Genomic DNA, 128,184 nt, shown 5'->3' on the forward strand with positions numbered 1-128,184 from the left:
TCTAGCAGTCAGTTTCCATCATTCAGAAAAGTTTTCCAAACGCTCATGTACATGAGCCCTAAATCTGACATCTGCGTCATCATTTTATACAAGTATATAAATGATAACAATTCATTCCATATTGTTTTAGCCCCTTGCCCTCCAGAGGCTTTACCCCCCTTCCTGGCCAGGCGTTACGGCGCTGCGTTACTTTAACTGACAATTGCGCAGTCATACAGTGCTGCACCCAAATGAAATTTGCGTCCTTTTTTCCCACAAAAAGAGCTTTATTTCGATGGTATTTGATGGCCTGTGCGTTTTTTATTTTTTGCACTATAAACAAAAAAAGACCTACAATTTTGAGAAAAAAACAATTTTTTTACTTTTTGCTATAAAACATGTCCAATAAAAAAAATTAAAAAATAAAATTTCAGCATAAATTTGGGCAAAATGTATTCTGCTATATGTTTTTGCTAACAAAAAATCCCAATACATGTAAATTAATTGGTTTGCATGAAACTTTTACAATTTACAAATGGCGGTATAGATACTGGGATATTTTTGTTTTAATTCTTTATTTTTACTAGTTATGGCGGGACTGCAGTGAATGACTTATAGCGGGACTGCGGCAGGCATTCTGATACTGGGGGGAACTGACTTGGTGTCACTGACATCCCCAGTGAAACAAATACAGTGATCAGTGCTAAAAAAAAAAGCACTGACACTGTAATAATGACACTGGGCAGGAAGGGGTTAACATGAGGAGCGATCAAACGGTTAACTGTGTGCTGTTTTACTATAAGCTCTGTGTGTGTGCTTCACTATAAGCACACTGGTTTGGATGTCTGTGCTGTGCACAGCCACCAAAGCAGTGTGCAGGAGCTGATAGGGAGTAGAACTGTTTTGTTTACAAACAGTTCTCCTCCCTGTTGGAAATGCTTGAAAATCACCGGGCGCCGGCGAATAATCACCAGCCGGGACCCGGTGATTGACATGTGCTCGCCCCCTGCACGGAAATGCACACAGCTCCTTCCGGTCATCTCCATCCTGCACACACACAGCTCCATCCTGCACACGCACAGTCATCTCCATCCCGCTTGCACAAAGTCATCTCCATCCCGCACACACACAGTCACCTCCATCTTGCACACATGCTGCTCCATCCAGTCATCTTCATTCTGAACACACACCGTTATCTCCATCCTGCACACACACATACAGCTCCATCCTGTTGTCTCCATCCTGCACACACACAGTCATCTCCATCCTGCACACATGCACTTCCATCCAGTCATCTTCATTCTGAACACACACCGTTATCTCCATCCTGCACACACACAGTCAGCTCTATCGCGCACACACAGCTCCATAGTGCACACACACCTCCATCCTGTCATCTCCATCCTGCACACACACAGTCAGCTCCACCGTGCACACACACCTCCATCCAGTCATCTCTATCCTGAACACACACAGGCATCAACAGCAAGGCTCCTACTTTCCATTCATCATACATCTGCATCAGAGGCTGGTCATCAGCTCTGAGGAAAGGGATTCGTCCCCGAAACGCGTCAGTAATTTGACTGCACTGACAGTGAGAACACCTTGCCTGCTGTTGTGGCCATTGTCATTTTTCTATGCTTTTTAGATACATGCTTCGTCTGTGAGTGTTTTTATTATTCTTTCACTCCTACACTAAACCTTGGATAATGCACTAGGTGTGTGCGCCACCTGTTTTCTCTCTATCCAGTGGCTGATTTCCCAGTCTGAGGAGGGCTGCACCCCTGAAACATTTCCTTTGGTTGTCGCTGTCCTGATACCCTTGGCTTCCCTTTTGGCTGTGCATATCCTGAGGCGCTGGGAAGTACATACGATATCTTCATCCTGAACACACAAACACCTCCCTCCTGTCATCTCCATCTTTAACACAATCATGTCCATCTTACACACACACACAGTCACCTCCATCCAGTCATGTCCATCCTACACACACACAGTCACCTCCATTCAGTCATGTCCACCCAATACACACACAGTCACCTCCATCCAGTCATGTCCATCCTGCACACACACACCTCCATCCTGTCATTTCCATCCTGCGCACACACACAGTCCCTATCCTCCCTCATTCTGCACTGTACATTCCCTATTGAACATTACCACATTCTGCTCTATGTAAATCCTCTCGAACTCTAGTTAACCACACCCCCTCTAAGCCACACCCAATATTTAGTGTCTTTTATACCACACCCACTTTTCGCCATCGCGTGCTTCGCATGCTGCAGTTACCACAACCATGCCCATAATGTATGAATGCCCCACCTACAGAAGCTTTCTTAGCACACAGAAAAAAAAACGCATTACTGTGTACATCGGGAGCTGCGCAACTGGTGCTATTCTGACCATGTGTGTTACCGCGTCTGGTATTTCATCATGGACAGCAAGTTAGAGCAAAGGACAAATGTAAAATTCTGCATGCAACTGGGCAAATCGCTGGATCTCCGCAATGTTGTCAAAACGGCGACCTTTGAGCCAGATCGGGAGTTGAGCTCATTAAAGGTCTTCCTGATCTCTCATTGTCTTCCAGTGATGTACTTCCACTATTGAAGAGTTTGAAGCCCGTGTGCCACTCAAAACACCCGGAACCTAGGGTTGTCACCTCATCCCTTTACACCCAAACACATTAAATACACAGGTTCTGTGGCTGATTAGGGTAGTAATTAAACTCATTTAGTGCCTTATCTGCATTAAATTACCCTCAGAACCCGTGTAATTATTATGAGTTCAGTTTTACGGGGACAAGGTGGCAACTCTACGCAAACAATTCATTGCAGCATCACTGTAAATTTGCCGAATCATGTCAAACGTCTCTGTGGCAGATTTGCAGTTTCACACAGAATTTCATGTTTGCTCTTTGTTCTATCTTGCTGTCCATGATGAAATACCAGACGTGGTAAACCACATGGTCAGAATAGCACCAGTTGCACAGCTCCCAATGTACGCAGGATGATGTCTTTTGGAACACTGACTTATGAAGTGGCGTGTTACGAAACTAGTCTCGAACCATTTTGAAACCACCTTGTATAAAACTGCAGACCGCTACTCCCAAATTTAATAGCCGCATGTGTTTATAATCATGCATTAAGGGATGATGATGATGTTAACTCGTTTTCCCTAGGTTCACACCTAAGCGTTTTCTGCAGTGTTTTTCAGAAACGCAGTACAGTCCATTTAACATGATTTCCTATGGGACATCTTCACACCTGTGCGTTTTCACATGGTGTGTGTTTTGTAAAGGGTCAGGAACTTTTTTGTCCCTGTTTCTATAGACTGCAATGGAAACGCTGCAGAAAAGCATGTATTGCGTTTTTGTGGCATTTTAGATGCGTTTTGTGTTTTAAATATGCCTAGCAACAAGAAAAAGCAAAATGCATTAAAAATGTAAGTGCAAAACGCAATGCAGAAACGGCTCAAACACAACCTGCATAGGTATGAACCTAGCCTTTGGGTGTCCCCTCACCTGGGTACTGTGTGTGATAATCCTTTTAGTTAAGACAGCTGTATGCATCCCTTGTATGCTCTCTGAATGTCTCCTCCACATGCAGAGAGGATGAATAAAGGGCAACAGTGGTTTATCCTTTACGCAACTTCATTTCTCAGATCGCCAAGTAGCCGGAGCTAATCGGATGACGCTGGAGAAGTGTGTTCAGGTGAGTGTTTGATATGTAAATATACTGGACTGTGAGAAATCGGACATTGGCGCTTTTTGGTCATATAGTACCTAATGTGACTTTTTATTTGGCTGAGACATGAAGTGGTATAAGGAATAAAGCACGATTGCCCTTTATTCATCCTCTCTGCATGTGAATGAGTGGAGGAGACATTCACAGAGCATACAAGGGATGAATACAGCTGTCTTTTAACTAAAAGGATTATCACACACAGTACCCAGGTGAGGGGACACCTAAAAGAGGGAAAAGGACTTAATATCATCATCCCATAATGCATGATTATAAACGCATGTGGGATATTATATGTGTGAGTTATTCCGTATAAGACACTATGTATTTCTCTTTTTTATGTGTGTGAACTGAGTGAAATAAAAGAGCTGAAGAGGACCTAAGCTAGGTTCACATATATGCATTTGATGCTTTCTCCAGTGCTTTTGCAGTTTTGCATTTTTCTACATGTGTTTTCGACATGTTTTTACCGCATTTCCTTCAGCTTTTTTTTTTTGTTTAAAGTGGAATTTTTTTTGTTGCTGGGCAGAATAAAAATGTGAAACGCAAAACGCAGCACAAATGCACTATCATGTATTTCAGCAGCTTCTCCATTGAACTCAATTGTAGCAAAAACGCTGCTTTTTGCTTTTAAAAAAAAGTCCATAATTCTGTTCAAAAACATTGTATGTCACCATGTTGCTGTGTGAAGACACGATTGATGTGGAAAATGAAGCAGTGTGGGGAGACATGCTGAACTGTGTATCACGTGGCTGTCTGATGGAGCTCATGGTGACAGCTGCAGTGCTGGGACAAGGTCTAGTGCCCAGGGCAAAGATGCCAAACAGCGCCCCTATCCTCCCTAAAATGTATGAGCATGTGTCAGCAAAAATCCCCTCGCTTCTCCCCAAAAAATGAGAGCACTAATCTGCACACATACCCCAAGCATAAATTCCCTTTGCAAGCCAAAATTCTCCCCAAACAAAAATATCCCCTCTTCCCGTACTCCTGCAAACTTGTATGTAGGAACTCTCCACACAGCGCCCCCTCCTCACAAGATACCACAGCATAGCCGCCCCTCCAGCCCATCCCATGTCCCAGCCCTGGACAGATGTACGCATGGTGAAACACGGCGATGTCCCATGTAGGTTAGTGTGAATATAGTATAGAATGCACTTGATGCGTTTTGGCATCTGTTGCGTTGATGCACTTTTTTTGCCACAACAGAAGCCAAAAACTTTAAATTTTTTAAAATATGTAAACCCAACATTTCACATTCCTAATATGTGGTTGCTGTACCATGTACCTGTATGAAAAAGTATCCTGTTCTCTTTGTATTGTTTCCTTTGTGTGAAATCCCTGGTGTTCCTGCCAGTCACTCTGCTTTCCTATTAAAAACTGACCACACTAGGCATGATTTTTACCAGCACGGTCAGGTTTGTGGCAGTGCTGTGAGCTAATTCAATTATCATGTTTGCGCTGATTGTAAGCTCAAAAGAGCAGGGCCCTTGACCCCCTCGTGTTTTGTTTTGTTACTGTATTGTCTCATGTTCTGTCCCCCTTGCTATTGTACAGCGCTGAGCAAACCTTTTAGCGCTATATACTGTATAATAATAATAATAATGACCCCCCACGCACAGCCATTCACTAGGAAGATCAGTGTTCTGCTGCTTCTCCTCCCCTACCTCTTATGCAGCTGAGAACAGAGGACATGTAATCACTTCTAAAAAAAAAAGAAAAAAAATTTATATTTTTTCGTTTTATATGTATACACGTTTTAACTTTCATTTATATTTTAAACTGTGTTGGTTGTTTTAAAAAGTGAGGGTTCACATATACTCTAAAACTGTTTTCCTGCCCCGTTGCAAAAACGCACATTTTTGTCACATTTCAGGTGCATTTTGCATCTGTGAAAAAACAAGCGACTTCAAAAATGCAATCATGAGTGCATTTTTTATGTGTTTTTGCAGCATTTTTGATGCCTTTTCCATTCATTTCAATGAGGAAGTGCATTTTTGGGGTGTTTGACAGGTGCGTTCCTCTTGTGATTGACAGCAGGCAGTGAGTGGATCCTTAGCCAATAGACAGCTTGCTATTGGCTATAGAATCTGCCCACTGCCTGCTGTCAAATTACAGGGTGTGACGGGAGTGACTTTTGGGGGTGGGGGGACCCCTGTCTCAGCTCCTCCTGTTCCTCTTATGTCTTAGGCACCCTGTGCCTGTTAGGGGTACAGGGTGAAATGTTCTAATATTGGTGTGGGGATTGTTCATTGTTCTCTGCCATGCCGCTACATCACATTGTTCTAGCAAACTATTATGGGATGTAATGTTTGTGTATCGGTGTGGGGGTTGTTTATTACTCACTGCCACGTGGTCCCATTGTTCTGTTATGTGGTTGTGTATTGACTTGGTGGGGGATGTTTCCAGCAGCCCTCCTGATGGGACTGTCTTTTGGGATGTATCTCTGGTTGCTAAATTTGGTTTACCCTGCCCTGTGTCCTTATGCAGGGAGGTGGGTTGTTCCCTTGAATGTTTGTATCTTGTGTCTGTGTAAAAATAAAGCAGTCCACTTCCTGTTCCAATAAGAGTCGGGTGCTGTCTATTTCCTGTATGGTCAGGGTGGTGTCCGTGGTTGGTGTTGGGACAGGGAAGCGGGAGTCTAATGGAAATACCCCAGTGCAGTCGGGGTCCGGTTCCGTTACACAGGGCAAGAGTGGAACTGATGGGGAGTTGGTGTCTCAGCTTCCTCATCAGGCTGCACCCACTGCAGCACCATTGGTTGCGAGGAGGCTGTCTGGGATGAAGCCACCAGCGTCCATAACAACCAATGACAGGTGGAGAGGAGAGGCAGTAATGGTGCTAAACATGCTACTCTACTACATACCAAGCATGTAGAGACAGGCAGTCTTAACACCAAATTAGAGTAGATCTTAATTAACTCCATTTTCATTATCTACAATTTAAAGGTAATTTTTTTTTTATTGTGCATTAATGGTGGCAGTTGTTAAAAATGCTGGAAACTGCTATACAAATGCACAATGGACACTATTACTCCTACTCCTGGATCTTTCAGCTGCCTTTGATAAGGTTGACCAACCTCCCCCTCCATCAAAAAACTTTACTCCTTTGGTCTCTGTGATTGTATTCTTCATTGGTTCTCATCCTACCTATTCCACCGCACCTTCAGTGTCACCTACAATTCTACCTCCTCCTTTCCTCTTCCTTTTTCTGTGGGGGTCCCCCAAAGTTCTGTCCTTGGACCTCTCCTATGCTTGATCTACACCTTCTCCCTGGGTCAGCCTCCTATGGCTTTCAATACCATTTCTACTCTGACAATAACCAAATCTATCTCTCTAGCCTCAGCTCACTCCATTAGTCTCCCCACGCATCACTAATTTACTAACAGACATCAGTCTGGATGTCACACTACCTCCTCAAACTCGATCTACTCAACACTGAGCTCATGATATTAGAATTTCCTCTCCTGTGTGCCCATTCCCCAACTTCTTTGTCAAGATTAATGGCACAACTATCAACCCATCCCCACATGTCACGGCACTAAGTATAATCCTGGACTCTGAACTCTCCTTCGGCCCCACATTCAGTCAATGTCTAAAGCTTGCCGCCAACCTCTGCAACATCTCCAAAATGTGCCCCTGTCCACCCAATGACACAACAAAGCTCCTTGTTCACTTCCTGGTCATCTCTCACCTTGACTACTGCAACTCCCTCCTGATTTGATTATCTTTACATAGGCTATCCCCCATCAGTCCATTGTGAATGCTGCTTCCAGACTCTTCCAACTTAACCACCGCTCAGTATCTGCTACCCCTCTCTGCTGATCCCTCCGCTGACTTAAGCTCACCCTACGAATTGAAGTCAAAATACTAACCGTAAATTACAAAGTCATCCACAACTCAGCCTCAAATACATCACTAACCTAGTCTCAAAATACCAACCAAATCATTCTCTTCATTCCTCCCAAGACCCCTTGCTCTCTAGCTTCCTTACCACCTCCTCGCATGCTCATACCAGGACTTCTCCCAAGCTTCTCCTATACTCAGGGACTCCCTACCCCAATCTGCCCGACTATCTCTTATTCGGTCTATTGCTAGCCGATTCCTGAAAACCCCTCTCTTCAAAGAATCCTATCCTACCTAACAACTGTACTTTCACTTTCTCCATCAGCTCATCTCCCACAGTTATTACCTCTTGTATCCCTTGATCCTCCCTTTTAGATTGTAATCTCTAATGAGCAAGGCCCTCCAATTTTCTCCTGTATAGAATTATATTGTAGCTGTACTGTCTGCCCTCATGTAGTGAAGTGCTGAACATACAGCCTACCTCTAGTTAAAACCTTTGGACAGTATTTGAAGATCCTTTGTGTGCTGACAAATACTGTATATAATCTGATCTGTGATGCTTCCACCCTCCAGCTGGCTGTTGCTGCACCACCCACCGCTACTTCTAAGCGCATTCCAGGAGCATGTGTGATGGCAGTGAGTGAGTCACATAGGCTCCAATAGGGATGAGCTTCAGGTTTGGACCAACAATGAATTAAACCAGAACTATAGCTGTTTTAGGTTTTCCAAACAAGAAAACTAAATGGCCAGATTTGGCTAGTTCATCTGCCTGAACTGCTGGCTGCTGGAGCCCAAAGTCATAAATTGAGTGGCAATATCACAACCACCACTAAATGAATGACTTCCCGATCTCTGGCTTACTTCACATTGTACAGAACAAGGCCAATGACAGGGAATGCAAATATCCCCTATAACTTCAATGGGCATTGTCATATTCTTTTTTGAGAAATCGGGGGAGGAGGGGGAGGGAGGAGGATTCCAGTCCGCTATTATATTTGACATTGCGGTTGCAACAATGTATCTATTTGTATCCGAATAAAACCATCTGTATCCGAAATGGATACATTGTTGCAACCGCAATACTTTTTAATGTCAAATATAATTGTGGAGCTGTCTGCAAGGGACAGAAGTAATTAAATGCCGGCAGTAGATGGGACTAAAATCAGCCGATTTTGTTTACCATTGGTGGTAACGTTGGCCTATTGAACAACTGATTTTTCATATTTTTTTTTTTTTAAATGGCCGCTTTTCAACCAATCTATGGCCTGCATAATGCTACGTTTTTGGGGATGCTATACTAATGTGAACGCTTTTATAGTGCTGATCTGATCAAAGGTATTGATCCGTTCAGACACTATACTAGCAATGGAGGTTTAGTGTGCATGAGCGTGTTCCTGGCAATCAAGGGGTTAAATGTGATGACTGGTGTACTGACGGGCAATCTGATGCTATCTGGAAGGGGCGTGAATCACACACATATATATATATATATATATATATATATGTATGTGATTTTGTGCATCCATGCCACTCTGTAGCAGTATTTCTGCTATAGGGCGGTCAGGGAGCGGTTACAGAAGCGGTTTGTGTTACGTCGCTGCATTACTTTTGCATGACAATTGCGCGCTCATGCAACGCTGCACCCAAATTAAATTTACGTCCTTTTTTCCCCCACAAAATGAGCTTTCGTTCGGTGGTATTTGATCGCCTGTGCGTTTTTTATTTTTTGCACTATAAAAAAAAGTGACAATTTTGAGAAAAAACAATATTTTGGACTTTTTGCGTGCAGTAAAAAAAATTTAAAAATCAAATTGTCATAATTTTTGGCCAAAATGTATTCTGCGACATGTCTTTGCTAAAGAAAAATCCCGATACGTGTAAATTAATTGGTTTTCGTGAAAGTTATAGCATTTACAAATGGCGGTATAGATACTGGATTTTTACATTTACGAATAATGGCGGTGATCAGCGACTTATGGCAGGACTGCGGCGGACATTCTGACACTGGGGGAACTGACTTGGGGTCACTGACATCCCCAGTGACACCAATACAGTGATCAGTGCAAAAAAAAAACAAAAAGAAAACACTAACACTGTACTAATGGCACTGAGGAGGAAGGGGTTAACATTTTTTAAGTAATGAAAGGGTTAACTGTGTGAGGGGAGTGTTTTACTAGGGGGGGGGGTGTACTTCACAGGAACATGCTGATCCCGAGAAACTCTTCTCTCAGGATCAGCGTGTGCTTGGAACTGACAGATAGAGCTGCAGTGTAAAAACTGCAGCCGTGCTCTCTGTCAGCGATTGCCAGTAATCGCAGAGCCCGGTGGATAATGGCCCGGTGATGAACACCCGCTGCCACCATCAGCGGGACAGGTAGGGCGGGCACGTGCCCCCTACCTGTTTTGCAGAGTGCCGTTTAAAAACGGCGTTCTGCGCAGAGGTGCCGCCCTGCCGCAGTAAAAACACTGTGGTGGGCATAACCCCAAAGACGTCTTCACGGCCTGGGTTCTATAGCTGGACCTGTACAACACACTGCACTAAGTGTCAAGGTGAGCACCTATGCAGGATCCAGTGCCTAAAGCAACATTACAGGCCATCGATACAGCTTGGGGTCCAGGTATGGTTTCAATGGAGGGAACATCAATCCAGACGCACTGCTTCTATTGGAATATAGGACAGTAAGGAGTTGATTGAAGAATTTGAAGATAAAATTATAAAATAATAGACCTAAGAATGATTCCTCTGCAAGGGAGAAGAGGTCCATCACCTTTGGACACTAGCAAAAACGGAGGATTTACAGAGTTAGGCAGGGTTATAGGGGAGGATTCTCAGAAGGGGTGTGCTCTCAAGAGCTTTGCTACTGTTCATTCACCTAAAAAGGTAAAAGGCATAATATTCAAAAACGCTGGGTTACAGGCTGTGTCCTATATTGTACAATTAACTATTTGATGTTAAACCCTCTTCAAGTCCAGGCTAATTTTCAACGGTGTCACACTTTGAGGCTTGGTACACACTGTACGGGCTGGTTGTGGGTATTGCAGCTGTTCCTGCAACCACCTGCTGCCAAATCAAGCTGGTCTTATGAGACACGCGGGGTTGCCATTCATTCTGCACCCCTACGCATCTCAGGCCGCTTATAGGATCCGAATAATCAAAAAGACCATGCAACTTCCCTGCGACTGCATTTTTAAAAAGGTGCATGCACCTTGAATGAATGAGTTGCCGTGCCCAAGCAAACAAAGGTTGCCTGAACAATTAGTCATGCAACACTGTACCCAATTTAATTTTATGTTTTTTTGAGACAGCTTTATTTTGGTGGTATTTAATCACCACTGATTTGTTTTTTTTATATGGTTTGCTATATAAAGGATATTTTTCCTTAGTTTCTGTTATAAACCTTTACAAATAATTTCATTACAATTTAAGACCCAAATGTATTCTGCTACTTATCTTTAGATTAAAAAAAAGTATATTATTTCGTTTGAAAGGTATAAAGTCTACAAACCATCATTTCTTGAGGCCCTAAAATGCCAGGTACAAATTTAACCCCCCCCCCCCATCCCCCATATGAATGAATCTACTTAGTAAGAGGCATGGTGAATTCTCTGAAGCTGTATTTTTTTCCCCAAACATTTTTGAAAATAAACATTTTTCTACAAAATTGTCATTTTAACAGTTAAATCTCACACACAGCACTAACATGCTTACAATTACACCCCAAAACACATTCTACTACTCCTAAGTATGGGGATACCACACGTGGGTTTTTCATAATCTAGCCACATAAAAAGGGCCAAAATCCAAGGAACATCTTAAGACTTTTTAGGGTTATAAATTATACATCTAATATAAGAGTACTGTACCTAGTAGCATAAGGAGTATTTTGAGAATATGTTGTCAATATATTTCTAATACACAGTATAAGCACACTTAGAATTTTACTTCAAACACATACCACTACTCCTCCAGAGTATGACAATACCACAGATTGTTTTTTTCAGTCTAGCTATATAGTGAGGCCTAAAACCCAAGGAGCAGGTTTGTGCTTTCCTGACTACCTATCACATGGGAGGAAAGGGGGTGAGGAAGGAAAGGGGGGGGAGAAAAAGGGGGGAGGGGTTATGATGCTGCACCACTCAGTTGCATGTTCCAAGGGGCTGAGAGGAAAGGGGGGGGGGGTTTAAGTTCCTGCATCACTCACAGCTGCATGCTCCATGGGCCTCGAGATTTGCACGGTACTTTAGGGTTACTAGGTTCCAGAATTAGAGACCAATATTCCAGGGCTGGATGTGAATTCATTCCAGTAATGTGTTCTTAATTTGGTCACACCTATTCTGAAAGTAGAGGGTTAGGTGCTCACTTTCCTTTTTTTCATTACTTTTTCAAGCCAGTGACAATGAGGGTGGGGCTTACCATTTCCATAACAGCGGATTACATGTTTTAGCAGCATTAACCAGGTGTATAAGCAGTTATCTTGTAACATTTCAGAAAGCCATGGAGATACTTTGCAGGATCAAAGCATAGGGCCAATCAAATATTATTTCCAATATTTCAACTTGAGCCTAAAATGGTAGCTATGCTTGCTTTTGTATTCTTGCTGCTATTCCAAAACTATGTTCATAAAAGAATTAAAAACAACCACCAGCACAGAAAGATGGAAAAGAGATCACTTTCTTTTTAACACCACATTTTTTTTAACATACAGTTTATTTAAGAATTGTGAACATTACAGTGATAGAAAAAAGTTATATTACAGACATTACAGAAATTGGCTTCTTAAGACACTAAAAAATTAATATTGGCGGATTGCTGGATTTCATAAAATTGTTTACTTACAAAAACCGCCAAAGAATAAATATGCTACTACTTTCTAAAACAGTGAAAAATATAAATGGAAAAGAAACTTACAGCAAGTATTCGAGAATCTGAATACTTAAATATACAGTATGTAATGTGATTGTAAAAGCCTTCAAAAAGAAACGCTTTCAAAAGATAAAAAAAAAATCTTCAATGATAACATTAGTTGCGCCTCTCATTGTTTGCTTACAAAAAAAGTAATAAAAAGGCAGTCTGAAAATATTTACTGTTTTGGCAATTCCTGCACTTTATAATCAAAATATCAATCTTCAAACTTTAATAAGGCTTTTGAACACATTCTGTACTGAAAACAATACTCAGAACACTCACATACATTTAAAAACTTCCACCTTCTAGAAACTATTGATTGGAATTCTACAACTCAGTGCATTTATTTTTTTATATGTACAGTACATAATTATTTTGAGAAGTTTGTGAAAAAATAAATCTCAATGATTTTGTCAATTTTTGTTGATGTAATCTTGCAGTAAGCGTAAAAATACTTAAAAGGAGGTTCTTTAGTTAGCTGCCTTACAAAATTCTCTTGTTCTCAGCCCGTCGTCGGTGGGCCAACGGAACTGTGCATAAAGCTCCAAGAGCCACAGAAGGGAACATACAGTACAACATATAAGTTTCCCAGTACACGTGCTGCAGTACATGCACTTGGATGTACTATATATGCAGAGGCAGCACATGCCAATTTCAAAAGAACCTTTTTCAATGAGCATCTAAGTTAATTTACAAAACAAATATACAATATGAAAACCGCTGAAGCAAGGGATCATCATGACACTCTGAAGTGAAATGTACGAGGGGTGATCAATAAGTCCACAGAATCACTCCTGGGTAGTTGCGACCTCTAACTTGTTTTATAGCTAAGTAAGGTAAGCCTTTAAAATACTGTATTCCAATACAGGCTGACATTTTTTGGTTCTCTCTCTCTCTCTCGTAACACAGGCACAATTGTTGTGCTGCAGTTGCATTCCTTTTAAATGACATTCCATGGCACACAGGTCTGTGATGTGGTGTATTTTCATGCACTGTGCTGCATCCCATTCATTTTGAATACACCACAGCACACGGAAAGGTGTTCATTGTTTCTGTAACAGACCTGTGAGCTTCTGTGCAAATGAATTTTTGAAAGGTACCCAAATATGATAGAAAATAACCAAATCCCACTTAAGGTTCCAGCAAACTTTCGGCCCAGTCTATAGATGACCTTTTATACTTTAACATCTGATGATAGCTTTGTAGGGGAAACATTTCTGATAACCAGTATTTGCTGGCAATGTCTGGCTGGAGCACAAAGATGAAAGTTTCATTAACAGTGTGCCTTGGGGTGCTCCAAGGACAAACGCATTCAAACTTAGAAAAAAAAAAAAATTTGTTTTGTCATTCTATTTACTTTTTGGTCACCCCTTGCAAGATAAAAAGAAAGATCTACCAGGCTTTAGATCTGCACATTTTGGTGTACGTGCTCCATTCATTTATACTAGTGTTATAAACCTCAATTGTATTCAAGAATTCATTGCCATCGAATCCACCAACAGCAAATATGTTGTTTCCTATAGCTATTAAACCAGCATTGCTTCTCGAAGAATTCATGCTTCCAACCATCTTCCACTCATTTTTCACAGGGTCATACGATTCCACACAGCTTAGTGCACGAGAGCCATCAAAACCTCCTCCTACAAAAAGTTTACCTGCAAACAAATAAATAGGCTTTAGGTTACAAAGTCAAGCAAAGCAGAATGCTAATAAAGTAAATAAAAAAATTTTTTTTTTTTATGTAAGCTTTAATGCCCAACCAATTTTTTCTTACATGATATTCGTGAAACTACCAAATCCATACAGTCAGTAAAACATATTCAAATGAACTTTTGGGCAAACAATGTAATATGCTAAATTTTTTTTAGTAAAAAAAAAAAAAAAAAAAAAAAAAAAACACATTGAATTAAGTTTTTCAATACCAAATACATAAAGTCTCAAATCTGCATGCACCCATGAAACACTGAAAAAATAAGACACCCCAAACTGTCCGTAGGCAATGCTTTAAAAGCCTTTATAGCTCATCAGTTTAAAATTACTTGTGAATGATGGCCCTAGAATTATTGCTGCCATTCTGGAGTGAATAGAAATACCCGAAATGCATGGTGAAATCATTATTTTTGTACAAGTAAATATGGGGGATTTTTGGTACCGTATTTGCCGGCGTATAAGACGACTGGGCGTATAAGACGACCCCCCTACTTTTCCTGCTAAAATGTAGTGTTTGGGCTATACTCGCCGTATAAGACTACCCCTCTTCCAGTGCACACCAGTGGGAGGAATAGTGCCCCATCATCGGTATCAGTGGGGGGAATAGTGCCCCATCATTGGTATCAGTGGGGGGAATAGTGTCCCATCATTAGTATCAGTGGGGGGAATGGTGCCCCATCATTGGTGTCAGTGGGAGGAATGGTGTCCCATCGTTGGTGTCAGTGGGGGGGGGGGATAGTGCCCCATCGTTGGTGTCAGTGGGGGGGGGGGATAGTGCCCCATCGTTGGTGCCAGTGGGGGGGGGGGATAGTGCCCCATCGTTGGTGCCAGTGGGGGGGGGGGATAGTGCCCCATCGTTGGTGTCAGTGGGGGGGGGGATAGTGCCCCATCGTTGGTGTCAGTGGGGGGGGGGGGGGGGGGATAGTGCCCCATCGTTGGTGTCAGTGGGGGGGGGGGGGGGGGATAGTGCCCCATCGTTGGTGTCAGTGGGGGGGGGAATAGTGCCCCATCGTTGGTGTCAGTGGGGGGGGGGGGGGGGAATAGTGCCCCATCATTGGTGTCCGTGGGGGTGGAATAGTGCCCCATCATTGGTGTCAGTGGGGGGGGGGGGGAATAGTGCCCCATCGTTGGTGTCAGTGGGGGGGGGGAATAGTGCCCCATCGTTGGTGTCAGTGGGGGGGGAGGAATAGTGCCCCATCGTTGGTGTCAGTGGGAGGAATAGTGCCCCATCATAGGTATCAGCGGGAGGAATAGTGCCCCATCATTGGTATCAGTGGGAGGAATAGTGCCCCATCATTGGTATCAGTGACACCAATGATGGGGCACTATTCCTCCCACTGACACTTGCTGACTCTGTTCTCGTATGGTGCTGCTGCAGCCAGCATATGTGGTTGCAGCAGCACCTCTACACTGACCACTTACCTGCTGGTCCTGCACTCGATTTTCGCGCGGCCGCTCGGCTCCACCCTCTCGCCGGTGATTGGCCGCCTGTGTGCCTTTCCTGAGCTACAGTTCTGGCGGCCAATCGCTGGTGAGGAGGCGGAGCCGAGCAGCCGCGCGAACTCCAGTGGCCGAACTGAAGGCGCAGCCGCGCTTCCTGGACCGGATCGTCGTGGGACCGGAACCAGGTAAGAAATAGCCCCTGCCCACCCCTGTACTTAGTGTCCCTTCCGTTAGGGGAAGGGGGGGGGGGCGGCGGCGGCACCGCGCCGCCCCCCTAAAAAGTGTCATGTCATGTTATACCGGCGTATAAGACGACCCCCGACTTTTGAGAAGATTTTTAAGGGGTAAAAAGTCGTCTTATACGCCGGCAAATACGGAACATATTTTATTATTCTTTAAAGACAAAAAAAAAAAAAAACGCTAAATCTGTCTCTCCTCCATGGCAATGCTGTTGTCCAAAAGATGTCTTCTTTACTACTTCACCCAGAATGCAGATACCATAAGTGTTTTAACCTCCCTAGTGGTATGATTATGTCAGTATTTATGTGCTCAAAGCAGTACAATGTTTTCAATGGAAATATGTTTTTTTTATTGCAGACCTGTAATTCTTAGGAATAACTCACTGAAATCTGTCCGAACAAGAGTCTAGTAATCATCCCGGGTATGATAAAATTTGAAACACAAAATCATAAATTATATTATAATAAATAATCATAAATAATAATAAATTTAATTCAATAATGTAATCAAACCAAAAACACTGAAATTTTAAATACATTGCCAAGTTCGCACATCACTGAGCTCAGTCGCAAAATCGTTTTCAGTGTCTGATGACAAATTTCCTCACGTGATTTTAAATTTACTATCGCTGTTCTCTAGCTGGTCTAAAACCGCTTTTGACCTAAAGGGACGCTTTTTGGATGCCATGGACATTTCTCAGTTTCCAGGCAGAAAGAACTGTAAAAATGCAGGCAGGGCACAGGACAAAGCACTAGGGACAAAATGTATGTGAAATGGTTTGATACAGTAATGTAATACTATCAGATTTTAGTGTATTAAGTGAATGTCAAATTTTTACATTTTTGAATTTCCCGCCGGTTACGTCCCCCCGTACGTCCAGGAAGATGGATGCTGGCATTGGCCAGACGACATGGCTGGGGACGCTGCAGGGGGGACATCGTGGGACCAAGGTAACAAGGTACCAAGGGAACAAGGTAAGTGCTCGAGGGATCCAAGAGCAACGCTGCAGTGTAATCCCAAGTGTAGCTCGGGGTTACCGCTTCTGGTACTGAACGTTAACCCCAAGCTGCACTCAGGAATACCACCAGGGGGGTTAATAGCTGGATCACAAAGAGAAAAACAGATGCTACCACATCTAAGGCTTGGTAAAGCTGCAACATATAACATTTTTGTTTTGGGTCTGAGGCTTGGTTCACACTAGTGTGACTTGTCATGTGACTTTGGACACAAAATGTCGCAGCCCATTGTTTTCAATAGCACCCATTCAGATCGATGTCACTTAAAGTGGCAGTGACTTTGAAAAGGTTCCTGCACTACTTTGATGCAAATTTACACTCTCTGGCACTAAAGTCATATCAAATTCGCCCAATACTGCTTTAACCACTTGCTCTCCAGAGGATTTACCCCCCTTCCTGACAAGGCCATTTTTGCGATACGGCACTGTGTAATTTTAACTGACGGTTATGCAATGCTGTACATAAATGAGATTTATGTCCTTTTTTTTGTACCACAAATAGTGCTTTCTTCTGGCGGTATTTGATCGCCTCTACTGATGCTTATAAGAGGATTAGACACTACCAAACAAACTGTATGCCAGCCAAATATAACCCTCACACTACCTACATGCCTCAGTTTTGCAGACAAAAAAAAAAGTACTAAGCGAAAGATCATATTGGACCAGTGGCTCTCAATGGACTCCAAGAAGGCGGGTGCCATGATTCAGTCCCCAAGGGACAAATCATCAGATTTAGGCCAGTGATGTTCGGCCTAAATCGAATGATCGATCCCTGGCCTATCACTGATCTTCCTGTACCTGTGTTTACAATTACACAGGTACAAGAAATGAGGCAACCTTCTCTCTCTGGGCACATACACAATAAACCTCCATTGGTAATATAGTGTCTGAAAGGATCAATATCTTTGATCAGATCAATTGGCTCTATATAATGCTTTTGTGCTTTACAAAGCAACTGGACGTAGTGGATCCTTCCTAAAACTCCAGGAAGAGATTAACATGGCCCTTTTGTATTCAGAAGGTGCTATGGCGCAAACTCCCAACCCAGATGCAGTTAGTCGGCTGCATGAGAGGCATTTTCCCAATGCCATTCCTGGTACCCCAACCCAAAAGGACACCCCAAAAAAGATGTGCCTGTAGCAGACATGGAATTAGGCGTGATGCCCATTTTTTTTTTCTGACCCTCCTGTCCTGGCCAGCCTGGTCTCTACCTCAAGGACTGCTACAACACACTGTGAAGTATTAGTATAGGTTACGGCACAGTTCAGGGCACATATTTGCACAGGGTCCCGAAAGATGTTAGTCAGGAAAATGGCTATTGCATGTTGAAAGACCCTACAATCTGTTTAAGTTCAAGTTTTAAAAAAAAAAAAATACATAAAAAGTACAAGTACAAATTTTTTTTTTAAACTTTAAAAACCAAAAATACTTGTATTTTTTGTTGTTGTTGTCGAGTTACTGTTCTACAGTTATGATTTTACTGTTTTATTGTTAACCATTGCTGTTTTCTTTGCAGGAATGCCATTCAGCTGCAGCACCAACCTGTTGATTCTGACAGCAAGAGGGTCTTGCTCTCAGAATATACATAATTAAGTGTGTGCAGCACTGTTGGATGAGATTTTTCATCCATGGGACCTGAGGTGGCCAGTGGGTGGATGACCCCTATGCTTTGGTATATATATCTCAACTAAAAAAAATTTTTGCCAGAGATTTCTTCATCCACATCGACCAATGTGAATAGAGGAATCTGTTTTTCACGACAAAAAAAAACAAAACAAAACATTTCATGTGTGCTCACCATTAGAAGTGGGTGGATACAGGGCGGTATATTCTAATGGTGGGCATACAACACACTTTCTTTTTTTCCCCATTCAGCCCACAGGCTGCATAAAAAAAAAAAAAAAAAAAACATAGCACAATACCCAACAAGTACCAGCGATGTACTAGTACATCACCGGACTTTGAGTGGTTATAGCAGGATGATGCCTGCAGCTGCAGGCATCAGCTGGCGATCGGCTTTCGTGTAAAGGCAATCCTAGTGGCTAATTAGCTGCAGGACTGCTTTTACAAGTAGCGGGAGATGTCACCCCTCCCCCGCTGCCTTCCACAGCCTTCTTGGGCAGTCCCGTGTCATCAGGGGAACCCGAGAATGCAGCTGGTGTTTCTGCCAGCTGACCATAGAGCTGATTGGAGACCGGAATGGCGCCAATCATCTCTATAGTCCAAGATATCGGAAGCTACGAGCATTCACTTCAGTTTCGCATGATTTAAACAGAGCCATTTGTAAATTGGGATAGCATTTGATCACACCGATCTTGGTGAGATTAGATGATGTAAGGGCAGAGGAGAAATATAATTGCTGCGCTGCCTCTAATGAGTGATTAAACCACCCTATATACGTGTTAGTGACCGACAAAACATTCATGTTCCTCTATACCATGGGACTAGAGGCAGCGCAACAATTATTTATGGTTTATTCACACAACTGTCTTCTAATAGACATACTAAGATGACAGTAGTCACTTCTGGTTCATGTGTTTATATTCTGGAAGTGTCTGGAGCAGACTTCACATCTGGTGTTCAGCAGGGAGGAGCAGGAAGGTGAGCGGGGCCTGGACTGGAGCGGAGCAACTAGCAGATGACACACATGGGAACCCTATAGCGGAAGGTGAATAAGGACCGGAAAGAAAGGACTGAGTGGCAGAGGACAGAAAAGCTTGGGGACCAAAGCAGGAGAAAGTAGCAACATCAAACGCAATGCCCAGCGTGGGAGCAATATAGCGGGAGGTGAGTGGTAAGTCCCCTACTTATGAACTTTCCAAACTTTCAGAGATATGAACGTTCAAGTTGCGAACTTTCAAAGATGTGCATTCACATGTCAAATCACAAAAGTAGCTCACGTGTCTACTGGACATTGTCAGCTGTGTGCACCCTCTATCACAAGCGATTGTGCTACTGTGTACTTTACTGTATAGTACAATAGTGTACAGTATTAGTGTTGATTTCAAGCCCAGAATGTCTGGAAGCAAGCTTAAAAGCAGTGGTCTTGCCTGTTTACTTCATGCCAGCCCCTGTATTCCAGCTGTTGTACTGTACTATACATATCAAGGTGCTGCAAATTAAACCTTTTTTTCTTTACAGTATTGTTTGTTTTTTATGCATTATTTATGTGAAAATTATTACAAACCTCACTTTGTTAGACTTACTAACAAATTGGACTCATGAACAAATTCCCTGAACAGAACCCAAAGTAGGGGACTTACTGTATTTAAGAAATATAGTATTTTTAACCTGGGTGTCTGCTCTGACCCACCATGATTTCACTGTATGTGATTGCTATCATTTCCCCGTTTTTACTACATCACTAAAGACTGCCCTATGGCAACAATTTAAACAGATTTTTCCCTCGTTTACATGACAGACTTGCCTTGTCCGTCTAAACCTCAAATTGTTAGGTGCTTTACACGGAAAACCTCATACCTGCTCTGTATGGTTTTTTTAGTGTTTACATACATCCAGTCACAACTTAGTAGTTGGTTAATGCTATTTGGTTGCTATAGTCTGCAGCTAGTGATTATAGGACTGGTAGTCAGAAAGCAGGGATGTTGAGATCCAGATATTGGATAGAGTGGAGTATCTACATTGCTGAATTTAGTTGGATGTGCTCCTGCTTGACCATATTCCATGCCATTTTTGCTTTAGTACAGTAAATGAAGGCCAACACCAAGATCACATTGATCACCAATTGTTCTACCAATGCTACCAAATTCCAGCTGGTTTCAGTTAAGTTTTTAAATATAAAGAGGTTTTACCATTATAAACTGCAACTCCAGCACCGCGGCGAGCAACATTCATAGGTGCTACTAAGGTCCAAGTATCATTTTCAGGATTGTACCGCTCTACTGAATTTAAACAGTTCCATGATTCGGCACCTCCAATGATATACATATGATTGTCCAGTTCACAAACGGCAGACTGGTGCCTTCCTGTAGGATTTGGAAATGTAGAGTACATATGAGTTTTTAGTCTTTGTAATAGATATTACCACTTAGAATTAGGATATAAAACTGCCACATTGTACACAGATACATCATTCAATTGTAGCCAATTAACACTAGTACACTGTATAAAGACTACATTTGTTACTATAAAAACTTTAGCTGATCTTGTACATCATTGGTTCTAAGCAAAATGAAGAAAAAGATTACAAAGAGAAAGACTGACAGAAAGTAAGGGGTGGGGGCTATAAAATATTTATTACGTACGGATGTTAAGTGGAGCGCAGCTTGTCCATGACCTTGTAAAGGGTTCAAACACATCACAATTTTTAAGTCCTTTTTGGCCGTAAGGATCTGACCCTCCAATAATATATAACTTTCCATTGAGGGCACAAACACCTAAAAAGAAAAATAAAACTAATCTTTTACAATGTGAATATGAAAAACAACTTGTATAACTGCTGAATTTTCCTACAGGACTCAAAAAAAAACAAAAAAAAAAAACCCACAACAGTAGAATCTGTGACTCATGTGCTGTTACGTCTAATATAGAAGTACTACCAGACCGCAAACACTGGGATTTATTGTAAAAGTGATCAAGGTAGCTGTAAAGCCACATAATCACTTCTAGGAGCTGTGGAAATTACGGGGAAAAAAAGGAACTTTGACTTAAGTGTAAACTCCAAATCGGAGTACAGTACAGGACACAGGCAAAGTATTCAATGACCCTGGGTTATAGGCTTGTATCTTCAGGTGATTGGACACTGGCAAAGCTTTTGAGTACATGCCCCCTGGGTACCTCCTCTACTTCATGAATCCTAAATTTTGCAGCAAGCAATGCAGAGAAACCTAGGAATGGAAGGGAGGGTGGCCCGTATCTTCTCTTGTACTTTAAGATATGGAATTTACAGGCAAGTCGAAATTCCAGTCATCTTAACCGTATAGGACACAGGCAAAGACCCTAGGATGTCCATACGCAATGAATGAGAAGGGTGGGCAACAACCAGGCACAGAACTGAGCCAACAGACCCAACAAGGAAAGGAAATTCCTTGGAAGGGAAAAGGACCCAAATTCAGAGGGCTGCGTTATGGACCTTGCAGCTGAAAGCGGTTATCACAGAAAATTGAACATACATCTGGTAAAACTTTGAAAACGTATGAACAAAGGACCAGATGGCAGCCTTAGGAAGCTGGGCTATAGAGACTTGCTGCCAAAAAGCCCAGGAAACTCACAAAGATCTGGTGGAAGGAGTGCATAAAAGTGCAGGAGATTTGTCCTTGCTCTAGCAATCAGATTTGGTGAAGTTAGAAGCAGGTCCTGTGGACAGGACAAATAGGGAATCCATCTTTCTGATCAAAGCTGTGACTTTAACCATTTCAATACCGTGCAATTTTACACCTTCCTGCCCAGGCCATTTTTCACGTTTCAGCGCTCTCACACTTTGAATGACAATTGCGCGGTCATACAACACTGTACCCAAACTAAAATTTTATCATTTTCTTCACACAACTAGAGCTTTCTTTTGGTGGTATTTAATCACCGCTGGGGTTTTTATTTTTTGCTAAATTAACAAAAAAAGACCAAAAATTTTGAAAAAAAAAAAAACACATTTTTCTTTGTTTCTGTTATAAAAGTTTACAAATAAATAATTGTTCTTCATAAATTTAGGCCAAGATGTATTCTGCTACATGTCTTCGATGAAAATAACCCAAATTAGGATGTATTTAGTTTGTAGGAAAGTTATAGAGTTCACAAACTATGGTGTATATCTGAATATTGATCAATCCTGAAGTACTGACAGCCAATCTAATTTCTTGAGGTCCAAGAATGTCAGAATAGTACAGATATCCCCAAATGACCCCTTTTTGCAGAGTAGACAGTCTGACGTACTTCATAAGAGGCATGGCGAGTTTTTTGAAGTTGTATTTTTTTGTCATAATTTTTCGGAAAATTAAAAAATTAAAAAAATTATTTTCACTATTTTTTTTTACATACTGTAACCAGTGCAGTACAGCGTCATCATATAACTGGCATGGCGGTGAACAGGGACACTGGTGACAGTATGAAAAAAAAAAATATATTTTTTTTTAATTTTTTTTTATTATTTTTAATTTATTACTTTTTTTTATTTTTTTTTAAGATTTTTTTTCATATTTTACTATGACCAAAGTAGTACAATGTTTTTTTTTTTTTTTTACACAATTTGCTTATAGCAAAGAATTACTTTGCTATAAGCAAGCATTTACCTGAATGAAATCGATTCATTCAGGTTTTTTTTTTTTTTTGTGCTTAGCTGTGATTTGGTCACAGCTAATCACATGACATGTGCATGTGATTAGCTGTGACCATTCACAGCTAGGCACTAATATACAATGGATGGCATGAATGAAGCCATCCATTGTACACAACTGTCATGTGACCTGCTGTGATTGGTCACAGCAGGTCACATGGTACCAACAACGGGGCCGGTACTCAGATCTGTCATCGGCTGTGTCCGAGGTACACAGCCGGTGACAGATCGCGCCGCTGCGCGGCTCTGCATTAGCGCAAACTGCGCATGTGCAGGAGCACGCCCAATGGCGTGCACCCGGAATGCCGAAGCACTTTTGAAGCCGCCAAACAGCCATTGGCCGGGCGGCTAATGGTTAAAGACTAAATTGGCTCCGTATCTAGCCAATGAAGAGAGGTTTCCTTTTGATGCTTTGGAGCAGAGGATGGGTAGACTATGGCCTTATTGAGGTAGAAAAACAACCTTCTCTTTGTAAAGTGTGAGGGACAGCCACGTTACAAGAAAGGGCCAGCAACTCAGAGAAATGTTTGGCAGATGTAATGGCAACCAAAAAGGTTACTTTGTAGGAGATGTCATCTAAGGGAATAGCCCTGATGGGTGCCAAGAATGGATTTTGCATGGCAGAAGGAATCAAGTTGAAATCCCAAAGAAGTACAGGGTGCTGCAATGGAGGCTTAATGCAAGATACACCTTGAAGACGTTTTTGCAAGAAACGGAAAATGCAGATGTCTTTGAAAGGACATGTTTCAGCCTTGACCAGTCTTTTTCAAATTGCTTAAGTTAAGGCACCAAGAAATATCTGCAGTGCCTTGTGTTCACACCAGGCAAAAAAAAGGTTTCCAGGTACACTAGATCTTCCTGTAAGCAGCTTTTCTTGCTTTCAGCAGGGTAGGAGTACCAGACTCCGAGACCACCATCTTTTTAGACACCTAGGCTTAACGTGTTAATAAACTTAGGATCCTACATTCACTCCATCTGGTCTCCCACAGTGCACAGAACATGGATATGCAATTATTTTAGTAAAAATAAACGGCTATACCTTTTCTCATCGGCAGTTACAGCAGTCTTGTGACTTCTATCAGTGTTCAGCAGAGAACACGGTAAAGCTTGTAGGAGGCGTTTTCTTTCTGCTCTAGGAGGATGCAAAACCCCTGACCTCTTTCGGGACAGTGCTTATTGGCCCTGTGCTGCTCACAAGAACTTTCCCAAGAAGAAAAAAAAAACAAAAAAAAAAACACCCTTCTAGCAATACACACTAAACTGACCATATGCACACTAAACTGACCATATGCACACTAAACTGACCATATGCAGAGTGTTTCCACACGATATATGTCTTATCAGGAGATAAGAGGGAGACCCTAGAAGAAGGGGAGGATCAGAAAAGTCAGGATTAAACAACTTATTTACACAATGTAGAGGATTAACCTCTTAGGTTCCACAGTGAGTATAACAAGCATGATTTACTGCATATACAGACTGATTTTACTGTTGTGGGTTTAGTAACACTTTAAAGGCCAGAGACTGAAAAGCAGCATAGAATAGAGGGTCCTGAGAACAGATCTAGCTTGTTGGGAGAGGTCCTCAGGGGTCATCTACTAGAAGTGAGTATTTTTTGTGTACCAGGTTCTTCTGGGCCAGTTTGGTGTAATGAATCACCATTTTCCCCTTCTCTGACTTCTGGAGATTTAGGATCACCTGCAGCTCTGCAGAGTTTGCACCATCAATTGGCCACTGCCAACAAGATCTCCCTTTTCTGCTTGAAGTAGAGGATCCAAACATTCCACAATGGGGGTCCCCATGAGCTTAGAGGAGTACAAGCAGCTTGGTGAAAACCCACGGTGGTATGGACAGGCTGAATAGAAGAGCCACAAATTGGAAGAGGAATTTGACTTGCCTGTAAATTCTAGAGCTTGGAGTACAGTACTGGACACTGGCTCCTAATTCATACACCACAGGCTCATACCTTGAGCCTATACCTCACTAGGGAACCTTTCCTAGAACCCTACTGCACTATGCAAGTCCTCAGCTTTGTAGCAAGCGATGCAGGATAACAAGATTTTACGGAAGGTGGCTCATGTCCTGTACTCCAAGACATGGAAATTACAGCTAAGCCAAAATTCCTGATTTTAATTGTACAAGGCACAGGCAATTTATTCGTGCATGGGAAGTCCCCAAGTAGTCAATATAAGGATGGGCAATAACTAGGCAAACAGAATGGGCCAACAGGCCTAACGATCATGTGTTAACCCTGGGTTTAGGGTGCCGGTGCAACAACACTGCAGGAGACAGCTGCATTTGCAGAAGAATGGGCATCTACCTGGTAAAAAAAAAAATTGAGAAGTGTCAACTTAACACCAAGTGTCCACCTTACAGAGTTGGGTAACAGAGGCTTGGTGCCTATAGCCCAGGATACTCCAATAGATTTGGGAGAGTGGCAGCATAACACCTCAGAAGGAAGTGTTTTTCTGTACAAGCTCTTGTAATCAAAATCTCTATCCACTGTGCAATAGTGAATTTTGAAGACGTGTTCCCCCTGCAGATCCCTTGTAAAAAAACAACCAGGCAACCTATCTAATAAAACATTAGTTTTCAAATACACCCCAATGGCTTGGACTACATCCAAGCAAATTCTTAGGAGCAGGGTATGGTGGATGACAGAACAATGTCGTCATTGAGCTTGAACGCTGCAACCACCTTTGGAAGAAAAGATGGTCTTAGGCATAACACAGCCTTGACATTGTGAAGTATGGAGGAAAAGGCTCTTTACAAGAAAGGGCCACAAAATCAGAAATCTGTCCGACAGATGTTGTAGTGACCAAAAAGGCTACTTTGCTGGCAAGAATTTCCAAGGGAATATCCCTGATGGTTTCAATGGGTGGTTTTTTCAAAGTCAGGGAGAAACAAGTTAATTGCTTTCTGACCGCCCGATAGCAGAAGTACTGCTACAGGGATGCTCACAATCTCACACACACAAGATTTTGTATTTACAAGTAGGGGGTGCGCGCTCTCTACCCACAGTGTTATTGGATCCTTGGCATGTCAATCATCGGGTCCCAGCCGGCGATTCTCGGCAGTTAACCCTTTGATCACCCCAGATGTTAACCCCTTCTTGCCCAGTGTCAGTAGAGTGTCAGTGCTTTTTATTAGCATGATCATTGTATTAGTGTCACTGGGGATGTCAGTGGCAGTTATTCAGTTCCCCCCCAGTGTCAGAATGCCCACCCGCAGTCCTGCAATAATTCACTGAACGCTGCCATTAATAGTAGGAAAAAAAATCCAGTAAATATACTGCCATTTGAAGACGCTATAACTTTCACGTAAACCAATTAATTTAAACGTATTGGGATTTTGTTTTTCTTTTAGCAAAGACATGTAGCAGAATACATTTTGGCCTAAATTTATGATGAAATTTTATATTTTTTTTACTGTACATGTATAAAAGCAAAAAGTAAAAAAATATTGTTTTTTTTCAAATTGTTGGTCTTTTCTTGTTTATAGTGCAAAAAATAAAAACCACACAGGTGATCAAATACCACCGAAAGAAAGCTCTATTTGTTGGAAATGCATGACCGCGCAATTGGCAGTTAAAGTAACGCAGCGCCATATAGCAAAAAATGGCCTGGTCAGGAAGGGGGGTAAATCCTCTGGAGGGCAAGTCCCGGGGAAGTACTGGGTGCTGTACATGGAGCCTGACACGAGAAAAAATTCCATTGGATAATTTTTTTTTTATTTTTAGCATGGCAATGCAAAGCAAAAGGCCTTTGAAATTGGATAAATGAGGCCAATACCTGCCCTTTCAAGGTGCTAAGAGCCAGATTATGGTCAAGACTTGTTTGTAGAAAAGCCAGAATGCAAGGCGCAGAGTATTCTCTAGGACTAATTTGACTATGCTCGCACCAGGCAAGGATTTCCATGTGTGATAATAAATCTTCCTAGCCTGAACTGAGACTGGGTTTAACTAGAGCACCTGAGGCCAGAACTAGAAGATCCCTGGTTTATGATGCAAACAGTAGTAGTTTGTTTTATCTGAAGGCTAACATGTCCACATCTGGATTCCCCTATCCTGGATGCCCCGAGTTCTAGGAAGGGCAAGCAAGGGTGTTAAGATTTTTGTGGACAATATGGGAGCAGTACACAAGCCAAAAGGCAAGGCAACAAACTGAAAGTGAATGTCTGCCACTGCAAAGTGTTGGAAATGCTGATGAGGTGGGTAAATTGAATATGTAGGCAAGCATCTTTGATGTCCATGGATTCCATGTGTCCCCCTTCTCTCAGAGAAGCAATTACTGACCTTGCAAATTCCATAAGAAAATTTGGAATGTGAAGGAATTTGTTAAGGGTCCAGGATAGGGCAAATACCCCTGTTGGGGTTTGGCACAATGAAAAGATTTGAGCAGAATCCCTTGGACCTATCCTGTAACAGTACTGGTACAATCCCTCCCTATTACAAGAAGTGGTTCATTTTTTTGTTCCTCAAATCTGATAGTCCTTGGTCAATTTGAAATAAGAAACCGGTGAGGTGGCAGAGTTTTGAACTCTTATCTTCTATCCTTTTGAAACCAATGACTGAGCTCATCAAGAAATCTGGGACCCAGAGAGATGCAAACTGCAACAATTATTCCCCCACTCTTAGGAGTGAGGGTACCCTTTCACTGTAAAGTCGGCTTTGGAGAGAGCTTGATGGCCTTTGTGGGTCAAGCCTTGTGTCAAGAAGAAGGGTTGAACTTAGGTTTTGAAGTTGAAGCCTGGGTAGAGCATGACGGTGCTCTGCATTTAGGTGAGCTAGAAGCTCCTAAAGGAGGGAAGTTTTGTCATCTTCTGAGGAAGCAAAACTTTCCCATCAGCGACCTCTTTTAATTAATGGGTCAAGTGCCACACAAAACAGACCTCTTCCTTGGAAGGGTATTCTGCACATATGAATGATGTTTAGAACCATTCTGGATATTTGTTTTATGACATGCTCCAGGGAATCCACACAGAAAAAAGCAGAAGGCAACTGTAATTGCTCTGCAACCGCATGAGCCTGAAAAACACAGTCAAGTTGTTTATTCATTGTCCTAGTCCAGTGAGCTGAAGTCTTACACACAGAAATAGCTGCAAGAGCTGGTTGCAGGGCTGGGCATGCCAGGTAAGAAAGAGCTTTCAGGAGCATCTCAAATTTTCTGTCAGTAGAACCTAGGCAGGAACATCTTGAATAGGTTCAGTGAGAGATGCTTGTTTAGAACAGACAGGATCAACAACAGAAACAGCACATTTTTGTGTAAACTTTTTCCACTTGATAGAGTTTAGCAAAGATTTTTAAGGCCATGGAAATCCTTTCAGGGGTGCAGAAAGGGGCATAGCGAGATGGAAGTGAGATAACCTGCACTATGCCAAGGGCTTTTGTGGGCAGAGGCAATGAGCTTTTCAACATCAGCAAGCATATTGCACACAGCACCCTCTTCAATATAGTGACAATGAGGGGACAGAAATCTTTTGCAGATTCCTTCAATACTGCCTCAATATCCTCCATCAGGGTCTGACTCAGGTTTAAGAAACTAGAGTAGAAGAGACAGAGCGTTTGAGTTCTGGAGAAAGAAGGTATAATTAAAGCCATAAGTTGTCTGAGAAATTGTGATATGCATGCAGAAAATTCAGCTTTTGTCAAATAAGCCACTTGTTACATGCCTGAAATAGGGCTAGAATCGGATATCGAGACCAGTGTTAGAACCAGGTCATGCACTGGTTCAAGGGACACATCATTCTGAGATTGAGTGTTGTGCAGGCCTTCAGCAGAGCGAATGTTTGCTTGTTTAGAATTTGCTCCCTCTTGCCTGGGATCCGCCATTGCTACAAGTGAGGGTTTTCTCCTGTGGGATATTCACGAAGTAGAGTGGGAAATATGGTAAGAGTTTCCAGAAAGCTGACCTGCTTGTTGGGAGCTTTGGACGCCGAGCTTTATGAACCCAGAGTTTATTAAAATGATTCTAAGGCTGCTATACCTAACGAGAAACTAATCACCCACTACTGGCTATCCTCTAATTCCCCGACTAGACAACAAAGGGTGGAGCATGTCAACTCTTTATTGCTCAGAAAGCAACTCACTTACCAGCAGCGCAATGCCCAAATCAAATTCCATACCATCTGACATGGCTGGTTGGATGTACCTGGGCTTGCCCCTCCACAGTTAGTGTTGGATAGGCGAGTGTAAAGGGTTCCACTAGTATTTATGCTTTGTTTTATGTCTGTAAGCTTCCATAGACCATTCTTTGGTAGTATTTAGTCAAATATCACTAGAGAATGTCATCACTGTTCCTTTAAGCATATAGAAAGATGAACTATGCTCTGAAACCTCTGCCAAAAAAATGTACAATAAATGCTAAAATTGTTCCTTATGAATTTATGAGAACACTGACTACTACCACTGTTACAATGCTAATAGTCATGTTCTATTAATGTATACTGGTACTCTTCTGTTTTGTCCTTTCAATGTACCTCAATTAAACTATCTGGAAAAAAAAAGAAGAAAAGAAAAATGTCCAGAAGGCAAATGCAAAAACCCTTAAGACTGTCCAGCAACAAATCCTTGTGAAAAAAGGATGGAATGAAACGCCAGAGTAATAAACCGAGTTCTAGGCAGATGTGGCCTTAAAAAGTATGCAACCAGTGATGGAATTTAGCACCTGGTCGTTCACCTGACACGGAGCTTTGAGTGGCTGAATGTTAGTGTCAAGTTTGAAAAGCTTGCACTGTGCAGTGGATACATTCCAAACATAACCCCTATTTTACAGTGCTAAAAAGATACAGGGTGACCCTATTTAACCTGTCCATGATGCTGGATTGTAAATAAAGCCCAGGCTTTGTCTGTCACAGTCGGCATTTCCTTGAAGGGGTCTTCAGGGACTGGGATCCATTGTGATGGATATATCCTGGACCAGTACAGCACCGAGACTAAATGGATTGCACAAAGTGCCAAGGCGAGTGCCCCAGGATCCAGCGCCTGAAGCAATATTACAGGCCATCCCCCACAACGTGTAGTCGGGGTGTGGTTCTCATGGTTTTACTGAGGCTGCACCAATCCAAATACACTACTTATGTGTAAACCTTCGAAGACAGGGATGGTTGAGTGAAAAAAATAAAAAAAAAATAAGATAAAGTAAAATATGAAAAAAAAAAAGAAGCTAGTGAAGCTGGTTTTCCAGGGAAGAAGAGGTCTGTCACTTACAGACACTAGCAAAAAAAAAAAAAAAAAAAAAAAAACACAACTGAAGATTCAAGGAGTGAGGTAGGGTTATAAGGGAGGTGCCCTCATGTCCTCCAAAGCTTCATGGTGTATAAATAAGTTGTCTGTGTACTGTACGATTAAGATTTGCTCTTTGTCCACCACAAACCATAGGAAACAATGGTGAGGTTGAAACAGGGATGTGCAACTACACATTCTTGATATTCCTGGATGGAAGGAAAAAATTTTTACTATAGATTCCATACAGAATTTCTGTACCCGAAGTTCTAAGCACAGGCACATATCCCCATTCAACTTGGAGACAGGTAACAGGAAGGAGAAGAACCCCTCACACCTTTCCTCTTCTGGAACAAGTGTAATGAAGCCCTTTAAAAGAAGCTGCTCTGTTCCCTGCAGGAAAGTGGATCTTCTGGCTGCCTGAGAGGCTACATAGGAGGACACAAGTAAAGAGAAGCAAGGTGTGAAACTTCAAACTTGTAAAGCCTGGACACAAGGTCTAAAATGTTATGTGCGCAAACATCTTGCCCTGTCAAAGGGCAGAGGGCTTAGAGTCTATGCCTTCTTTTTCAAAGGGAAAGAGTACACTTGCCTTCTGCGAACTTGTTGATAAAGTATCCAAGGCATAACTAAACTAACAAACATTCTGCCTTATCAGCTGCGTCTAGCACGGGAGCTCCACCATTCAACACTTGAGCCAAAGGAATGTGTCTTATGTGCACTGACAGGAGGCCTAGCTGAGAAGCTGCCTAAGCTAATCTCCTGTCCATGAAGAAGCAGAGCCTTAAGCACTGACGCACAGGGTATCCCATTTTAAACGAGAAAGAAACCCCTGGTGCTGACCTGGACTCTTGGGAACCAGGAGAGGGACCTATACTGAGAGGGATCATCAAGAGAATAAGAGCAGTAGGTTCTACACCCTTTTAAAAACGTTTAGAGCCTGCAGATTTGTGCAGCACAGATTACAAAAACACACTCATACCTGCATTACAACGGTTTGTTCTGAGCTCAGGAAAAGGTGTCCACGCACTTGCTTTAGGATCATATTTCTCTCCACAGCTAAGATCATCAGACTGACCATTTGATCCACCGACAACATACAGTTCATCCTAACAAGTGTGAAATGCACATTTTACACATCACTTATGTAACAAAGTCATAAAATGCATATTATGACCTTAATGCCACAAAAAGAGATCTTTAATTAACACTTAGCTGACTGCAGGGACATGGACAGGAGAAAAAGCAAGCCATTTAGACTAAACTCTTATTTACCTGGATGCATGAATATTTATACAAAATATTGGGATAGTGTGACCTGTAATCGAAATGTTGAAAAAAAAAAAAAAACGACGCATACCATTAAAACTGCCATTTGAAACCGAGCTCTAGGTGTTTTCATTGGAGGCAGAAATGTCCAGGTGTCACTTTCTGGGTCATAGCATTCAACTGTACGTAGACACTCTTCTCTGTTGTAGCCACCTGTATAGGAAACAAAGAAAATTCACAAATAAGACACTTAGAGAAGACGAAAGATACCTATGAACACTGTCAATTTCTGACAATTCTTTAATAGTCACACTTGCATTTGAAAATTTCTTTGTTAAACAATTAGAAAAGAAGAGAAAAGGGGAATTTGATTGATATTCTTAAAGCCCAAGTTCATGTTTTCCTGTTACTTTAAAAAGTTTGTTTGGGGTAAAGTGATTGAAATGAACCATTACCGTTACTAAGAGGTGTGGCTGCTGTGAGTGCTTTATCATACTGTATACATCAGCTACATACAGTATGCAGCCCTGTGTTCCGTCAGTGTCTCTGGGATGTTCCAGTCTGCTGTTGGAACAAAACTGAATGAGGCCGAGTGCTTCTCAGCCATTCAGCAGAATGTATTTTTAGCAATGAATACAAAGCAAATGGGTCCTCAGATTGGAGATGGCAGACAAATGGCATCAACAGTCTCCACCTCAGCCAGAAGAAGCCATGTATTTCTTGATAAAAAATAAAAGGCGGGGGCGTATCCAAGATGGCGACCGGAGTGGCCGCATAGCTTAAAGGTCCGCCGCTTCACTACTGAAGCCACTGCCATCCTACACACAGCAGCCTCTAAAATTACACCGGGTGCCCCGCTGACTTTACCCGCTGCCCGAGGAGCGGAACGGTGTGGGTTTGACCCCTGCGGCCTCCTTATGGACCGGGATTTGGGCCTGCCGGAGTGCCGCTGCCCTGACTCCCAGACTCAACACAGTAAGTCCGCTGCCCCGGGAGAGCCCTAGGTTGCCACCTGATCCCCCTTCCAGGCACCAGAGGCCGAGGCTTGATAGAGCCTACACACCAGTGAAGCATGTGCGCCCCCCTCCGGAATGGCGCAACGCCGGGGGGGTGTGGGAGGGAGAATCCGGGCTCTCTACACCCCCTCTGAGACTCTGGTGCAGCCTGTACCCTGCCTGACAGTAACACTGGAGCAGGGATCCTATTGGGGCTCGCACCTGTACGGTTTGGGCATCCAGCCTTCGTGGGGAGCTCCATTTGTGCCACGGCCTATACAGTCAGGTCCATAAATATTAGGACATTGCCAATATTCTAACATTTTTGGCTCTATACACCACCGCAATGGATTTGAAATGAAACAAACAAGGTGTGCTTTAACTGCAGACTGTCAGCTTTAATTTGAGGGTATTTACATCCAAATCAGGTAAAGGGTGTAGGAATTACAACAGTTTGCATATGTGCCTCCCACTTGTTAAGGGACCAAAAGTAATGGGACAGAATAATAATCATAAATCAAACTTTCACTTTTTAACACTTGGTTGCAAATCCTTTGCAGTCAATTACAGCCTGAAGTCTGGAACACATAGACATCACCAGACGCTGGCTTTCATCCCTGGTGATGCTCTGCCAGGCCTCTACTGCAACTGTCTTCAGTTCCTGCTTGTTCTTGGGGCATTTTCCCTTTAGTTTTGTCTTCAGCAAGTGAAATGCATGCTCAATCGGATTCAGGTCAGGTGATTGACTTGGCCATTGCATAACATTCCACTTCTTTCCCTTAAAAAAACTGTTTGGTTGCTTTTGCAGTATGCTTTGGGTCATTGTCCATCTGCACTGTAAAGTGGCGTCCAATGAGTTCTGAAGCATTTGACTGAATATGAGCAGATAATATTGCCCGAAACACTTCAGAATTCATCCTGCTGCTTTTGTCAGCAGTCACATCATCAATAAATACAAGAGAACCCGTTCCATTGGCAGCCATACATGCCCACGCCATGACACTACCACCACCATGCTTCACTGATGAGGTGGTATGCTTAGGATCATGAGCAGTTCCTTTCCTTCTCCATACTCTTCTCTTCCCATCACTCTGGTACAAGTTGATCTTGGTCTCATCTGTCCATAGGATGTTGTTCCAGAACTGTGAAGGCATTTTTAGATGTCGTTTGGCAAACTCTAATCTGGCCTTCCTGTTTTTGAGGCTCACCAATGGTTTCCATCTTGTGGTGAACCCTCTGTATTCACTCTGGTGAAGTCTTCTCTTGATTGTTGACTTTGACACACATACACCTACCTCCTGGAGAGTGTTCTTGATCTGGCCAACTGTTGTGAAGGGTGTTTTCTTCACCAGGGAAAGAATTCTTCGGTCATCCACCACAGTTGTTTTCCGTGGTCTTCCGGGTCTTTTGGTATTGCTGAGCTCACCGGTGCGTTCCTTCTTTTTAAGAATGTTCCAAACGCCGCCTAATGTTTTTGCTATCTCTCTGATGGGTTTGTTTTGTTTTTCAGCCTAATGATGGCTTGCTTCACTGATAGTGACAGCTCTTTGGATCTCATCGAGAGTTGACAGCAACAGATTCCAAATGCAAATAGCACACTTGAAATGAACTCTGGACCTTTTATCTGCTCATTGTAATTGGGATAATGAGGAAATAACACACACCTGGCCATGGATCAGCTGACAAGCCAATTGTCGCATTACTTTTGGTCCCTTAACAAGTGGGAGGCACATATGCAAACTGTTGTAATTCCTACACCCTTCACCTGATTTGGATGTAAATACCCTCAAATTAAAGCTGACAGTCTGCAGTTAAAGCACATCTTGTACATTTTTATTTCAAATCCATTGTGGTGGTGTATAGAGCCACAAATGTTAGAATTGTGTCGATGTCCCAATATTTATGGCCCTGACTGTATTCCCTCCTCCCCCCTTAGAGGTGATAGTCATTTGTACAGTATAAAAAATATGTCGGGGCGCAGGTGTTGCACCACGGTGATCGGATCTATGTAGCAGGAGCTTGGGGGCGTGGTTCGGGGCAGGGCTGGGGGATGGGCCAGGGGTGGGGTTGGAGGCAGACCTGGGCAAGGTTAGGTGGGGCAACTGGTGGAGAGTAAGGTTTGTGCCTGGCTAGTAGGTCTAGACTCAAAATTTTAAGCCCTGGTATACACAAAGCTTTGCGCCTTAAGCCTCCTAATGATAGACCGCCTCAGGACATTGTTCTAAGTATGAAGGATTTCCTGATTAAAGAAGAAATACTTAGAGCTGCTCGCAACACTTCTGTGATCTCTTTTGAGGGCTCAACACTGCAAATTCTTCCAGATGTCTCTCCGGCAACATTGGAGAAACGCCAAAAAATGAGGGGAGATCATGTCTGCTCTTTTTCTTCGGCTCAAATTCGCTACAAATGGGGCTTTCCCTTTAAGCTGATAGTTCCACACAATGGCAGCAAATATACAGCTACAACTCTTTCTGAAGGGCAAGAAATCCTGGCGAAGTTGGGCCTGGTAGATGCTCCCACACCTCAACGTCCACCTTCTACCCCTCGGGTATCTCCTAACTGGAACGCTCCATCTCCACGACGCAATAGGAGAATCAGACAAGAACCGAGATTTGCTCATTTGATTACCACTTTCTATTTTGATATGATATTGAGACAGGCTGCTGACGCATTACATTTTCCTGTGTCTATTAATTTTGGGTTTACCCCCTAATTATCTGGACGTGCTATAATTTTGAATGGGATATTAGACCCATAACTTATGGCCCCATATGCTGTTTCAGTGGCAATCGTTGATACACAACCCCACCCTGTTGCTGGGCATGGTCGGAGAGGTCACCGCCCTGTTGTGGAGTGGCAACTCTGCTCTCCATGTTTTACAGCGACGGGGTTGGGCCCTGTTGGCCCTTTGATATTATGTTTGTCTTTTCAAGTAAGGCAGCTCTCCTACCTGATCCATAGTTTGTTGTGTCTTCTTTAGCTTTAGGGGCTCTTTGGGTCCTGTTTCAACTGTTTTATGATCTTGTTTTTTTTATTATTTCAGTACATGAGGGTAGTCATATGCAATGTTATGGATCTGCTTCCCGCATCTTTGCGGCATGGATATTGAATAAAATAATACTGGCAGGTTTCACCTTACAAGTTGCAGATCTGGGGCTCCATTAATAACACCAAAGACTTCTGATGCAGATCAGATTGATACGATAATGTTGTCAGACACTATTTTTCTTGCATTTAACCATGGTGATTCATTGCATCTTACATAATGTCCAAGGTTTCAATTCTCCAAATAAGCGCAAAACTCCTTTCTCCAATATAGACGATTAGGGGCAAAGATTATTCTACTACAAGAGACCTATTTTGCAACGGCTAAACAACCCATATTTTTTCACAGATCATATAAATAGGGGTTTTACACCTTACACTCCACTAAGAGCAGGGGTGTAGCGATTTTTCTTCATACCTCATTTCCCTTTGAGGCACAACATGTCTACCGTGACCCAGAGAGCAGATTTATTATTATTAAAGGCACCCTTTAGGATCACAAACTTACAATAGCCAATGTTTATGCACTGAATTCAGCTCAAGCAACTTTTTTTTCACGTTTTAGAATATTCTTGAGAAGTTCCTGTCCCCTCCATCTACTGGTGGGAGGTGACTTTAATCTGGTGGCCAACCCTTTGCTGGATAGAAGTTCATCCTCACCTTCTTCCCTGGCCTTCCCTAAATCCCTTACTAAAAGATTAGAAGCACTTCAGCTGGTGGACTCCTGGAAAGCACACAATGTGGGAGCAAGGGACTACTCATTTTACTCTCATCGGCCTGACTCTTATGCTAGGCTGGATTATATCTATTGCTCCCCCATCCTGCTAGCCAACTCCACAAAGGTGGCAATACATTTGTGTTCTTGGTCAGATCATCATATTGTAGCGCTATCAATCACCTTTATAGGTCTAGCGTCCACTCCCTACTCTTGGCGGTTACAGACATTAACGCCCGTCAAGAAGTAGCTAATTCCATCCAAGAATATTTTCAGCTGAACACAATTCCTGACACCTCTCCAGCTAAGTTATGGGTGGCTCACAAGGCGCCAAGGGTTTAAACAGGAGGAAATTTCGAAACTAACCTTACATTATTTTTTTACCAAAAAAGTAGTGATGCTTGTAACAAATATCCAGCAGAGCTAGTGAGCCAGTCAACAGTAAATTTAAACATATTTTGGACAAGTAGCTCTATACTCAAAGAAAAGTCATCACACTTTTTAGGTTCCTATACTTACCTGCTGCAATTAGTTTGCCATTCAGTTCAGCCGTTCCCAGACCAGAACGCGCATAATGCATTGGTGACATGATTTTGTCATTCGAGTCATCTGGAGGTATTTCAAGACTTAAACTTTTCATCAGACGTGGAGTATTTAATGGGGAGCTCAAAGGGGTGTTGCGGCCATGCAAGAAGATAACACTTAATGTGCTGTTAAGAACAGCCAGACACAGGTAGGCTTTATCTGTACAAAAAAAAAAAAAATCAAAAACACTTTTAGCATTAGTATAAATTACAACTGGCTTCCTAAATCAATGCACCACATACCTAATTATTAGTACATAGTACAAATTATCAACTATATGATGGAAGATTAAAGGTTACAGGTGCTAAAAAATTCAACACAATACAAATTGGCACAAAATTGTGAAGTGGAAGGAAAATGTTTTTTTACAAATAAATATCTGAAAAGTGTGGCGTGCATTTGTATTCAGCCCTCCCGAGTCAATACCACCTTTCGCTGCAATTACAGCTGCAAGTCTTTTTGGGGATGTCTCTACCAGCTTTGCACATCTAGATAGTGAAATTATTGCCCATTCTTCTTTGCAAAATAGCTCAAGCTCTGTCAGATTGGATGGAGAGCGTCTGTGAACAGCAATTTCCAAGTCTTGCTACAGATTCTCAATTGGATTTAGGTCTAGGCTTTAACTGGGCCATTCTAACACATGAATATGCTTTGACCTAAACCATTTCATTGTAGCTCTGGCTGTATGTTTAGGGTCATTGTCCTGCTGGAAGGTGAACCTCTTCTGACCCAGTTTCTAGTCTTTTGCAGACTCTTAACAGGCTTTCTTCGCAGATTGCCCTCTATTTGGCTTCATCCATCTTCCAATCAACTCTGACCAGTTTCCCTGTCCCTGCTGAAGAAAAACATCCCCACAACATTATGCTGCCACCACATTTCAGGGCGGGGTTGGTGCGTTCAGGGTGATGTGCAGTTTTCTGCCATACATACTGTAGCTCCTCCAGAGTTACAATGGGCCTCGTAGCTGCTTCATCGATTAAAGCTCTCCTTGCCCAGCCTGTCAGTTTAGGACGGCCATGTCTTGGTAGGTTTGCAGTTGTGCCATACCCCTTCCATTTTCGGATGATGGATTGGAACATTGCATTGTCAGATGTTCAAAGCATGGGATATTTTTTTATAACCTAACCCTGCTTTAAACTTTATCCCTGACCTGTCTGGTGTGCTCCTTGGCCTTCATAATGCTGTTTGTTCACTAATGTTCTAAATTAGTAAATGTAATAAACCTGAGGGCTTCACAGAACCGCTGTATTTATACTGAGATTAAATTACACACAGGTGGACTATTTTCTAATTAGGCGACTTCTGAAGGCAATTGTTTGCACTAGATTTTAGTTAAGGGTATCAGAGTAAAGGGAATACAAATGCACGCCACACTTTTCAGATATTTGTAAAGAATTTTGAAAACCATTTATCATTTTCCTTTCACTTCACAATTCTGTGCCACTGTGTTGGTCTATCACATAAAATCCCAATAAAATACATTTACGTTTTTGGTTGTAACATGACAAAATGTGGAAAATTTCAAGGGGTATGAATACTTTTTCAAGGCACTGTATTAACCCCTTGGCACTGGTGGGAGGTTGGAAGGGGTTTAGGGGCATGTGACTGCCATGATTGGCTTGTCACGTGATTGGAAAGCTCACAATCACAAGTAGCGATTGGGAAGAATTATCCATGGGGCACCGTTAACTGTGCCAGGAGTGCGCTCTTAGCACATTTCTTTACATCGGGTACGCAAATATATGGTCCAGCCGCTGAGAGGCCGCATATCTGCATACCGTTGGTGCCAAGGAGTTAAAAATATTTTCATTTATTGTAGTCAACTGTTAGAAAGCCTTTCAACATCTTTCTTGATATCACACACACACACACGCACACGTACACACACATGCACACGCACACACACGTTCAAAATAATAGCAGTGTGTTGAAAAAAGTGAATGAAGCTCAAACTCCTAAGAGCTTTTATTTCCATACACACAAATGCATTGGAAACACTATGCATTCTATTCCAAATCAAACCATGAAGAAAAATACATCAAATTTGTGTTGTTCCTCTAAAACAATTGAAGAAAAGTGGTTATACTGTTCAAAAAAATAGCAGTATTTGTATTCTTCTTTACAAACTCAAACATTCACTATATAAACTGAAAAATGTTTGAAGATTTTGCTTTCCTTTGAATCAATTAATATTTAGCTGTACAAGCACTGATTCTGAGAACTGCTGTACATCTCTGTTGCATGGAGTCAACAAACTTCTGGCACCTGTGAACAGGTATTCCTGCCTAGGATGATTGGACTACATTCCACAGTTCTTCTCTATTTCTTGGTTTTTCCTCAGAAACTGCATTTTTTATATCACCCCACAAGTTTTCTATTGTATTAAGATCCGGGGATTGGGCTGGCCACTCCATAACGTCAATCTTGTTGGTCTGGAACCATTTACTGCTGTGTTTGGGGTCGTTGTCTTGTTGGAACACCCATTTCAAGGACATTTCCTCTTCAGCATAAGGCAGCATGACCTCTTCAAGTATTCTGATGTATTCAACCTGATCCATGATCCCTGGTATGCGATAAATAGGCCCAACACCGTAGTATGAGAAACATCCCCATATCATGATGCTTGCGCAATCATGCTTCACTGTCTTCACAGTGTACTGTGGCTTGAATTCAGTGTTTGGGGGTTGTCTGACAAACGGTCTCCGGCCACTAAACCCAAAAAGAACAATCTTACTTTTATCAGTCTACAAAATGTTGCGCCATTTCTCTTTAGGCCAGTCAATGTGCTGCTCTTTGGCAAATTGTAACCTCTTCAGTACATCTTTTTTTCAACAGTGGGACTTTGCGGGGGCTTCTTGCAGATAGCTTGGCTTCACATAGGTGTCTTCTAATTGTAACAGTACTCACAGGTAACTTTAGACCTTCTTTGATCTTCCTGGAGCTGATTGTTGGCTGAGTCCTTGCCATTTTGGCTATTCTATCCATTCAAATGGTAGTTTTTCGCTTTCTTCCACGTCTTTCAGGTTTTGGTTGCCATTTTAAAGCATTTGCAATCATTTTAGCTGAGCAGCCTATCATTGTCTGCACTTCTTTATATGTTTTTCCCTCTCCAATCAACTTTTTAATCAAGGTACGCTGTTCTTCTGAACAATGTCTGGAACAACCCATTTTCCTCAGAATTTCAGAGAGAAATGCACTGTAACCAACATGTACAACATTTGCTGCCTTCCTTCCTTAAATAAGGGCAATAATTGCCACCTGTTTTTCAAAGAATGAATGACCTCACTAATAGAACTCCACACTGCTATTATTTTGAACATGCCCCTTTCAATTAGTGATTCAATTACACAGAATCAGCAGCATGCATGTCATGACTGTTGGGTCTATTGGATTTCTATTACTCTACTACAACTGCTAGTAAATTATTTGCCATGTAGAAATATAATTTCTACCAAAAACAGTGATTGATCAGGTTAGTGATGTCTGACTGCTATTATTTTGAACACAACTGTATATATATTATACACACACATCTCAAAAAAATTAAAGGTACACTTTGAAAACACATCAGATCTCAATGGGGAAAAATATCATGCTGGATATCTATACTGATATGGACTGGGTAATGTGTTAGGAACGTAAGGATGCCCCGTCGTTTCAAGGAAAACACAGCAGGGCGCCAGGTCAATGTGAATAAAAACAATGTAACTTTATTCAAGAGACACTTACATGTGAACACATGCCAGTATCCTGGTAAACGCAGTGTGCAAGGACAACTCTCTCTCTCTACAGGAGTGGAGCCGACAATCGCTGCAGTGAGGTAGGGAGACCCGCTGTGATGGAAGTGCACGGTGTCCCTATGTCCGCTCCCGTCGAGTAGCTGGAGTGTCTGACGGGTGCCACGGATGACAAGTGGGCGGGCCGCAATGTGTTTCTGAAGCTCCGCCTCCTTTATGAACTTGATAAAGGAGGTGGAGCCTCAGAAATGAGTTGCGACCTACCCACTTGTCATCCACAGCACCCGTCAGACACTCCAGCACTTCCGTCACAGCAGGTCTTTCCCTACCTCCCTGCAGCGATTGTCGGCTCCACTCCTCCTGTAGAGATCTGTGCATCCCTCCATGGATATGCCTCCCCAGACCATCACTAACCCACCACCAAAATGGTCATGCTGAATGAGGTAACAGGCAGCATAACATTCTCCACAGTTTCTCCAGACCCTTTCAGGTCTGTCACATACGCTCAGGGTGAACTTGCTCTCATCTGTGAAAAGCACAGGGCGCCAGTGGTGGACCTTCCAATTCCAGTGTTCAATGGCAAATGCCAAACGAGCTCTATGGTGCCAGGCAGTGAGCACAGGGCTCACTAGAGGACGCCGGGCCCTCAGGCCACCCTCATGAAGTCTGACCAAACAATCAGAAACATTCACACCAGTGGCCTGCTGGAGATCATTTTGTAGGGCTCTGGCAGTGCTCATCCTGTTCCTACTTGCACAAAGGAGCAGATACCGATCCTGCTGATGGGTTAAGGACCTACAGCCCTGTCCAGCTCTCCTAGAGTAACTGCCTGTCTCCTGGAATCCCCCTCCATGCTCTTGAGACTGTGCTGGGAGACACAGCAAACCTTCTGGCAATGGCAAGTAATGATGTGTCATCCTGGAAGAGTTGGACTGCCTGTGCAACCTTGGTAGTGTCCAGATATTACTTCAGGCTACCAGTAGTGACACTGACCCTAGCCAAATGCAAAACTAGTGAAAAACAGCCAGAAAAGAGGGAGTAGGGAAAAAAATATCTGGGGTCTCCACCTGTAAAACGATTCCTGTTTTGGGAGTTGTCTCATTGCTGCCCATCTAGTGAATTTGTTAATTTCCCTAACACCAAAGTAGCTGAAACTGATTAACCTTTTCCAGGTCGCCCATTGTACATAGACGGCAGACAGGAAGCAGCACGGATGCAGGCTGACGTTCCTGAATGTCAGATCGCATCGATGGCTTGTGCGAAGTTCAGAGTGCGTACCCTGGATCATGGTGATTGGTGTGTCGCCCGTACACAATGGATCACATTACCGCTGTGTTCGGGTGATCACGTGAGGTTTTACCATGTGACTGCTTTGACCAACCACAGCAGTCACGTAGTAAACATTGAAACTGAAAGTAAAGATCGCTTCTCTCTGCTCTCAGTGTGAGAGTAGAGAGAAGCAATCCTGCAGTGTGTGAGTGTACAGCAGCCTGTAAGGCTGCTTGTACACTCAGACAATGCAGTGCAAGCCACCCTAGTGCACCAAGTGTCCCTAAACACTGCCCCAAAAAGCCCATAATAAATAATGCAGGGAGGCCCGTCACCTGTCCCAGTGCACACAAAAGAACCCCATACATCATATCAATGTCCTGATCACCACCATGCCCCAAACCATCACCCTGATCTCTGTCATATGCCATACTAGCACCATGATCACCTCCATACCTCACACCAGCGTCCTGATCACTACCCCATACCAGCATCCTGATCACCGCCATACCAGCATCCTGATCACCGCCATACCAGCATCCTGATCACCGCCATCTCCTAGATTGTAAGCTCGAAAGAGTAGGGCCCTCTTACCCCTTGTGTGCTGTTTGATGTTACTGTACTGTTTCATGTATTGTCCCCCCTCTATTGTACAGCGCTGAGCAAACCCTTTGGCGCTATATAAACTCGATAAATAAATAAATAAATAAATACCCCATACCAGCATCCTGATTACCCCCCATATGCCATACAAGCATCCTGATCACCGCCACACCCCATACCAGCATCCTGATCAGCCCCATATCAGCGTTCTGATCACCGCCATACCCTACACCAGCACCCTGATCACCCCCTACCCCATAATAGTGTCCTGGCTACTGCCATACCAGCGTCCTGATAGCCACCATGCCACATACCAGTGTCCTGATGAATGCCATACCAGCCTTTTAGGATCTCAACTAATCAATTTTTAAATATATATCCCATAGTTTGTAGACTCTATAGCTTTCACACAGAATAAATATAAACTGTTCTGGCTTATTTTTACCCCAAAAATGTAGCAACATACATTTTGGCCTAAATTTATGAAGAAAATTATCTATTTGCTAAATGTTATATCAAAAACTATGCAAAAAAAGAATTTTTTTTATTTGTTCATCTATATAGCAAAAAATGAAAAACCCAGTGGTGATCAAATACCACCAAAACAAAGGATAAAAATTTGATATGGGTACAGTGTTGCATGACTAATTGTCACTCAAGGTGTGATAGTGCCGAAAGCTGAAAATTGGCCTGGATTGGAAGGGGTGAAAGTGTCCGGACTTGAAGTGGTTAACAACCCCCTCTGCTACTTAACTGACCAGATCAATATCCCAGGAGTTTAACTGACTTGATGCTATACTCTGACTAAAGTGTTTCCTAAAAGGCTTCAAAGGAACAAGTTTCCAAATTGTAAATATAGGGATCTCACGCTTTAAGGATCACTGTAGACTTCCGGTCTGCCGTCTTCTTGGCCTACGTCACTTCCGGTATTTGAAACGCACGCCGACTTTTGCGGTTCAAGCAGCCATTATTGAGGTGGAAAGCTGGTCATCCTCTACAGTGATCCTTAAAGCGTGAGATCCCTATATTTACAATTTGGAAACTTGTTCCTTTGAAGCCTTTGAGGCTATCAAACAAGGCCTGTTATTTTATTGAAACATGTGAGTATCCTTATTCTATCGATTTATATGGTATTGAGTGGCAGTATTACACTATGTAGCCTTTCTTTCCTTGCACACTATTGAGGATTCCATGGAGAAGTAGAGTGGAGTCGATTGCTGTATCTAAGCAGGGTGAAGGCGATTTGAGTTCCTCCTGAGGGGCTATAGGATCCCTTATATCCTATGAGGCTTATTACTCACCTCCATTTGGTGAGTGCGGTCAATATTATTTTTCACGTGGTGATTAGGTGGAAGCACATTTTGGAACATTGTTTTGAAAATCCTTTTGGGAAAATAAGGACTTATGTTTGAAATATTATATATATATTTTTGCACGGACTTTTTGGGTATGAGTCTATCAGCATGGCACATTTTGACTTGGCAAAATTTGCCCACTCTTCCTTGAAAAACACTCCAAATCTGTGAGATAGCGAGGGCATCTCCTGTGCACAGCCCTCTTCAGATCACCCCACAGATTTTCGATCAGATTCAGGTCTGGGCCATTCCAAAACTTTTATCTTCTTCTGGTGAAGCCATTCTTTTGTTGATTTGGATGTATGCTTTGGGTCGTTGGTATGCTGAAAGCGGACGTTCCTCTTCATGTTCAGCTTTCTAGCAGAAGCCTGAAGGTTTTCTGCCAATATTGACTGGTATTTGAGTTGTTCATAATTCCCTCTACTTTGACTAAGGCCCCAGTTCCAGCTGAAGAAAAATAGCCCCAAAGCATGATGCTGCCACTACCATGCTTCACTGTGGGTATGGTGTTCTTTTGGTGATGTGCAGTTGTTTTTGCGCCAAACATATCTTTTGGAATTATGGCCAAAAAGTTCAACCTTGGTTTCATTAGACCATATCATATTTTCCCACATGCTTTTGGGAGACTTCAGATGTGTTTTTGCAAAATTTAGCCGGGCTTGGATGTTTTTTTTCATAAGAAAAGGCTTCCGTCTTGCCACTCTACCCCATAGCCCAGACATATGAAGAATACGGGAGATTGTTGTCACATGTACCACACAGCCAGTACTTGCCAGATATTCCTGCAGCTCCTTTAATGTTGCTGTAGGCCTCTTAGCAGCCTCCCTGACAAGTTTTTTTCTTATCTTTTCATCAGTTTTGGAGGGACATCCAGTTCTTGGTAATGTCACTGTTGCACCGTATTTTCTCCACTTGATGACGACTGTCTTCACTGTGTTCCATGGTATATCTAATGCCTTGGAAATTCTTTTGTACCCTTCTCCTGACTGATACCTTTTAACAGTGAGATCCCTCTGATGCTTTGGAAGCTCTCTGCGGACCATGGCTTTTGCTGTAGGATGCGACTAAGAAAATGTCAGGAAAGACCTACTAGAACAGCTGAACTTTATTTGGGGTTAATCAGAGGCACTTTAAATGATGGCAGGTGTGTACTGACTCCTATTTAATATGATTTTGAATGTGATTGTTTAATTCTGAACACAGCTACATCCCCAGTTTTAAGAGCCAAGCAATCACCCTCTCTGCTTATGAAACATCACCGCTGTCATAGAGACATAATAAATAGGCAAAACTAGAGAAAAGTAAAAAGCACAGCTGGTGCAAACCTGGAGCACGTATATCGGACATAGAGACTTCCATCACAGCCACAGCTGCATATAGTAATTAACCGGAAAAAAATTATACAAACGGCATATCTGGTGTCCCATGTAGGCTACTTACTGGGTGACACAAAAAACCAAGAAATGTAGAAAAAAAAAAAATAAAACATTATATAAAATAAAAACCAGGTACCACGGCTATCTTTTACAAATAAAACAATTATAAAATGTACAAACCAAATTAATAACAATCCAAAATAAAACAATTTAAATCAAATTCAACATTCAATCCAGTAGGGATCATATCCAAAAAGATTCTCTATGGCTCAATTGGCAAATATAATTACCCCCTCTCCAATGATGACTCATTTTCTCAATAGCCCAAAATTTTAAACCTTTTGGGTCATAATTGTGACAATCTGAAATGCTTGTTTACACTACAGGTTTTTAACCCCTTTTTAATGTGGTTAACATGCTCCCTCAACCTGACCCGAAGAGGCCTAGAACTCCTACCCACATATTAGAGGCCACATTTGCACTCCAACATGTACACGACCCCTTGCCTGTGGCCATGAATTCTTTCCCTTTCCTCATATTAACTCTCAGATTTTTACAGGCCACACACTGGCAACAGGCAAAAAAAACTGAAAAAAAAGAAGCAAATTCTCAGCACATATAAGGGGATCAACCACCCCTGGGGCTTCAAGATTCCTCAGGGAAGGGGCTTTACGGTAAACAAATTGGGGACATAAAGGTAAGACTGACCCCAGAAACTCTATCCTTTTGAAGAATTCCCCAATGTTTAAGAACACATTTTTTCAACCTTCTTATATTGTACTTTATAATCCAACACTATTTTAAACTCATGTCTCTTATCAATAGCCCTATTAGGGATAAGAAATTAGGTCATTTCTATCCATTGTTTCATCTTTTTTGATTTCTTCCTCCAGAACAGCCTTTTTGTAACCTGTTGGAAAAGTTCTGCCAATATCGCAGATTGGGAAAGAAAATAATCTTCTTTAGAACAAGTGCGCCTCAAGCTTATAAATTGTCCTCTAAGCATATTAGATAGCCAAGTTTTATGGCGACAGCTGTCTAAAGGGATATACCCATTTCGATCGGTGGGCTTAAAATAATTTCTGGTCTTAACCACTTGCCAACCATGCTATAGCCGAATGACGACTACAGCGTGGTTGTCCAGTTCTGGGAGGGTGTCATATGATGCCGCCCTCCCAGAACAAGCCCTCCTGTGCACCCCCAGAGATCTCCATGAATGCTGTGTCCCACAGACACAGCTGAACATGTGATGTGGTAAAAGGCCAATCACAGCAGCCTTTTACCACGTGATCAGCTGTGTCCAATGACACAGAAGATCACCGAGTAAATGCAGTTGCTGGTTATCGGCTGCACTTTCCTCATGCTGTCAGCGTGAGGAAAGTTCTGCCGATAACCGGCAATTGTCAGAAAACAGATTGGCACTGATCATCAGTGCCCTGGTCATCAGTGCCCAGCAGTGCCACCCACCAGTGCCCATTAGTATTGCCTATCAGTGCAGCCTCATCAATGCACATTAGTGAAGGAGAAAAATTACCTGTTTGCAAAATTTTATAATAGAAATAAAAACTTTTTTTTCAATTTTTTTTTTTGTTTATAGCGCAAAAAAACAAAACCCCACCCAGTGGCAATTAAATACCACCAAAAGAAAGCTCTATGTGTGTGAAAAAATGATACAGATTTCATATGGGTACAATGTTGCATGCCTGCGCAATTGTCAAAGTGCGACAGCACTGAAAGCTGAAAATTGGCCCGGGCAGGAAGGGGGTATAAGTGCCCAGTAGGCAAGTGGTTAAAATGGCCATTATCTTTATAGATTTCCAAATCAAGGAAGACCATTTGATAAAGAATAGTATTCCATGTAAGAGAGATTTTTGTTATTGGAATTAAGCTTCTGCATAAATATTTCCAAACTTCCTCTATCACCTTCCCAAACCATAAACAGGTCATCAATATATCTTCTAGAACATTAAAGCTGGGGTGGGCAGTCATTAATAAAAACCTCCTCCTCCCAGTGAATGATAAACAAATTGACTACACTGGGAGCGAATCGAGCACCCATGGCTACTTGAAAGGACATTTACAATTGAGTCTACCTTGTGACCAGCTCCCACTGTCGCAGGGGTTGGAGTAGGCACAGGTCCAGGGCTAAAGGTTATCCCAGGATCGATGCTCTCAACTCTCTCATCGCTTTCACCATGTGCAGACATCTTTTCTCATCTTCAGCTCCAGCGTTCCAGGTGGAGGAACCTCTGTGCCACTTGCTACATTAGTTGACATGCTTTGCGATTTGCCTGATACTCGGTTAGGAACAGCGGCTTCACTAGTACTACTAGAGCCACAGGGGACCAGGTGATGTGACAGGAAAGATTCAATCTCCTCTCACCTACATGCACTTACACTCGTGCACACCCCCGGTCTTTTTGAATCCTGAAATTTGGACCGCCTCCTGTTGTCAGTAGACTTGCTGGTAGACTTAGTAGGTTTACTGGTGCTGCTCTCAACTCGTCCCATCTAGACAGCAGTCTGCAAGCCTTTACTTTTTGTTGTTCCACTATCTGTCTCTCCTGTGTTTCTCCAAGACCCGTTTCAGATCCTGCTCTGCTCCACACCGCTCAGAGGCTATAGTGTAACTGCGGATTGGAAAGGAGCCCAAATTCCGACCCCACTCTGTCCTGTTTTCCCGCTACCACGCTCTTCTACAGGAAGGCAAGCAGGCACACTGTAAAGCTCAGCTTCTAGGCAGCTGACATCTTCCTAATGGGTCAATCTGGACTGACTGATCTTGCAAGAGTAGAGGGACTAGAAGGGTGTACAGGTACAGAAAAATACAGGCCACACTACAGCAGCAGCATTGCTCCTCTATTATCAGCCTGAAATGTTGCAGAGGTCGGGATGGATCTGCAGATGAGACGTCAGCTAGATCAGTCAAATGCATTCGGTCAGATACAGTATCCTGTTCCTGCAAGCAGGTAGGCAGCTGTCGAACCCCCCTCCTGATCTGGGCTGTTTCCCCACAACTGGCAGATCCCACTGGTGGCTGACAGCTCACTGGCAGGTCTCTCTGGTGGGTTTCTGATGGATTCCATTGACAGCTCACAGGTCTCTCCGATGGGTCTCAGATGGATTCGACTGACAGGTCTCTCTGGCGGGTCTGGCTGCTGAAGCCAGGATGGATGGATGGATGAGCAAACTGTCAAACAAGCTGGTGAAGTGCACTCTGTCGGGCATAAAGAGAGTCAGACAGCACACCACTCTCCACCCTTAACTTTAGCCTCAACTCAAACACCTGCTGCCATGGAGCTCATAGTAGGTGCAACCACATCAGGTCACATGAAGATTCTTTCTATACAGAAAGTAACAAATTGAGGTCCCACGGAGTCAATGGAACCCTGACTGGTGGAACAATACATGTGATGCCTTGCACAAAGGCATGCACAATAGAAGCAGACCCAGTAGAAACTGCAACGGCGTAAAGGCATAAATTAGGTAGACACTAGCAAAAAAAATAAAAAATGAAGCTTTGCCTAACTGGGAGGGAACCTTTGTCCACCCAGTGTCCAATCACCTTATGGTGGCAATATAACCCTATCATAATGAATATGAGATAACTGTGTCCTGTGATGTACAATAACAAAAATATATTTTTCAATTAAGTGTAGTTTTCTGTTTTCAGCAGAGACAGTTATTGATCAGAACAGGCCAATTGCTCAGCAGCAATGCACCTTTCCATGCTTAACTAAATGTAGCAAAATTGCACAGGCAATACTCTACTTACTTGACTTTTTTTCTGATGCAATCATTTTCCATTCATGTTTGGGGTTTGGTGCAGCAATACTTGAAGGAGAAGAAATTCCAGAAGAGCCACTGCTTATGTGCTTGTCACTTTCACGAGGAGATTTCTTCTGTAAAAGCAATCAAATAATTAATAAAGAGAAAGATCAAGAGGTGGATTTCTACCTTGGAGCAGTCCAGCATTTCCCCAAATAGGCCCTTAGCACCTATTTATGTCTCATTTGTTAATTTGTTGTTACAGTATGGTTTTTATGCATTTTACATACAATGCCAATCATTCCTATGAAAGATGCATGTGCAGAAAATGCACAAAATCACTGCAAGCAGCATGTCTTAAAACGACAACACTTGAATGCATAAATGTGCCGCAGATACAATATTTTTCCAGTGTGAAAAATACTAATCAATCAGCAGTTTAAAATAGTTGATTACTTATTACATCCTTAGTTACAGAAAGAGGAAGAGAGGAGTGATGAATGTCCACAGTTCTTAACCTTTTCTGGACTTCTGAAATTAAAGATAAATTCTAGGTATGACATTCTCACATGGTTACATTGGTCCAGCATTGTGATTGGAGGAGGTGGAGAGTGAGGTGTCACCACCCTGCCTCTCCATATCTTTCAATCAGAAAATGCTTTTCATTTATTCAGGAAATGTAAAGCATTTTCTGAATCATGCCCATCATCCAATCTCCTGTGTTCACAATGCATCAGGCTAAAATCCATGCTCAGCCAAGGATGTGAAAGCAGTGGGGATCCTGTGCTCAAAACTAGCATTCTCACACCATGTTCCTAAGGTAACAAATATTGGTTTTATACACATTTTCCTTTATTGTGACCAGGACTAAAACAGTTTAGGATATTGTCTATTTAAGTCAAGGAAATTTTAAATATTAATTTGTATTCTTTTTAACCAGCTGGTTAAAGCTTTAAGCTGGCCATACAGTGAGGAACATAAGTATTTGAACACCCTGCAATTTTGCAAGTTCTCCCACTTAGAAATCATGGAGGGGTCTGAAATTCACATTGTAGGTGCATTCCCACTCAGACACAGAATAAAAAAAAAAAAAATTCAGGAAATCACATTGTATGATTTTTAAAGAATTTGTCTTGCACTGCTGAACATAAGTATTTGAACACCTAAGAAACAGCAAGAATTCTGTCTCTCAAAGACCTGTTACTGTGCCTCTCCACTCAATCTAACTTAGTAGCACCTGTCTGAGCTCCTTAAAGACACCTTTCCACCCCACAGTCAGACGCCAACTACTACCATGGGCAAGACCAAAGAGCTGTCAAAAGACACCAGAGACAAAATTGTGGACCTCCACAAGGCTAGAAAGGGCTACGGGGCAATTGCCAAGCAGCTTGGTGAAAATAGATCAACTATTGGAGCAATTGTTAGAAAATGGAAGAGGCTAAAGACAACCATCAGTTTCCCTTGGACTGGGGCTCCATGCAAGATCTCACCTCGTGGGGTATAACTGATAAGAAAGGTGAGGAATCAGCCCAGAACTACAAGGGAGGAGCTGGTCAATGATATGAAGAGAGCTGGGACCACAGTTTCAAAGGTCACTGTCGGTAGAACACTACGACGTCATGGTTTCAAATCATGCATTGCACGGAAGGTTCCCCTGCTCAAGTCATCACATGTCCAGGCCCGTCTGAAGTTTGCCAATGACCATCTGGATGATCCAGAGGAGGCATGGGAGAACGTCATGTGGTCAGATGAGACCAAAGTAGAACTTTTTGGTCTAAACTTCACTCGTCGTGTTTGGAGGAAAAAGAAGGATGAGTTGCATCCCAAGAACACCATCCCTACTGTGAAGCGTGGGGGTGGTAACATGCTTTGGGGGGTGCTTTTCTGCAAAGGGGACAGGACGACTGCACTGTATTAAGGAGAGGATGAATGGGGCCATTTATTGTGAGATTTTGAGCAACAACCTCCTTCCCTCAGTCAGAGCATTGAAGATGGGTTGTGGCTGGGTCTTCCAACATGACGACCCGAAGCACACAGCCAGGATAAGCAAGGAGTGGCTCCGTAAGAAGCATATCAAGGTTCTGGTCTCCAGACCTAAATCCAAAAAAACATCTTTGGAGGGAGCTGAAACTCCGTGTTGCTCAGCGACAGCCCCGAAACCTGACAGATCTAGAGGAGATCTGTGTGGAGGAGTGGGCCAAAATCCCTGTTGCAGTGTGTGCAAAACTGGTCAAGAACTACAGGAAACGTTTGACCTCTGTAATTGCAAACAAAGGCTTCTGTACCAAATATGAACAACTGATTTTCTCAGGTGTTCAAATACTTATGTTCAGCAATGCAAGACAAATAAATTCTTTAAAAATCATACAATGTGATTTCCTGAATTTTTTTTTTTTTTTAATTCTGTCTCTCAGAGTGGGAATGCACCTACAATGTGAATTTCAGACCCCTCCATGATTTCTAAGTGGGAGAACTTGCAAAAACGCAGGGTGTTCAAATACTTCTGTTCCTCACTGTACATGGACTGAAATTCAGCAAGTTCAGCAGGGACCAGATGAATTTTGATCCATGTATGAGCTAGCTGGTTGCACACAAGATCTTTTGATTGACTTGTGTAGAACCAGCCAGTCTGTTTTTTTTCCCCAAACGATCAGTGCCGCCAGCTATAGCGGGGAAGGCTCCCACTGGCAGAACACAATAGCCCTGTGGAAAATATTCTCCCATCAGCACCGAGTGTGTTGATGGGAGAATCGGTACATTTGTTTTTTGTTCAATTTGCTGGAAAAAAAAAAAAATGTATACTGTATGGCTTGGCCTAAGATCCTTTTCACATATTTTCAAATTAACCTTCACCAACTGCTTAAAAGCCAGATGTTTACGAAGCTCAACAGGGAAACTGAAGTTTACACCCACACAAGAGTCAAATGAATCAGTAGTGGCTCATCTCTTACCAGAGGATTTTGGCAGAGCTATCAAGAACTTAACTGAAAGGAGAAGATTACTGTGGTTCTGTTATTCTTTAGTTACTTGGTGCTCTTAAAATCACTTCTGTGTATTTCTAAAACAGCTCTTTAACCGATTCCGCGCCACCCTATAGCAGAAATACTGCTACTGGGCGGAACAGGTGCGCAAAATCATGTATATATACACACGATTTTGCAGTTCCGGATAGGCGCACGCGTGCCTTACCCACGCCACCATTCGCAGCCTCAGCGGTCAATCACCGGCTCCCGGCCGATGATCTCTCGCTGGCACCCGGTGATTGCCGAGTATCTCCGACGGGGGAGAGACCTGTGTATAAACAACACAGATCTCTCCCATCAGCTCCTGCACACTGCTTTGTATAGCTCTGCATAGGTGGTACTAATGGCACTGGGTATGAAGAGGTTAATATGTGGGGGTAATCAAAGAGTTAACTGTGCGCTGTTTTACTAGGCAGCTGTGTTTCACTGTAAGAACACTGCTTTGTATGGCTCTGCATAGCAGTGCAGCCTCATAGTAACACAATTAACCCTTTGATCGTCCCACATGTTAATCCCTTCATGCTCAGCGCCATTAGTAGTGTCAGTGCTTTTTAATAGCACTGATCACTGTATTGGTGCAACTGGGGATGTCGGTGACACCAAGTCAGTTCCCCCCAGTGTCAGAATGCCCACCGCAGTCCTGCTATAAGTCGCTGACCATTACTAGTTAAAAAAAAAAACTTTCACGTAAACCAATTCATTTACTTTATTTTATTGAGATTTTTTCCTGTAGCAGAAAACACTTTGGCCTAAATTTATGACGAAATTAGATTTTTAAGCATTTTTTACTGGACATGTTTAATAGCAAAAAGTCAAAAATATTGGGTTTTTTAAAAATTGTCAGTAATTTGTTTATAGCACAAAAAATAAAAAAAACGCACAGGCGATCAAATACCACCGAAAGAAAGCTCTATTTGAGGGGAAAAAAAAGGACGTAAATGTCATTTGGGTACAGTGTGCAACTGTCAGTTAAAGTAAGGCAGCGCAGTATCACAAAAAATGGCCTGGCCAGGAGGGGGGAGGGGGTAAATCCTCTGGAGGGCAAGTCGTTAAGAAAAAAAAAACACTGAATCAAAATCATTAGGTTCCTTTTATACTCCTGCTGCATCTTCATAGATTATATATTTAAAAAAAAAAAAAAAAAAAAAATTGCAGAAGATGATGGTGATGAAAGTCAAAACGTGCTGCAATTACTGTTGGTGCACAATAAGCAGAAGCAGCCATAGGGTCACAATAATCCTGGAAGATATCTAGCTAGCTTTTGAGTCCCCATTGTCAGGTGTCCTCCCATACATGTTTTAAGACATATCCTAGCACAAAAACACCATTACTAAATATATAAGATATTAAAGCAGAAGTAAAAAAGGCCCGTGCAAGATAATATTATGATGTGCTACTAGTATATTATGACAGACTTACCTTAAAAGAAAGCCCTCCCGTGGCACGCTGTCACGAGTTCCATCTTCACCCAGTCTTCCTTCCGGGTTCATGGGCCCCGACCATTTGAATGGCCGAGCTGCAATTACATAATTTCCACAAATGCGTGTGGGAGTCACAGCCATGGCACAGCTCTCTCAATGGACAGCCTTCCCCCCATTGAGAGCACAGTGCACATGCACCGGTGACTTCACCAGCTGCAACTAAAATAAATATCTCCTATATGGTGCATGTTTAGGAGATATTTACTGTACTTACAGGTAAGCCTTATTATATGACCTGGGAAGCTAGGGCCAAAGAACTCAGTTGATGGATATGTATGTTAACATTCTACAGGCTACCACAAAAGTAAAATAACTGATATTGAAAGTGCAAGTCTAAATAAAATATACTAGGCTGGAAAAAAAAATTGAATGTAGCAGGCAAAATGTGTGTTGTACCTGAACCAACTGTATACCATCTTCTTCACCAGCAAACATGTCATTATGTTTGTCCAGGACATGTCCATCAAGCAGCTTGTGATCCGCGGAGTAATACAACGTCTGTACCTGTAAAAGAGTGAACAAATAGCCATATGGATGCTAGCCCCATAAAACCAATTCTTCAGAAATTCCAACTCTGGTTATCTTCAAAGTATTTTTAGTTTCCATTTTGAGGTAAAAACTACTGTACGGCATCAATTCTTCTAAACACTATAGGAGTCTTCACATCAAAATCTTCCTTTTCCAGAAAGTAGCAGACAGCTGAAGAGGTGCCACTGTTAGGTAACATTCAAGTGGAAATTGTGCAGAACAGACGCAATATATACAAACACAGTAAACACAAATGCAAGAAGTGTACAAATAAATGAAGCCCAGGGCTTCTAAAATCATAAATATTACACAACCAGCATTGAAAAGGTTTGTCTGTAAGCAAAACGGAGACCAATATGCAAAAGTACATGATCCCTCTTAAGAGACAAAGCTTCAATACTGGTGCATAAAAAAAGTGAAAATTATAAAGCGTCACAAAAATCGTCAATTTAGGATATACAAGGGTTGGGAAAATATAAAACACACATACAAAATGCTTTTGTAAAGCATCAGGGTTGGTTTTTTTTTTGTACAAAGGTTTTCAAATGTGGGCTACAAACTTAACAAGTTATTTATCTGAATTTAAAGGCGAAGACTGCAGCAGAAGAAACAGTTTGCAATGTTGTGAAATGGGCTTAAACATTTAATGCAGCCACAAAAAAATTTCAGGCAGACAAACCACATTGCTAGTGGTAGTGGTATTAGAAAATGAAACTATGCCAACCTTTTGACAACTTACATGGGACAAATGTCCGCTCGATGAAATCAAAAGAACGTGATAGGACTTTCCACTATACTCTTACGCAAGTAGTTACAAACAGGAAAGAAGGTTCTGCTAAAGCTAGAGCAAGCTCAAGGTGAAGTACATAAAATGAATATAAAATACCAAGGATTCCGCAGACTTTATACCCCGTAGATATAATTTATGTTTGAACCCAGCGAGGTATTCAACCATACTATTAAAAAAAACCCCCAAAAAAATGCATGTCTTAACGAAAGGCCAACCTTGTGTAATGTAACAAGTGGCCTGAGTCACAGTAAACCACAGGATAAATAAGCGTATCAGAATGGAAACATGCAATTCCTCCCAACTGTATTAAACCCATTTAGAATAAAATCTTAAAAGTAAGGCTCAATGGAAAGCTTTAATTTGTGAAAATATTCCTTTAATCCTGTGTTCTGGTGTTATCTCATGGTAGACCCATATGGGTGATATGTTATTTGCGGAATCTTTAGCATCATATATACAGTTCTGTAAGTTTGTGAACCCTTAGAATTCTGTACATCTGTATGACTGGTTTAAAAAAATGTTAATCTTTAGATAAGATTCAGAAAAGATTGCCAGCTATGTAAATTCCTTATCAAAATAACCATACAGAGCACAATAACTCATTGTGATCATCTGTAACCTTGTAATTTGTACAGTTTTCAGATAATGGCTATATGCTTCAGTTTGGTTGTGTTGGTAGTATTTCTTTAAATTTATGCAGTAAATGCACTTAAGCAGAACAATTTGAATGGATATCCCATTTTATAGTCCTCCGCAACAGCTGCCACACTTGGAATATATAAACTTCACACATTTGGCTAGAAAAAGCCTTAATAAATTAAGCCTTGACTAAATGCAATAATTTTATATGTGGATAGGGTTAATAAACCAATGGTTTAAAAAAATCCAGGTTACTGATGGCATTAATACATTGTGTATCCTTGTGTTTATTAATAGAATATCTCTCATTAGCAGTTAAGTGTAGCTTTCACTTCATACAGTGTATCATTTTAAAATGTCTTTTACTGAAAAAAAAACAAGACTTAAATATTTTGTTTTCAATGTGTCATCCTGAAGTTGTGCACAGGTATTCATTATTGACAAGACTGGTTCTATTTATTATGATGTAAATGATGACCAGATCAGTTTAAAAACCATTCATGCAGAATATTCCTAGAGGTTCAAAAATGATTACTTTCTATAACTACTTGAGCTTCCTTTAAGTTTAGCCTTCTTTTTCTGCAGTTTATAGCTTTGGAGATATGATCACAAAGCTTAAAAATATATTGTAATTTGAGCTTGTAATGTGTTATCTATAGGTCTTTAATATATCATGGCGGCATAACTGTCTTTTGCATGAAAGAAAGCGGATAGAGAATACTAAAAAAAAATTAAATAATGTATCCTGCATTATTAATGTGTCCTCATGTAATATTTTTAAAACATAAAATAACCCCTTAAAACATCTATAAAGAGCGAATTTAGAATGAAGTCTAAAGACTCTGCAAGATTTTGTTTATAAAGCATTTCCAATGATAATGTTTAGATGGTACAATGCACACAGATCCTGTAAAAGGAGCAAATACTGTTAAATCATCATCATGGCTCTCTGCCCACAGCGGATTTTCTTAGAAGGCTAGGGCAGACTGGTGCTTCATTACGATTCAATTAACCTTGAGGTATCTTCATTGTTCTTCAGTTTCAGGAATCCTACTTTTGTAAAATAACCTATGGAAAGATAATCAACGGGGAGGAAAAACTGTTAGGCTTCATCGTAAAACGGTAATTTGAAGCATAAACCTGTAAGAAAATCTGAATGACTGCAGTGATTTTCAAGACAAAATAAATATCACTTAGCACTTACAAAAACTGGAAAAAAAAGATTAAAATATTTATGGGGAAATAAGAATTAATCTCACCTTTAAACCTACCAGATTTCAACTGAAAACAGAAATTCTTTATTTTGGGCTCTGATTATTATAAAAGGACAATTTGAATTAGTTTTGTTCTGCTACTTGACCAAATCAATCCTTCGAAACACTAACCTCATCCATCAGAGTCTCCAAGCTTTCTCCATGTTCCCATATACTGCGCTGAACCCAGCTGATTACCTTTGTGTACAACTTTCCATTATTTGGAAGGGAGACATTTTCTTCTAGCATTATTTCCAACTAAACAAAAAAAAAAAAAAAAAAAAAAAAAACCACAAAAAAACAAAAGCTTTAGAGCGTTACATGATTTGTGGACATTTTAATTCAGTTTAGGTCTGCCTAAAAACAAAATGGAAATAGCATCTTAAAATACAAATTAAGGGTTAAAAAGGCTTAGTCTAATTTTTTTTTTTTTTTTTTTTAAAAACAAACAAAAAAAACCCAACACACTTAATTTTTAGCTACATTTCGGATGTTCATCACTATTGCATAACACAGTTTCCATTAAAAGAAATGTGGGATTTATAAAGAGAAAAAAAATTATACTCACCTAGGTGCATGCAACATTCATTCATCTCTGGAGAGGGTCAGGGATGGTGGATCTGTTGAACACCAAGAACTACTAGCCCTTACAGGTCCCAGAGGGCACAAACTATTTCTGGGTGATGGGACTTCAATGCATTTATACCACTTACTTAACCACTTGCCCTCCAAAGGATTTACCCCCCTTCCTGACCAAGCCATTCTTTGCATTACGATGCTGTCCCATTGAGGAGATTTCGGTTTGAGAAAGTAAGCTCTTGCATTGTGCAATGGTGGACTTAAAAGCAGGATATCACATGTAAGGTCTAGAGAACAGGACAAAGGAGGGGAAAACTGCTCAAAGCAGTAGCCATGAGGTATACTCTAATGGCCCGGACTACATCTGGGCAATGTAGAGAGATTTCCTTAGGAAGCTTAGGAACAGGGCATAATGGATGTCCTCACTGAGGTGGAACACAGACCACTTCCAACTTCCAGAAAAAAAAGGATGGTCTTGGGTAAAGAGACAACCTTATCATTGTGAAGAAAGAAAATATTTTTTTACAGTTCAGAAACACTTCTGACATGTAGCTACTTTGCATGAGAGATCCTCTGGGGATATCCCCAAAATGGTCCATGACTGGTTTCTGCAGGAGAGAGAGAACCAAGCTGAGATACCAAGGAAGCGCAGGGTCCTAAAAGCTTGCTTAAAGCAGTGGTGAAGTCTCTATGGGGCCTGTGAAGCAGATCTTCCCAGTGGCACGCTGTCACTGTTGACAGGACTTTCATCTTCACTTAGTCTTTTCTGCCAGGTTAACACACTTTGGCCGTTTGAATGGCCAGGCCGCAATTATGTCACTCCTACGCACTAGAATCACAATCGAGACACAACGCTCTGAATGGAAAGCGCGCTCGAGTGTGTCGTCCATTGAGAGCACAGTGTGCATGCACCGATGATGTCAGCAGCCGCTACAAAATGTGAATATCTTGTAAACTGTGCATGTTTAGGAGATATTCACTTACCTACAAGGCAAACCTTGTTATTGGCTTACCTGTGGATACAAGTAAAAAAGCAGACTTTGCTACCGCTTTATTATGACACAGACCTTTAAGGTAGGTCAGAGTCCAGGGGCCTTTGAAAAATGGATAAGGTCAAGACGTGACCTTTAAGAGTACTTTAAGTGGAACTATACTGCATCTAAGCAACAAAAACCAACAATGCTATTTAATCCATTTTTAACATAATTAACATTTCTGGACACGGGCATCTGAGTAAGGACAGAGGATTCACGTAGCAGAATCCATCTGCCCTTAGCTCAGACAAGACTGTGCTTCGTGAATAAAACCCCTCCTCCTCCTGAAGACACCTGGCATGTATGAAATCATTTTGCATAGACATGGAAACCAGGAAGTAACTGAAGAAATGTGAAAAAAAAAAAAAAATTAAATATACACTTTCCTATGTATTTACGAATAGTAACATATGGATTAAAGAGAGACCATGTTGATTGACAGTGAAATTCTGTTTTAAGACCACGTTCTGGTCAAGAAATGATTGTAGGAAAGCGAGAATGCGAGGTAAAGGGCAATCTCCAGGATTACATGTAAGATAATTGATAGTCCTGGAAAAGGTTTTTCTGTTTTAGCAAGGTAGGAATTACAGACTCAGAGACCCCTCTACCATTTAACATCTAGATTTCAACAGCTATGTCAGTAAAGCCAGAGATTGAGACACAGAATAGAATACAGGGCCTTTAGATAGATTTGTCTGTTGTGAAGAAGCCAGGGGTCATCTTGCTAAAGGTCTGAGTACGTCTATGTACCTGGTTCTTCTGGGCCAGTTTGGTGCAATTAGATCTAGAGATTTTCTCTCTGGCTCAGTTTTCTTGAGCAGGCAAGGTAGACCAGGGGATTATCAAAACATTTGAGGTTAGAGAGATAGAGCATCTGGAATCTGGAGGTTAGGATGTCCACATACAAAATTCCCTATTCCAGGCAACGGCAGCAGAGATAATCCGCTTTCTAATTGTCCACTCCTTAAAATGTGGACTGCAGAGATCACTAGACAGCAAGTTTCTGTCCAAGAGATGATCTAGTTTCCTTTCTTTAAGGCAGCCAGACTCCCTGGCACCCCCATGAAGGCTCTTAGATCTACGATGTTAATGGGAACCCTGGCTTCTCTCAATAACCATGTTCCTTGGACTGTTAGGGATGCTATATACTCCCCCTCCCCTCCCAAAGACGCAATAACTGACTTTGCTGATTCCATACAAAAGTTTGGAAATTAAAGGAATTTGTTGAGGGATTTTAAATTGAGAATAGGATGAATACCCTTGTCGAGCAGCGGTCCTAGCACAATGACTTCCTCGGACAAGAGGTGGTTCAGGGCATTTTGCAAACCTGTCTTGGGCAGCTTTTGGCTGATTTGAAAGGGGACAGCTGTGAGGTGGTAGTTCTGAACTACATTTTTTATCGTTTTGAAACTACAGATCTAGGAATTCTGTGACCCAGAGAGTGGTAGGAAAGGCAAACTGTAACAGATGTCTCAACACTACTAGGAGTGAGAGTGCCCTTTCATTGTGTAGAGGGGCTTTGTGTATGGCTTGGTAACCTTGGTGGGCCAAGACTTGCACCGAAAAAAAGGACTGAACTTAGGCTGAACCCTTGTTAGAGCAGAGTGGTGCCTTGCAATTTGAGGAGTCAGGGGCTCCTGAAGAAGGTGGTTTTGTGACCTTCTGCTGCGGAAGTAAAATGTTCCCACCTATGATAAATTGGTCTCAAAAATGCCTCACAGAACAGACATCTTCTTGGAAAGGGATATGTTTAAATGCTTTTGGAAGACAGCTTCAGCAGTCCAAGCTTTTAGCTATAAGATTTTGTGCATGTGAATGGAGATTAGAGTCATACTGGAAATTTGCCTCATGACGTGTTCCAGGGCATCTACACAGAAAAGTAAAGCAGAAGGCATTTGCTGTGTAAAAGCAAGATCCTTAAATGCAGAGTCATGTTGGTTGTTTATTGCCCTAGTCTAGTCTAGTACCTGAAATTGTAGCCAGAGCTGGTTGCAGGGCAGGGCCTGCAAGATTAAAGATCATTTGGAAGTGTCACAAACTTCCTATTTACAGAATCTTTGAAAGAAGGAACATCTTCACCAACTGGGTAGAATTTAGTAAAGGTTTTTGGAAGGAGTGAAAATTCTCTCTGGAGTAACCCAGACATCGAAGACAGCACATTCTGTTCCAAGAACAGGGAAAGTTTTGCAGGTCCCTTTGTACCAAAAAGTAGCATGGCAAAACGGAGAAGAGTGAGCTTGCAAAATGCCATGGCTTTTACGGATAGAAGCAATGAGCTTTTCAATGTTGGAAAACATGCGTCATGAAGCTCCTTTTTCAATATAGTGACAATCTGGGGGAGAAATATCTTCTGCAGCTTCTCTTAGTTTGCTGTATTTCCTCAATATCCACTTGACACACTATCCTTCTGTGTCTGCATCCTCTAGGACTGGCATATCAGGATCTGACTTTGATTGAGAAATTGGAATAGGAGAAGAGGTGTAGAGATTTTTGCCCAGTAGTGAAGGGGTGTGAAGATTTTTGTCCTGGAGAGGAGAAGCTATATGGAGTTTGTGAGAGCCCTGGACGAAGATAGCTGTATTAAGGTCGTAATTTGTCCAAACAAATGTGAAAAATGCAAATAATTCTGTCCAATAGGCCACTTGTTGCAAGCCTGAAAAAGGACTAGAATTGAATACTGGAGGAAGAACCAGTTCTTGATCCATTGTAAGGGACACCTGGTCACTCTAAGGTTGAGTGTTACGTGGGCCTTTGACAGAGCGAATGTTTGCCTGCAATTTTGCATTGGCTCTCTTTTACCTTGTTTCTGAATAGCTACAAATGAGGGTATTCACAGAATAGGGTGCACAGTAAAGGGTAAGCACGTCTATAAGGAGTATGCGACAACTCAGGTGTAAACCGCTCTGTAATTAGTCCTCATGGCGAAAGAGCAGGAGGAAGCACAAGAGTACCTTATAAAAGGCTCAAGGTCGAAGTGGTGTTAAAGTGGGCAACCACTGGTGTGATGCAACACCTGGACATTCACCTGACATGGAGTTCTGTGTGGCTGAATATTAGCTCAGAGTTTGAAAAGTTGGTACTCTGACGTAAATACACTGCAAATATAAACCAGTTTTTTGTTTGTTTTTTTTAACAGTAACCAGAGATACAGGGTGACCCTGTCTTGCCTGCCCATGCTGCTGCACTGTAAATAAAGTTCAGGCTTTGTCTACCACAGAGGCTCTTCAAGGACTGGATTTTGAAGGAATGACCATAGCCCTGGAAGTGTATAGCATCCTACAGCTAACTTAACATGTTGCCCTAAGTGCCAAGGGAAGCTTCTACTTAGGATCCAGTGCCAGAAGCAACATTACAGCCTGGCACCCCTCCCTTATGCATGGAGTCTGTGTATGGCTCCTAACGTTTTACAGAAATTGTGCTGATCTGACTTCCATACTGGCATTAGAAGACAATGAGTGCTTGATAGAGGGTTTGAAAGATAATAGTTAACAGTTAAGCTAAAGATGAGTTTTGTTGTGAAGGAGAAAGTCCATCTCTTTCTGACACTAGCACTAAACTGAGGACTCACAGTGGGGTAGGATTATTGGGGAGGCGCCCGGGGGTCATGTCTACTAAAGATTCTCCAGTGTACAACCACCTGCAGGTACACGCTTATAACCCATGGTATATGAAATTTCTGCCTGTGTCCTGTGGTGTAAATGGTTTCCTTCATTTAAACTTGTACATTGTTTTCATTCCTTTGCAACTGTAGACTTTTGAAAATGCTAAGATGCCAGTATGCTGACTAAATGGCTTCACTAGTATTTTTTACTACAGCAGTTAACATTTTTCTCCTTTTCATGCTTTAATAAGCAGAAAAACATATGTACTTACTTTAAGTCGAGGCAGCTTAAGAAAATCATCTTGTTCAGAAATTTCAAGAAGATGCTCCTGAATGTACATGTCTACTTTGCTTAAAAGACGCCAATCTCCCATCACATTTGCAAAGTTACGGTATGAGATGCAGCTCTCTACATCCATCTTGGATAATAAATATTCACCACACACCTTTAAAAAGGAAAAAAATTACATTTATGCAGAAATAACAAACCTTTGTGTTTTGTGCAGGGTGGCTTACTCATTACCAAATACTTCTATGTTATAGAAAAGTCTTATTTTAATTGTAGCTATAGCTTTTCAACTGTTATGACATCTATTACAGAAAACAGTTTAACTGGATATGAAATACACAAATACCCTCCAATGATACCTTCCCTCTTTCCTCAGTTGTCACTAATCTGTCAGAAGTAAAAGGTTAACATGGACAAAGAGGAAGGTGAAATCAGCACCTCAGTCTAGAGAAGAAAACAGTGGGCCCAATTCTGTAAATTCATAAGGGAAGGTCTGTCCAAACGTTGTGTTACTTTGCAAACAAAAATCTCTACCCAGCACCCCTGGAAACACTACCTGCTTTACACGATCAATTTTAAGCTTTTTTGCTGCAGAGTAAACATCTTTTACCAACTCCGTCTCAGCTTTCAGCCTACAAGAGGAAAACAAACGTTAATGTATAGTACCAACAATTGATGTTAATGTTTATTAAAGTCTAATAATGAACTTATTTGCTCACTTTTGGCCTGATAAACATACCACTAAAAGTGTACTGTTATATCTAGGGCTGAAACAACTAAACAACATAATCGATTATGAAAATAGTTGCCAACTATTTTCACAATCAATTAGTAGGTCAGCCGATTAGTTGTCATGAATACAGAATGCATTATTTGCCTGCACATCAGAAAATACAGTGCCGCACAAGTGCAGCTCAGTACACTGCTTGTACATGTCAGTATACGCAGTGCAGCACACATACAGCCCAGTACACCATACATACATGTCAGTAAGTGCATGAGAACTTGTGTGAGGAACAATGCATCATGGGACATGTAGTCCTGGGCAGGAGCAGTAAGTGATTTTATAGGCAGAGGGTTTTTTTTACCTTGCTAAAGGACTACTTTATAGTAATAGGTTACACCCTACATATGGGTGTAACATGTAAAATGTTACTAAAGGCTATAGGGGAAGGGACACATGACCAGAAATCACCAGGATTTAGCAGCCAGGTAGGTACTACTAGCACTTTCCTATAATGCCAGTAGGTGCGAAAAATTCTTTGTCTTTACATACACTATAGTGTCAAAAGTATTGGGACACCCCTCCAAATCATTGGATTCAGGTGTTCCCATCACCTCCATGGCCACAGGTGTATAAAATCAAGCACCAAGGCATGCAGACTGCTTCTATAAGCATTTGTGAAAGAATGGGTCGCTCTCAGAAGCTCAGTGACTTCAAGCATGGTACTGTGATAGGTTACCACCTGTGCAATTTCCTTGCTACTAAATATTCCACGGTCAACCGTTCGTGGTATTATAACAAAGTGGAAGCAACTGGGAACAGCAACGTAAAATGACAGAGCGGGGTCAGTGCATGCTGAAGCGCACAGTGTGCAGAAGTCACTGTCTGCAGAGTCAATAGCTAAAAACCCCCAAATTTCATGTGGCCTTCAGATTAGCACAACAGTGCGAAGAGAGTTTCCATGGCCAAGAATCCAAGCATTACATCACCAAGTGCAATGCCCAGCCACGGATGTAGTGGTGTAAAGAACGCAACCACTAGACTCTAGAGCAGTGGAGATGTGTTCTCTGGAGTGATGTCTCACCATTCTCTGTCTGGCAATCCAATGGACGTGTCTGGATTTGGCAGTTGCCAGGAAAATGCTGCTTGCCTGACTGCACTGTACCAAAAAGTAAAGTTTGGTGGAGGAGGGATTATGGTGTGGGGTTGTTTTTCAGGGGTTTGGCTTGATCCCTTAGTTCCAGCGAAGGGAACTCTTAAGGCATCAGCATACTAAGACATTTTGGACATTTTCATGCTCTCAACTTTGTGGGAACAGTTTGGGGATGGCCCCTTCCTGTTCCATCATGACTGTGCACCGGTGCACAAAGCAAGGTCCATAAGACATGGATGAGCGAGTTTGGGGTCGAGGAACTTGACTGGCTTGCACAGAGTCCTGACCTCAACCCGAATGGAACACCTTTGGGATGAATTAGAGCTGAGACTGCGAGCCAGACATTCTAGTCCAACATTAGTACCTAACCTCACAAATGTGGTTCTGGAAGAATGGTCAAACATTCCCATAGACACACTCCTAAACCTTGTGGACAGCGTTCCCAAAAGAGATGAAGCTGTTACAGCTGCAAAGGGTGGACCAACTCAATTATTGAGTCCTATGGACCAAGACAGGGATGCAATTAAAGATCATGTGCGTTTTAAGGCAGGCGTCCCAATATTTTTTGTCAATGTAGTGTACATTGGCAAAATGGTGAACAAGTACTGATTATGTCACAACCGCATAACACATATGCAGCTTCCAGGGAATGGGAGGATGGGACAAAGTTCCAGGACAACAGTCACTGCAGCCCTCCACTTTTCTGGGCTTTATTGGCTAGATGGAAGCCTCTCCTTCGTGCAAAACACATGAAAGCCCACTTGGGAGTTTGAAAAAGCTTTCGGTGGAGGGCTGCAGTGATGGTTGTCCTTCTGGAACTTCATCCTACCTCAATACAGGATCTCTGGAGCTCAGTCAAAGGGACCATCAGGATTTTGGTTACCTCTCACTAAGGCCCTATCCCCCATTACTCAGTTTGGCCAGGCAATCAGATGTTGGAAGAGTCCTGGTTGTGACAAACGTCTTCCATCTGAGAATTATGGAGGCCACTGTGCTCTTGGGAACCTTCAGTGCAGCACATTGTTTGTATCCCCGGATCTATGACTTGCAATAATCCTGTCTCTGAGCTCTGTAGGCATTTCCTTTGATCTCTTGGCTTTTGCTCTGATACAGTATGCTTTGACAGCTATGAGGCCTTTTATGGAGAGTTGTGTACCTTTTCAAGCCATGTCCAAATCAATTTAATTTACTACAGGTGGACTCCAATCAAGGTGTAGAAACATCTTTGCAACAATCAAGAGAAATGGGAGGCACCTGAGCTAAATTTCAAGTGTTGTTGCAAAGGGTCTGAATACTTATGCTAATGTGATATTTCAGTTTCTCTCTTTTATAGCAAACATTCCTAAAATTCTGTTTTCACTTTGTGATTATGAGGTACTGAGTGTAGATTAATGATAAAAAAAAATGAATTTAAACAACTGTAGTATCAGGCTGCAACATAAAAAAATAAAAAAAAATGTGAAGGGGGTCTGTATCTGTGTTTACCGTTGCATAGAAAACGTTAACAAATTTCTATATTCTTGCCTTTATGGCTTCCTTTTGATACAGAATGACAAGACAATACAAGCTAAATTTCTCTTTTTAGTACTTTTATAAAGATACAGCAAAAAGATAACTTACTGTGAAGTGTATGCATAGTTTAACAGAACTTCTACTGCTTCTGGATTCAAGTCATCAAACTTAACATGAGATATTCCATGAGACTCGGCGTCATTATTGAAAATTTCAAACAAGTAAGGACTACAGCATGCAAGAACTGCCCTGTGTGCCAACATTTCATGGCCACAAACCTTGAAAAGGTAAATAGAAAAATATTAGAAAATGCATATTTTTAATACTTTATAACTCATTTATAAATCTTGCTGGTCTGAGAGAAGCCCTAAGGCCCCATTCACACTTGTGAATGGTGTTGTTAAGTATTACATGCAGGTGGCAGCCTGCAAATGGGAGGCAGACAACTTCAGCTACTAGTCAGATGAAGCAATTACTTGTAATGATCATGGAGTGATTACCTGCACGAATCGGCAATGGACACAGACCGTCTGTGCTCACGGCTGTTCATTGCAGGTAATAGCTCCATCGCTTCATGAGCAACCATGATTAGCTCTCAGCCGCCCATTGCTTTTATTGGGGCAGTGGCCCACAACATCAGTCAGATGTAATTAATAGCTCCATTTGCAAGTGTGAAGAGGGTCTAAAGGCTGGTTCACACCATGAATCACCCAGTAATGCTCGGTGCATTCCTGCACCAAGCATTAATGTGCGATTCACATGCAGTCAGGAAGCAGTGCGATTTCGGCCCATTCATTTGAATGATTTGAAATTATGCTGGATTGCAGCAAAAGTAGCGCATGCACTACTTTAAAAAACACAGCAACCAGATCGCCTGGTACTTCTCTACCATACGATCTGGTGCAGGCAAACACACTGCGTTTGTGACCCACGTTTGGGGTGTTATTAGCACTGTACTGACACCTGCTACAGATAGCAAGTACAGTGCAGGAAATACGCAAGCAATTTTCCCCATACCACATTCTGGTGTAAATAGGCCTTTAAAAAGATGGTACCACATATTTAGCCCCAAAATGACCCTGCATGTTATTTACCTTTTTTGTAATTAAAATGTGTTTATATGCTTCCATGCTGCCCTAAAACAGCAGTACTGCTACAGGGCAGCAGGGGTGCGCAAAATCATGTATATATACATGATTTTGCAGTTCCAGGCAGGGGGAGCGTGCACCCGGCGATCTCCAAGGATTTCCAACGGAGGAAGAGACCTGTATGTAAAACAATACAGATCTCTCACATGTCAGCTCCTGCACACTGCTTAGCAGAGCCATAAAAAGCAGTGTGCTTACAGTGAAACACACAGCCCCATAGTAAAACAGCACACAGTTAACCCTTTGATCGCCCCACATGTTAACCCCTTCCTGCCCAGTGTCATTAGTGCAGTGTCAGTGCTTTTTATTACACTGATCACTGTATTGGTGTCACTGGGGATGTCAGTGACACCAAGTCAGTTCCCTCCAGTGTCAGGAATGCCCACTGAAGTCCCGCTATAAGTCGCTGATCGCCCCCATTACTAGTAAAGAAAAAAAAAATCCAGTTTATATACCGCCATTTGTAAACACTACAACTTTCACATAAACCAATTCATTTACATGTATAGGAAGTTTTTTTTTTTTTTTATTTTAGCAAAGACATGCAGCAGAAGACATTTTGGCCTAAATTTATGGCGACATTTGATTTTTTTAAATTTAACTGGGCATGTTTAATAGCAAAAAGTCAAAAATATTGTTTTTTTTTCTCAAAATTGGCAATCTTTTTTTATGTTACAAAAAATAAAAATGCACAGGTTGATCAAATATCACCGAAAGAAAAAAAAAAAAAAAAAAGACGAAAATTTAATTTGGGTGCAGCATTGCATGACTGCGCAATTGTCAGTTAAAGTAACGCAGCGCCGTATCGCAAAAAATGGCCTGGTCAGGAAGGGGGGTAAATCCTCTGGAGGGCAAGTTTAAACCAGTCTAAAAACGGGAAGAATCAAGAAATCAATTTGGTTCCCTATGGGCAACAATTTAAATTTCGTAAATGCTTGTCTCAAACCTTCATTGATAAGAACAGGGAGCCTGTGATTAACATTACTTCTTGACCAGCCTATTGCAAAATGATGGCTGAGCGGGATCCTTACTATCGCACCACAGGCCATGCTCCAGCACAATCCATCACCAGCTGTATCCACCGGTCACGACCAATGACAGATCACTATACCGCCCGCTGCCAGTGTCATGTGATCATCGTGACCAACTACAGCAGATCACATAACAGTTGTTAACAATTAATTACTTCCTTTCATACCATTCACTGCTTACAACTGTGTTGCTAGCTGTGATTGGTCACATGTACAGACTGGGCCAATCACAGCCCATCTGTAGCATGTGATCAGCTGTGGCCAATCGCAGCTGATTACAACAAAAACTACTGAAAAAAATCAGTTTCATTCAGTAAAAATGCTTGCTTATACCAATGAAATTTGTTGGTATAAGCAACCATGTGTGTAAAAAAAAAAAAAAAAAAATCTTGGATCACTTGCCCAGAGTACTACAATGTTACTATGGTAACACTATTGCTCTGGTCACAGCAGTAGAAACAAAAAACATTTTATAAAAATAAATTTAAAATATATAAAAAATTATTTAAAATTATTTTTATTTTACCTAATGTATCCAGTATCCCAGTTCACCGCCGCAACAGTTATAGGATGCTGTTTTGCAGGGGTGGGCAACTGTGGCCCTCCAGCTGTTCTAGAACTACAAGTCCCATGAAGCATTGCAAAACTGAGTTACTAGCATGACTCCCAAAGGCAGAGGCATGATGGGACTTGTAGTTCACCAACAGCTGGAGGGCCACAGTTGCCCACCCCTGCTGTATCGCATTGGATACAGTATGTAAAAAATAAAAAATTGTGAAAAAATTTCTCATTTCTTCATTTTACAGAAAAGTATGACAAAAAATGACAACTGTTTACTTTCTGAAAAGCGGTCATTTGAGGCGTATTTGTACAGTCCTGCCATTTTTGGGCCAAAAAGAAATGATGTCGTCAGTATATCAGGATTTAGCCATTTTTAGATACATACTATTTTGTGGAGTCCATAACTTTCCTATCAACTAAATAATAAACACTGATTTGGGTTATTTTAACCAAAAAAAATGTAGCAGAATACATTTTGGCCTAAATTTGTGTAGAAAGATTATTATATTTACAAGATTATATAAAAGAAACGCAGAAAAAAACCTTGCAATGTTTCAAAATTTTTGGTATTTTTAGTGCAAAAAATAAACCCAGTGGTGATTAAATACCACCAAAAAAAATCTCTTTATGTGGAAAAAATTATAAAAATTTCACATAGGTACAGTTTTGCATAACTGCACAATTGTCAACGTGCGGCAGCTCTGAAAGCTGAAAATTGGCTTGGGCAGGAAGGGGGTAAAAGTGCCTGGTAGGCAAGTGGTTAAACTCGGAAACATATGCATTGATTTATAAGCTAATCAAACAGAAAGTTTGTAAAATACTTCAGGATAGAAATAAGATTTTACCTACCACAACTAAAACCCAACACACTCACCCTTCCTCTGAATGCAAAAGAAAAACAGCAATGACATAAAAAAAAAAACAGATGTGGCTACGCTTACATTTTTCCAGCTAAACCTGCCAAAATTCTCCAGTAATACAAAATAAATGTGTGAGCATTAGCTCAAGGCTAGTTCAATGTTCTGCCCATAAGGTAGCTAAGGCTGTCATATAATAACCCTGATTTTCATTCACAATGCTCCAACGCATTCTTCTGAAACAGCCTAAGAAAGAGAGGGGACAGCAATGCTAACGTAAGACCTCAAAGCTGGCATAAAACCCAACCCCATACTCAATCAGAATGCTCCTCGGTGTTTCCTTTAACAGCATTTCCGAATAACCAAATGTACTCTCAGACTGAAGAATGCTATGTTCAAAACAAAGGAATCAGGTACAACAAGCTCTTCTAGGTAGGTTTCCCAGCCATAAGCACTGATATTATAGGTAACCTTGTCTGTCAATAAGACGTGTACTCCTGTTTGGTGGACTATAGATCAAGGTTGGATCAGTAAAGGGCTTAATGCTAAAGAACGTTAATCTACAGAGCTTGTATTTATTGTCCAGTTTCAATGGAAGTTTACAAAATCAGTCTTGGGGCTTCCCTGGAGGAAAGCAATTGTTTTTGGCTATAGAGGCCAACAACAAAAAGCATCCAAATTCTAATTGTATGAAATTGGCTGCTTTGCATCAATGATTTAATCAATAGCATCCTGCAGCCCATAAAATCTTATGCTATCGATCAATATGATGTGACATTACTAAAAAAGTGTACAGCAACTACCTGAAGTTTGACATCACAAAATTGGCCACTTTTCCGCAGGGCATTTAGTTTGGCAACTGATGACTCTATAAACTGTTCATCCTCAAAACTAAGAAATCCGTTTGGAACCATTTTCTGTATGTGGCTGAAAAAAATAAAATAAAATACACACATATAAATGAGGCAGCACTGGTACAAAAATTGGTTCTTAAAGGTTTGCTAAATGTAAAATCTTTAAATTCCAAACAAATCAGCCCATTTCTCAAGGGTCACTTACATCATTCCAAATTTAGCTTACCAATGTCATAATATTTAGCGACAAACTCTAAAGAAAAAAAAAAAAAAAAAAATATGCTCAAGCTCCATAGCTAAATGAACACAGGAAGATCTAGCCTACTGAATCAGGCATGAATGGACTCTGAATCAGGCAAGTACTAGCTACCATTTCAAGTTGCCTCCATTTGTGGCATATAAGCCAAGTTTATGTGTTGTCCAACCACATATATCCACTGGTATTGTGCAGACGTTATCTTGATCTGTATACCCAGATACAGTTCACATCAAAAGATTGCACAATATTGTACAGACATCCAGAGAGGTCAATGAACAGTAAACAATACTGAATATCTTTAACCTCTTGGCGCCGGCCAAACGCAAATGTGCGGCCTCCCGGTGTCTAGGCCCAGACACCGGGAGGCTGCACATTTGCGTTCTATTAAAAAAAACATGTGCTGAGAGTGCGCACCCTGCGCGCTCCCAGCACACACGTTCGGTACTCACGAAAAGGTCCCGATCTCCTCTTTCAGCGAATCATGGCGGTCACATGACAACTTACTAGATGCTGGTAACCAGGTAATGCATTACAAATGGTATAATACAAATAGATATATGTGAATGAGGATTTCAGCAGAAGTTCACTAATGAAAACGGGTATTGCAAATTTCTGTGACAATTTACCCACAAAAGAGTTTACACACAAAATAGAAATACAATTTAGGCCCCATTCACACGGGTGTTCCGTTTTTTTTTTTCATCAGTTCAGTCATGTGTTTTCCCAGAAAAAACAGATCAGTTCACATCAGTTTTTCATCAGCTAACGTCAGTTCACATCCGTTGTTCATCCGTTTACATCTTTTTTGCAAGTTTACGTCTGTTTGCATTTATCTTTAATCCATTCCGTTTTTTGTTTTTTTTTTTAAAAACGAAAGAAAAATAGGGTTTTCTTCCATTCAAAAAAACGGATGCTGACATTAATGGATGTAAACAGATGATCATCTGTTTACATCCGCTAGTCCATAGAAATACATGGGTGTCCGTTTTTCATCCGTACCCGAACAGATGAAAAACTGACATACTGCCTGTGAAAGGGGCCTTACCGTTAGCCTGTTTGAACAGGCAGTATACATATTAAATCCTACTTCGACTTTGTGGGACATTATATACTGTAATACTGGATTGCACAGTGCCCTTCGTACAAAAATATTAGTAGCTTCTTGGCAAGCACCTTTGGTGTGGAACATATACCAAGGGTACCTTGTATGCATTGCAGGTGTGGTGCATGGATTTATGCTTGTACATATTTCTAAGATGTTACTGCTTACCTTAAAGGAATTGTAAACTTTCAACTGTTTTTGTTCTTAACTGGGTATATTAGTGTAGTTCTATTCTCTGTGCTGTATGATGGGCTCATATGTTGTGGCAGAAGTTTATAGTGTCATGGCTGATCGATTTCAGTTTCCATGTATTTCTAAATCTTGCCTGTCCCTATTCCCCAAAAGCACAAGACACCTTCCTGTTCTGGGTCACAATGCATGTGTTACATCCCAAATGTGAGAGTGCCAATGCAATAATCTTCCAGCTACATTGTGATGTGCGTTTGATGTTTGCACGCACACGTTCTTCCTGTGTGCATCTGACCTAACTACTGTTTATCTCTCACATGCACCAGCACTAAACAGAGACCCAAGGATTGCGAGACATGTAGTTTCCTCACAGGAAATGTCGGTAGCACACTATAGACAGAGCTCAAGCATTAAAGTGATTGTAAACCATCACCTTATAAAAACAACCCATTCAGTTTAAAATAGAAATCAAAGTAAAATCATTTGTAAATAAATACATATAAAAACATTATGAACACTTTTTTTCCAGAAGTGATTACACACCCTTTTTTTCTCAGCTGCATGACAGATGGAGGAGACGAAATTGCAGTACACCGATCTTCCCAGTAAAAGACTGCAGGGGGTGGGGTGTCAAGACAAGTCCAATCATTGGAGGGGGGTGCAGGCTGAGTACCCAGCAAAGCTAGAGAACGGACCACGCTGTGTTCTCCTGCTTAATGTGGTCAGTTTATAGTAGGAAAAGAAACTGGTAGAAACACCAGGGATTTCACACAAAGGAAGCAACACAAAGAACAGGATACTTTTTCATAAAAGCACATGGTACAGCAGCCACATGTCAGGAATATGACATGTTGGGTTTACATACTGTTTAATCTGTGCAGTACCATGCTGAATACCTCATGTTTCTACACAACAGAAACCTCTGACATAGGAATGTGAGGATTTACACTAACATAGGCTGTGAATACAGGCAACAAATAACACAACTATATGATGAACGCACAGCTTATGCAGAGAGAAAGGAAAAAAAAAACCAAAAACCCACACACAGTGCTGGTAGGAAGGTTTACAATGCATTTCAAGCATTATTAAACCCAAAAGCATTCTTTTGCAGCTTACCTATTGTTCGGTATGATGACTGCATTAGATTTCTTTTTTTAAGCTCTCTTCTATTTTCATCTGGTGATCCAGCCAGTAGGTCTATTTTTTAAAAGCAGAAGCTCTATGCATGAAGGTGTGTGCAGCAGCTCCCCCAGCCCCCCAATACTTACCTGAGCCTCATCGCGATTCAGCAATGTGAAAGACAGTCTCGGCTGTCCTGGGTCTAGGACTCCTCATTGGCTGAGACAGCAAATGGGAGCCATTGGCTCCCGCTGCTGTCAATCACAGCCAGTCAACCAATGAGGAGAGAGAGGGCAGGCCAAGCCATGGCTCCCTCTGTGAATGGACACACGGAGCAGTGGGTGCCCCCACAGCAAGCTGCTTGTTGTGGGGTGACCCAACAGACAGGAGGAGCAAGGAGAGCCGGAGGGGAACCTGAGAAGAGGATCCAGGCTGCTCTTTGCAAAACCACTGCACGCAGAAGGTAAGTATAGACATGTTTGTTTTTGTTTTTTTAACCAAAAAAAAAAAAAAAGAAGAACCTTTAGAATCACTTTAAGGTCTGGAAACTGGCTAGGCCACTCCATGACCTTAATGTGCTTCTTTTTGAGCCATTCCTTTGTTGCTTTGGCAGTATGTTTTGGGTCAATACCTTGCTGGAAGACCCATCCACGACCCATCTTCTGGATGAGGAAAGAAGGTTCTCATTCAAGATTTTACAATACATGGCCCCGTCCACTGGCTCCCTCAATGTGACAAAGCCCACCTGTACTTTTAGCAGAAAAACAGCCCCAAAGCACAATTTTTCCACCTTCGTGCTTGACTGTAGGGATGGTGTTCTTAGGGTCAAAGTCAGCATTTTTCTTCCTCCAAACACGGCGTGCCAAACAGCTCGATTTTGGTCTCATCTAACTACAGCACTTTCTCCCTATCCTTCTCTGAATAATTTACATGTTCATTGGCAAACTTTAGATGGGTCTATACATGTGCCTTCTTAAGGAGGACCTTGCGGGCACTGCAAGATTTCAACCCATGGTGGTGTATTGTGTTACGGAAGGTTTGTTTGGTGACCGTGGTCCCAACTGCCTTGAGATCATTAACAAGCTCTTCCCATGTAGTTCTGGGCTTATCCCTTACTTTTCTCATGATCATCCTTATCCCATGAGGCGAAATCTTGCATGAAGCTCCAGATTGAGGGCGATTGATGGTTATTTTGTATTTCTTCCATTTGCGAATAATTGCTCCAACAGTTGTTTTCTTCTCATCAAGCTTCTTGCTAATGGTCTTGTAGCCCATTTCAGCCTTGTGCAGGTCTACAGTCTTGTCCCTGACGTCCTTTGACAGTTCTTTGGTCTTGCCCATGATGGTGAAATTTGGATGGAAGAAAGATTCTGTGGACAGGTGTTTTTGATACACATCCCGAGTTGTCATTAGGAGCACCTTCTTAAATTGAAAGGATTAATCTGTGTACTACATGAGCACATAGCCAGTCTGCGGGAGCCAGAATTACTTTTTGTTGGTAGGGGACCCGATACTTAATTTACTGAACTGCAGCTCAATTTACAACATTTGTATTTTCTGAATTTTTGGTTGATATTCTGTCTATCATTTAAAACACACCTATGAGAAAAATAATAGGCCCTTCATTTCTTTGTAAGTGGGCAAACGTACAAAATCTGCAGGGAATCAAATAATTATTTTCTCCACTGTACTTGCAGATTTAGATACACTAACAAACTGAAGCAAAACTAAAGGTCGCACAAGCAGTTACAGAAACAGTTTTTTTTCTTTTGGGATAAAAGGTTTTACATGAATAAATAAAAGCTGATCATTGTAAACACCACCGTCAGAGGTAAATGGTTTGTCTAAACCCCAAATCTGCTAAATTTGTCCTGTTGAAAAAACAAAAAAGACTTACTGGCTGGATCGCGAGAAGAAATTAAATGAAAGAAAGCCTAAAAAAAGAACTAAAAAAACGCAGCCACCACATCTACGAATTGGTAAGCTGCAATAAAATAAGTATTTGCCTTTGAATTTAATACCACTTTAACACAGAAAATAAACTATCATTTATAGTATCTCAGAATAAAAAAAGGCACTTACCAATTCTTTAGGACAGACGTTGTTAGTACGTGTAAAGCAAACTTGCTTATTATGTCAATTTGCCAAAAGAAGCCAATCCCTTTACAAACTGCCCGTGTTTGTCTGCAAATAAAATAATGCAACAATCAAAAAAAGACTTCAATAGATGATAGCACTTTGCAGAACCTCAATTTAAAATATTTATGATAAAACTGTCCTTGGTCATCAGAAATATTTTTTACTGGCAAGCTTGTTTTTTTTGTAACAAAATGAAAGCCTAATTGTAGTTTCACATCTTTTACTCTCTTTATAACCCTCTACAGTATCACTTATAACCAAAGTTTGCTTGTAAATGCCTTTTTCTCTTTGCTGGTATAGACTAAACAGCCCCAGCACAAGCTTCCTTAACCCCTTCACGCCTAGGAGTAAAAAAAAACTTAAACGCCTAAGCACAATTTCGCAACTGACATGTGTTAGTAAAACCGTATATATCATCACAACTACTTTGTACATCCAGGTGAATTTGGTTCAAATCCCAACCACAGCACCACCTGCCTGGAGTTTGCATGTTCTCCCTGTGCCTGCGTGGGTTTCCTCCGGGTACTCTGCTTTCCTCCCACACTCCAAAGACATGCTGGTAAGTTAATTGGCTCCTGTCTAAATTGGCCCTAATATGTATAAATGTGAGTTAGGGACCTTAGATTGTATACCCCTTGAGGGTTAGGGACTGATGTGAATGTAAAGCGCTGCGTAAATTGACAGCGCAATATAAGTACATGAAATAAATATTTATACCTCGTTTTCTTTTCAGGACAAATTGGGCTTTCATTTCGTGGTAAATAGTAATGGATATCTCCTGATTTTTTATTATCAAAGGAAAACTGGCCCAAAATAGTACAAAAAAAAAAAAAAAAAAAAAAAATTTTTAAATTTAGCGGTGTTTCTTTTTACTACCATAACCTACCACCAAAGAACAACCCAAAATAAATTTGCCAGCTCTTGCAATCGAAGAGATAGCATATATGTGTATGTTATTAGGAGTGGGAGAAGGACAATGCATCTCTCTCCTCCATTCAGAGAGAAAAAACAAACAAACAAGGGAGGCGATGTGCGTTGTGCTCCCAGCACAAAAAACAGGTAAGCAAATATGTGGCCCCACGGAAAAAAAGACCAATTCTGTGAGGCCGCATATTTGTGTGACGTCGGTGTCAAGGGGTTAAAAAGTAACTGCATTTTCACTGGAAAAAAAAAAAAAAGTATAAAAAAAAAACCTGAATGTACAATTACAACACAAGTCAGATGGTAATTGAATGTTAATAAAAACTAACTTTGCTTTCTAATATGCAGTGCTGTAATTTCCTATAAAATGCAATGCAATATGGCTGCCAGAAGGCGTTCTGTACACTGCTGGTGTACAGAATACTCCTCAGAAATGTCATTTCCTGCTTGTTTGAGTGGCTTAGATCTTAGTGCAGACTTCCGGAAAAATTTGTAAGTCAGATTTTGGGCATCCCCCGCAACAAAAAAATATATTTTCTGGCGAGTTACTCTCAAAGGGAAATCTCCTCTAAAGGGATGAAGACTTGTGGCATCCCTCATTAGAGCCTTGGAAGTGCAACAGCTGATTGAGAATTATAAAACCACTCCCATTCACACTGACACAGAAACAAATAGCCACCTCTTCAGAACAAAAGACAGGAATCTGCAACAGTAGTACATATCTTACTTGTGTATACAAGGGATTTATACCAGGGTGGATAAAAATCAAATGATAAAAAAAAAAAAAAAAAAAAAAAAAAAAAAAAAAAAAAAAAAAAAAAATCGGACTTTTTTGATTTAAATCGGATTTTTTTTATTTAAATTGGATTTTTGTAAATAAAATGCTTTTTGAGGAAAATATATTACCATCCAAAGGTTATTCCATCATGAAATAAAGATTAGTTTTTTAATTATGTAGAATAAGGCTGTATATGTTTAATTTTTTTGGTAAATAAATTCCATTAATCCATTCACAATGTCATGCTCTTCCAGAGGTTTTTGTAAGATTATTGGGCAGTTTCTCTGCCTACAAGATATTATCACAGATGCTTGGTTTACTTTTGCAGTTCTCAAAACTGAATTTGACTCAGCGGAGATCACATGCCTCTTCTTCACAGCAAAAATGTTATAACATGAACAGAGTTAAGAAAAAGACCTTAATCCTAACTTCTACAAACCTATGAATACAGAATCAACCCCTTCAGTGCTAAGTTTCAAGAAGTTCAGTGAATAGAATAGAAACAATATTTTTCTGATTGTTTGGAGTGGAATAGATCTGAACAAGAAGAAAGTGAAACTAAGTGTGAGGAGGAAGGGGCTGACAGTCTAAGTTTCTTAAAATATATATATTTTGTTTAGCCAAATTAGTTAACAACATGGATGTTTGTTTAAGCAAATCACATATGCTGTAATGTTATTGTTTCAGTTGAATAAATCTATTTCAATTGTTATTATTAAGGTAATGATTATTTTTCTCCTTCCTAAGAACAACAGAAAAGTTGTCCAAATATGAATGATTAACCTATTAAACTGGGGATATAAAAACTAATATGAAAAGTTGTTATTCTAAAAATCTTCATCTACTTGCATATTAAAGTTATACCAGCAAGAATTAGTCTTTATGTAGAAAACTAGGATTTAAATCAAGCCTTACTGACTAGTGATTTAAATCGTGATTTAAATCAGTTTGATTTAAATCAAATCCACCCTGATTTATACCTTGCTTTTTTCAAGAAAATTGTGCTTTCTTTTGGTGCTAAATGGTAATGGATATCTCCTGTTTTTTTATCATCAAAAGGAACACTGGACCCCAAAAAACTTGTTTGATTACATTTTTCTCCCCAGCAAGGAGACAGAACAATGCATCTTTCTCTCCATTCAAAAAAGAAAGAAAACACAAGGGCGGCCTGCACAGCGACTGGTCCCTATGATGGCCAATCAGAGACTATCACAGCAATCAGGTCCCGGTCGTTAGCACTTGACCTGGGCTCTCAGTGAGAGCCTGGTCTGATAGAAAGGCATATATGCAGCCTCATGGACTTCCGCGAGGCCACATAAATTGGCACTATTGGAGGGAAGGGGTTAAAATCCTTGTAATGTATATTGATCACTTAGAGGGGAATGTCCCCCCCCCCCAACAAAACTGGAGTGTGACAGACCAAACCAGGACAGGAGCTTTTGGAGGGGACTAAGGGCTAGCCTTCTACACACTGATTATGGCCCATGGAGAGAGCAGATCATTCTCTAATGATGGACAACAACATGATGAACGCTGAGAGCGAGATTTGGATGAATTCTCTGCATAAAGACAATAAATCTTTCCTCACCAAATGTGACAGAACGCCTGTCATCTCTATTAGGCGATTCTGCCATGGAACCGCTTTCTCGCCAATGGGACGCAGGAGAAAGGTATTAAGAGCCGGGCATCGCACCCAAGACTAGCTTAGATGCCAAACTAACTCTTTATGGAACAGAAAACACAGGTTTTTAAACAATCCAGAAATAGGGGCAGTGCCCCCACGAACAGTAAAACAAATATTACACATTGCGATAAACATCACACACTGATTAGGTAAGAGCTTGATCACAACAGTAAAGCCAACAGATAACAGTGATATAATTAACAGTAAGCTAATCAAGAGCCAGGCACCCAGGACAATGCTGTGATTACTCAGGGAACCCACCGCAGACAGCCCGGCAACAAACCCACCCCTGAATACACAAAGTACATTAACCACTTGCCTACCAGGCACTTATACCCCCTTATTTACCAGGCCAATTTTCAGCTTTCAGCGCTGCCACACTTTGATTGACAATTGCGCGGTCATGCAACATTGTACCCATATGAAATTTTGATCATTTTTTTCATAGAGCTTTCTTTTGGTGGTATTTAATTGCCACTGGGCGCTTTACTTTTTGCGCTATAAATAAAAAAAGTGCAAAAAATTTGAAAAAAAAAAGTTTCTTTGTTTTTATTATAACATTTTTCAAACAGGCATTTTTTCTCCTTCACTGATGTGTGTTGATGAAGCAGCACTGATGGGCGGCACTAAAGGGCACTGATAGGCAGCACTAATGAGGTGTCACGGATAGGCGGCACTAATATGCAGCACTGATAGGCGGCACTGATAGGTGACACTGATGATGGGTACTGATAGACGGCACTGACTGGCATCACTGCTGGGCACTGACTGGTGGCACTGACTGGCACAACCCCTGGGCACTGACTGGCAGCACTGCTGGGCTGCACTGGTGGGTGGCACTGCTGGGCTGCACTGGTGGGTGGCACTGGTGGGCACAGGTAGGTGGCACTTCTGGGCACAGGTAGGTGGCACTGCAGAGTGGCACAGGTGGGTGCACTGCTGGGCACAGGTGGGTGCAGCTAGTGGGCAGAACTTGCGGGTGGCACTGCTGGGCACCGATCATCAGGGCACTGATGATCGGTGCCCTGATGATCGGTGCCGATCCCCGCTCTGACAACTGCCGGTTCTCGGCAGTACTTTCCTCACGATCTGACAGCGTGAGGAAAGTGCAGCCGAGAACGGGCACTTGCATTTCCCTCTGATCAGCGTGTCATTGGACACAGCTGATCACGTGGTAAAAGGCCGCTGTGATTGGTCTTTTACCACATCACGTGATCAGCTGTGTCCGTAGGACACAGCGATCACGGAGATCGCCGGGTGCGCGCCCCGAGCGCGTTCTGGGAGGACGTCATATGACGTCCACTCACAACTGGCCGGCCGCAATGCAGCCGTCATTGGGCTATCTGCGGTCGGCAGGTAGTTAAAGCATGCGGTCTTTCAAGTGTTTGCTTTTACTTGTATAATCTGTCCATCATAAGACAAAACTCATACAATATTCCAACAGTCTGAAAAGTGGAATTAGTTTATCTTCATATATTTCTTGAGGGAGATTGTTGATAAATATTTGTCCCAAATAGAGAAATTTCTCCAACCCAGTCCACATTAGGGCTACCATATTTCCTTTGACCATTAACTTGTACAATATTAACCAGTTGCCGACCACAGATAGCCAAATGACGGCTACACTGCGGCCGGCCAGTTCTGGGAGGGCGTCATATTACGTCCTCCCAGAACACGCTTTCCTGCACGCCCCCCCCCCGGGGCGCGCACCCGGCGATCTCCGTGGTGACCTGGTGCCCGCTACGCAGCCTGATGACCCGGTGTTCGTGATCCAGCCTGATGACCCGGTCCGGCCTGGTGCCTCGGTTCCCGTGGTCCAGCCTGGTGCCTCGGTGCCCGCTGTCGTGCCAGGTGGGCCGGTGCCCGCTGCCCCGCCTGACGGGCCGGTGCCCGCTGCCCCGCCTGACGGGCCGGTGCCCGCTGCCCAGCCTGACGGGCCTCTGTCCGCTGCCCAGCCTGACGGGCCTCTGTCCGCTGCCCAGCCTGACGGGCCTCTGTCCGCTGCCCAGCCTGACGGGCCTGCCCCTGATGTCCAGCTAAACTGGCCAATAAACTGATTCCCGGCCTGTTCCGGGAGATCCTGTGTCTAGTAACCTGCCTTCCTGGGTTCTCCTACACAAGGAGAAGTCTACCAGCAGGAAACCCAGCCAGCCGGTTGACTCCGGCAGTAGGATATCCAGCCAGTTACCTGCCCGGGCGGTGGAACATTTTGCACACGAAGAACTGTTTAGAGCGTCCTGAGGCTGCTCCTTGAGGTGGGGTACTGTCAGGAATGGACTCGCCATTAGTGGTGGGACTCATCTGCCACGTGGGCTGCAGTACCAGGGCTAGCCAGCGGGTGCTCTCAGCAACCAGAAGCTCATTCCTGCAATCAGCCATCACCTGAGGCTGATTGCAGGAGGTGTATTTAAGGAATGGCCAGACCTACAGTCAGTGCCTTGGTGTATGTTTCCTATGAGCCCCTGTACCTGCATCCTGTCTGCTTCCTGCCTGATCCTGACTCTGAACGAACTCCGCCTGTCCTGACCTCGGCTATTCCTGACCACGCTTTCGCTCGCTCCTGGTACCGTTTGCCCGTTTGCTACCGACCCGGCCTGCCCGACTACGTTTGATTGTATATATGGTTATCTGTTGGGTGTGGGTTGTTTGCATTGTGTTAGGTTTACCTTGCACTGCGTTTGTGTTGTTTAGTCTTCAATAAATTGTCTTATTTACACTATACCTGAAGCCTGCATTTCCCTGTGTCAGTCCACACACCTCTGGTCATATCTGGAGCCCTGACAACAGGGCAATGTTACGAATATTAAACTGTTACTTCGCCATAAAGCCCCTTTTGTTTTTAAAAGCCCCAGACATGACTTAAAGCAGATTTAAATACGGTCTTGGTTAAAAAAAAAATGTTTTTAATCAGGACAAGTAGATTGTGATGAGGGACAAGTAGACTGGGGCACCGATTTAGTCCCTGGACAAGTAGTTTTTTCAAAAATTTCCACACCCCTGCAACAATATATCGGTGCATCCCTACTTTGATGGCTTCTAGAGAAATAAATGCATTTTTTTCTGCTAAAATATGTGTTACCATTTTTTTCCCACAAAGGTGAACATAGCCTGAAGGTTCCATGCATGCTGGGCATTAAAAAAAAAACAAAAACGCTGATATAGAGCGTTTTTGTCAATAGCTTAGCGGGGTTTTTTTTTTTTTTGCCAGGAAGCTCCACTCAAAACCGCAAACCAAAAGGATTTTTCTCCTGCCTCTAAATGTTGAGCTTAAAATATGCCTCTAATCGTCATAATGTGCATGGACACATAAGATAACACTAAAGCTGCCTCTAGAGGTAAAACACACACCCTCGCAATAATCAATTTTGCAATAAATTTTATATATATATATATAACATTTTCACCTTTTTTTTTTTTTAAATATAGGCATACTGTATATGTCCTACAGAGAAAATGCAAGTTAATTACACTGTTCCTAAAAACTAGTTTGCACTAGTAAAGATTAAATCTTTGTATGCACTGATAATTTTCTGTTACTGCCTGGGCACCGTTTCAGGTTTAAAGCAGTACTGAACCAATGTTATTTCAACATGGATAGCTTTCTAGCGTGACAGACTATTTACAGTGGTGTGAAGGTCAAAAAACAACATGAAGCACTTGCCAATTAAAGACCATTCTTTAAATGATAAAGATTAAATTAAAATGTCTCAATGTACCAACATGCAATCCCCCGTTTCTTGAACTGGAAGAGCTCTAAAGTGAAAAAAAAATTGCTAGTAGTATTTAAACAACTGACCTCCAGAAGATTAGACCCCCCTTCATGCCAGGGCATTTTTTTGCTATTCGGCACTGCACTACTTTAACTTGCATTGCTTGGTCATTCAACACTGTACCCAAGTGAGATTTATATAATTTTTTCACACAAATAGAACTTTCTTTTGGTGGCATTTGATCACCACTGTTTTTTTTTTTTATTTTTATTATATAAAATGAAAAAAGACATTTTGATTAAAAAGAAATCCCACACTATAAATTTTCCACTTTGTTATAAAGCATATCTAATAAAAATAAATACATTTCAAAATATAATTTCTTCATAAATTTATGCCAAATGTAAAAAGACAAAAAAAACCAAAAACCCCCAATAAGTGTACATAAAAGTTATAGTGTCTAAAAACTATGGTGTATATATACTGGAATTTACACCGCTATGATGCTATACTGGTAATAGCAATGATCAGCGACTTACGACACTGGGAAAGTGTGGCGGGCTAGGGAGGTGGACTAACATCAAGAGTGACACTAACACAATGATTACTGCCAAGACTGTACTAATGACACTGCCTGGGGAGGGGTTAACATCTAGGGGCAAAGTGTTAACAGTGTGCCTAACAATGTGTAATATGTGCCGCTTTTACTATCTGGCGGTTTTTTCTCCCTGCATTTCAGGGAGTATAGCACAGGTTGGCAGGGGGCCAAAATAAGACTTATGTACATGTACGTGATCATGTCTGTACTGGCCGCCCGGTCACAGTATATTTACTGTGAGTGGTCAAGGACAAACAAGGTTTTTTCTTTTTCGGATATTGAGGGAGATTTACTAAAACTGCTGCACTCAAAATATGGTGCAGGTGCACATGGTAGCCAGTAATCTTGTAACTTTAGTGTATTCAGGTAAAGTGATATTAAAAGCGCCAGCTTTAAAACAAAAAAACACCCCCAAACATGTCATACGTTCCTACTCAATGCAATGGTTTGGCACAATCACCCCTGATTCTCTTCTTCTCGGGTCCCCCACTGACACTCCTGGCTCCTCCCTCTTCACCAAGAGCCCCCAGGAGCAAGCCACTTGCTATTCTACACTGGTGCGCGCTTGCTCCCAAGCACTGCTCTATACATCCATAAAAACACACAGAGTGTGGCTTGGCCCTGTCCCCCACTGCTGTGATTGACAGCAGTGTGAGCCAATGGCTATCGCTGCTGTGTCTCAGCCAGTAAGGAAAGAGACCCAGGACAGTCGAGTTTCCTGTGCACATTACTGGATTGAGAATGGGGCTCAGGTGAGTATTAGGGGTGGGCTGTGAGGGGAGCAGCACACAGGTTTTTTACCTTCATGCATAATGGCACTGGGCAGGAAGGGGTTAACATGAGGGGAGATCAAAGGGTTAACTATGTGCAGGGAGTGTTTTACTAGGGGGTGGAGGGGTGTGTGCTTTACTGTAAGCACACTGATGCACAGCCATCCTGATCTCCAAATCTGTCAGTTTGCAAGGGCATCATCTGTACACAGCCCTCTTCAGATCACCCTGCAGATTTTCTATCAGATTCAGGTCTGGGCTTTGGCTGAGCCATTCCAAAACTATAATCTTCTTCTGTTTCCTCTACCTTGACTAAGGCCCCAGTTCCAGCTGAAGAAAAACAGCCCCAAAGCATGATGCTGCCACCACCATGCTTCACTGTGTGTATGGTGTTCTTTTGGTGATGTGCAGTGTTGTTTTTGCACCAAACGTCTCTTCTAGAATTATGGCCAAAAGGATCAACCTTAGTTTCATCAGACCATAACACATTTTCCCACACGTTTTTGGGAGACTTTCAGATGTGTTTTTGCTAAATTTGCCAGGCTTGGATGTTTTTCTTCATAATAAAAGGCTTTTGTCTTGCCACTCTACTCCATAGCCCAGACATATGAAGAAGACAGGAGATTGTTGTCACATGTACCACATAGCCAGTACTTACCAGATATTCCTGCAGCTCCTTTAACAACTTGCCTACCACGCACTTATACCCCCTTCCTGCCCAGGCCAATTTTCAGCTTTCAGCACTGTTGCACTTTGAGTGACACTTGCACGGTCATGCAACACTGTACTCATATGAAATTTTTATCTTTTTTTCCCACAAAATTTCTTCTGGTGGTATGTACTCGCCACTGGGTGTTTTATTTTTTGTGCTATAAACAAAACAAAAAAAAAAGCAAAACTTTAGAAAAAAAAGTTTCTTTTTCTGTTACTATTATAAAATTTTGCAAACAGGTAATTTTCCTCCTTCGCTGATGTGCGTTGATGAGGCTGCACTGACGAGGTGGTACTGATATGCAACAATGATGGGCACTGACTGGCAGCAATGCTGGGCATTAACAGGCACAGGTTGGTGGCACTACTGGGCACTTATGGGCAGCACTGCTGGGCACCGATCATCAATGCCCTGCTGATCGGTGCCGATCCCTCCTCTGAAAATTGCCGGTTATCGGCAGTACTTTCCTCACGCTGTCAAGTGCAGCCGATAACCGGCAACTGTATTTACCGATGATCTGCTGTGTCATTGGCGCGTTCTGTGAGGACGTCATAGGACGCCCTCCCAGAACTGACCGGCCGCAGTGAAGCGGTCAGTTGGCCATCTGTGGTCGGCAAATGGTTAATGTTGCTGTAGGCCCCTTGGGAGACTCCCAGACCAGTTTTCTTCTCATCTTTTCATCAATTTTGGAGGGACATCCAGTTCTTGGCAATGTCACTGTTGCGCCATATTTTCTTCACTGTGTTCTATTATATATCTAATGCCTTGGAAATTCTTTTGTACCCTTCTCCTGACTGATACCTTTTAACAATGAGATCCCTCTGATGCTTTGGAAGCTCTCTGCAGACCATGGCTTTTGCTGTAGGATGCGACTAAGAAAATGTCAGGAAAGACCTACTAGAACAGCTGAACTTTATTTGGGGCTAATCAGAGGCACTCTAAATGATGGCAGGTGTGTATTGACTCCTATTTAACATGATTTTTAATGTGATTGCTTAATTCTGATCACAGCTACATCCCCAGTTATAAGAGGATGTGCACACTCATGCAACCACATTATTTTGGTTTAGGTTTACTCCCAGCCCCCACCCCCTAAAAGATTTGTTTATTGTTCAACTGAGTTGTACAGTTTATAGCTCACATTAAATGGTGGAAATAGTTCTGAAATGATTGATCTTTATCTCATTTTTGTACATCACAAAAACCTGACATTTTAGCAGGGGTGTGTAGACTTTTTATATCCACTATGTACACTGCTCAAAAAAATTAAAGGAACACTTTTTCAGAGTATAGAATCAAGTCAATTAAACTCCTGGGATATTGATCTGGTCAGTTAAGTAGCAGAGGGGGTTGATAATCTGTTTCAGCTGCTTGGTGTTAATGAAAAACAGGTGCACTAGATATGCAACGAGACGACCCCCAAAACAGGAATGGTTTTACAGGTGGAGGCTACTGACATTTTTATCCCCTACTTATCTTTTCTGTTCTTCGCTAGATTTGCTTTGGCTAGGGTAAGTGTCACTACTGATGGCATGAGGCGATACCTGGACCCTACAGAGGTTGCACAGGCAGTCCAACTCATCCAGGATGGCACACCAATACATGCCATAGCCAGAAAGTTTGTTGTCTGCCCCAACACAGTCTCCAGAGCATGGAGGAGATTCCAGGAGACAGGCAGTTACTCTAGGAGAGCTGGACAGGATCATAGAAGGTCTTTAAGCCATCAGCAGGACTGGTATCTGCTCCTTTGTGCAAGGAGGAACAGGATGAACACTGCCAGAGCCCTACAAAATGACATCCAGCAGGCAACTGGTGTGAATGTCCCCGACCAATCAGAAACAGACTTCATGAGGTTGGCCTGAGGGCCTGACGCCCTCTAGTGGGCCCTGTACTCACTGCCCGGCACCATAAAGGTCAACTGGCATTTGCCATTGAACACCAGGCCCGCCACTGGCGCCTTGTACTTTTCACAGATGAGAGAAAGTTCACCCTGAGTATCTGACAGATGTGAAAGGGTCTGGAGAAACCATAGAGAATGTTATGCTGCCTGTAACATTGTTCAACATGACCGTTTTGGTGGTGGGTTAGTGATGGTCTGGGGAGACATATCCGTGAACGGATGCACAAACCTCTACAGGCTAGACAATGGCAGGATGAAATCCTTGGACCCACTGTAAGACCCTACGCTGGTGCAATGGGTACTGGGTTCCTCCTGGTGCACGACAAAGCACGGCCTCATATGGTAAGAGTATGCAGGCAGTTCCTGCAGGATGAAGGAATTGATTCCACTGAATGGCCCCCACGCTTGCCTGACCTAAATCCCATAGACCTCTGGGATATCATGTTTCAGTCCATCAAACACTGCCAAGTTGCACCTCAGACGGTCTAGGAGCTCAGGGATGCCCTGGTCCATATCTGGGAGGAAACATCCCAGGACACCATCCATCGTCTCATTAGGAGCATGCCCCGACGTGGTCAGGTATGCATACAAGCACGTGGGGGCCATACAAACTAATTAGTACCATTTTGAGTTGCTGCAATTAAAATTTCATCAAAATTAACTAGCCTGCTGTATCATTTTTGCTAGGGATGAAACAAAATTTTGGCCAAAACATACCGGCCGAAAACAGCACTCTCGGAATTTTACAGATAAGAAAAATTTATACAGGAGACTGTGTACTGTAGATGTGAGGGGGCGGCTGAGAAAGGCAGGAGAGGAGCAGTGTATACAGTGACTGTCACATCAGTGCCAGTTTTTAAATGTAACTACCAGCTTTTTTTTTTTTCTTCACTATATAGCTCACAGAATTAGCTGTCACTCTCCCCCCAGCTAAAAGAAACAAAGTTTCCTTTTAGTTTATTTCCCGAGATCCGGGAAAGTAACAGCTAATTCTATGATCTATAGTGAAGAAAAAAAAAAAAAGCCGGCAATTGCATTTACAAATCGGCACTGACATATAGTGACAGCCAGTGAGGGAGCCTTTCTGTATATGCTGCTTCCCCTCCTTGAACACACTGCCCCCACCCACTCCAAAGAGGACCTGTCACTCATATGCTGTGTGATAGCAATAAAATCATACGTTAAAAAAATGAAAAAAAATATACATGAAAGTAGAAAAAAAAATTGGAGCCTCCCCACATATGCAGACATTTCGATTCTGTTTTCGGGCACATGCATTCTGAATTTTCAGTATCTGTTTAGGCACCAGAATTTTCATTTCGGTGCATCACTAATTTTTTCACTTTGAATTTTGGGGTGTCTTTGAATTCAGTCCTCTGTAGGTTGATAATTTTCATTTCGATGAAACGATGAGGCATCTTTACGCTCCTAACACGTTACCCAGTCCATATCAGTATAGATATCCAGCATGATATTTTTCAACATTGAGATCGAGATCTGACGTGTTTACAAAGTGTTCCTTCAATTTTTTTGAGCAGTGTATATACTATATTATCAGCCGCATGGCTTCCACTAGACCTCAGAGTATGCTGTGATATCTGGCACCAAGCCATCGGTAGCAGATCCTTTAGGTTTTTGTAAGTTGTAATGTGGGGCCTTCATGGATTGGACATCATTTTAGAGCACATCCAACAGATGCTTGACTAGATTGAGATCTGGAGAATCTGGAAGCTAAGTCAACACCTCAAACTCGTTATGTTACTCAGAACATTCTTGAGTAAATCAGATCGGCTTCTTCCATTGCTCCATAGTCTAGTTCTGATACGTGCCCATTGTAGGTACTTTTGGCTGTGGGCTCAGGTCAGCATGGGCATCCTGAACAATTTGTGGCTACGCAACCCTATCGGCAACAAACTGTGATGCACGGTGTTGGGAATCGGCATTAATAATTAGCTTGTCAAAGTCACTCTAATCCTTACACTTGCCCATTTCTTTCTGCCTTCAACTTCAGAGACATATTCACTTGCTACCTAAAATATCCCATCCCCTTTCAGGTGCCTTAGTAATGAGATAAACAGTACTCATATTTTGGCTGATAAGTGTATACAGATTAAAGTGGTTAAAAAGCTCTAGGGGTTTTTTTTTTACCTGTGTTCATTCTATGCATTAAGGTAAAAAAAACCTTGCACAACCTTGCCACTGGCTCCCGCTGTTGTCAATCACAGAGGAGGGGTGGGACCGAGCAGTGGCCGCATATGAATAGACATGCAGAGCAGTGGCTTGGGAGCGAGCCTGCTTGGGTGCCCCCATAGCAAACTACTTGCACTTGGCAGGAGGGATGGGCCAGAAAAGTCACAGAAAGGTTTAACATTTTTTTATTTTTTTTTTGTATTGCCTTCAATATCACTTTAAAACACATACAGCTGTATCTGGAGTTAGGCTTTAATTTCTATCCAGTAAGCAACACTGTTGGTTTGTGACATAATGTGAGGCACAAAGATAATGGAATCAGTATAACAAGGCCAGTCACTGATGTCAGTTTTGCAAGTATCAGGACAGTTCTAAACACAGCTGGTGACCATCGCGTAAACATACAATTGCTTCATTTATTCACCTGGACTAAAAAAGATCCATTAACTTTCACAAGTCATAAATAAATATTGTGTGCTTCAGGAAGCAACTGGTAAAGTTTCATCTAATGTGACTGGTTGGTTAAAAGTATCAATGCAGAGGCATGAAAGGCTGCCCAACTCTACCCATTTTAGACAGCCGAGTACAATTACATATGCAATTGAACTATTTGGAAAAATGAATTTACCTGTCATCCGGCTAGGAAAGTGCATGGATCTGTACTAAGAAAATAGATTTGTCCCTCACAATGAACATACATAGATGAATGGTACTCACCAACACTTTATACAGATTTTACTGTCAAAAGAATTCATGCAATATTTGAGTCAACAGGATAATGATGATGAGGGCTAAACCAGCGTTTTTCAACCACTGTGCCGCGGCACACTAGTGTGCCGTGAGATATTGTCTGGTGTGCCGTGGGAAAAATTGCAATTTCATCCGTAACATGTGGACTCGGCTCACAAATAGACCAATCGTTAGAACAGCAATGGGCAAACTACGGCCCGCGGGCCGTATACGGCCCGGCGGACCTTTTAATCCGGCCTGCGGAGCTTGATACTGTCAGGATGATCTGTCCCCCTCGACGTATCTGCGCATGTGCTGGAGATCGCCGATCGGCTGCTAATGCCTGAAACTGGCACATGCGCAGATATGTCGAGGGGGACAGATCCTCATAGGAGACAGATTTTCATGCTACACCGGAACGGCGAGAGGAACGTGCGGAGCAAAGGTAAGTGAATTGACACAGGGGGGGCTTGGGGACTTAATATGGGGGATGAATTACTATGGGGGATGAATTACTATGGGGGATGAATTACTATATGGGGGATTAATTACTATATGGGGGATTAATTACTATATGAGGGATTAATTACTATGGGGGATGAATTACTATATGAGGGATGAATTACTATGGGGGATGAATTACTATGGGGGATGAATTACTATATGGGGGATGAATTACTATATGGGGGATGAATTACTATATGGGGGATGAATTACTATGGGGGATGAATTACTATGGGGGATGAATTACTATGGGGGATGAATTACTATGGGGGATGAATTACTATATGGGGGATGAATTACTATATGGGGGATGAATTACTATATGGGGGATGAATTACTATGGGGGATGAATTACTATATGGGGGATGAATTACTATGGGGGATGAATTACTATATGGGGGATTAATTACTATGCTTACTATGGGGGAATATTACTATACTTACTATGGATGACACATACACATCATTCATCTACTCTTGGTCCGGCCCCCGGGTCCAATTATAAAATATTTTATTATTTCATAATAAAGTAATTATAAAATAATTTCTTTGTGTTTGATTCCTATTCAAGAGAATTACTTTATATATAGTCAATATAGGCACAGAGGTAAATTTTTTTAACATTTTCTAATGGTGGTGTGCCTCGTGATTTTTTTCATGAAAAAAGTGTGCCTTTGCACAAAAAAGGTTGAAAAACACTGGGCTAAACAGCTTGAATGAGGCATTACATGTCTGGAGCCTGCTGAAACTGTGTGCAGGCAGCCAATGTAAGTGAGCGGAGTTACACCAACTGTACCACCACAGACACATCTGAGTTTGTCCGGCATACAGGAGCCCACATTAAAATTCACAAGCTAATGCAAAAATAAGTCCCTGAAATGTCCCTATATGTTTTGATTTTTTAACCACTTGCCCTCCAGAGGATTTACCCCCCTTCCTGACCAAGCCATTTTCTGTGTTATGGCACTGCGTAACTTTAACTGACAATTGCACGGTCATACAACACTGAGCACAAATGAAACTTATGTCCTTTTTTCCCAAAAAATTTAGCTTTCTTTCGGTGGTATTTGATTGATTGTGCACTTTTTATTTTTTGCGCTATAAAAAAAGTCAACAATTTGGAGAAAAAACAATAGTTTGGAGTTTTTGCTATTAAACATGTACAGTAAAAATGTTTTTAAAAAATCTAAATTTCCTCAAATTTAGGTCAAAATGTATTCCGCTACATGGCTTTGCTAAAAAAAAAAAAAATCCCACTACGTGTAAATCAATTGGTTTACATGAACGTTATAGCTTTTACAAATGGTGGTATATTAATTTTTTTCCCTTTTTTTTTACTAGTAATGGCAGCGATCAGTGACTTATAGCGGGATTGGGGTGGACATTCTGACACTGGGGGGGGGGGGGGGGGGGAGGGTTAAAATGAGGGGCAAAGGGTTAACTGTGTGCTGGGAGTGTTTTACTAGGGGGCGATGTCAGTGTGTTTTACTGTAATCACTGCTTGGCCATCCAAAGCAGTGTGCCCGAGCTGACAGGGAGGAGAACTGTTAGTAAATAAAACAGTTCTCCTCCCTGTCGGAGATCCTCAGAAATCACCGGGAGCCAGCGAATAATCACCGGCCGGGACCCGGTGATTGACTGCCATGGCTGCACAGATAGGGCATGTGCACCCCCTACTCAAACATGCAAAATCAAGTAGATTTACGTGATTTTGCACACCTGTGCTGCCCTGTAGCAGTATTTCTGCTACAAGGCAGTCGGGAAGCGGTTAAAGGACTTCTTCACACCAGCCTGCATGCCAAAACATATGCACGCTGGTGAATGTTGTGTATGCACCTCAATTCTAGTGTGGTGTTAACAGGGCACATAGGAAAAAAATTGCTTTCTATGTGCCCTTGCATTAAGCCTGTGTTGGTCTATGCAGATCAATGCATACAGAGTGTATAAGCCCTAAAAATTCAAGACTTTCCTTTGCTCCATGCGACAGACTGAGTCCTAAAAAATTATGAATCATCATGTGGACTGTTATGTGTACCCGATACAAGGAATTCCTTGAATGGTGAAATCTGGATACAATAGATTACTGTGTGTTAAGGACCAGGATCCATCTACAAAAAGCTCTCTATCCAGGCGCCAGCTGATTGTCCTGTATACAGCTCGCAATCCACAACCCATCCCAGTGTGTGACCAGAGGGAGGGGAGAGCAAGCAGCCATCGACACTTGCAGCTTGTATCTCAAAGGTGCCAAAGCTGGGAGAGGGGACCACTGTTACACGAAGCCACTGCTGGTCTCCTATGGGCTCAACTGGACAGAGGGCTTTTTGGAGATGGAACCTCAGACCTTGTAGCTCCTGGTAATTGAATGACTATGCTATCTGGGATCACATGAGCGCAGTATTTACTGCGCTTTTCTATCAATAAGAAGGTTTATTGCGATAGGCTTGGGTTTCCTTTGTTTTACAACCCCTGTAAGGTTTTTGTACTGTGTCCCATTGGGGAGACTTCACTTCCTGTCCCACAGCCAAAACAGGTAGTGAGAGAAAATACCTCCGAAGTGAGGTACTCCCAGTGTGTAAATAGAACTAGTGTCCCCATTGGAAGATTTCCCCTCTATTCGTCTTCCAATGTCAACCCAAAATTTGGTATTTTCGTTTACTTTCAATGAGAATGGTAAAAAAAAAAAAAAAAGTACAAATAAGAGAGGGTGAAGCTCCCTAACAAAGACACATCAAGCAGTGAAATCTGACAGGTGCTCCAACACCTCTTCACTTTGTTCAAAACATTTTGCCTTTAGTAACACTTAGAGTATGACTCTTGCTTTTTTTTTTTTTTAATCAACAGCCTCCCATTCTGTACCCCAAAATTGTAATTCCACTAATGAACATGAAGGAGCAGCCTTCCATTCTACACCCCAAAACATACTTTCACTAATAATCATGAAGAGGGCAAGGACCTAAGTTTGATCTCCAAGCAGTACCCACATGCAGCTTGCAAGTTTTTCCTGTACTTGTGTGGGTTTTCTCCAGTTATTCCGGTTTCCTCGCACACTTCTAAAACATGCTGGTAGGTTAACTGGCCTTAGGACGTGTGTGCGTATGCAAAATAGGGACCTTACATTGTAAGCTCTTTGAGGGCAAGCCAAATGCTGTTACGCTTATTGTAAATTGTCCATAAATACCTGTATCAAATAAAATGAAAGAACAACAGATAGAAAAATCACAATTGCAGACTCCGCCTATATCAGTGCTAAGTACAGAAACGCCCACTGACACTGGTAGTCAGAAGAACCCCTCAGCCCACATTCATATTAGTAATTGGTGCGTGCATTCATAAAATGTGCAAAAAAAAGTCACTTGCACTACCATTCCTTGTTAAAGAGTAAATCTACTTTCATGGGGGGGGGGGGGGTGGAAAATATAGCATATACAATTGCTAAATAAGCCATATTGTAATTGATTAAAAATATACCTTTCCTATTTAATCTAATTTTCTGTAAACTGCAATGCTTTATGGAAACCTGAAATGAATTTCGCACACGACTGGTGTCCAGAACTTCCCCAGATATGTCATTTCCTGCTTTTGTGATTTCCCAGAACTCCGGGAACACTGCAAATGCATCAGCTGATTAAGGCATCATGCACACTGCAGTTCAAAGAAGCTGCTCCTACACCAATTTGAGCTTTTATTCTTTTCTGCCTGTTAACTCCCATCCATGTTAGCCTTTGTGTCCATGCACACTGTAGGAATTTCAGTTTAGTGGCCGGGGAGTTTACAGGCAGAATAAAATCCATCACTTGTGCGTTTAGGAAAAGCTTTTGAGCATGAAAACAAAAGAAACGCTCAAAGTGAAAAGACACGCATCAGCACACGTTAATGCATTCTAATGGGCAGAATTCTGGCCAATAAAATACATTACTGAACATGCAAACACCGCTGCTTATTATTGCATTGTTAATTCTGAAAACTCCTGTAGCTCAAAAATAGTTTTTGAGCTTCAGTGTGCATGATGGCTTGTCATTCCCAATCAGATTCACTCTCCACACAAACAACTTTTTCTTCAGAACAGAAACAGCCAGGAATCTGCAACAAAATCTGTTTAAATCCTGTCACGCTTACCCCTAGCACAGGTGGTCAGACACTATAGCTGGCTTCTGTGTGCTTCACCTATAGCAGGCTCCTTTCCCATAAGGCAAGCGGGCCTACTGGTACTCCGTTTCCCCGAGGACTTATACACAATGTCAGTGTCTGGCTGCCACGCTGGGGCAGGCACAAACTGAGCACAGCAAACAAGTTCTTGCAGCTGGCAGACAAAAAATGGTTTGATGACAGTCCAGGCACAAGGCAGGCAAGGTTCAGAATAGTCAGGGCCAAATCTGTAATCAAAAGGCTGGCAGAGTTCAGAGTAGTCAATATCCGATCTGAGGTAATCAACGAGGGAATCCAAACTAGCAGGCACACAATATCACAAGCATGAGACTGCAGGCTTGGCTGGCTTAAATCAGGTTTGGTCTCCACCCAGAGACTTGTCACATCAATCACCTTGCAGATGGACAGGGAGGGAGAATGTATCACAGCCAAAACCAGGATGCTGTGGAGACCAGCAGCTGTGATTGAGCAGGGATACTACATGCTCCTCACAAATCCATGCAATGTACAAAGATCTCCCAGAGAGGACTACTTTTTCCCCTCAACAAAAGTAGAGATACTCTTTAATAGCACCCCAAACACAGCAGACAAAAAGTGAGCTTTAGCATGTGAGAATTTGCAAAAATGTGTCATTGAAAAACACGCAAAGCTCTGAAGGGTAAGTTTCTTTGAACGTGTGTAGGGCACCCCGATGAAACAAACAGGACTGCATGATGTCACAAGACAGTAGTGTGAATGTGAGCTTATAAGGGTGGTCATTGAAGCCCCCCGCCAATTGGGGAACAGTGGTAATGTTCCCAATTACATTGGTTTGAGTAGTTCTCACTTGCAACGGCAGTCCCTGTAGAAGCCCATCAATCATCGGATGTCAGAGGAAAGTTGTGCTCCTAATATTGGTGGTGGAGATGAATCTGCATCTGCTCAAGGAACGCCTGACGTTCCGCTTCAGTTCATGATTATTACAAGTACTTAGATAGTGCTGTCAATTTACGCCGTGCTCATCATATAAAACTCCACGTTCTCATCAGTCACTGCCCTCAAGGAGCTTATGATCTAAGGTCCCTAAAGCCTGGTAGACAAGAAAATTGGACGAAAAATACCGCTTTTGATGTGATCACCTGATCGTTATTATACAGAGCCAATCCCGACTGTTCATGCGCAATTATCCAAAGTGACAAGTGATAGCCAGGTACGACGCGTCGGGAAGATTGACTTCAACAAGCACACGTTTTCTCATAAAACAACAGAACGATTTTTGTTTAATCAGCACAGTATACGTCCGTGACCAAGGCCACACATGCTCAGACACGAAAGAATACATTACATCACTTTTCAAGTTGTATTCTGTCATACAAGACTTTTCGTAAACCCCTTCATTTTCAATAGGAGACTAGCATGCAAAAAGAAAACAAAAGGCACAATGACCACTTGCAGGATATTCTCATCCAGTGCCCGAGGCTTAACTCACATTCATACTGCCCATATATCGGGGCCAAGTAACCTACCAGCAGGCCTTTGGAGTGTGGATGGAAACTGGAGTGCCTGGAGGAAACCCACACGGATACAGGGAGAACATGCAAAATCCAGACAGGTGGTGCTGTGGGTGGGATTCGAACCAATGACCTGTGCTTAGATGTAGATACACTTCTAAGAAAATGTGAACTAAAGAGCAATCAGCCAACAGAAGCCATGAGGAAATCCGTTCTAGAGTGTCCTGGTCACGTGTGTGGGCAATGTGGCGCCTCCTAGGAGTTCTCCCAAGTACGCCACAACTCTCACCGCGGTCACACAATGCTCCAGAGTGACAACTACAGCGTAAGTGTTCACACCCAGTCACACACGGCTCCCCGGCTGTAGTGACACATGGGGACTACCTCCTCCACAGGGCAGCTATAGCTCCACACTCCCAATCCCCGCAATCCATTCTTCCCGTCATCCGGTCCCCCTGTTATCCTCTCCACTACACCAACCTGGCCCTCTTTCAGCTGATGCTAGGCGACAACAAGCGACCGGCGAACACTCCACTTCATGGTCAGGCGGCCTAGGACTCGGGAAAATAATGGCGCCAACGACCTCACACACTCACACTGCCTAACGCCACGGCTGCCCAGCAACGAATGGCGTCACTGGCTCGCCCATAACGAGAGGTGGTGATTGGAGGGCGAAGCCAATGAGATATGGGGAGCCGTCATGTCTCCACACACGCAGTCATGTTTTAGAAGGCCAATATCCAAGGATGAAGCTCCTTTGCCTCTGGAAGTATGGCGGAGCCGGGCTCATTCCCCTTTAGTCTCAGCTCGCTCCAGTGTGTGAGTTCAGAAGGCGGGGAGAAATTGGAGGAGTGTTCATGTCTTCCATAGCTGGCCTCCTGTGTGACTGCGTCATGTCTCCTGCTGGCAGCCTACAGGAGCCAGACTCCATAGATTATAGGAGGAAATGGCGAAATCCTACCACACACTGAATGTGGCTATAAAACTGGAATGACCTTGTGTTACTGTGCGGTTATAGTGTATAGAAAGCCAAATCTACAGGACACAAGGACATTGTACGTCTTCAACCATGAATTCTATGCAGCATCCTTCCAGTCATAACACCTTAGATTGTACGCCCCTTGAGGGTTAGGGACTGATGTGAATGTACAATATATATGTAAAGCACTGTGTAAATTGACAGCGCTATATAAGTACCTGAAATAAATAAGACAAGAAAACAAAACAGCTGGGACAGCAGCACTGTATATAATACCTCACACTCCCACCAGCCCTCCTTTTGTTTTGTTTTGTTTTTTTGTTAAAGGGTAACTCCACTTTGGTGAGAAAAAAAGCAAATACAAAACAAAAATACATAAAACATAAACATTTACTTCACATAACATTGTAACTGAATGTTATTTAACCACTAGCCCTCCAGAGGATTTACCCCCCTTCCTGACCAGGCCATTTTGTTTGCGATACAACGCTGCGTTATTTTAACTGACAATTGCACGGTCATGCAACACTGCACCCAAATTAAATTTACGTCCTTTTGTTCCCACAAATAGAGCTTTCTTTCAATGGTATTTGATCGCCTGTGCAATTTTTTATTTGTTTGCCCTATAAACAAAAAAAGAACAACAATTTCAAGAAACATTTTTTTACTAGTAATGGTAGCTATCAGCAACTTATAGCGGGACTGCGGCAGGCATTCTGACACTGGGGGGTAACTGACTTGATGTCACTGACATCCCCAGTGACACCAATATAGTGATCAGTGCTAATAAAAAGCAGTGTACTAATGACACTGGGCAGGAAGGGGTTAACGTGGGGTGATCAAAGGGTTAACTGTGCTGTGTGCTGTTTCACTGCTTGGGCTGTGTGTGTTTCACTGTAAGCACACTGCTATGCAGAGGCATACAAAGCAGTGTGCAGGAGCGATCACCGAGTGCCGGTGGGGAATCACCGGGTGGGACCTGGTGAATGACAGCCAAGGGTGCGAATACCGGCGAGGGTATTGTGTGCAGCTCATGCACGCCCCCTGAATGAAAATGCAAAATCACATATATATACAGTATATATACGTGATTTTGCACATCCCTGCCGCCCTGTAGCAGTATTTCTGCTATAAGGCGGAGAGGAAGCGGTTAAACTTGTAAACATAAAAGTGCCAGAAAAGGCTTGGTCTTCAAGTGGTTACATGATGTCAAGGTTTGAAAGGAAGACATATGATATACACTCAGCGATCATGTTATTAGGTACACCTTGCTAGAGTCAAGAAAATATCTCCCACACCATTACACCACCACCACAAGCCTTAATCGTTGATACAAGGCAGGATGGATCCATGCTTCCATGTTGTTTACACCATATTCTGACCCTACCATCTGAATGTTGCAGCAACCAGGCATTTTCATCCACACAACTGCCACTCACTGGATATTTTCTCTTTTTCGGACCATTCTCTGTAAACCCTAGAGATGGGTGTGCGTGAAAATCCCAGTAGATCAGCAGTTTTTTAAATACTCAGACCAGCCCATCTGGCACCAACAACAATGCCGTGTTCAAGGTCACCTAAATCCCCTTTCTTCCCCATTCAGATGCTCAGTTTGAACTTCAGAAAATTGTCTCCACCACGTCCATATGCCTAAATGCATTCAGTTGCTTACATGTGATTGGCTGATTAGCAATTTGTGTTACCAAGCAATTGAACAGGTGTGCCAAATACGTGGCTGTTGAGTGTATACACCATTAGGACAGATTGTCCATGTTCTGGATTCTGGGGGTAATTTTTGTCATGTTATACCCGGGCAGTATAATGTCTATGTTTTAGACCCCTGGGTGGTAATCCTGTCTTGTATGTATACAGGTTGTACATTTTTCTGTTATAAACCACAAGGGAGTGGTGGGGGATAGATTGGATTGTATCAGTGGGTCGGTGGAAAGCCCTTTGCACAGCAATGCAAGCACAAGGAACATTTTTAGCAACCGATTGCCAACCAGAAAAGAGATGTAGCATTGGTAAAGACGTGGTGATTTGTCCTTTTCTCCCCAACATAGGCCACCAAGTTGAACAAGGTTGGTGATATGTGAGCAGTCTTGTTCACCATAGAAAAGCGAACAATCACAGATCAGTTGTGATGACCAATACACACTTTTGTGGGGAATTCAGGACCAGTATGTGCCGTCTGGCATTTTGGACTGAGCAACCAATTTTTCCGGGGGGAGGGGGGGGGGCAGGGGCGTTTGCAGGGGCAGTTGGTGACGGAATGGAGGACTTTAATGTAAAGGAGCACTGTGATATAAAGGGGACTTCACTGTAAAGAGGCACTGTATTGATTACAGTGCCCCTTCACAGCACAGTCCCCTTTATATCACAGTGCGCTAGAGATCAAATCACAGTGTGCCCTATATATTCAAAGAGATGGCCCAATCCAGCAAAGAGACATCCCAATTCAGCAAAGAGACATCCCCACCCAGCTAATAGACATCCCTATCCAGCAAAGAGACATCCCAATCTACAAGGAGATGGGATGTCTCTTTGCTGGACTGGGATGTCCCTTCTTAGACTGGGCTGTCTCTTTACTGGATTGGGATGTCTCTTTGCTGGACCCAATCAAGCGAAGAGACAGCCCTGTCCAGCGAAGAGACATCCCAGTCCAGTAAAGAGACATCCCCTTCCAGCAAAGAGACATCCCCATCCAGCAAAGAGACATCCCCATCCAGCAAAGAGACATCCCATCCAGCAAAGAGACAGTCTGTCCAGCAAAGAGACAGCTCATCCAGCAAAGATACATCCTGCCCAGCAAAAAAACAACCTGCCCAGCAAAGAGATAGCCCGTCCAGCAAAGAAACAGCTCATCCAGCAAAGAGACAGCCCTGTCCAGCAAAGAGACAGCCTGTTCAGCAAGAGACAGCTCAACCAGTAAAGAAACAGCCAGTCCAGCAAAGAGACATCCTGCCCAGCAAATAGAAAGCCCAATCCACCGCAGCTACAGAGCTGTCAGAGTGTGCTGGATGGTATAGGTACAGAGGCCCGCCGTTGTCCCTTCAGTGTGGCTGTGTGTGCAGTGGATCTGTCTGTGTATCCTTGGCAGCACTTCCTGTTTGTCGCTGGAGCCGTCAATGTCTCTCCTCCTGTTGCCCCTGCTTTAGGCATAGCCGCATAGCAGGAGGTTAGCGGCAGCCATGGTCTGTGTTAGCCGTGTCCAGACCGTGGTCGCCACTTACCTCAAGCTTTGTGGCCCGGTCATCAACAGGTCGCTCTTCTTAAGCCCGGCGGCCCCAGCCCACAGGGTAAATGCCCGGTGTGCCCTATGGCCAGTCCAAGCCTGCCTGTGGGAAAATATTAGCCATATTACACCAAGTAGCAGAGTGTCATATGTATTAGTTAAATATTTGTTTGATGGATTTTAGGATTACAGAAAATCAGATGCATTTTTAAAGAACACGTGAGCAAACTTTAATGAAGGCTGAACAGAATCAATATATAACTCTTCTGGTTATTCATAGATTCCAAAATAGAATTATACAGAAAAGTTCTGTGCATTACCTAATCCTGACTCCTGAACTCTGAGATTTAATTTTGACCTCTGAATTCTCTACGAAACTTAATCCTGATCCCTGAACTCTCCTACAATTAGTATCCAATTCAGTCTATGTGTTTTGTGTTTTTTTCAGCTTTTTCAGGACTGAAACAAATGCATTCCTATATAAAATGGGGGTAGATAAAATCCAACTACAAGAAATAATAATGGAAATATCAATTAAATAAATGACATATATGCAGTGACTCAAAGCCCCAACAAGGGGAAGACAAAAAGCAGAAGAAAAATCTAACTGTCCCTTATTACCCAATGAAGACAAAGGATGCAAAAGAAGGAAAAGAAAAGAAAATAAAAACACAGCAACATCACCCATGTGATACCAGTGGTTCATGATCTATAAGCAGAAACATTCTTTAGTGTGTTCGCCCCTACAATTTGCATATGTGACCATAAAGGACTCTGGGAAGTGAACTATGTCATCTTAAGTTTGTGTAACCAGAATTTTTTGTCTTTTTAGATGATGTAAAGCAGTCAGTGGTGTTGGAGGGGATATACAAGATCATCAGATAGATATCAATAAAAATGAGTATCCATCATGGATGTGAGCGAGAACAAATGCATGGCACTAGAGCTCTGATCCTGCATTAATCCTACTCCATCCTAGGGCACATTTGGGCTTTCTCCTTCTCAACCTGCACCCTGGATGCCCCACAACCTAACCGAACATCCCAGACGGACTCCATATCCCCAGGTAAGCCTTGCCCTACTAGAGCCCAGGCAAGCACTCCCCGTCCTTCTTCCTACACAGCCATTTTAGACACGAAGCCTGCTACCATGTAGGTCACAACCCAGATGGCCTTAGCAGCATTTCCGACTGATGACCCTTCCTCGCAAGATCCTGGCAGCCATAACTACCTGCAAGGAGACGCTAACAACTAAAATAGACTTCCTGGCCACGGACATCGGTCTGATCAGACACGATCTTGACAAATTCTGCTCTAGGGTCTCGGAGGCCGAAAGTCGCATCTCACAGGTGGAAAATATTGTGCTTGCAGATTCCATAGAACTCCACGCTTTACAGCTGCAGGTGAGAGCGCTCCAAGAGAGGGTTATGCATACAGAAAAGCGCCTCCACCACAACAATGTGGGGATCCTGGGCCTACCGGAGCACGCTGAGGGGCCTAGAACAGCAGAGTTTGCAGAGGCATTTCTGGTGAAACTACTAGATTTGAAGGATCTCCCACTGACCTTCATAGTTGAGTGGGCTCATAGAGTTCTCCTTGTCCCTCCGATACCGGGGGCACCTGCAAGGCCCTTCCTGCTAAAAATGCTCAACTATTGTGGTCATGACAGGATCCTGGCAGCTGCGAGAAACAAACCGGATCTCCACTATGAGAACTCCAAAAACGTCCTCTTCCCAGATTACTCTCTTAAAGTCCAACACCGCCGGAGATCATTCACTGAGGTCTGTGGACTCCTTAGGGAAAAAGGCATTAAACTGAGCCTCTTGTATCCCAGCAGGCTCCTAATAGTGGATGGAGACCGCACCTGCTTTTTTGAATTACCTGAAGCGGCTTCCTCTTGGCTGGACACCAGATAGACTCCGTGACTTCTACCCTGCTGATGCATTGAGCTTGCAGCAACCTGTCTTCTTTCAAGCAAGTATGCTGATCTTCCACCAACATTACTTTTTTTTTTACCCTTTCTCTAACTCTGACTGCTCTCTGTTGGATCCATCATGAGACTTTCCCTGTTATCAATGGGGTGACCCCACTCTAATTCATCTTTGCTGCAGTCCTCTCACCCCTTGTGCCTTATATGATGCCCTCATTCTGCTCTATGTCATCCATGAGGAAGGCCCACATATCTGGGCTCAAAGGTGACTACAATGACTCTTCAGCAAGTCTTACAACCTGGGCACTGTTGGGTCACCCGTTAGCTGACCTCCCTCCACTGCCATTGTTGCTGAAGTGACCCCTAGGCTTCAGCCCCCACACTGGACATGTGTGTTAGTTGTGACCAGTTTTGTTTGTTCTTTGTTCTGGGTTAAAGTCAATTCCATGCAGCCCTTCTTGTTCTGAATGGGGTCAGGAACTGACGGGAACTGTACTACGGTGCTTGGGTTGTGTTTGTTTTTGGTTACTTCTAGCTCTGATGTCTTGGCAGTGTCTCGTGATCTTTTTGCTGCTCATTAGGTACCCCCTTGCCATACATTCATTTCCGTGATTCCAGTTATACTATGGCCTCAAATACCTTTGAGACGCAAAAAATTATATCATGGTATGTCAGGGGTCTGAATTTGAAATTTAAGAGGGCTCTCCTTTTTCAGTACCTTAAGGATCATACCCCTCCACATACTGTTGTTACAAGAAATGCACCTAACGGGCAGCAAAATTCTGGCACTGTAGAGACCTTGGGTACAAATGATCTTTCACGCCTAGTATTCAAACTCTTGCAGTCAGTGGTTGATTCAGATCAAACTGGATTAATGGCTCATAAAGCCACGGATATTAATTTGTGTAGACTTTTACAAATATCCATGCTCAACATTCTAATGTAGGTACCAAGGTGGTGGCTTCATACTTCTTGACATAGAGATGGCCTTTGATACCGTGGAATGGACTTACCTCTGGGAGGTGCTTCACAGGATGGGGTTCCCCTTATAATTTATACACTGTTTCCAGACTATATATCACAGCCCTACGGCTGTTCTCAGATTGGTTTATCCTCCCCCTTTGCCCAACATAGGGGCACCCGGCAGGGCTGCCTTCTCTCCATAGTGCTATTTGCTATTGCAATGGAGCCTGTGGCGGAGGCCCTGCGAGTCTCCCTTTGATTAAGGGTTTACGGATTGCTTGGCTGGAGGAGAGGGTGGCCTTGTATACGAACACTTTATTACTGTTCCTCAGTGATGCAGGTCCTTCGTTGGAGGGAGCACTACAAACCTTGAATGCTGTCAGGAAAGGCTTGCCCATAGTGCAATTGAGTGTTTGCAGTGCATAAATATGAGTATGCGCAGAACAACAACGGGCCACACAGATGTGCATAGATATGGGCAAAAACGCTCACGAATGCAAGCACATGTGCACTCGCACATCCAGGCACGTGCCTGTCATGAATGCTGGCGCTAAAAGGGCTATTTAAACTGGCTGCAGTCTTGTCTCATTGCTATTAGGTCTGCAGCTTCTGAGTGTGTTCCTGATCCTTCTGCCTGACCTCTGTTATTACCCGGCTTGTTCCTGATCTTCACTTGTCTGCTACCTGCCCTGACCCTTGATTGTCTTGACTACTCCTTTGCCCCCTGATCGTGTCTGATTGTACCTCTACTGCTGACTTGGCCTATGACCTGACTTCTCTGCCGCCTGCCATCTATGCTTGATCTGCCCGATTGTTACCGACCCGGCCTGTCTGACTTTGCATCTGCCTCCCTGCTGGCTACAGTTCATAAGTCTGGAAAGTCTGCATCTGGATTCTGCTTCCTGCTGTTACCTATAACTCGCTGTCAAGCAAGATCCGTGCCTAGCTGTCCACCTTCAACCTGTCCTGCTTCCTCATCTGTCCGTGGACTTCAACTCACGCACCTACTACTGGACTGATCACAGGCACTCATACCTCACCGTGCTCCTGTGGCTACTGTCCCACTACGAGTGGCCCTCGAGCCAGAGCTGTACGGGAGGCCGGCCTCTTCACGTCAGGCTCACTATCTAAGGTATGTGACAAATGCATTCTCTACCAATACAGGAATGAGGGTTAACGTGTCCAAATCCTTGCTATTCACAATTGACCCTGAGGCCCATGGTTCGGCATTGTCACCTTTACAGTTACAGTGGGTTGAGGAATTCAGATATTTGGGAGTAATAGTATCCGGTAAGGTCACAGATTACTTTCGTCATCACCTCTCACCAGTGTACTAGCCCACCAAGATCCAGCTGAAGGCATGGAAGAACCTGCCCTTATCACTATTGGGCCACATATATCTGATAAAGATGAAAATACTTCCCAAATACACTTACCTGTTTAGACACTCCCCTCAATGGATTCCACAGTACTTTTTGCACAATTGAATCAATTATTTTCTTTTTTTTTTTGTTGGGTCCCCCGCGATACAAATTCACCACATTAATGAGGCCCACCACCAGAGGGGGTTTGGCTGTACCGGACTGCCACAAACACTTCTTGGCTTCCCAATTGATGAGGGCTAGGTAGTGGCTATGCCCCGATCTGGCCAAAACTTTCACTGTGTTAGAGGTGGCAGTCCTACACTCCTTAGAGGCCTTTCAACACCCTTTTTTCCAAGGCTCCAAAGCCCCCTACCCACTGACGCCCTGCATGGTTACCACTTTCAAAGCTTGGTAATTGGGTCTGGCTACCAAAGCTTTTCCACAGGTATCTCCAAATACCCCACTATGGTTTAACCCTACCTTGCCACATTTGTATACACTTCCTGACCCACAGGCCTGGGCCAAATACAAAATAAGTCTTATGTCCCATATTGTGGACAATATACACTGTATATTGTCCTCAGCTTACAAAGTTACTGCCTCTTACTACTTTCGGCACCTTCAGTTGTCCCACGCCTTCAGCAGCCAATTTTCACACAATTCCACACCATTGGTACAGTCCGACTTAGAGCATCTGCTTCGGACTGAGTGCTCCGAAAAACCAGTTTCAGTGTTATACAACCATTTGCTTTTAGTCTCCATCCCTGATTTTTTTTGCTCTTCAACAACAGTAGTTGCGGGACATTCCAGAATTAGATGATGAAGACTGGGAAAGCATGTGGGACCTTCCCTCCCATCATCTAGTCTCTATTTGAGATAGACTCATACAATTCAAAATTGTTCACATGGCCTATTTTACTTCATATAGACTCCACAAAATGAACCCTGCAACCTCACCAGAATGCTGGCAGTGCGTCCATTTTCCTAGGGACTTCTCCCATTTCTTTTGGGACTGTCCTGCAATTACCTGATATTGGGGAAAGGTGATCTCCACAATAAATGGTATAGAAAAACGCAATTGCTTTCATGAGTCTTTGTCTACTGGGCTTAGTGGAGGAACTTACCCCCACTGTGTCTGAAAGAACCATGCTGAGCATACTCTTATTTTATGCCAGGAAGGCAATTGTAATATCATGGAAGAAAGTTGCCCCAACATTCCCTTAATTTTTGTAAACATATGGTTAACAGCAGTTAGCCTCTGTATAAAGATACCTATGCCCACCAAGGATGCCTGAAGAAATATGATGAAGTTTGGACGCATTGGTTATCTAAACCATCCACAGCGGCAATGTGTGATAGCCCTTAGATTCCCCTAGAGAGCCCTTTTCTTTATGACACCAGTTAATAGGCATGCAGTGCCCTCTGGACAGGGGTGTACCACTCTGTAGTATATGCCTGGTTGATCTTGCTGCCACAACTTCTTTTCTATGAGTTGAGCATTTGTGTTCCAGTAATTCTGTCTTTTCTCACCTACTTATCAGAGCTATAGTATAGCTATTTGTTACTCTGGCTCCTGCGTCGGCAGTTGTGTTTATGTTGTTCTGTTAAGTGTATTGTATTTGAAATACTCTAATAGAAAGATATTAAAAAAAAAATGAGTGTCCATGACTTGGAGAGATTTGTAGTTGGCAGGATATACATACACGTATACGTGTACACAGATCAGGGGTTCAATAGTAACTGAAGTGGAGCGGTCAGGAGACAGTCTGGGGTAACAACAGTTTCAGTTCCACGTCTCTGAGGTTAGAATATGTCACATGGGATCACTACCGGGTCAGACAACCTTGACAGCATCCTGGGAACAGGGCACTACTTGTGATGTTTCCCAGAATTTTGCATTCTGTGTTAATAGTGTGCACTGTCATAAGAACTCTTGAAATTAAAGTATATGTAAAACTTAAAGGATAAGTTCACCTTTTGGACAAAAATAATAAATGCACATTTTTTTGCAGGTAAAAAAATGTGCATTTATTATTTTGTCCAAAGGAGCCTGGAAAGCATTGCACCAGCAATCAGTAGATCGCTGATGCCATGTAGGTCTCCTGCAGACCTGTCAGAATATCAGCTTGTCGTATGGGATATACTGACAGGAAGCTTCAATGAACTACCACGGCGCTCCACGCACGGCGCCGTGGTAGTTCAGTGAAAACATTACGAGCTGTAGGCACTCATTCACAGAACTCTGTTCTGTTTTAAAACCTGACAGATGGTATGGGGCAACTACTCCCCGTACTATCTGTCAGGATGGGGGGCGCCTGGCACGGCTGTAGCTATGGGAACATGTTACATGTTTCACCCTAAGAACGGGTGGAACATGTAACACGTTCCAAAGGTGAACTTATCCTTTAAACTTTTTTTTTTCAGTTTTGAATGGAGAGTCGAAGGAACGTTCATCCACCTTGCTTGTGTGGATAAGGGAATTGGTTGGCTTTTTTTCGTTCAGTGCATCGAATGTACAAAAAAAAAACCTGTCTATGAACAGCCTAAGCCACAGAGGGATTTCCAGCCCTGGTGTGACCCAGACTCTGAAGACTCTTTAATAAGTATGCCGTGTGAGCAGAGCATTGGAGGCTAGTTAGCTTATTGGCACCATTGAGCCCCAATAAAACTATCTGCTAGTTTCAACTGAAATGGTTAACAAGCAGGAAAAATATGTGATGCGTAACTAACTAGAGGGTCTCGAACACGTACCACTCTATGCTCTGTTGCTGCTTCAGCGTGCGGTAGCTGCTTCTTGCCATTACTCCAATTTGCAAGAGACACACAATTCCACCTCAGTGGGTTCTTTCTGCCACCTACAATATCCTGGACACCTCCAGCCATTGAACTGCTCCTGCTCTCAGTGGCTGGTTTGTATGAACACATGGTTTTTACCTGGATCCAATTGACAAACATTTGGAAACTTTTTTAACAAGAAAACGTTAAAAAATGTCGATCCTGTCAGGTCAGGTCCCATATTTAGTGTTCATATGCACAAAAAGGAAGGGAGCATACCACAAGAATGCTTTATTGAAAAGTTACTATAAAAAATGGATTTTGCTCTATACCTCAACCCAAACCAAAGTGTGAATAAACTATGTATCCAAAAATTCACTAATACCGATAGATATTCTGGACTTACAAATTCTGTCTATTGATTAAAGGTCAAAACAAACTGAACACAAAAATACACCCATTAAAATCTAACAAGACATGTCTAAGGACCAATGATGTATCTAAAATCTAACCTTACAAACACAAAAAACAAACTCTCTTTTAAACCATTGTGTTTGCTAGCAGGTTGTGTGATATGTACCTGCCACAGCTGTAAGGTCTGTATGTCAAACCCAAGGGACATGCACTAAAGAGATGTCCAAGGATCCAGCTACTATCCTTACTGATTTTGTGCTTGTAGAACACTTAGAACTTGACTATGTAGCACCCTCTAGTGTGCTACTAGAATAGTGCAGAGAATTATAGGTAAAATCATTGAGTGTGACTCATAGTAATTGTGTGAGTCTGTGATTTAGGTTATTGCAGGTCAGCTGGATGACTCAGCAGATTGTGGCTCCATCGCCTCCTCCTGACACTAGAGGACCATAGAACCCTGCAGAAGTCGGTAAGCAGGAAGGGGTGGAGACCTACTCTACATGCTCATGGGAGTCCAGTCAATCCCACGTTTAGAGACCCTAGTCGAGTGGTGGACTGGGCCATAAATATGGAGTCAGGCTGATGGAGAAGTCAGGTGAAATATAGAGTGCTAAGGAGACTGTCTGTGCCTAGGAGGGGTGCTTTAGGTCTAGGGGGGCCAGCCTCCAGGCTCGGTAAGAGCATCTTACTACAAGGGACTCTACTCAAGCTTGCTACTACCCTGTTTCCCCGAAAATCAGACCTACCCCAAAAATAAGACCTAGTACTATTTTTGGGAATTGCTAAAGTATAAGACCTACCCCGAAGATAAGACCTAGTTGTGATCAGGGCATTTTTGTAGCCGGAACTTGGCGGAATGCGGTTCCGCCACCTCTGGCACTGACCTTTTGCACACCAATATCTACTGTCTCTTATAAACACAGAAGCGCAGCTTTTCTGTTTGCAAGTGACAGTCCTTGTAAGTGACAGCATCATCAACTTCCACAGAAACTCCCTATCTCTGTACTCTGTGGGACAGGGAATGAACAGATATCTACAGGCGCAGTGTGTTTAGGGGCAGGACATCTCATCCTGCAGCCTAATGCATGGAAGCTAATGCCCCAGGGGTGATCAACGGCAAGCGGGGAAAAGGTGGAGCGATGAGCGAGTGTGCTTGGTGCACTGTGTGTGAAGATAGGACCCGAAACGAGAGTTACTATAGGAAAGGGCTGGCTGCTTACAGCTGTGTTTTGGAAAGCTAGCTAGCCATATGAGGGCAGTAGAGGGGGGAGAGTAGAATGTGCAAAGGTGAGCTGCAGTCAGGTGTTGCAGAGGTAAATTGACAGGTGAGTTGCTGACAGGTTGCATAGGTGAGCTATGGCTGGGAAGAGGTGAGCTGAGTTGCAACCCACTTCTGCACAGCTCAGCTCTGCACCCCCCGACCACGGCTTGCCTCTGCACTCCCTGGCCACAGCTGGCCTCTGCACCCCCTGGCCACAGCTTGCCTCTGCACCCCCTGGCCACAGCTGGCCTCTGCACCCCCTGGCCACAGTTGGCTTCTGCACCCTGTCTGTGGCTCATCTCTGCACCCTGTCTGTGGCTCATCTCTGCACCCTGTCTGGCTCATCTCTGCACCCTGTCTGAAACTCACCTGTCAATTCACCTCTGCAACACCTGACTGCAGCTCATAACTGTCATCAGCCAGCCCTCTCTATAGTAACCCTCATCCACAACTGCCTGCAGCTCACCTCTGCACTCCCTGTCCACACCTGTACATTAAAAAAATAAGACCTAGTGTGTTTTTTGAGCCCTCCAAAAAAATAAGACAGTGTCCTATTTTTGGTGAAACACAGTATTATTGCCATTGCTGCCTTAAAGTTGAAGTCTACTGTTTTCTTTAAGCACGGACTTCATCATAGCTTATCTAAGAGAATATTTAAAGTCCTCAACTGTACATAGTTCTTATTTCTGGAGTATCAAACCTAATTCCCCATCCCTATCCAAGCTCTTCAAAAATAAAAACAACACCCCTAGACTAGTTATTGGAGAAACGTGTGAGTGAGCCTGTGTTCCTGGCAAAGTATTTTCGGAAGACCTGGACAGTATTCCTACAGCTCCTACAGGAGTAACACTACATATATCTTTTTCCAAATTAGTATCCTGTCAGTGAATATGTGGAGATCTTTTTGATTGAAATGTCTTTGGTCAGTCGTCGCACCCAGAGTGCTCACCAAGGTAATGGCACTTGCGCTACTCTTATTACGCTCCCAGGGTATTCCCATTGTAGGACATTGTAGGACACTTGGATGATCTCCTATTGAGGGAATGGTTGGACCAACAATCCTGTTATTAAAGTACAGTTTATCCAAAGACTTTTTTTTCTAATAAAGTAGAGAATGGATAAAACCTCTGCCATATCATGTACATTCCATTGGGAAGATTGCCTGTTACTTTGTGTCCTGCAAACACAGCAGAAAATGAGAGACTATTTCTATAGCTACAGCATGAACTGTAGTATGCTCCCTGTGAATGAGACCAAAGTCTCCACAGCTGGGACACACAAAAAGCAATAAAAGCCTAACCCTTCGATACTCCATTTAAAACTAATACAACTAAAAAAAGATTAAGTTTTAGATATACTTTAACGTCAGGGCTGCTTATGGCAGTGTTCACATTTATGGGGATTTATTTTGCTCAGACGGAACTCAGGGAAATGATAAGCATTCTGGATATTGTGTTGTTTAATATAAAAAATATAAATATAATTTTTTAAATAAAGGGAGTTTTTAAATAGTGGCAGTACAGTGACTTCATGTTTCCCATGTTATCCTTGCAGCACTGGAGTTGAATCCCAGCCAGGACTCTGCAAGGAGATAGCATGTTCTGCCATTGTTTAATTGTGTTTCCTCTGGGTACTGCAGTTTCCTCCCAACACTCCAAATACATACTTTAGGATAACTGGTTTCTGTCTAAAAGGTCAAAGTGCTGTGTAAACAGCCCAGGGTCTTGATTTCTGTGTTATGACCAGGGTTTTTTTTCAGCGGGAACGTGGGGAACGCAGTTCTGGCACATCCAGCACTGAATCTATGCAATGGTTAGGGATGCTGAGGTGTGCTGAAGGGTCTATTGATGCTGGCTGCTGGAGATCTATTGTTGCTGGGGAGGAGGAATATATTTTGTACTGGGGAAGTCTATTGATGCTGGTGGGGGATCTATTGTTGCTAGGGGTTTATCTTGTGTTGCTGGGGGGTCAATTGTTGATAGGATGGATCTACTGTTGATAGAAGGGTCTAATATTGCTGAATGATGGGAGGATCTCTTGTTGCTGGCGGGTGTATTGTTGCTGGAGGGATCTATTGTTTCTGGAGGGGATCTATTGTTGCTGGCTGCAGGAGATCTATTTTACTGCTTTTCTTATTATCATTAACAAATTCCATACAGATTACTTAGCACCAAAAAATTATACTTGGTTTTGTATTCTGTAAAAGGGCAGTACTGGGAGGGGGTAGAACCAAGGAACAGTGCTCGGAGATGGGTAGGGGGTGGAGACAAGGGGTAACTTGGAAAGGGAGAGTTCCTGTACCCTATGTCTGAGAAAAATAGCCCTGGTTACAACCCACTCTCAGCAAATTCTGAGAGTGGGTTGAAACACAGAAAAATGGATTAGGATGGTGACCAAGGCTGGTGACGAGTTCCTTTCATTGTCCACAGGTGGTTTTTCCATGAATCACCCCCAGGGGTTTCAGCATTGATAATGGGATACATCACTCAGCTTGAAATTACTGGAATTCACACTGTAGAAGAACAGAGCAGATCCCTTAGCTGTTGTACTTGCACCCAGAGAAGGTTACTACAGTGCACCCTCTGCTGTTCTGGACTGTCTGGCCTTTTTCTTGTTGTTTGACACTGTTAGCAGCATGTTAGTTGTGTTAGAACAGGGGTCTCCAAACTTTTGAAACAAAGGGCCAGTTTACAGTACTTCAAACTTTAGGGGGGCCAAATTGTGGCCAGTGGGAGTAGAAAATGCCCTGGCATCAGTGGGAGTAAACAATACCCTAGGCTTGGTGGTTAGTGGGAGGAACAGTGCCTCATCGTTGGTGTCAGTGGGATAATTAGTTCCCCATTCTGGTATCAGTCATAGGAACAGTGCCCCATCACTGGTGTCAGTGGGAGTAACAGTGCCCTGTTGCTGGTGGAAGTGGGAGGAACAGTGCCCCGTTGCAGGTGTCAGTGGAAGGAACAGTGCCCCGTCATTAGGATCAGTGGGAGGAACAGTGCCCTGTTGGGGTCAGTGGGAGGAACAGTGCCCCATCGCTGGGATCAGTGGGTGGAACAGTGTTCCGTCATTGGGGGTCAGTGGAAGGAACAGTGCCCCATCATTGGTGTCAGAGGGAGGAATAGCGCCAAATCATTGGTGTCAGTAGGAGGAATAGCACCCAATAGTTGGTGTCAGTGGGAGGAATAGTGCCCCATTGTTGGTGTCAGTGGGAGGAATAGCGCCCCATCATTGATGTCAGTGGGAGGAATAGTTCACAATCATTGGTGTCAGTGGGAAGAATAGCGTCTCATCGTTGGTGTCAGTGGGAAGAATAGCGCCCCATTTTTGGTATCAATGGAAGGAATAGTACTTCATATCAATGGAAGGAAAAGTGCCCCAAGGGCCAGATAAAAGCAAGCAAAAGGCCACATCCAGCCCATGGGCCACAGTTTGGAGACCCCTGTGTTAGATGAATGTTATACCCAGCACGCAAGAAGACTGTCCATGTTAAATACTCAGCATGTGGGAAGACAGTCCCTGTTGTGGACCACTGGGATCTATAGGCAATGCTAGGTTGGACATGGTGGTTTGATAAATCACAACTCATGCTCCCGATATCTGCCTGTATACTGCCTCCCTATGGTAACCATGGAAAAGATTATTGTTCTAAACCTCATTGGTAGTTCCGTCATATTATATAACCTCATGGGGCAAATTTTCATTTTTTAAGACCCCAGGGTGTTAGCTCTGCCATGCTATATACAACAGGGGGCAGACTATTCATGTTCCAGATTCTACAGATAGTTATATACACCATTGGGCAGACCATTCATGTTATAGACCCTGGGGGGTGGTTCTGTAATGCTCTATACACAATGGGGCAGATGTTTCATGTTCCATACTCCAGAGGGGTAGTTCTTTTATTTTATATTCCCCATGGGGCAGATTGTACATGTTCTAGACCCCTGTAAGAAGTTAATTCATGTTTTATATACTGATAGGTCAGACCCTAGGGAGTAGCTCTCATAGTTACCAACATTCCCAAAAATGTTTTTCATGCCGTGAGTCCAGCAAGCCATTATAGGCAGAGAATGTACTTTAATTAGGGACGGGGCATTCATTTAAAATGGGTTTGGTTCTACAGGAAGCATATCATTCACATCATTCATTTGTTGCAGACAAATGCATAGAGCCTACAATTTGCGCAGTGCTTTACATGCAGTATGGAACATTTAACTTTTAAAATATAGAATATACTGGAAGATTTATCATAATGACAGAGACACAGCTATTGTTTCCTGAAAATATATGTTTTGTTTGGGGTTCCAAGTCATTTTCTAGCTAAAAATACAGACTTTAACTTGTGCGCAAAAAAAAAAAAAAAATTGCACCAGACGGTGGTAAGTGGTTAAAAGTTAAGGACTGGTTAAACAGTTGTAAGACTGAACTATACACCCACCCGCTAGAGGACAAGACTTTTTACTATCAGACATACACAAATAGCAAGGCTTTCTTTGATTAACTTTTCCTAATATCTTTCCCCAAGCACATGGACAGTGCAAGTTAACATACAAATAGACATTTGTGGGAAACATCTGCATGCGCTATCCTAGCCTGAAAGTTAATGATCAGAATTTCCATGATCTAGTCCAAACTTTCTATACAAAGGGCCAGTTTACTATCTTTCAGACTTTAGGCGGGCCGGACTGTGGTCAGTGGGAGTAGAAAATATTTTGGTATTAGTGGTACTAATAACATCTTTGGTATTAGGGAGAGGAATAGTGCCTCATCGTTGGTGTCAGTGGGAGGAATAGTACCCCAGTGTTGGCATCAATGGGAGGAATAGTGCCCCATCATTGGTGTCAGTGGGAGGAATAATGGCCCATTGTTGGTGTCAGTAGGGGGAATAGAGCTCCATCATCGGTGTCATTGTGTGGAATAATGGCCCATTGTTGGTGTCAGTGGGAAGAATAATGCCCCATCTTTGGTGTAAGTGGGAGTAATAATGGCCCATTATTGGTGTCAGTGGGGGGAATAGTGCTCCATCATTCGTGTTAGTGGGAGGAAAAGTGCCCCATCATTGGTGTTAGTGGGAGGAAAAGTGCCCCATCATTGGTGTCAGTGGGAGAAATAACGGCCCATCATTGGTGTCAGTGGGAGGAATAATGGCCTATCATTGGTGTCAGTGGGAGGAATAGTCCCCAATGTTGGCGTCAGTGGGGGGAATAATGGCCCATTTTAAGTGTCGGTGGGGGGAATGGTGCCTTTTATCAGAGGGAAGAATAGTGCCCCAAGGGCCGGATAAAGATAAGCAAAAGGCCGCATCTGGCCCCAGGACTGCAGTTTGGAGACCCCTAATCTAGTCAAACTGACTAATCACCCAATTATCATATTCAGTCAGTTGTCAGAAATGGTTGGAAATAAATGATCACAGATCTCAAAATATAATGTGTACCTATGTGTATGACTCTATTTATGCACAAGAAATTACAACCTGTATTTTAGTAAAGGAACTGCAGGCATTAGGTAGGTAGGTGTTGTTGTACAGCTAACAGGGTCAAAGAGTTCAGTGTAGTAATTTCATAATGCAACTAAAAAATATTACTATAAAGTTTCAGGAAAAGCTAAAAAAAAAGGATGGAAGTTTGCTTAACTGAGAAAAAAATCATCATATTATGTGGGTGCGGATGATGTGCAAGATGTTAGAACCCATGAGCAGAGCTTACCTAACTTTATACACTCTCCCTGGCTTCTGCTCAGCTCACTCACTCAACACCCAGAGAGGGTGTAAACCCCAAGGTCGGGACATCCCTTCCCGGCCCAGTCATTCAGCATAGCCAGCAAGGAGGAGGCAGGCTTCACCTAGGGGAGGTTCCTTCAGTCCTCCACCACAGAGCCAGAGCCAGTAAAAGCTACTGCTGTGGGGGGAGGAGATTCATTCCGATCTGTCTGTACACATGATCGCTCAGCGGCAGCAATGTTGAAATGCCCAATGTATGTGCAAAGTTGTAGCGGGCAATAACACAAAAAACGCAGGTGTCCCGGGAGCAGGTCTGTTTTTCAAGACGCAGCCCGGGACAAGGACATCTCGGGACATGTCACTGAAATCCGTGAGTGTCCCGGCAAATGAGCACTCATTACATGGGCGTCACGGGGTTTTCTGTTTTAATCTTTTTATTATATTTTAACAAGAGAAATACAAAAGTCTAAGTAAAGCATATGAATCGCCCACGCAGGGGCTGAGTAATAGATAACCAGTAGAGACTAAGCAATACAATTCAGCCAAAATATATCAAATATCAAAAATAGAAGAAATCTGTGACGTTGGGATGGAACTAATGGATGGAATATGGAGAGAAGTCAGGTCCCAAGATTCTCTCGCAGGCCCCAAAGGGGAGGCTTTACACCTGCAGCCAACTTCTAGAGATGAAGGCTGTGTAACCATAGTCAAAGAAGGCTAGACGAAGGAAGGAAGTGTAAGAGGGGGAAAGGGAGGAAGGGGGTTAAGGGAGTAACTCGGTTTCAAGGACCCTGGAGGGAGTAATCAGGCAAGTCCCAGGCATGAGGGATAAAGTGGTGGGAGCTCGTATGAGATCCAAGGTTCCCAAACCTTGGGAAATTTAGCATAGGAGTCAGTCAGGATACTAGACACTTGTTCGTAGAGCATCATACTAGTCAATTTTGTTTTTACCCCCTAAGAGGTCACCCGCTGGGTCTTCCAGGCTTGCGCTATGGTCTGTTTAGCTAAAATAAAGATGTGCATGGCAATTTTTGTTGTGAGGCGTAAAGCCTGGGAATAGGGTAGTGTAAAAGAGCCAATTTAGCATCCTTGCGGATCAGCAGATGAAAGAGGGTCTGGAGTAGGTCAAAAACCCTAGACCAAAACCCTACAAGCCTCGGGCAGGACCACCATATGTGTAGAACATCCCTTCGCTGTCCACAGTTACGGAAGCATCAATCATTACTTCCAGGGTCGGCATGGACAATTCGATTAGGGACCCAGTACCATCTGAGTAGAACCTTAGCACACCACAAGCGTGTTTGTATTGAAAGAGCATTTGCCACTATTCTCCATGTTTTGCTCCAATCCTCCAAGTCTACTGTAAAGGGGACTGAAGGTCTCGTTCCCATTGGGATATGTAAGAGAGGGTTGTTGAGGGTGGTCATCCATTCAGGGATGCATAGATAGCCAAGATGAGATGAGATCAAGGACCCCAGGGGTAAGTGGACGTGTGGCGCAGGACACCAATCCAATGTATTAACTGCAGGTAGCGAAAGTGCTCACTAGCTGGGGCATAGTGCATTTCCCTGATGGCCTCCCAGCATGGAATAGAGTGGGAGAAAAGGAAATTCTTAACCCGCAGAACTCGCAGGGTTTTCGAACGTAATACCTAGTGATCATCCAATCAGAAAAATCACTGACTATGCCAATTTTTGATTCTCCTAAATATTGAATGCAGATCTGCAGAGGATGATTGCAATTCAGAAGCCCAAGAAATCGACAAATGGAATGGACAAATCTGCATGTGCAGTTGTGTTCAAAATAATAGCAGTCAGACATCACTAACCTGATCAATCACCGTTCTTGGTAGAAATGATATTTCTACATGGCAAATAATTTACTAGCAGGTGTAGTAGAGTAATAGAAATCCAACAAACCCAACAGTCATGACATGCATGTTGCTGATTCTGTGTAATTGAATCACTAATTGAAAGGGGCATGTTCAAAATAATAGCAGTGTGGAGTTCTATTAGTGAGGTCATTCATTCTTTGAAAAACAGGTGGCAATTATTGCCCTTATTTGAGGAAGGAAGGCAGCAAATGTTGTACATGCTGGTTACAGTGCATTTCTCTCTGAAATTCTGAGGAAAATGGGTTGTTCCAGACATTGTTCATAAGAACAGCGTACCTTGATTAAAAAGTTGATTGGAGAGGGGAAAACATAAAGAAGTTCAGAAAATGATAGGCTGCTCAGCTAAAATGATTGCAAATGCTTTAAAATGGCAACCAAAACCTGAAAGACGTGTAAGAAAGCGAAAAACTATCATTCGAATGGATAGAAGAATAGCCAAAATGGCAAGGACTCAATCAGCCAACAATCAGCTCCAGGAAGATCAAAGAAGGTCTAAAGTTACCTGTGAGTACTGTTACAATTAGAAGATGCCTATGTGAAGCCAAGCTATCTGCAAGAAGCCCCGCAAAGTCCCACTGTTGAAAAAAAGACGTGCTGAAGAGGTTACAATTTGCCAAAGAGCACATTGACTGGCCTAAAGAGAAATGGCGCAACATTTTGTGGACTGATGAAAGTAAGATTGTTCTTTTTGGGTCTAGTGGCCGGAAACAGTTTGTCAGACGACCCCCAAACACTGAATTCAAGCCACAGTACACTGTGAAGCATGGTTGCGCAAGCATCATGATATGGGGATGTTTCTCATACTACGGTGTTGGGCCTATTTATCGCATACCAGGGATCATGGATCAGTTGGAATACATCAGAATACTTGAAGAGGTCATGCTGCCTTATGCTGAAGAGGAAATGCACTTGAAATGGGTGTTCCAACAAGACAACGTCCCCAAACACACCAGTAAACGTGCAACATCTTGGTTCCAGACCAACAAGATTGACATTATGGAGTGGCCAGCCCAATCCCTGGATCTTAATCCAATAGAAGACTTGTGGGTTGACATCAAAAATTAAGTTTCTGAGGCAAAACCAAGAAATAGAGAAGAACTATGGAATGTAGTCCAATCATCCTGGGCTGGAATACCTGTTCACAGGTGCCAGAAGTTGGTTGACTCCATGCAACACAGATGTACAGCATTTCTCAGAAACAGTGCTTATACAACTAAATATTAATTAAGTCGTTCAAAGGAAAGCAAAATCTTCAAATATTTTTCAGTTTATATAGTGAATGTTTGAGTTTGTAAAGAAGAATACAAACACTGCTATTTTTTGAACAGTCTAATATTCACTTTTCTTCAATTTCTTTAGAGGAACAACACAAATTTGATATATTTTTCTTCATGTTTTGATTTGGAATAGAATGTGTAGTGTTCCCAATGCATTTGTGTGTATGGAAATAAAAGCTATTAGAAGGATTTTGAGCTTTATTCACTTTTTTCAAGACACTGCTATTATTTTGAACACAACTGTACCTATTTAGGAGAATCAAGAAATGTGCAATATGCTAGGCTTACAAATTGATTTCCTTATCATTGGTATACACTTTATAGGAGCCAGATAAGTGTGGCCATCCTCAGCACAACAGCAAACGTCTGATGTTAGGACACTGTCACCATGCGTATTCAGCCATCCCCTGTTACCTTTCTTTAGCTGGCAATAGTACCCCAAGCTTTTCGGTGTGAGGTAGCATGTGACCTACTCCCATGATAGAGTGCTCAAGTCCATCATCCACCTGCTAGGCCTGAGCACTGTAGTATGATTGAGGGAATGGTATTACGGCTCCCCCTAGTGTCAGGCAGCAGCCACTTCTGAGGATCTTCGCGATAGCTGTGATGGATGTGAGTGGTGGGGGATCGATTGGATTGTGTACCAGTGTAGGGAACTTTGCACAGCAATATGCAAGCACAAAGAACATTTATAGCAGCTGATTGTCAACCAGAAAAGAGAAAGATGTAACACTGGTCAAGACGTGGTGATTTGTCCTCTTCTCCCCAACTTAAGCCACCAAATAAATGGAGCAGAAGGCTGGTGATATGTGAGCAGTCTTTTTTCGCCACAGAAAAGGGAACAATCACATATCCGTTGTGATGACCACTACACACTTTCTGGGGAATTCAGGATCGGTATGTGCCCCTCACAGACTGGGTCCACACTAATACGGCACTGCATTCTTGTGCAAATTACATGCAATGTCTGTGCGGTTCGATTTGAGCCATACATATTGTATACCTCAAATTGCATCTGCACCAAAAAGGTGCAGGACCCTTTTTTTTACCCACACATGAATCGCATCGTATGGGTGTTCTCATGTGATCGCATTTTGCGATCTGTTTTGGAGTGTCATTAAATTAACATTGAGACCCACACCAAATCTCATGAACGCCATGCAATTGCAATGCGGTGCGGGAAACACACAGGATTCACAGCATTTCCCACACCGCATTAGTGTTAACCCATTCTAAAGAAATGTTTACCCTGTGGGAAGAGATTAGCCATGTTACGCAAAGTGCCATATTTCTTGGTTAAATACTTGTTTACTGGATTTTCGGTTTACAGAGGATCAAACTAATTTTAAACAACATGTGAGAAAGCTTCAATAAAACCTGAACAGAAACAATGCTTAACTTTTGTGGTTGTTCAGAGATTCTATTATGAACAACTACAGACAGGTTGGAAATACACTATATTGCCAAAAGTATTGGGACACCCCTCCAAAATCATTGTATTCAGGTGTTCCAAAAACCTCCATGGCCACAGGTGTATAAAATCAAGCACCTAGGCATGCAGACTGCTTTTAGGGCTCGTTCACACTAGGCTGTTTTGCCAACGCTTGCCAAACGCCCCTATAGCGTTTGGCAAGCGTTGGTCCGGTGTTTGCGGAGCGTTTTTAACGCAAATGCCGCATGCGCGGTTTAGCGGCGGTTGCTAGGCGTTTGCCAAGCGTTAATGACGCCCCACAAACGCCTATAATGCATTTGAGTGGTGCTACCGCTCCGCAAACACCCCGCAACCGCGTCGCAACCGCACCGCAAACGCCGGCCGGGCGTTTGCGGAGCGGCACCATAGACGAGAATAGGAGACTTCAAAGCCTCCTGACTCGACCAGAGGCGTCCGTTTTGCCGCGACGCAACGCGACGCAAACGCTCCTGTTAGAACAGCACCATGTGCTGTAATGTGCAGAATTGGCAGAGGCGTTTGGGAAGCAGTAAAAACGCTTCCCAAACGCCTCTCTGCCGCCTGCACACAAGGCTAGTGTGAACGTAGCCTTACAAACATTTTTGAAAGAATGGGTCGCTCTCAGGAGCTCAGTGAATTCAAGCGTGGTACCGTGATAGGTTACCCCCCATGCAATAAGTCCATCCGTGAAATTTCCTTGCTACTGTGTTAGTGTCATTATAACAAAGTGGAAGCAACTGGCAACATCTGCAACTCAGCCATGAAGTGGTAGGCCACGTAAAATGACAGAGAGGGGTAAGCGCATGCTGAAGCGGACAGTGTGCAGTAGTCGCTAACTGTCTCCAAAGTCAATAGCTAAAGACCTTCAAACCTCATGTGGCCTTCAGATTAGCACAACAACAGTGTGTAGAGAGCTTCATGGAATGGATTTCCATGGCTGAGCAGCTGCAGCCAAGTCTTACATCACCAAGTGCAATGCAAAGCGTTGAATGCAGTTGGGTAAAGCACACCACCACTGGACTCTAGAGCATGCTTGTCTGTCTGGCAATCCAATGGACATGTCTGGGTTTAGCAGTTGCCAGGAGAACGGTACTTGCCTGACTGCATTGTGCCAAGTTTTTCAGGGGTTGGGCTTGGCCCCTTAGTTCCAAATGAAGGGAACGCTTAAGGCATCAGCATACCAAGACATTTTGGACAATTTCATGCTCCCAACTTTGTGGGAAGAGTTTGGGGATGGCCTCTTCCTATTTTAACATGACTGCACACCAGTGCACAAAGCAAGGTCCATAAAGACATGGATAAGTATGTTTGGGGTGGAGGAACTTGACTGGCCTGCACACAGTCCTGACCTCAACCAGATAGAACACCTTTGGGATGAATTAGATCGGAGACTGCGAGCCAGGCCTTTTTGTCTGAAATCAGTGCCTGACCTCACAAATGCGCTTCTGGAAGAATGGTCAAACATTCCTAAAGACATACTCCTAAACCTCATGGACAGCCTTCCCAGAGGAGTTGAAACTGTTATAGCTACAAAGGGTGGGCCAACTCAATATTGAACCCTACGGAGTAAGACTGCAATGCCATTAAAGTTAATGTTTGTATAAAGGCAGGCGTCCCAATACTTTTGGCAATATAGTGTATTTTGTAGCTGCAGGTCCAAAGCTGAACTTCAGGTATGATCTTTGTTGTAAGGTTACCATTCTTCACTCATTACCTGGGGTCAGTTCCTATTCAGGAGGGTCTGTCCCTTGGGAATTCAGCATGCGTTAATTAAACCTGACCCCTAAATCCTGTGTGTGATTTAATCCTGACCTCTGAACTCTCTACGATACTTAATCTCTACGAACTCTGAGCATTACCTAATCCTGATCCCTGAACTATGTATGTTACACAATCCTGGATTCAGATATCTCTGCTTTACTTGATCCTGAACTCTCTGTGCATTACTTACTCCTGACCCTTGAACTCTGTCTGCATATATTCCTGAACCCTGTACTCTGTGTGAGTTACCTAATCCTGACCCCTGAACTGTGTGTGTGTTACCTAATCCTAGAGAGGTCAGAATCAAATAACACACGGGGTTCAGGGGTCAACTCTGTGTGTTACTTAATTCTGACCTCTCTCGGATACTTAATCCTGACCCCTGAACTATGTACATTATATAATCCTGATATCTCTGCTTTACTTACTGCTGACCCCTGAACTCTGTGTGCATTACTTAATCCTGACCCTAGAACACTGTTACCTAATTCTGAACCCTGTGCGTTACTTGTGTAACCCATTGAAATATTATTACTTGCAATACATTAAAATGGATATGAGATGGCGGTGGCAAGTCATTCAGGGTCACTCACACAGACAGAACAGCCCTATGGAACTTGTATGCTGAATAGCAGGACTCAGCTGAGGAGAAGGGCAGTCAGGGTGTCAGGAGCCGACTGGCGGTAGCCTCTAGCAACCCACAGGCTGGAATTCCTCAGGGCGTGGAGTCTAAGCCTCAGTCTGCTGGTTCACCAGAGCCCCTGATGGTGGGGATGGACTTAAAGCAGCCTGAGACCAGGTCGCGACCCCCGAGTACAATCAGCTGTGGTATAGGTAGCCGCCAATGGCAGGTGGCAGGTGAGAGCCAGATGTGAAGAGGTAGTAGCGTAGTCAGACAGGCCGGGTCAGTAACAGCGGAGGCAGACGGTACAGAGCGGCAGGCAAAAGGATAAACAGGTCACAGGCCAGGTTCAGCAACAGGAGGTCAAACAATCAGGATCATGCAGAGAATAGTCAGGAGAGCCAAAGGTCAGAGCAGGAGATGAACAACAGGATCAGGGTTAGGCTGGGTCGGCAACAAATCAATCAATAGACAGGAATGAGCAGGAACACAGGAACAAGACCATACAGCAACCTGGTGATGCACAGGGCTGGTTTAAATAGTGCGCCCTGTGCTGTCATTGGTGCCAGGCACGCGTCTGCGATCGCAAGTGCGCATGCACGGCCGCCGCTGTTGCCGCGATTGCCTAAGCCCTAGTGCTCGCCGGCTAATGCACATTGGCGTTCTGCGCATGCGCAGACCCGTGCACTGCTGCGATCCCTGACACAGGGACTACATTTCCCAGGAAGGGTAGCGTGTGGGCGGGAGCATAAAATATCAAAGTCCGAGAAATTGGCCAGGAGAGTGTGGTGAGAAACTGAAGGAGAAGGAAGTTGACCCAGGGTTGGAGAGAGAAGAAGAGCGGAAAGAGCCTACTGACCACCCAGTCTGCCACGCTGCCCAGCAGGCCAATCTGACAACAGGAGACCAGATTGGATGCTGAGTCTGAGCCGGGGAGTCCTTGGACTGTTTTCATTTGCAGAGCAAGACAGACCACTACTACCTGCGGATTACTTTGATGGGGTGAGAGACCCATGCACCCACTAACCAAGTGAATACTGACAGTTAGACACCTCAGCTATCTACCTACACATAGTTGTGAAGATTACATATAGTTGACTCAGTTTGCGGCTTAGTTCTCTCAGCCGCAATTGTTGAGACACATTTACATTGCAGTTTATTGTACAATCTGACCGCAGGACACACAGTTGCAGGCCAGGATACAGCAGTGCCAACTGAAACAACAAGTTTCCCTTCTTCAACAAAGCAGGATTCCCATTAATATTTATTTTTGCCGTTGATGTACAAAGGGAGCTGTCGTTGCCTACAGACGTTTATGCCAATTGTTGCTATTCATTACTTAAAGTCTGACCCATGTTTAGTGCTTTAAAGGGGACCCCACCCTAATGCGCTACCATCAAGAGAAAAAGTGTTAAATCTCTCTTGCTCCTTCCCTATCTTTGTATTACCATCCCAAGGAACTATATTCCACACCTCAACTCAACTTCATACCAACTGGGCCCCAGCGAGCGCTCAGAAGACACTGTAGTGTCCTTTAAGGAACAGTGCTCAATTTCAAATGAGAATTCTCTTTCCTTGCCTCTAACCCTTGACATCTAGTTTTGAGGACCCACAGTGAGCTTACCTGTTTCTTGATAGTTGTTTTCTGCTCACTGGGAATTCAGCAGTTCCCTCAGATTGGAGAAAGTGGATTATTTATGAAAGCAGCCGTGCTAACAGTCATTGTTGCTTTATAGTGAACGTTGTTATTTTTGCTCACAAGTAGCAAAGTGATTATATTTGCTGCATATATCAGTGTCATTTTGTTCTTTTTGACAAAGTTACCTTTAATTCCAATATAAACTTCATAGTGGTTTGTTTCAAGGGGCACAATATGATGATACTTGAACAAAAATGAGCTGCATGGTCAAGCTGCCAGAAAGAAGCCTTTACTGTGCCAAGGCCTGGTTACAATATGCCCAACAACACCTTGACACACCTCAAAGCTTCTGGCACACTGTAATCTGGAGTGACGAGACCAAAATAGAGGTTTATGGTGAAAACCATTAGCGCTGTATTTGGAGAGGGGTCAACAAAATATTTAGGGACAAGAATACCGTCCCCAATGTAAAGCATGGTGGTGGCTCACTGATGGTTTGGGGAGTGTGGGATCTCTAAATGCACAGGGAATGTTGTGAAAATTGATGACAAGATGAATGCAGCATGTTATGAGAACATAATGGCAGACAATTTGCATTCTTCTGCATGAGAGCTATGCATGGGACGCTCTTGGACTTTCCAGCACAACAATGACCCTATGCACAAGGCCAAGTTGACCCTTCAGGGGTTACAGCAGAAAAAGGTGAAGGTTCTGAAGTGGCCATCACAGTCCCCTGACCTTAATATCATCGAGCCACAAATGGGCAAATGGGCAGCTACACTGCCTGCAAGAATATGGGGGCCTCATAGACAACTATTACAAAAGACTGCACACTGGTACAGCACCGATCGGCTGTACCGAATCAGAGCCCAGCCTGTGCCTTTGTTTACATTACACAGGCACAGGAAATTATGCAATCTTCTCTCCCTGGAGCACATCCTGTTCCAGAAAGAGAAGAATGCAGATCCACTTGAGTCCAAGTAGCACACTGTTACAGTAAAAGCACTGTTAGGTCACATTTAACCCCCTAATCGCCCCCTAGTTAAACCCTTTACTGTCCTGTCACTAGTGTCATTAGTTGAGTGTACAGATTTTTTTTACTGATTACTTTATTGGTGTCACATGCAACTTCAGATAGCATTAGCGTCCCTCCCAGGTAGAGTTAGATTGCCTGTCACTACATCAGTCATCACAATTAACCCTTTGATTGCTAGGAACATGCTCACATACACAATAAATCTCCATTGCAAGCATGATGTCTGAACGAATCAGTATCTATGTTTAGATCAGAACGATACCAGCCTTCACAATAATATAGTGCCCCCAAAAGTGCAGTGTTAGCAGGATCAGCCCTGACACCTTCCAACACCTGAGTTTAGCCCCTATGCTTAACCCCTCCTCTTCTCCCCCAGCAAGTGAAGTGTCAGTAGATCACTGTCATTTGATACATTGCACAAAAAACTGCAGAGTTAGCAATATCAGGCCTGATCTCTGCTAGCACTAGCAGGTAATTTTTTTTTTTTTTGCTGCTCAAGAAGTCCCTGACAGCCAGGTGCTCTTTTTCCCGTGAATCACACTAGGTACCTAGAAATTTAGTGGCCAAAATATCCTACGAAAGGTACACTAGTGAAGAGGCCTACAGTATTCTTAGTATGTCAGATGAGAGCAGAGGGGACGCCTCACTGACAGAATCAGGCTCTGAATACGAACCTGTAGAGAGTAGCAGCACCCTAAATGATAGCTTAGATGATGGATTACAGATCCCTGCTACCCCGTTCCCTGGTTGTTGAGGTGTTACAATTGCATGATGATCCCCATACGTTGCAGAGTGTCAGTACTAGGGCTGCTCTAGTTTTTGGTAAACTGTTGAGCACCAGTGACCTAGTACATCCTGGTCTTTTACATACCAACACTGCAGTATCACTTGGTGATGTGATGAGTCCCATAGGAGCAGTACAAGCTGGTGCGGTGGCTAGCACAAGTAGTTTCCCGCAGCCACCAAGAATTTAAACACAGGCCCATAGAGCCCATAGTGTCCTTCTATATGTGCTTGCAAATCCTGATTTGCAGCCCACAAATTCTGCAGTACCTGTACTTCCCCCATTCACTGTCCAAACCGAAATTCAGGTGGAAACAGCAAATGTAACTATTCCCCTTGATTTTTTGAAGCTCTTTTTCATGGAAGATGTTTATGGATTGATTGTGGATCAAAGCAATTTATGTGCACAACAATTTATTACCACCAACCCAAATTCAAACCTTACTAGACCATTTTCATGGAAACCCATTACGGTTTCTGAATTTAAATTTTTTTTGTTGAGAAGCCAGTGGCCCATGGGCTGAACGAAAACAAAAAAAAGAACATTTCATGTATTCCCAACATTAGAAGTGGGTGGATGCAGGATGGTATATTCTAATGGTGGGCATACCACACAATTTTTCTGGCAGAGATTTCTTTTTGTCATTCATCCCACAGGCTGCAGAAAAAAAAAAGAACATAACGTATATGCCCTACAAGAACCAGTGATGTACTGCTACATCACCAGCCTTTGATTGTCTATACCAGGATGATGCCTGTTTTTTTTCAGCTGGCTTTCATGTAAAAGCAATCCTAGTAGCTAATTAGCAGGAGGAGGAGCTTTAACCCCCCCCTCGCTACCTTCCATGGCTTTCTGGGGTAGTCCTGTGCTATCGGGAAACCTGAGAATGCAGCTGGCGTTTCCGCCATCTGAGTATAGAGCTGGTTGGAGACCGGAATAGCATCAATCATATCTACAGTCTAAGAAACCGGAAGCTATGAGCATTTCATCACTTCAGGTTCACCGGATATAAACAGCACCATTTTTAAATTGGGAAAGCATCTGATCACACCGATCTTGGTGAGATCAGATGATCTAAGGGCAGAGGAGATAAATATCTGTCACTTGCTATTGCTATCACAGGGGATATTTACATTCCCTGTGATAATAAGAAAAGTGATTTTAAAAAAATGAAAGAGACAGTGTCAAAATAAAATTTTTTTTAATAAATTAAAAAACAAAAAAATTAAAGCACCCGCTTACTCAAGCTTTGGCCCCATGTCGGTATGTAAACAGCAGTTGCACCCCGCATGTAAGGTATTGCCGTGAATGTCAAATCGAGGGCAGTAATTCAAGCACAAGACCTCCTGTGTAAATCTAAAGTGGTAGCCTGTAAAGGCTCTAAATCATTGCCGATGGATATTAAAAATGTATGTAGTTTGTCACCTTTGCACGGGGCGTGCTCAGTTTTAAAGCATGTTATGTTTGGTATCTATTTACTCGGCATAACATTATCTTTTATATTTTTCCAAACAATTGGCCAATATATTGTATTTTTGTGCACTAAAATTCAAAAAAGTGTATTTTTTTCAAACATTTCCGTTTAAAAAATCGCTACACAAGTACTGTTTGACATTGAAAAATTGCAACACCCACCATTTTATTCTCTAGAGCATCTGCTTTAAAAAATATATAATGTTTAATATATAATGTGAACAAAAATTCTCAGAAAAGGCTTGGTCTTCAAGTGGTTAGAAGAGTAAGTGATGTGTGGCATAAGCTTCTAATGCTGGACATAAAATGCCAAGATAAAAAAAGACCCCTTTTTGGAAAGTAGGCACCCCACACTATTTGCTGAGAGGCATGTTGAGTCAATAGAAGAATTTATTTTTTACCACAAGTGTTTGGAAAATGACAAAACATTTTTTTTTCTTTTTACACAAAGTTGTCACTTAGATGGTTTATTGCTCACACATGCCAGGGGTATATGTGGAATTACTCCCCAAAATACATTCTGCTACTTCTCCCAAGTATGCAGATATCACATGTTGAGAGACTTTTTGGCATGTACAGGACCCCAAAATCCAATAAGCATTTTCAGGCTTTTAAAGGGCTTTATTTTCTCATTACACTTGCTCACTACCTATCACAGTTTCGGAGGCCCTGAAATGTCAGAATAGTACAACCCCTCCCAAATGTCCCCTTTTTTGAAAGTAGAAATTCTGAAGGACCCTCTGCACACTGGTATATACCCTTTCAAGCAGACTATGCAATAAATAGGGATATTTAGTTCACACATATTGCAATACATGCTTAAGCTGGCCAACTGCGTCAAAGTAATCCCTCTATGGCCAGTCCTACTCCTACGCAAATGCTACTGTGGACACATTGCTAGCTGTTGGGATTTGAGCACAGGGATCTCTTGTTTGTTGTATTGTTGGGTCAGTAGCCAGACCTGAACCTTGTAGCTCTCCCCATTGTGTCTTTTCCCCTATGCTAGCATTGTGTTCACAGTAGCATTTGCGTAGGCAGGGCAGAGTAGGACTGGCCATAGAGGCATTACTTTGATGCAGTTGGCCAGCTTAAGCATGTATTGCAATGTGTGAACTAAATATCCCTATTTATTGCATAGTCTGCTTGAAAGGGTATATACCAGTGTGCAGAGGGTCCTTCAGAATTTCTAGTGTTAATATGTGGTTACACCCCTTTAGCACCTGATGGATAAATGCGTGCACTAGCTGTTGGGATTTGAGCACAGGGATCTCTTGTTTGCTTTTTTGAAAGTAGACACCCCAAGCGTTTTGTTAAGAGGCATGATGAATATATTTCAGATCTCGTTTGTTGCCACAAGTTTTTGGAAAATGAATAAAGAAAACAAATCTTTTTTTCTTTTCATTTTTCATCTTTCAAGACCTTTTGAGAAATAATGAGATCTGCAAAATACTCACCATGCCTCCTATTAACCACTTCAAGTCTGGACACTTTTAGCCCCTTCCTGTCCAGGTCAATTTTGAGCTTTCAGTGCTATCACACTTTGAATGACAATTGTGCGGTCATGCAACACTGTACCCATATGAATTTTTTTTTGAGACAGATAAAGCTTTTTTTTGTGATATTTATTCACCACTGGGATTTTTATTTCTTTTTGCTATGTAAATGAAAAAGTCAAAAAATTTTGAAAAAAAGTGTTTTTCTTATAACATTTTGCAAATAAATAATATTTCATCATAAATCTTGGCCAAAATGTATTCTGTTATCTTCTTAGTAAAACAAAATAACCCAAATTAGTTTATAACCCAAAATTATAATTTTTAAACATTTTTTTTACATTTTTATTTTATTTTTTATATTATCATTTATGTTTTGTTTTTTACATACTGTCACCCTAGCAGTACAGTGTCACCATGGTGACACTGTACTACTTGTGGGGGGTGATGAAGATTTTTTTTTTTTACACTGATTGCTTTTACACCCATAAAGGCTGTAAAAGCAATCATTTCTCCTTCTCTCTGGCTGCATTCTTGCAGCCATGGAGTACTACTGTGTGAGCTGTGATTGGTCACAGCTTGTCACATGGTACAAGGCTGTTGTGAATAGCCTTGTACCATGTGACCGCTATGATCATTCACAGATTTCACACGTAGCAAGCAATGATGTCAGAAGTGAAATCTTGCTTACTACTCTGCATGTGATCACTGATTGGCCAATCAGTGATCACATGATTGGGACCTCGCACAGAGGTCCCGTTCGACGATCGGTGTTCCACTTTGTCTGGAGGACACAGCGGGAACCGGATCGTGGTGCTGCACGCTCCCAGGGAGCGCACACAAGCAGGGGGCGGGGAGGCCGTTTATAAATGGCCACCCGACCCTGCACTGCCACCGTCTGTCCGTTTATGTACAACGGCCGGAAGGGAGGTGTTGGTAAACAGTTCCTTATTTTAAACTGATATGCTTAATAAGCCATGTGGCATGCACAGGAGAATGCTGACTTCATTTAGTTT

General features: G+C 42.6%; 1 protein-coding gene across 2 annotated transcripts; it reads right to left on the reverse strand.

The window, feature by feature from the left end:
- Window positions 1–12,234: 12,234 nt before the first annotated feature.
- IVNS1ABP (influenza virus NS1A binding protein) lies at window positions 12,235–95,739 on the reverse strand. 2 transcript variants are annotated; one of them, XM_089678818.1, is made up of 15 exons: window positions 95,584–95,739; window positions 74,915–75,016; window positions 70,110–70,233; window positions 65,818–65,987; window positions 62,877–62,952; window positions 62,304–62,477; window positions 56,950–57,075; window positions 54,004–54,111; window positions 49,111–49,237; window positions 36,930–37,154; window positions 31,747–31,868; window positions 31,369–31,495; window positions 21,141–21,272; window positions 20,688–20,861; window positions 12,235–14,122 (listed from the first exon to the last, which is right to left on the reverse strand). In XM_089678818.1, exons 3-15 carry the CDS (start codon window positions 70,218–70,220, stop codon window positions 13,860–13,862), a joined length of 1,935 nt encoding a protein of 644 aa, XP_089534944.1. In that variant the 5' UTR covers window positions 70,221–70,233; window positions 74,915–75,016; window positions 95,584–95,739; the 3' UTR covers window positions 12,235–13,859. The 2 variants fall into 2 exon arrangements, with proteins under 2 accessions (XP_089534944.1, XP_089534945.1); XM_089678819.1 differs by lacking the exon at window positions 95,584–95,739 and adding an exon at window positions 95,119–95,301.
- Between the last annotated feature and the right edge of the window lie 32,445 nt (window positions 95,740–128,184).

Source organism: Staurois parvus, unplaced genomic scaffold (assembly GCF_062004578.1).
Source record: "Staurois parvus isolate SC_StPar_1 unplaced genomic scaffold, SC_StPar_1.0 ptg000210l, whole genome shotgun sequence".
Classification (NCBI taxonomy): Eukaryota; Metazoa; Chordata; class Amphibia; order Anura; family Ranidae; genus Staurois; species Staurois parvus.

What these genes read in the sequence shown, in the direction of transcription:
- IVNS1ABP (XM_089678818.1), bottom strand. Translation starts at nt 70,220, where the DNA reads ATGGTTCCAAACGGATTTCTTAGTTTTGAGGATGAACAGTTTATAGAG. An exon ending in TGCATCAGAAAAAAAGTCAA is followed by an intron (nt 37,155 to 49,110) that starts GTAAGTAGAGTA and finishes TTTTTTGTACAG; the next exon opens with ATAAAGCCTACCTGTGTCTG. An exon ending in AACAAACCGTTGTAATGCAG is followed by an intron (nt 21,273 to 31,368) that starts GTATGAGTGTGT and finishes TTTTCTTTTTAG; the next exon opens with GTGTTTGTGCCCTCAATGGA.